Genomic DNA, 121,429 nt, shown 5'->3' on the forward strand with positions numbered 1-121,429 from the left:
TGGATCTGCAAATTAGAAGCAAATATTCATTAAAACAGCTGTTCTTTAACACCAAAATAATTAGACGCCATTTCCATGGTTATTTCCAACTCTTCTCACTTCAGGTACTTTTTTTCACCTATCAATGTGTTTGTGTAGACACTAATGCCAGGAATAGAGTTCAGCAACAGACCCCACAAAATCAGTTATGTGACAAGCAGCACTAAAGCATCTGTAAGGAGAGAAGCGTCAAAGTATCTAGTAACTCTTAAGCATGTGCACGCAAAATACGATTTAGCATTACTAGCTATGTAAAGACTTGGCTAGTCAAGTTAGTATATAAGTTCAAAATGACCTTCAGAAGCTAAAAGAAATGTAGCAAAACAGCTGTAAGCACTAAGGTTCTGGTGTCTTAGCACCATTCTTAGCACCAAGGGAAATCCAGCATATTAAATAAATATGGGGGAAAGCACAAAAATTGACAAGGTTTTAATCCTTGCCCTTACACCCTTGCTTTCTCAAGTACTTGTCCTGTTTGGCACCCCCCCCCCCAAAAAAAAAAAAAAGTATCCTGGCTACTGAGGTACTGAATGTGAAAGTTTGCCCCTAGTGGTAGGAAATACTGATTTCAAAAACACCAAGTCCTGAAAGGCCAATCTGCTGAGGAACATCCAAAGTTTGTTCCCTTTCCCCCCAGCCCAAACAAAAGCCAAAATTTCTCAAATGCAAGTCCATGACCACTTCCTTAAAATTCACAATGCTACAAAAGCTCACAATCATTTTTCAGTATCGGCAAGGAGGTTTTGACAAGAAACATTCAAGTATTTATTTGGAAATCCTTTTCCCAGTCAGAAGCAATCCCAAAATAAATCCAGGCAAGTTCCATTATTACTTACAGCAGTGCTTTTCCAACTGTGAGTACTAATCCAGTTGTGAGTTAGAAACTGAATTTAGTGGGTCTAAGAAATAGCAGAGAAATAGACACGGAGATAAAAATGAATCATACATTAACTATGTATTATTTCACAAAACATCTATTTGTTAAATAGATTGTATATTTACAAACACACATGCATGCGCGCACACACACACACACACACACACACTGCATCATGATATAATTTTATTATATGTCATAGTCAAAAACCTTAAAATACGTTGACCAAAGGAAACCAAATTTCCACCAAAAATAATGAACATAAAGATTCTTGGTGTTCATTTAAGTAGACACTACTAAATGTGTCAGTTTTGTGCTTCAGAATAGAAGGCAAGCCAGAGTTCTCAGCTTGCCATAAACACTTAGGTTTAAACACTTGCAGGCAGTTACCAGCAGAAAGAAGGGAGAAAAATTAAAGCAAAAAAACCTGGCTGCAATGATTTACTTGGAGTGATATCATGTTATCTTGAAAAAAAATGGAGGGAAAAAAAAAAAGTAATTCTCCAGATGGTTACTTAAAAGGCTTTCCTTTTACCTTTTAAATTCATATAGTTAGCAGAAAAATGACAGAAAATTTTTAAGTGTCATTACAGTTTTGAGATTACAAATAGTCTAAATCAAGGCAGTCTACTATTTTGGGGGGGGGAGTTGTTTTTGCAAAATGTATAACCACAGACATAGACAAAAAGAACAATGTTATCCCAATCTATTTTCATGTGCCTTCAAAGGGATTTCAGTAACAATTAGAGACTGAGTAATTCCCTCAGCCTATAAAGATGTTAAACAATCTAAAAATTAACTATCTAAAGCCATGAAAAGACGAGTTTGACTTTGAAGGGCCACGTAGTTGAGTCGGGCAGTCTGGCCCAAGGACTGGTGTACACCACCTTGGTTAGCCCTCATGTGGGGGATTTCTAGGGCAAATCAGGATGAACACTGATTTAGCAACAGGCTACCCCACAGAGTACACTGGACAAGACATGAACACCTGGGTCTAGAAACTGGGTCATCTCCATGTCTATTTCTTCAAGTGCAACAGAAGGGAATTAAACTATGTACTATGTGCTATAGAGGGAACCATCCTAACATAACTTCAGTTTGGATGCAGGTCTAGGACTTTTATTCACATGCCCTGTGATTTTGTGTATTCCTTTTACTATTATTATTAATTTTATTTTTGATGGTCCTGGAGCTTGAACTCACGGTCTGGGCACTATCCCTGAGCCTCTTGGTGCACAAGGCTAGTTAGTGCTCTACCACTTGAGCTACAGTGTCACTTCCAGCTTTTTTTGAGAAGTGTATTGGAGATAAGAGCCTTGCAGAGACTTTTCTGCCTGAGCTGGCTTCTGTGTGATCCTCAGATCTCACACTCCTGAGTAGCTTGGATTACAGGCTTAAGCCACTGGCACCTGGCATATTAATTCCTTTTAACTGCTACTACTTCTAGTCTCATTTATGAGCATAGCTCAAATATCTCAGATTCTAACTCATTTAGTACACATACTTATAAAACATTGATTAAAATAAAGCTAGTAAGGAGCAAAATTTAAGGCTTTTTATTATTATTATTGTTATTATTTCAGCCAAGGAATGATGCATGCTACAGATTAATCTTTACTTTTCCCCATGTGTTGTTTTTTTTTTTAAGAACACCATTTCAACCCCCAGAGACCATAGTAGTTGTTTGTATCTTCCCATTCCCCTTCACTCCAGATTTTCAAGTGTTTTCTTCAGAAATGATGCTTTTTCCTGCAGCTCGGGTCTGCTGTCTGTGTCCATAGTGGCTAAAGACTCAGTCAGGAGCACCCTGCATTCAGATGTCAAACTGTCCCACTGTCTAGATTCTGAGTGGAAAACCAAAACAAACAAAAAAATTCTTAGAGCACACTAGAACAAAAATATTGTTTTCCCTCCAAATAGCCTAATCACCCCTAAAACCATAAAGTAACTCCTTGATTAACAGACCTATATAATAATCACATGTTCAACAAGCATCTCAGTACCCGATTATTGACAATAATTTAAGGAAGTCATGGCACTGTGGCTCAAGGGGTAGAGTGCTAGCCTTGAGCTGAAGAGCTCAGGGGCAATGCCCAGGCCCAGAGTCCAAGTCCCACAGCTGACCAAAATAAAAAAAAAAAAAAAACAACTGTCAGCGCAAAACACCTACCATCAAATAGTCATTTCAACAATAAACAGTATATTAGATATACTGTTTAAAAAGACAAAATCACTTTTTTCATCAAAGGAAACATGTAGGATCTATATATAGATTGAAAATTTTAGAAACTAGAAAAATAGATCAAATCTTATTTATAAGAATTTGCCAGCTGGGTACAGTGGCTCAAGGCTGTAATCCTAGCTACTCAGGAGGCTGAGATCTGAGGATCAAGGTTCAAAGCCAGCCTGCGCACAAAAGAGGACCAGAGACTCTTATCTCCAATTAACCTCTAGAAAATGGGAAGTTGAGGCTTGGCTCAAGGGCAGGGTGGTAGCCTTGAGCTGAAGAGCTCAGGGACAGCACCCTGGCCGAGTTCAAACCCCATGACCCACAAAAAAAATTAAAATAAAATAAAAAAATTGCCACTTTCTAGTGGTATGCCTTCCTCTATTTTAATTAACCATAAGCCTAATTTTCTTAATCAATAATATGTTTAGTATGTATTAACACATACCAGGAAAAATGAGAAGTAATAAAAAAAAAAACCTAAGTACCAGCTCTTTTAATTCAATAGAGAATGGGATTATATGACCCTACTTTTTTTTTTTTTTTGCCAATCCTGGGGCTTGCACTAAGGGCCTGAGCACTGTCCTTGAGCTTTTTCAAGGCTAGAGTTCTACCACTTGAGCCACAGCACCACTTTCGACTTTTTCTATGTAGGTGATACCGAGGAACCGAGGAATCAAACCCTGGTCTTTGTGCATGCTAGGCAAGCAATCTACATTCCCCCAGCATTCTTAATTCATAGATTAAAATAATTTTTTCAGAAAGACGAGTAGAAAAACAGGCTTCAGTGACAAATACACCACATTAGTGGTCTTCTTTTACTATTAAAACTATGAACTATTTCAAAAAATTTACTTATCTAGATCAGACTTAAACAAAAAAGAAAAAGAAGAAATGGAATGAGTGAAAAAGAAAATAAAAAATTAGCTACAATCAAATTTGAATTCTCAAGTGAGTAACTGCTAAAGTGAATTCCTGATCTGCTATCCAGAGTGCCATTGTTTATTTATATGATGCATGTATGAGGTCTGCTACTTGCTGCCAATCACTTTCTATAACTCACCAAGATTAAATCAGAATTCATAATAGGAACAAAAACTTAATTATTTTGAAATTAGCCTAGCTTACTAATTCTTTACAATTAGCTTTATATATTTTACTTGCATTTAATACGAATGCTAAGAGGAAAAAAAAGCAGAAAATGAATTTCCAATACAGGTTTATGGTCTTCCAATCAGAACTATCAGGAACTCACCTTTAAGTTTTTTAAGCAGTAATTCTATCACAGACAAAGCTTCTGTTCTCACAGATGAATAGGTCTTATTTTCTAAAAAAAAAGAAAAAAAAACTCACACTTACATGTGTGCCTTAAAGATAGAAGCCTGAGATTAAGTTATTAGTGAAAGATGTTCAGAAATTATAACTCCATGTATCTACATTTGAATTTTGTTTTCCAAAGTAAGCTTTCACTTACTAATTGATCATCAAATATTTGAAATGTATAACTTGTCTACATTCCTTACTTTTGAAGGGCAGTATGGACCTCAGCCAAATTTACTAATCACTACAAGAAATGGTAATATTTAAAGCACCAATTTTAAATGTAGAAGACCAAAAGAGACTTGTCTCACACACATCATTATCTTCACATTATATTCCCATCTTTAGGTTTGCCTGATACATCTTCGTTTTACCAAAGAACATGTATACCTCTCCATGTTTGGAGCAATTCAGAGGTACCTGGACTGGACTCCTTTCAGGGCCACATTTGTTAGCTACCAGCTCTCTTCATTCATTAAAAGCACACTATCTCTAAAAACCACAAGGAAGCCAGGCGCAGTGACTTATACCTGTAATCCTAGCTACTCAGGAGGCTGAGATCTGAGGATCAAGTTTCAAAGCCAGCCCGCATACAAAAGGACCTGAGACTCTTATCTCCAATTAACCTCTAGAAAATGGGAAGTGGGGCTTGGCTCAAGGGTAGGGTGGTAGCCTTAAGCTGAAGAGCTCAGGGACAGCGCCCAGGCCAAGTTCAAGCCCCAATGACCCCCCCCCCAAAAAAAGAACCACAACTACACTATACTTTTTTGATATGTACTCTTCGGAATGGCATCAAGCTTACTATGAAACAGACTCCCAAGAAAATTAACATGCAACTAAGTCCACAGAAGGGAGGAGTGCTACAAAGAATGATGATGACCTGCCAAAGGATGGGAGATCCAGACTGAAAAGGCTTCCACTAGCATATCTGGGATAATCTCAGTAACAAATTAGAAAAATACAGTGTGGGCGTGGCTCAAATGGTAGAGCAACTACCTCGAGAGTACAAGACTTTTGAGTCCAAACTCGAAAACAGAAAGGGGGAGAGAAGAAGAAGGGATGATGAGATTATAAATACAAATCACTAGGGGGAATAGAAGGAATCCTGATAAAGAAACAGAAGAGAAGAATCTTGCTTACAACAAAACATCAATAAATAAATGCTAACTATGGAAAAAATACTAACAGAAAATCATCAATGTATGCTAAGTCTAGAAAAGGAATTCTGAGAAAAAAATATGTTCATGCCCTTTTAGTATCTTCTCAAAGACTGTATAGTCAATACAGGTTTGAGAGATTATTTGAATGGTTTTAAAAACTGTTCCCACAGGGGAGCATACTAGATGCAAGGTGAAAAATAGGGACAGTATAGTAAATTCAAGTCCCTTGACCAGGTAATAAGCATCACAAATCAAGACAGATGGACACTGTGTGGATGGTGATGTGAGAAAAAATACATCACCTGTGTAATAGCTCAAGTAGGGATTAACAAACTGACCTAACCATGAAGAAATGTTAAACAGAAACAGGTTCTGCTTCAAAATCATCAATGTCATATAGACAAAGACAAAAGCAAAAGAAGTGTTTCAGATTAAAAGAGACTAAATTCCAGACAAAAAGGAGATTACATTTAGTAAACTAGACTGCATTCCTTTTGTTTTGTTTTGTTTTATTTTGTTGTTCAGGTCCTGGGGCTTGAATTCAGGAACTGGATGCTGATCCTGATTTTTTGTGCTCAAAGCTAGTGCTCTACCACTTGAGCCATAGCTCACTTCTGACTTTTGGGGGGTTAAGTAGAGATATGAGTCTCATGGACTTTCCTGCCTGGGGTTTGCTTCAAATCACAATCTTCTGATATGAGCCTCTTGAGTCGCTAAGGCTTTTAGGCATAAGCCACTGCTCCTTAATGGAAAACCGACGGCAGTAATAATAATAATAATAAACATTGCTGACTTAAGTGACAAAACTAGAATGACTGGAAAAAATGTAATATTATCTAAAATTCATAACTATTTTGTGCTTATATAAGAATCTGCACTGAAGAGTTTAGAAGTAAAGGAACATGATGTAAGCAATATATTTTCAGATGGTTCAGGAAATGACATATACAAAAATCTAAAAACTAAAGTAAACCAGAAAATGTTAGTAGATAACTCAGTTAAATACATCCAGGTACGATATGAATTATTGTGGCAACTGATTTGTAAATTTGAAATTATATCTAAATAACTTTTGGGGTTTGGTTTTTTTTTTTTTTTTTGGTTCCAGTCCTGAGGCTTGAATGCAGGGCCTGGGCACTATACCTGATCTTTTGGGTTCAAGGTTAGAACTGTAACAACTTTGAACAGCATTGTCATTCCCAGCTTTTTGGTAGTCAGCTGGACATAAGATTCTCATGAACTTTCCTGCTGGGCTGGCTTTGAACCACAATCCTCAGATCTCAGCCACCTGAGTAACTAGGATTACAGGTGTGAGCCACTGATGCCAGGCTCCAAATAACTTTTTTTAAGATAATTATTACAAAAGTCTAACCTAGTTGTTTAAAAACACACACACACACAATTTCAAATTAAAATATTCCAGTTTGGGGAGACATGTAAGAGTACATATAGAACATATCACTAGTTGTTCTAGAAATTCAGTTTCTAGGGCAAAGTAAAGAATACCTTACATTCAGCAACTTACTTTAACATTGGGACCTGTTAAGCACTGGCTGGCATTTATAATCCCAGTTACTTAAAAAGGGTAAAAGCAGGAGGACCATGAGTTTGCACCTGCCCCAGGTAACATAGAGACACCCTTTCTCAAAAGAAAACTGAGAATGTGGCTCAGTGGCACAGAACCTACAAAGCATGTGTGAGGCCCTGGGTTCAAATCCCCACCATGGAAATTTATGATTACACCTCACCAATTTCAGATTAGTAGACTTACCTAAGGAATATGTGATTGATTTACAAGTCTCAAGGAGAATTTCAGTCAAAGCCTCAGGATCTGCATGTTCTTCTTCCAAAAGCATCAACCTACACAAATCGAAAATACCACGTATATGCTACTCATTGAATGCTACTAATTAGAAACATTTGCTGGGAAAATGTCTTCTGTGAGTCTATTTTTATTCGATTTTTTTTTCTTTCCTTTTTTGCTAGTCCTGGGCTTGAGCTCAGGGCCTGAGTACTATCAAGGCTAGACTTTCAAGGCTAGAGCGCTACCACTTGAACCTCAGAACCCCTTCCAGCTATTTTCTATATATGTGGTACCAAGGAATCGAACCCAGGTCTTCGTGCATACTAGGCAAGCACTTTACCGCTAGGCCAAACTCCCGGCCTGATTTTCTTTTTTCTTTTTTTTTTTCATATATATATTTTTTATTGTAATCAATAGAAGGGTTACATTATATTTGCCAGATAGAAGGTACATTAACTCACGTACATTAATACCCTTTCTCATGTCTTGGTCCCCATTTCCCTCCCCCCCACACCGATTTTCTTTTTTATTAGGCTATGTGTATCATCATGCCACTTTAGCTACTGGTTTAAAAGTACGTAAGAATTCTATTGATTATATGTAGTAGGCTAGTGGGAAGGTAGAAAAAGGGGAACAATTTAAAAAATAAAAATAAAAAACATGACACAAATTACCCCTGAAAAAAGGCGTTCATTGACTGCAGGACACCTAGCTGCACTTTCCAAGTACTGAGTCTCAGCCGTTCGCACATTAGCTTGCACAGTTCCTGACGATAACAACCTGGGGGAAAAGCAACATAGGCCAGAGAAGGGATGTAGGTGGGAAGGAAGTACAAAGAATAAGTGAGCAACAGACATCCCACAGGAAGGGAAGGAGGGGGAAGGAGATGAGGGAGGGGAGGGGAAGGAGGAGAGGGAACAGAGTGAGGAGTGGGGAGAAGAGGGAAGAGAGGGGAGCGGGAGAGGGAGAGAGGGAAGGAGGGAAAGAGAGAAGAGAGAGGGAAAGAGAAGAGTGAAGAAAAGGGGGAGAGAAGAGAGATGTTGAACAATAAATGCTTTTAATTAAAGACATACTTTTCACTCAAACTTTTAGCATGATTTTGTAACCAAACTGCAAAAAGAACCTCTCTTCACATCCTCTAAATTTCATTTAACTGTTCAAAATTGTTTGCTTTCAATGCATTTCATCTTTCATGAACTTAGAAGCTTAACCACACTCACCTTTGCTTTAAACTCCCTGAATCATACCACAGAGAGCTAGTGATGCCAGCTGTAGGCTCAAAAAGAGTCCTTTAATCTTTAACTCACTGTGCCAACTAATTAGTACTATCATAGTGGATAAATCAGGTATAAAACTCAACAGAAGATTAATTTTATTTATTTTTAGTTTTTAATTTTTTTGTTGGTCATGGGGTTTGAACTCGAGGCCAAGAGCAGTTTCTGAGCTCTTTTTGTTCAAGGCTTAGTGCTTCACCACTTTGAGCCATAGCACCACTTCCGGTTTTCTGATGATGAACTCCAGATCAATCTCTCCCAAACATTCTTACCCAAGCTGGCTTTGAATTGTAAGCCTCAACTCTCAGTCTCCTGAGTAACTAGCTAGGATAACAGACATAAGCCACTTAAAATGTTTATGGATTCTTCACAGTAGTTAAGATCTTAAATAAGATTTTTATAGTCCTCCATCTGCAAAACCATGGTTGTTGTCTCAAAATTCCTACACTATTGTACTTAACCCTATGCTTCAGAATTTAACTATATAAGAAGGTAGTCTTTAGGGCAGGGAGTTTGGCCTAGTGGTAGAGTGCTTGCCTAGCATGCATGAAGACCCGGGTTCAATTTCTCGGCACCACATACATAGAAAAAAAGCTGGAAGTGGTGCTGAGACTCAAGTGGTAGAGCTCTAGCCTTGAGAAAGCCCAAGGACAGTGCTCAGGCCCTGAGCTCAAGCCCAGGACTGGCAAAAAAGAAAAAAAAAAAAAGAGAGAAGAAGGTAGTCTTTAAAGAGGGGCAAATTAGATGGGTCCTAATCCAATATGACAAGAATCTTATAACAGATTGAGACACAGGGACATGGAGGAAAGCTACTCACAAGCCAACATATTCACAAGCCAAGGGGAGAACTCTCATAAGAGATCAATTCTGCTGACACCTTGATCTTGGACTTCTACTGTCCACAACTGTGAGAAAATAAAATTCTGCCTTTCAAGCCATCAGTGTATGGTACTTTCTTATGGTAACCCTAGTAAAATAATGTAACAATCCATGAGATTATTTACTAATGTAGGAGGAAAATTTATACTCGATAATTTCATTATTCAATCAGGGTCTATAAGAGATACTAATAGGTCACAAAGAAAATCTGTTCTTAGTAAGTGACTTCTGGTTGTATCAATTTTTTTTTTTGGTTGGTTGTAGGACTTGAACTCTGAACCTGGGCATTGTCTCTGGGCGCTTCAGCTCAAGGCTACCTGCCCTACGCAACAGTGCCACTTCCAGTTTTCTGGTGGTTAATTGGAGGTAAGAGTCTCATGGGTTTTAGTGCCCAGACTGGCTTTGAGCCTCGATCCTCAGATCTCAGTCTCCTGAGTAGCTAGGAGGTTATAGGCATGAGCCACCATGCCCAGTTTTGGTTGTATCATTTCTTCAAATGGAGGTTGTGGTACTTACGTTGAGTCTCCACGTTCCTAGGCCAGGCTTTGCCCAGGCTCTCGAAGGCACCCAGCAAGGACTCCAGCTGCAGCTCCCTTTCCTTTTCATTTTCATCTCCAGTTTTGGTTGTTCGAACTCCTATGCTTTCAAGTGAGTTCTATGACATCATTAAAGAGAAAACAAAGCCAAAGTTAAGACTTTCTTCTCCAAAATCACTAGTTTATTTTTATAGCAATTGGAGTCCCAAAACAGAAGATGCTGACCAAGAAACTAAAAGCAAAATTCCATATCAATTTTATTTGTAATAAAAATTTTAATAGGAAGCTGGGAATGGTGAGGACCTGAGATTCTTATCTCCAATTAACCTCTAGAAAACGAGAAGTGGGGCTTGGTTCAAGGGTAGGGTGAGTAGCCTTGAGCTAGAGTTCAAGGACAGCACCCAGGCCAAGTTCAAGCCCCATGACCACCCCCCCCCAAAAAAAACTTTTAATAGAAATGCACATCTCTAACAAATCTAGGAAATGTTTATCAGTAAACTAGAGTGGTAAAAACATTGTATACGCAGTATTCTGAATACAATCTAAAAGGACCTGAATTAGATTTAAATAGTTAAATATGCTCTGAAATGATCTTCTTAATAAACTGGGAAAGAAACCAGAAGTAATCAACCAGCTAGATGGTGATAAAATCTGTATCTCCCATATACACTACCATTATACATTATAAAAGTTATCTTTAAGTAGTTGTACAAAGGAGTTGCCATTTAACAAAGCAGTTTATGAATAGTATGCATCTTGATCAATGTCATCCCTTTCAATAATGTCACTCACCCCTCCAAACCCATCCCTTCCTTCACTTTTCTTAATTTTGTAGGATAAACATGGAATTCTTGACTGCATTCTCCCCTTCTCCTCTTCATTTCTCTCATTATGTATTTAACATGATTTAAGCACTTTTTTTTTACTGAAAGAAATCAACTATAAAGTCGCAGCAACACAAAAAATAATAATACTATTTAAAATACTTCATGTTCCATGAATAAATAGGTAAGCTGCACACACCCAGTCTTTTAAAAGTAAGTACTTCAAAAGCCAGGTGGCTCACACCTGTAATCCTAGCTATTCACGAAGCTGAGATCTGAAGATCCTGGTTCAGTTAACCACCAAAAAGCTGGAATAGAGCTATGGCACAAAATGGTACAGCACTAAAGCTCAGAGACAGTGCCTGAGTCAGCACACACACACAAAATGTCCAAATAAAACTAAAGGTTATACCAAGTGCCAGTGGCTCACACCTATAATTCTAGCTACTCAGGAGACTGAGATCTGCCAATCTAATTGCGAAGCCAGCTTGGGGAGGAAAGTCCATGAGCTCTCCAATTAAGCACCCAAAAAAATTAGAAGTGAAGCTATAGCTTAAGTGGTAGAGAACCAGCCTTGAACAAATAAGCTCAGGGACAGCAGCCTGGCTCAGGGTTCAAGCTCTAGGACCAGCACACACAGAAAGAAGGAAGGAAGGAAGAAAGGATGGAAAGAAGGAAAGAAGGAAGGAAGGAAGGAAGGAAGGAAGGAAGGAAGGAAGGAAGGAAGCTGGACACGGTGGCTCATGCCTATAATCCTAGCTACTCAGGAGGCTGAGATCTGAGGATCAAGGTTCAAAGCCAGCCTGGGCACAAAAGGACCTGAGACCTTATCTCTCCAGTTAACCTCCAGAAAATGGGAAGTGATGCTTCCTTGGCTCAAGGGTAGGGTGGTAACCTTGAGTTGAAGAGCTCAGGAACAACACTCAGGCCCAGGGGTAGGGCAGTAGTGCCCAGGCTTTAAGCACCATGACTGAAAGAAAAAGAGAGGGGGGGGGAGAGGGAAGGAGAGAGGGAAGGAGAGAGGGAAGGAGGGAAGGAGGGAAAGAAAAGAAAAGAAAAGACTTTTGTTTGAAACAAAATCTTCGAGTGCATTGCAGTGGTGACCCACTTGAGCTACAGGCTCTCAGTCTTCATTCTGTCTTAATAAGGGATCTCCATCAAGTGTGCATGGCAAGTTTACTGCAACAGTGGTTCATTCACTACCAGCCTACTTTCTCCTTCATAAAGGGACAATGCCATCTAGAATGAAGGTTATCACTTCTAGACTCATCTACCACCAGGTGTGGCAATTGTAGTACAGAACTTGCCAGTGTGGCATAAATGCAAATATCATGCACTGATGTCTCAAACCTTCCTTTAGAGAAGTATCCTGTGAGATTCCTTCATCATGGTCTTCTCATTAAACCTAGGATGATGGGTAAGGAATAGGAGTAGCCAAACTGGCGACTATAGTTAACCAGAATCCATGAAGGCTGTGAGGCTCTGAACTATTATATGGAAGGCAAACTTTTATCTTATATGAGGCCAGGATATTTTGAGCTATTCTGATACTTACAGCTAAAATAATCCTAGTTTAAAAAAAAACAACAACATACATTCAGAAGCCAGGACAATCTTTAAAAAATGTTAAGGATGAACCAGACCTGATAAAGATAGAGGTGGCTATTACCTTCTTGATGAGAGGTATGACAATGTCAGAAAACTCCTGGAACCTGTCTTCTTTGGTGGCCTTTAGAACATCAGCTGCACAGCGGATTGCTACCATCTTGTATTTGAGGTTCTCTTTGCAACATTCCTTCAAAACAGCTTGAAGAATTTCATTTATGCTGGGTTGATTGGGCACAGACTTTTCCAGCTCTGTACTACAGGATCCATACAAAAGCATCAGACCAGTTAATAAAGGCTGCCGCTTACGCTTCAGGTTAAGAAATGGCATCTTCTTTCAAAGAACATTTACCTGCATGCTGTCACCACACAGGCAATGGCTTTCAATAGTTCTTCCTGAAGGGAGGAAAGATGAGAGAATACTATTAAGTCACATTCTCTTTCCTATGACTCCAATGATTTCAAGAATATTAAACTGTGATAACGAAGAGTACTAAGATGCATCTTGTCATCAATGTGCTTTACTGTTAGAGGCACATACACCAAAATTTATCATCTCTATTATATAAAAGATTGAGAATTGCTCTGACCAAGGTAAGGTGGCAGAAGTGTCAGATCATAATTACATCTGAACTCAACATCCAGTAATATTCCCACAGTATTTCACTGGCAACCAATGGCCTTTACTAAATCCAGTAAGGCATTACATAGTGCCACAACATCATGCTCTCCAGTGAATGCTCACTGTCTGCAACCTCCTAGAGCCCTTCTGTAAAAGACATGGTCTCTGGCCAAGTATGTAGCTCATTTCTATAACCTCAGCTGCTCAGGAGACAAAGTGTAGAAGGACCAAGGTATGAATGAGGCCAGCCTGTGTAAAAAAGTTAGTGAGATATCATCTCAACAAAGGAGCCCAGTCCAGCAGTGCACATCCCAGGCAAACAGGAAGCATAGGTAGGATGATCATGGCCCTAGTAAGCATGGGCAAAACATAAAATCTAAACTAAAACAAAAAGGGCTGAAGCTTGCTTCAAGTGGTAGAATACCAAATCCTAAGTTCAAACACTACTAAGACATACACAGAGCTGTTCCTAATTCACATGCCCCAGATACGGGCATCTGCAGTCCCAGGATTAAAAAGAGTTTCTCTGACTTTTCATCTGGCCTATCCTGAACTAGTTATAGGGTCAATAGGTGCAACAACCTTGTTTAAGAGGTAATTTGTAAGGCTGAAAATGTAAAATACATCAATCTCTAGCATGTCTATGCATTATTTCAAAGATATGTGTGTTATTCTTTGTAATGAAATACCATAATCAGGCAATGTTTACCCAATCTCCCATTGGCCAGCAAATCTACTTTGCAAAAATATTACACCTGAAGTCACATAAAACCAGCTTCTTACATTTATTAAAAATGAAAGGCAGGGCTGAGAGTTGGGCCTAGTGGTAAAGTGTTTGCCTAGCATGCATGAAGACCAGGGTTCAATTCCTCAATACCACATATATAGAAAAAAGCTGGAAGTGGTGCTGAGGCTCAAGTGGTAGAGCTCTAGCCTTGAGAAAGTCCAAGGACAGGACTCAGGCCCTGAGCTCAAGCCCAGGACTGGCAAAGAAAGACAGAAAGGGGGGGGGGGGAGTGGAGGGAGGGAGGGAGGGAGGGAGAGAGGGAGGGAAAGAGGGAGGAAGGAAGGAAGGAAGGAAGGAAGGAAGGAAGGAAGGAAGGAAGGAAGGAAGGAAGGCAGGCAGGCAGGCAGGCAGGCAGGCAGGCAGGCAGAGTCATAAGCCTTTAAGGATACCTTACAATTTAACTGGGCATCAATGGTTTCTTTACCTTTCCTGCCCATGTTCTTCCAGCCAGGCCTTGCAGCAACGCACTCAGGATCATCCCCAGATACGGAGGTACAAGACTGCTGGTTTGTTTCGCAATTGATGCCATGGCAATTGCACCTTGGGCTTTCATTTTCCAGGACTGAGACTGTAAAGCCTTCTGGGTAATTGCAATCAATTCTGGCAGGTATAATCGAATACCTCCAAAAGAACCTAGGTTAAAAAAAAAAAAGCAAATTTAAAATACCTCAAGTACCAGGAAAAATATTTAAATGATTTTTCTTTTTTTTAAGTCAGGGGCTTAAAGCAGTGATTGTCAATTGTTCAACTGTCAACAATCTTAAAAAGAGATAATAGGAGATGTGGCTTCTTTTTGTATGACAAGGTAAAATGCTGAGAATGAAAGCAAGAAGAATTGGAAAGGTAGTCTTATCTCTGCCAATTATACTCAGCAGTGTGCATAATTTTCATTGACATCTCACTGAGGAAGATTAACTCTGCTACAATTGTCAAATTCAGAACTTTAGAAGGCAGATTAAAGCATCAATCCCTTTACTATATCACTTCAATTTAAACAAATTGTAACTTTTTTATAGTTATCCTTTACATTGTTCTTTCTACCCATGTTACGGAACTATCTTCCTGTTTCATTAGTTGTGCCATTCCTTCCATCATTTTAAACCTTGAGACAAAGTTTTACCATTCAGAGAAGAATTGTAATATACCATTCTGCAGAACAGAGACCTTTGCTAGCATGGTGCGGATTGCTTCAGCTGTCTTATTTTCTTCTCACATATGTCTCTCATTTCCCATTGTATCTGCAATTGTTGCCAGTTTTGCTACAGATGACAATTCCTAGTCTCACTTGTCTCCAGAAAAAAAAAAGTATCTATAATGCTCTGGAAGATGTAACAGGTTTTACATCTGTTGGTATACTTTTAATCTTAATACTGGGAGAATGTTTATTATGAAACTGTTTACAAAAATGTAGGATTAGAACTGTAACCTAGAATTTAGAAGAATATAAGCTCTTACATACTTAATCTCAGAACAAAAATAGGAGTAGAAGATACAGTAACTTGTGAATACAGAACTGTTTACATGCTCAGTAACCTTCAATAACAGAAGAAAGTCATCTCAAAATGGATTTATAGAGCAATAGCCCATTCTGATTGCATAATCAAATCCAAGAAAGAAATAATTGTCTATGGGAACATACCTATTGCCCTTCATGTGCTGCACAAGAAAACACATTCATAAAAAAAAAGAAAGGAAGAAAGAAAAGAAAAAAGAAAGTACATTCACCAGGCCAACAGATCTGTTCAATATACTAGTGAACTAATCCCGCTGTGATTCTTCCTTGTTCCTCCTGTGTTGGCAGTGGATAGGCCAATGGATTAACTGGCAATATGATGGGTGACCACTTAATGCAATATGTAGGTCATCAAGAAACCAATCTGCATTTTTTAACTACAAATACAATGCTAAAATTAAGTACTGAATGGCCAAGAAAACACCAAGAAGCAATTCTGTGAACACTGTCAACACACTGAACTGAATGTACTAGTTCTCCTCATATGAGTACATCCTTACTTGGAATTTGCTGCTACTGCTGGTTCTTGGGTTCCTTTTTCTAATAGCCCTGAAACTTATTAACTATTTGTCTTTCTCCATAGTATGATTACCCAAATAAATGGCTTTTGAAAGGGACAGAAGAATCACTGTTAGATATAATTACAAGATACTGCATAGCTTCATTTTCAGTTAGTCAGTCCCAAATCCAAGAAGTGACCCATAACAAGAAACTGAGCAAAGCATCCCTGCTGAAATGACTGGAATCAACTTTAATACTTGATTTCCTTTTGCTGTGTAAATTAGGCAATGTACATTTGCATTCCCCTTCTAACTTTCCCTGAGAACACTGCTTTACTATTCATCTTTAAGCTCTCTTTGGTTCAAAGACTCACTACTGCCATTCAGCCTTGTATAAGTTTAACTCTCTGTAGGTTAAAAGGAAAAATAAAAATAAAAGTACGAAAAAATGTGGAGAAACATTGCTCAAAAAGAATATAAAGCAATCTGACATATCGGATATATTTGTATTTGGTTATTTGAAATTGGATAGGGAAGGGGGGAAAACAAGATGAGGGATGGAGGTGGGGGGAGGGAAATGGGGACCAAGACATGTGAAAGGGTATCAATGTATGTGAATTAGTGCACCTTCTATCTGGCAAATATCATGTAACCCTTCTATTAATTACAATAAAAAAAATAAAAATGAAAAAAAAGAATATAAAGCAACATACAAACACTGTAACACTCTCAACTAACACTAAGTTCTACTTTGCTTGGGGGCAGGGTTTACATTCTCTCACAAGAGACAGCAATGTCTTAAAACAGAAGAGCTCATAAGTATCAAGCTCAGAAATTTGAATGAGCTTAAAATTAAAAGAGATGTGTGTTGTTAAAAGTTCTGGGGAAGTAACTCTTTTGAGGAGATTGTGAAAAGCTGGGCTGGGCATGGTGGCTCATGTCTGAAATGCTAAATATGGAGGCTGAGACCAGGAGGATCATGACTTGAGAATAGTCAGGGCAAAAAGTTTACAAGACCCTCAACTAATAAAAAGGTGGGTACAGGGGTGTGTACCTCTCATTGAAGCTACACAGTAACTTATAAAGAGGGGGTCATGGCCCAGGCTAACCGAGGCAAAAAGCAAGACATTATTCAAAAACTAGCAAAATCAAAAAATGCTGAAACTGTGGTTTTAAAATGCAGGCCTATTAAAAGTTACTGTTTACTAACCGGGCACGTTTTCCTGCCAAACTTCAGTCCATAAGTCACATTCTTCCTTTTCAGATTTCTCCTCATCAATGATTTCATGCATGCCTAGAAATGCCAAAGGCAGAACTTCTTTGGCATGGTTTTTCAATACATCAGGACTATATCGTCCAATTGCATGAATAGTCAAAGCACAAGAGGTCTTGTAGATGGGTTCTGAAGAGAAAAAGAAACCAAAAGTTTTATGACATTGTTTGAGGGAGAGGGAAATTAATCTAAATAGCCTATTGTACAAAGCAAAACAAACATAAATCTAGTAGAAATGTTCTTAGCAGTAAGATATCCATGACTCCATTCATATTTTTAGGTTAACATCAAAATTACAAACAACATAAAACAGAAAAAAGGAACCTTCTTTCTCCATATACCAGCCATTAAGCTTCTGCAGCAGTTTTTCAATACTGCTATCCCGTGAGGTCTGAAAAAAGAAACAATCTGAGTCATTCCTTTATAATTATAAAAAAGTTTTATTTACTCTTGATAAATTTAACTCACCCGAACTAAATGGCCCATAGCAAATGCACAGGATTTCTGAATCACGCTGTTCCGATCTGTCAGGCCACTAAGCAAAGCACTCATAAGTTTACCTATCAGAAATAAATGAAAAAAATGTATGGGGGAATGGCTCAACTGTTAAGAGTACTTCATGAGACCCTGAATTCAATCCCCACAACCACCAAAGCAGGGGGGCGGAGGAGGGCAGGCAGGAGCAAGCACCTTGGTATCTCTTCGTACTACTAGAAAGTAATAATCAAATACTTTTAAGACAATGAAGATGTAAGACTGGAGGATGGGAACTGAAGGGAGGAAAAGTATACCACATCACACATGTATCTAAATATTTTTCACTGTTCTGTACATCAAAAAACTAACCTGAGTAAGGTGTTAGGTCCTGTGGGCACTGTGTGGTTAAAGACACGATGACACTGGCACAGCCTCCCTGCAGGGTTACAAAAGTAAAGTCTAAATCTAATGGTACAACTGTCCTATCTATCAAACCATTTGTTTTAGATACCAACGGTTTAAATACATGAAGCCTAATGGCCCCTGCAAGGGAAAACTTATACTATGAATGCAGAGATTTTTTTTCAAGCCCTCCAGCAGGAAGATGAACAATCTTAGACATCATAAGTTTAAAAACTGGTAAACTCTTCTAGGAAGGTAATACAGAGTTATTGCAATATTTGTGTTGTCATTCTCATTTCTAGAAATTTAATTAAAGGAAATACATTTGGAGGCAAGTGCCAGTAGCTCATAAAAATAATCAGAACTACTTGGGACTATAAGATCTTCTGTTGGGAGGCCAGCCCCAGAAAGAAAAGTTTTAAGACCTCTTCTTAATGAAGAGCAAAACCTGGCAGCACAAAGCTGTCATTCTAGCAAAACAGGAAACCTATCTGAGGTAGACTGTGCTCAGGTAGGCACTCAGGCAGAAAGTGAAACTATCACAAACATAAATAGCAAAACTCCCAGCTGGAGGTGTAGTTGTTCAGTGATAAGAGTACATGCTTAGCAAACGCAAGGAACCAAGTTCAAGCCCCAACAAAAAAAATCAATCAATAAATAAATAAGAAAGAAGTATTTGGGGGATATGCTCAAAGACAGTCACCACAAGGCTTAAAGCGAAAGAAAAAGAAAGAAAGAGAGAAAGAAAGAGACAGAGAGAAAAAGAGAAAGAAAGAAAAAGAGAGAAAGAGAGAGAGAAAGAGAGAAAGAAAGAACGAGAAAAAAGAAAAACGTGAGCTGTCTCTTGATAAATTTTAAAAAGTGACATTGTAACACACATTCAGAAAATATATGGCAAGAAACCCAAACTTAAGGGCAGGTTTTGCTGCATGATAAAATAAGCATTTCGCCAGGGGTGCCATGGCTCACGCCTGTAATCCTAGCTACTAAGGAGGCTGAGAACTGAGGATCAAGGTTCAAAGCCAGACCAAGCACAAAAGGACCTGAGACTCTTATCTCCAATTAACCCCTAGAAAACGGGAAGTGAGGCTTGGGGCTTGGCTCAGGGTAGAACAGTAGCCTTGAGCTGAAGAGCTCAGGGACAGCAATCAGGTGAGTTCAAGCCCCATGACCCACAAACAAAATTAAAAAGTGAAGTGGGAGTTTGGCCTAGTGGTAGAGTGCTTGCCTAGCATGCACGAAGACCAGGTTTGATTCCTCGGTACCATATACATAGGAAAAAAAAAAAAAAAAAGCTAGAAGTAGTGCTGAAGCTCAAATGGTAGAGCTCTAGCCTTGAGAAAGTCCAAGGACAGTTCTCAGGCCCTGAGCTCAAGCCCAGGACTGGGAAAAAAAATTTTTTTTTCAACTTTTTACTGATACGCAAATGTTAGAAAAATTTAAATATGAGAAATAAAAAAGCAACTTATGTGTTTGTCTTAAAAATGAGACAGAGAATGTAACTGTAACCCCTCTATACATTACCCCAACAATAAAAAATAATTTAAAAAAAAAAAATGAGACAGAGGGGACTGGAGACACGGTTCAAGTGGCAGAGCATTGCCAATGAGCAAGTGTCAGATACCAAGTTCAAATCCAAGTCCCAGTCCCAGATAAAAAGAAAAAGAAAAACTGAGACAAAAAAAGCATGGCAGCACACACCTGTAAATCCCAGCACACTCACAGCTGAGGCTGGAGGACAGAGAGTTCAGGGCTGCACAGCAAGTCCTTGCCTCCAAAATAAACAGGATCAAGATGACCCTTGGAAGAGCTGGAAAATGGAGGCATTTTTTCCTATCCGTACACCTGCTGGCCCCTCTAGGAAAAATTCTAATTGCAACCTTAGCCAATTCCTGGTAACAAGGGGAGCACCTCCATTAACCTGCAATAAAGGAAAGCCCAAGTATGTTTATATATACACACATATATACATATATACATATATACATACATACATACATGAGCAAAAATGGCTCCACTAAAAAAAGATGGTATTGGGGCCGGGAATTTGGCCTAGTGGTTAAAGTGCTTGCCTAGCATGCATGAAGACCCGGATTCGATTCCTCGGTACCACATGCATAGAAAAAAGCCGGAAGTGGTGCTGAGGCTCAAGTGGTAGAGCTCTAGCCTTGAGAAAGTCCAAGGACTGTGCTCAGGCCCTGAGCTCAAAACCCAGGACTGGCAAAAAAAAAAGATGGTATTTCCTCAGTCAGTTACATGTTTTATCTCAAATTTAGTTATGCTTTGTTATTAGTACAAATACAAAAACAAAATACTAATGATTAATATTTTATAGAAACATGAATTTCAAACACAATAATTGTTATACTTCCATTTTGAACAAGGATTAGTATACCTTCTTGTGAAAAATACACTGCCTCAATGTAACTGTAACCCCTCTATACATCACCCTGACAATTAAAAACAAAAAACAAAGAAACATTGCCTTACAAATTAAAAAACAAAAAAACAAAAACACACTGCCTTACCTTAGTTCCAAGACCTACACCACTTCTAATCAGTTCACATAACCTAGGAACTAGTTCAACCAACACTGACACATCAAGATATTGCAGGCACTATAGGAAAGAATAAATATAAAGGCAAACATTAGCAATAATTAAATCAGTATTACATTTTCAGTTACAATCTCTCATGTCAAATATAAACTCACTGGATTTGACAGAAATATATTGATTTGATTTTGTTCTGATTGCAGTATTTCTGAATTCAGTATATTCTAATTCAGTGGCCCAACACTAAAAATAACTAAAAAAAAATCCAAGAATAAACGTTCTCTAGATATATTCTTCTTTATCAATATGCTTAACCTAAATAAACAAGATTAAGACTGATCCTCAGTGGCCTACTGTAAATCACCCTCAATACTTCTATTCTACAATTTATAGTTATTTTTTCAAAATACAAGCGTGTATTCTATTTTGAGTATGTCCATGTGGTGTTTGCTAACTTTACACTTAACTTTCCCCCAATAATTCCATTAAGATATAATTTCAGATTAAATTTTGATAACAGTCCTTAGTAGGCAGTGAAAAACATGCATTCCTCTTGTCCTATTCTATGCCTCTTTTAACAATTACTTGGCCAAATTTTTTATCTGCTCAGCAAAAACATTTCAGTAGCACAAAAACATAACTACTATAACTACTGTAGGATATGCCTGTACCACAGTTGACTTTGCTGAGACTTCAGGAACTTTAGAGCTTCACAGCAAATTCCTTCCTGTGCCTGAAACATCTCAACAGTACTCAGTTCCCTTCATTATGTTTTATGCTGCTTGGAAGCACGGAAGCTGACAGGAAGCTTTCTAAGCATGTAGTCCAAAAGATACATGGTAAATATTTATAGAGGAATCTCCTAATATGTTGTCCTTTCCTGTAACTACAATTTGAACTGGTTAATTATAGTACTGAATTATTTATGAATGTAGAAGAAAACTGCCCATAAATATGTGCAACTTTTTTTTTGGCACTGGTCCTGAGGCTTCAAGTCAGGGCTCTAGGTGCTGTCCTTGAGCTTCTTTGGCTCAAGGCTAACACTCAGCCACCTGAGACACATTGCCACTTCCTGCCCTTTCTGAGTACTTTACTGGAAATAAGAGTCTCACAGGCTTTCCTTCCTATGCTGGCTTTGAACTGTGATCCTCAGCACTCAGCCTCCTGAGTAACTAGGATTACAGGCATGAGCCATCAGTGCCCAGCTTGTACAACTTGTGGAGTCACAGTAGTTCACTGATACATCTCTTCAGTCTGTCCTATTCCATGTAGCTCAAAGTCCTGGAACAATGCATGTGAAAGGAAGCATAAAATCCTATTTTATTTTTTTGCCAGGCCTGGGGCTTGAACTCAGGGCCTGGGCACTGTCCTTGAGCTTCCTCAAGGCTAGCACTCTAGACTTGAGCCACAGCACCACCTCTGGCTCTTTCTGTGATATGCGGTACCAAGGATTTGAACCTGGGTCTTCGTGCATGCTAGGCAAGCACTCTATCACTAGGCCAAACTCTCTCATTATTTTTAGCACTCACCATGTTGATTGTTTCCATCATAGGAGAGGACTTGGCAGCATTGAGTCGAGCACTATCCATTGCAGCCTAAAGGCAAATTTAAGTCATCCAGGAAAACTTGATTAATTAGGAATCACCCACATTAAGCTCCAACAAAAGTTTAATTTCCAAACTAAAAGATTTTTAAAAGATAATCTGTGACAAAGCCAGACTTGCAGGGCGGAATGATAGACCGTAAAAAGACTCAAAAGGTGATTATATTAATGCATTTGTAAGATGGGGTTGTCTGTCTTTGTCTGCTTATTCTCCAAACTATATAAACCAGATTCCTCATCCCTTCTACAAAGTATATAGAACACAGCACACAGTAGGACAAGAAGGATGATGGTATTATTTGAGTTGTCCAAGAACATGGAAAGATTATTCAGATAGACTTCATACCTTAACAGGGATCATCTTTCATTAATATTCACAATATACCCACGCTTCTACTCACCTTTTCTTGATCTGTAGCCCGGAGGCTCAAATAATTGAGAACTTGGGGCTCCAATACACTTATAGATTCCAGTAGAGCAGGGATGAGTTTTGGTGCATGTGGTTTCAACATGGCTCCTGCACTTTTGCTGATCTTCACAAGGGTGTTAATGCTATAGACACACAGAACAGAAATTCTAAATCCTTTTTACCACAATTAAGAAGCCTCACAACTCTAACCATGAGGGCATTCTGCAGTTTATTGCATTCATGCATACATGTTTACAGAGCCTGGTGATTTAGAAGTAGAATGAGGGGAGTACTAGCAATTGAACCCAAGGTCTCTAATTCCTTGGTACTTTTTTTTTTGGGGGGGGGGAAGATGGGTAGTATTGGAGATCAAACTAAGGCCTCAAGTTTGTTAGGAAATCACTGTGCCATTTAAACTACACCCTCAGCCTTTTTACTTTTAGTTCAGATGAAGTGACATGCTTTTAACCAGGTTGGCCTTGAACTCTGCTCATCCTATCTATGCCTGAAATTTTAATCATGTACAACCAGACCTGTATACTCTGCTATTTCAATAATTAGTAATATCTAGCCAAATATTTTTATTTGTATCTCTCTTTCCTCTATATATTCAGGTACAATAATTTCCATGTCACTGTGTCTGAAAGCATATTTGGTAACTTAATTTCAATATGTATCCCTAAGAAACAAACACCATTTCTATACTTTGAAAATATTAGTAATGCTTTTTTTAATCATCTAACATCCAATTCTCCCTGATTAGTCAACAAATTTAAGAGGTGGACTGTTTTTTGTTTTGTTTTGTTTTTGCCTCTTCTGGAGCTTGAACTCAGGGCCTATGCACTGTCCTTGGGCTTTCTCAAAGCTAGAGTGCTATCTCTTGAGCAAGAGCACCCCTTTTGGCTTTTTCTAGGTATGTGATACCAAGGAATCAAACCTGGGTCTTCATGCATGCTAGGCAAATACAAAGAGTTGGCTTTTGAGAACAAGCATGGTGATGATCCATGCCTATAAAACCAGCATCCAGAAAACTGAAGCAGAAAAAATGAATTTGAAGCCAGTGTGACTGATAAACAAGAACAAAAAAAAGTTTGATTTTGGCACAAGCCTGCCTATGATCCCAGCACTTGGAAGGCTGAAGCTGGTGGGTCAAGAGGTTGAGTTACAAAGGCCTGAATTACAAAGTAAGTTCAAAGTCAGCTTAGGGTACATAGAGAGACTGTGCCTCAAAATACCCAAGGTTAAAATAGAGTTGATTTGTTGATACCCAGTTGTAAAGGCCATCCTTTGCACTTCACTGAATTTCTTGAATCTTCTGAATAGTCCTCATTGACTATATACTAGTTGTATTATTTAAGATTTTTGTCTGTCTCTTGTACAGATATACAGGAAATTAAGTTCAAGTTCATATTTTTTTTTCCAGTCCTGGGCTTGAGCTCAGGGCCTGAGCACTGTCCTTGGACTTTCTCAAGGCTAGAGCTCTACCACTTGAGCCTCAGCACCACTTCCGGCTTTTTTCTATGTATGTGGTACCGAGGAATCGAACCCAGGTCTTCATGCATGCTAGGCAAGCACTTTAACCACTAGGCCAAACTCCTGGCCCTCAAGTTCATATTTTTAAAAAGAGGGAGGGGAAAGGACACACATTTATAATCTTAGTATCTGGAAAGCTTTCAAGGCCAGCCTGGACTGTATAGGATAACCATCTCACAAAAAAAAAAAAAGTGGGGGGTGGGGGGGGGAGGGAAATGGTACCAAGACATGTGAAAGGGTATCAATGTATGTGAATTAATGCACCCTCTATCTGGCAAATATCATGTAACCCTTTTACTAATTACAATTAAAAAAAAAAAAGCTGGGAGTTTGACCTAGTGGTAGAGTGCTTGCCTAGCATGCATGAAGACCCAGTTTCCATTCCTTGGTACCACATACATAGAAAAAAAGCTGGAAGTGGTGCTGAGGCTCAAGTGGTAGATCTCTAGACTTGAGAAAGTCCAAAGACAGAGCTCAGTCCCTGAGCTCAAGCCCAGGTCTGGCAAAAAAAAAAAAAAATGGCTGGGTGCCGTTGGCTCAAGCCTGTTATCCAAGCTGAAGGTCTGAGATCTAAGGATGGCAATTCAAAGGCAGCCTGGGAAGAAAAGTCCATGAGACTCTTATCTCCAACCCAAAAAGGTTGGAAATGGATCTGTGGCTCAAGTGGTAGAACATTAGCCTTGAACAAAAATGTTGAGCAATAGTGCTCAAGCCCAGAGTTCAAGCTCTAAGACCGGTACACCTACACACAGACACACAAAAAATAGTTTAGTTGACCTAACCCACCATAAAGTTAATCAGCCTTTTACCCAGTGGACTTAGGAGTCATTGATGATCAGTACGTAGATTACTGAGAGCAGTAAAACATTGATTTTAATATCACTAAATATTATAACCAACAAGCAAGCTGCTGAGGAATAACAGAAAGATGTGCTTGTCGGGGACAGGGGCAAATGACAAAAGAACATGAATCAAAATACCAGTCAAGTTAAAGTCCTTGTAAGAATGTTACTTAGAAAATATTCTCACATAGCAACTCCTCATAAATGCTTGAATCACTTCAATGGACTCTCTTCAACCTACTTCTCCATATTTTGAGAATCTAACATTCAAAGAAACATAACTTGTACTACATGGTTAGATCTATGTAAATCCAATACATCATTTCATCAACTGATCCACACCTGAGGGCTCGGACTTCTGTCACAGGACTCATCATTCCTTTGTCCAGAAGGCAAGGGAGGAGGACAGCGACGGTTCTCTGGCCCGCTGCTCCTTTGGCAGGGTCACACATTTTCACACAAACCTCACACACAAAGAGTATGATCATTAGTAAACACTGGCCTCTCAACCGCTCTGCTGACACTTCACTATCAGGAGAAGAGAATGTTTCCTTCTATGACATAACATGCTTCAATGGAGAAATAAGTACTGTTATTAAGTCCTAGGACTGTCAAAAACAAAATATAAAATTTAGGGTTGCAGTTTGATTTTCTGATTTATGTAATAAGGAACGAGAGGTAAAGATGAAGTGAGAATAATGTACAGTAAAAGAAATAGAGAAAAGACAAATGTCACTTGATCCAAGTGAGTGATATGTCCTTCCAAATTGAGTGAAAGTTATACCTCATGTGAGGACACACAGAAGCTTACCACTTAAAGGGACCACAGATATGCTGTGTTCAAAACACTAGTATTCCAGTATAACAGCATCCACTCTCTCATTCATTATAAGAGCAATGAGCTCTGACATGAAGATAATCACATGTCAACTCAATATCATCTTATGGTCAAAAAAGTAAAGCATTGTCAAGATCCTACAGAACACTGCCCCACCCCATACCCACTATAATATGAGAGTTCTCACCTTGCTCAGAGTTTTCAATGCTAATTCTGCTGCTTTCCGTACAGACTCCTAAAAATGAGAAAAATCTAGCATTACATAACTTAGAAGGTTCATTCTCTTCTACCCTACAAATAACTGCCTCAGGCTTACAGAGAATAGCAAAAATAAGCAACTTCTTTCAACGTCAGACCATATAATATATATGTATATGCATGTGTATACACGTGTATATGTACATATACCTGCATACAGTGTACATACATATATATTCCATTAGGCTCTTTGCCTATTAAGAAACATATTACCATGCTATATTACTATTTGTAAAAACTATGTCTTCCTTAATAGCTATAAATATACAGCTAGGAAACATAACAGGTCAGAAACAAATGTATTATTTAAAATATATAAAGATTTGAGTAAGAATTTTAAGACTTTTTAAACTTTTCTAATGAGTAAGCCAACAACAATAAAGGACAAGTCAGAAGTAATTTTAGGCAAATTTCAATTGCCCAGTGCTATAATTTGGATCTTATTTGTCCCCCAAAAGTCCATGTGCTAAAGGCATATGAGGAACCTATAAGAGACAGGGCCAAGGGAAAGGTCTTTAGGTCATTGGAGTGTGCAACAGAAAGTGACTAGAGGATGTTTCCTCCTTCTCTATGCTTCCTAGCCTTAAGTAAAGTGGTTTTGCTCTACTGCAAATGTGTTGCAGTTCCTCTGCAATGTGTTGCCTTGCCACAAGCCCAAACAATGGGACAAATCAATCACACACTGGAACCTCCAACATTATGAACTAAAAAGACCCTTATCTCTTTATACGTTATCTTGGATATTTCATTATAGCAACATGCACTAGGAAGCAGAGAGAGAGAGAGAGAGAGAGAGAGAGAGACAGAGACAGAGACAGAGACAGAGAGACAGAGAGTGAAAGAGAGAGAGGTTTCATTAATCACATTGTTTGGCAATGGCTAGCTCAATTTATATAACTAATCCAAAGAAGAGAGAGTTGTGAATTACTTTAACACAGTAACTTGTTTCTAATCCAATAGCATTATGAGAGCTCAACCAAGAGAAAGTGAGGCTGTAGCCTAATTTGTTTTCTTTAAATCAACTCACTCTAGATTTAAGATGGCCTTAAATAAGGTATATAATTCAGGATTCCACTTCTCAGGCACCTCAGTGATAAAATTAGGGGAAGATACTGTAGAATCCTGAATTATATGCCTTATTTTAAAAATCCATTTTAAACTAGTCTATAAATAAATACAATACCTTGATATCATCTTGTACTCTAAAAAGGGTTTCCCAAATTTCTGGAAGTTTATCAATAATGTCATCTAAAGGTCTTCTTCTCAATAAGTCATTCAAAGCCAAACAGCTGAAAATAAAAAGGTTGATTTCAAACATGTAATAAAGAAAGCACCATATTTGGCTACAAGACATTGACATCAAACAAAAAAATGCATTCTGTGTATATTTTGGGACCTCATACACTCATCACAAGACAGTCATGACTATTCTTTTTTAGCACTTCAAATATACCTTATTTATGTGGCCTATGCAGTCATCAAGAGTTTGTTTCAGCCAGGCACTGGTGGCTCATGCCTATAATTCTAACTACTCAAAAGGCTGAGATCTGAGGATTGCAGTTCAAAGCCAGCCCAGGCAGGAAAATCTGTAAGTCTGTGAAATGGCACTGTGGCTCAAAGTGGTAGAGCACTAGTCTTGAGCAAAAAGAGCTCAGGGACAGTACCCAGACCCTAAGTTCAAGCCCTACAATCAGCAACAACAACAACAAAAAAAAATGAGTTTGTTTCTCACAACTTCAATACAATCTCAGTATGCCTTCAAAGGCCAGCATACTGCTAAGCAGATAAGAGGTACTGAATGAATATAAACTGCATATATAAATAAGTGCTACTCTATGCCGTATGAAAGTATGTAACTATGTCTTGATGTCTATCAATAAACGAATGAAATTCAGCCACTTTAATTTCATGCTTATATAAATTAACTCAGGAAAATCACTGACCTTTAAATAATCTATTTAAACAATTTAACTAGTTGATGAAAATTGCCTAATCCAACCAAAATATTTTTAGTAGTTTTAACTTAATTTTTTAACAAAGCAAACATTTAGAAATTCAAACAAAAAAATTCATCTATTTAGCTCATATTTCAAAATGGTACCTGGATTCTCGAACTCTCCACATATTGTTGGTAAGATTCTTAATCAAATCTTGAAGAATTTCCTTCAAATACTTATCTACCTAATGAAAGCAAAAGAAGAAACTGAAAATATAAAATTCATCAACAAATAATTCGCCCTTCAACCACACTTTTATTCTGTTCTGAACAGTATAAATGGGCCTTTCTAGGTCTTCAAGACTAGAATTCTCTCCTGTTTTTGTTGCTGTAAGCTGTTACAGTTATCACTCAAAAATACAAAGCTGAGTTTCCTGTTTTCCTGAATTCATGAGAATTCCAAATCCAATCTCCTGGACTTGGTTACAATGCCTGCTATAATGCATCTAGCCCAAAGGTATCTTTATCTCACCTCTATCCCTTGGCACATACCTGTCCTGGCTTGGGTAAATGTGAACAAAAAGAAAAACAGAGGATGTTGGATCTTTTTTTAGTTCTGTTTTGGACATGCTAACTTTATGGTATCTTGAAACAATAGCCAAACGAATATATCAAGAAGGCAGTTAGGTGGCTCACACCTATAATCCTAGCTAATCAGGAAGTTGAGACCTGAGGATCCTGGTTCAAAGCCAGCCCGGACAGAACATTTTGTGAGACTCTTATCTCCAATGAATCACTAGAAAACTGGAAGTAGTGCAGTGGCTCAAGTGGTACAGTGCTAGCCTTGAGCAAAAGAGCTCAAGGACAGTTCAAATCTCATGACCGACAGAAAAAAAAAATTAGAAGGAGATGATGGTGGTGTAGGCAGCAGCGGTGGCAGCAGAGTTAGATAGGCAAGTCTGGAGCGCATGTTGCATCTAGACCAGTGGTACAGGACTGAGAACAAAACAATTTCAATAAAGACAATGTTTATATGCCCTGGAGTTGATACTGAGAAAACGGGTACAGAGGCAAACCCTGAGAAACAGGAATATCCAAAATTATGACAAATGACAGAGAGAAAAAAATATGTATGGTAACTACCTGCTTTCTGTCTGTCAACTAAGAAAATTATGTATGACTTGTTGTACATGTTATCTATACATAATACGTATAGCATTTCATATGTGTGTGTGTGTGTGTGTATGTACACACACACACATATTCTGCTATTCCTTTTGCCATTCATTTGGTGGATATTTAGATTGCCTCCATTTTTTAGATTTCTATATATATTGATGTGTTATGTATCTTTGATTCTTTGAAAGAAATCTTATTTATTAAAGCAAACAAATATACAAATTGAAAAAACAGATGAGCACTACATTGAAAATGCTTTTATGAATGATCCAGACAAACCACAGTGTTGTCCTTACATATTAGGAGTTCACAAATACTTGCCATTGTTTTGTCAGTAACCAATGCATTCCAGATACTCGTCATAGCTTGTCGAATGCCAAGGTTGGGATCAAATTGGTAACGATAAAGACGAGGAACGAGCTGAGGAAGAAAAGGAGCCAGCTGTTCTCCAGCTCTGGTAGCAATTACATTAAAACCAAAAGCAGCACCCTGAAAACAAACAGGATGGTCAAATGACTCAGACACATTTGTTCTAGCAAAATGCTAACACATTAAGTACATTATGTCCACAAATGTCTCTCTCCTGAACTAAATACCGCCTGTTTATTGGTGTCCCAGCTTCACATCACAGCAGCTGTGCAATGATTTGGTTCTCAAGTACTGTCAGTTTAAAGAATATACTACCTATCAACTGGCACTATCTGTTCATATAACAGACTTAGTTTTGGAGGGAAGTAAAAAAAGAAAAAGAAACTGTCCAGTCAGATTAGAGGTATAGCTCAGTGGCAGAACCCTTGCTGAATGTATGAGATCCTGGGCTAAGCCCAATACAACAAAATAGACAAAACTGTCCTATGAGATCAACTTACCTTCCTTGAGTTCCACATTGCATGATGGTTGGCCAAATTCATAAATTTATACACCAGATCTGGCTGACTGAGATCACTTGCCAGAGAACACAGCTCTTTATAAGTAGAGAGTCCCTGGCTTGGAAACAAAAAGATGTGTGCTATACTAATACAGATCACAGCTTACTACAGATGGCAACATGTGTATCATCATTTTAAAATTCTATTTTCAACTCAGGTTCAGAGGAAAACAACACTAGGTTGAGAAGAATATAAGAAATTACATTCTTGGGCCGGGAGTTTAGCCTAGTGGTAGAGTGTTTGCCTAGCATGCACGAAGACCTGGGTTCAATTCCTCTGTACCACATACATAGAAAAAAGCTGGAAGTGGTGTTGTGACTCAAGTGGTAGCGCTCTAGCCTTGAGAAAGCCCAAGGACAGTGCTCAGACCTTGAGCTCAAGCCCAGGACTGGCAAAAAAAAAAAAAAGAAAAATGGAAAAAAGAAAGAATGAAAGAAAATTATATTCTTCACCTATCGATGATTTCAAGTCCTTCTACACTGCTGCTGGTAAATAACTAAATGCACCTGTGTTTCGCATAGCAGTGGCCATCTTGCCACATACTAAGGCAATTTGCTAATTCTTCAGTATGTTAGACACAAACTTCTCTAATAATGATAATGGCTAAAGACAACATTCATCTTCCCTAAGAATTTTCTTTTTTTTTTGCAAGTCCTGGGCTTGGGCTGAGGGCCTGAGCACTGTCCTTGGACTTTCTCAAGGCTAGCACTCTACCACTTGAGCCTCAGCACCACTTCTGGCTTTTTTCTATGTATGTGGTACCTAGGAATCAAGCCCAGGTCTTCATGCATGCTAGGCAAGCACTACACCTCTAGGCTAAACTCCCGGCCCCTTCCCTAAGAATTTTCTAAGTTAGAGTACCCTAAATCTAATTGAGTCGTGCTAATATTCCTCTGGACAAATAGTATTTGCCCCCAAAAATACTATGTGATACTTCATCAAAACAAAATGAAGCACGTTAAAAAAAAAAAACCCTCAAAGAAAGTGTACTCTAGAATAAGTGAAATGAAAATTTCTGATGTGAAAACTATGAGATACAAAAGGACAGAACAAACGACTCGCAGCTTTCTCTCACTACAGTAAAATAGCAAGATTTATCTGACAATCTTAAAGGAAAAGTAATAATACAACTACATTGGAATACAGATAAATAAAGGAGGTCAAGCTTTAGGAACTAAATTGAAGTGCTAAATTAGTAGACGCTAAGACACTGAGTTCCCCATTTCCCATTTAAAGCTAGGTACACTGAATAACAAGCTAGATCAGGACTCAGGAGCTGGCAGATCTCAGCCTTGTCAGACTGTTTTCAGGCTGAGAACAGTCCAGTATCAATGCCTACCCATAGAAGGATCATAAAGGTGTATGAGGGGAATATAAAGGCCCAGCCTCTGTGCTTTAAAAGCAGGACAACACTGAAGAGCCATGTAATCCCAGCTCAGAGCTCTCTAAGGTTTTGGTATTTGATGAGAATATATGGCAATAGTTCAGCTCATCCCTTGACTATCACCTCTATGCTGCTTGCTTTGCTCCCCTAAAGAGAATCCCAAATAAACTTCCTATATACAGCTCTCCATCATATATTTGCTTCCCCCAAAATCAAATCTAACAGTATTTTCCATACAAGTCTTTTTCTATCAAAAACAACTTTCCCTAAGAGAGCAGAAATCATCTTTATGACCATGCTATTTACTCAAATGAAGAAAAAAATTAGATAGTTACAATAATTGATCAATGGATTTGGCATACTTACCCATCAGGTGTTTTGCCAAGGCCTCCCCCTTGAAATACCACTGTCTCTCCAGAAACGTCATGTTTAGCTCTAAACCAGAATAACAAGAATCTAAATAAACTTCAAATTTTCCATACCAACATTCAACACATGGATATATTTATAAACTGACAAAACTATATCTACTGTATGGAAGAAAAAAAAAAGTAAGCTAGGGGCCAGGAGTTCGGCTTAGTGGTAGAGTGCTTGCCTAGCATGTGTGAAGACCTGGGTTTGATTCCTCAGTACCACATTCATAGAAAAAGCCAGAAGTGGTGCTGAGGCTCAAGTGATAGAGCTTTAGCTTTGAGAAAGTCCAAGGACAGTACTTGGGCTCTGAGCTAAAGTCCAGGACTGGCAACAACAACAACAAAAAAAGTAAGTTATTCTTTTCCATTAGCCTGGAATGTTGAAAAACTAAGTGAAGACTTAAAAAGTCGGAAGATATTAAAAGCATCCCAAATAAAATTATACTTAATTAGACATGACCACACATGAAAAGCTATTACAAGAGAGAAAAACATAAATAGAAAGCAATTGCAGACTATAGGAGATATGCAAGCTGTTTCTTCACATCTCAGATTTCATTTATCCATAATTACAGCATTTTTCTTTTTCTTTCTTTGATTGGCCATGGGGCTTTAACTCTGGGCCTGGGCACTGTCCCTAAACTCTTCAACTCAAAGCTAGTGCTCTGCCACTTTGAGCCAAAAAGCCACTTCTGGTGGTTAACTGGAGATAAGAGTCTCCTGGACTTTTTTTGTTTTCTTTTGTTTTGTTTTGGGGGGGTGGTTTTGAACGGGGCCTGGGCACTGTCCCTGAGCTCTTCGTCTCAAGGCTACTGCCATACCCTTAAGCCAAGCCCCACTTCCCATTTTCTAGAGGTTAATCAGAGATAAGAGTCTCAGTCCTTTTGTGCCCAGGTTGGCTTTGAACCTTGATCCTCGGATCTCAGCCTCCTGAGTAATAAGGATTATAAGTATGAGCCACCATTGCTTGGCACAGCATTTTTCTTAATTTAATGCTTTAAATATCCTGTGACCATTCAACTTTGAAACCCTGACCAACTGGTAACTTATAAAAAAGTATATGTTGGAGGCCGGGAGATTGGCCTAGTGGTAAAGTGCTTGTATGTACCACATACATAGAAAAAAGCCAGAAGTGGTGCTGAGGCTCCAGTGGTAGAGTTCTGGCCTTGAGAAAGTCCAAGGACAGTGCTCAGGCCCTGAGCTCAAGGTCAGGACTGAGGGGGGAAAAAAAGTGTATGTTGGAATTAAACTGTGTAAACTGTGTAACAACTACTGACTTAAAAATTTAGAAAAGGCTTAACAAATAATAAATGGTAAGATTTCTCCTTTTCACATTTTCTATATGTGAATAAGTACATAACTTGTCTGATGTCTTCAACTCTAGAAATTTTCACATTTGCCATACCTTTTGCCAGTCATGAGTGTTTCTACAAGTGTGGATACCAACTCCTGTTGATCTTGTTCATTTCCTAGTTCATAAACCAACCCAAGGCCTTTAGAGGCAACATCTTGACTAAGTTCTACAGAAAAGTCAGACAAAATTTTATTACTTAAAAAAAATGATCTCTTGGTCATGAAGTCAATTTTTTAACTCGTTAAATGTAATCTAAAACTACATACATTAAGGCAAAGAATGAAAAATGTCATGTCAGCACATATTACATTACTGTAAATAAGAATTACCTTCACAAAAGGTTCATCACAAACCAAGACAACACCTGACGGGACTTGTACATTTGTTACTATAGATTGCATTGTGACAAAGTATCAACATAATTTACTCATAACAGAGATAAAACAGCCTCACAGATTACCAATAAGCCACATCCAATTCTGTAAATACATGTTTTTAAAAAGCCACTATTACATGTTTAACCTAATCATTCTAGCTTTAATCAAAAAGCAAAAGTAATTTGAAGGCAATTACTTTTGGGAGATAATAATGTTATCAAAGGCTTCAGCTCCATTTTTTTTTTTTTTTTTTTGGTTGGCCATAGGGCTTGAACTCGGAGATGGACACTCATTTTTCCTGAACCCTTTTACTCAAAGCTAGTGCTCTACCACTTTGAACCACAGCACTACTTCCACTTTTCTGGTACTTAATTGAAGACGTTCACACTTTCCTGACCAGGCTGGCTTTGAACAAGGATCCTCAGATCTCAGCCTCCTGAGCAGCTAGGATTATAAGTATGAACCACTAGTATTGGGCTCAGCTCCACTTTTTTTTTTTTAATGTAAAGCGAAAGAAGATGTTCTAACTTACAAATAAATAGGAATTTAAGTTTCCTGCACCATAACTAGAATTTTTTTCTATTTTCAGCCACTAATAATTTATTGCTAATAAAGTACTTTTATTACAAATATAGTACTTATTTACTGGTTTTTGGACCTCCACTACTGGGTGATACTTTTTGCTTTAATTTTATAACTCAAAGTTTTTTGTTGTTGCTTATTAATCTATACTTTTCAAATTTGAAAGCACAACTTCAATCAGTTTATAAGTCAAATATATATGAACAACTTACCATCATTTTCTGACAAAACTGAAACAAATGCACTTTGAATTTCTTTAAGATGAGACTGAAAAAAGAAAAAGAATATTAGAACATAAAGCATCTTTAGAAATCCAAGTTTGCTTTTCTAAAGAGTATAATCATACCACAAATTTTCTTTATATAATGTGTGGAAGAAACTGATCAAGAATACAGAAGTAACTTTTTATTTGGTGCCAGTATTAGGGCTTAACTCAGGAACAAAATACTCTCCTTTAACTTTGTTGCTTAATATGGGCATTCTACCATTTGACACACACCTCCACTTCTGGCTTGTTTCTTTCTTGGTTAATTGGAGATAAGAGTCTTATAGACTTTTCTGCCTGGGCTAGCAGTTCTCAGGTCTCAGCTTCTTGAGTAGCTAAGATTACTGGTGTGAGACATCAGCACCCAGGTAAGGACAAACATTTTGATTACTGCTGTGCCTTAGAACTACTGACTAAATTACACTAAAGTTAGTCAAATAAAATATATTTCTTTGGGGCCAGGAGTGTTACTTAGTGGTAGAGTGCTTGTCTAGCTTGCATGAAGCCCTGGGTTTGATTCCTCAGTACCACATACACAGAAAAAGCCAGAAGTAGTGCTGTGGCTCAAGTGGTAGAGTGCTAGCCTTTAGAAAGCTCAAAGACAGTACTCAGACCTTGAGTTCAGGCCCCAAAACTGGCCAAATAAATAAATAGATTTCTCCACTGCAGTCAATACATACAAAAGTTTGACATAGATATTGGATGTTACAAAAATACTGTACTAAACTTAGTCTCGCAGAAAAAAATAAATTACTTTGTTGGAAAAACAAAAAGCAAAAAAAAATTCCAACTCTACTTTGGAAACTAAGAATATTGCTTACTGCAACCATAGTAACCACAAACTTCATTGCCCCACATCTGCCCAGCTGTTCAAATTACCTGAAGCTGCGCCCTTATAAGTAGCCTGCTGCATGCAGACTAACCTTAACCCTAATTTGAGACTCATCCTTAGCACTACTGAATTTACACCTTCAAGTTTAGATCATCTTCCTTCGGAAATTTACCAGGCCCTTAGCCTTCATTCCTTCATATATAGCTAATTTAAAAATCTCACAACTGGTTAAAAGCCCTCACTTTCATACTTCCATAGTTTCTACCGTATTTATAAATACTATGAGTCCCAACAGAGTTGATCCCATATTCAGTCTGGCTCACCTTCACTTCTTTATGGGTACTTAGCTTCCTTACAAGGGAAAGAAGCCAGATGCAGGATGCTTGCCTTACATGTGGGTTAGGGCTGATGATATGTTTGTTTAAAATAACATCCAGCACCCATGGGACTACATCATTCACTTTGGCACCTGGAGAAAGATCAAAAACAAAACAAAAAACAGTAAGTAATTCAAAGAGACAACTATAAATTTCCTACATCTTCAAGAATCTGAAAATCAAGTGTGTGACTGTAAGGACAAGTATGGTAATATGGGAAGGTTAGAGAGGGCAACAGTGAACAGACAATGGGTGAAACCCAGAAATACTCAACTTCATATTTGTAAGAGAAACGGGGAGGGGCTAGGAGTTGGGACTAGTGGTAGAGTGCTTGCCTAGCATATACAAAGTCCTAGGTTCAATACCTTGGTACCACATACACAGAAAAAGCTGAAGTGGTGCTGTGATTCAAGTGATAGAGCTCTAGCCTTGAGAAAACTCAAGGACAGGGGAATCCTAACAGAGCACAAAGCAAAACTTTAGCCAAAGGGAAGAAGTGCCTCTTCCACCCCAAACCTGCAAACAAAAGAGAAAAGGAAAGCCTTGGGGAAATCCACAGAGTGACTGCTGTCACTCTGCACAAATAAAAGATCTAGCCAGGAGTTTGGCCTAGTGGTAGAGTGCTTGCCTTGCATGCACGAAGACCCAGGTTCAATTCCTTGGTATCACATATACAGAAAAGCCAGAAGTGGTGCTGTGGCTCAAGTGGTAGGGCAAAAAGGAAATCTGCAAGGACTATGCTCAGGCCCTGAGTTCAGTCCCCAGGGCAGGCGAAGAAAAAAAAAAAAAAAAAAAAGACAGAGATTTGAGCCAGGCACCAGTGGCTCTCGCTTGTAATCCTAGCAATTCAGTATGCTGAGATCTGAGGATCACAGTTCAAAGTCAGCCAGGGAACAAAAGCCCATGTGACTCTTATCTCCAATTAACTACCAAAAAACTGAAAATGGCTCGGTGGCTCAAAGTGGTAAAGTGCTAACCGTGAGCTGAAGAACTCAGGGACAGTGTCTGTGCCCAGAGTTAGAAAAGGAGATCTTCAAAATGTACATAGGTGAAAAAAAAAAAAAAAAAAAAAAAAGAAAAAGAGATCTGCATACTTTACAACAAGCAAATGCCAGAAAGGATCCATGGGCCCAGGAACTTACTACTTTGTTCAGTAGAATAAAATCATCTTAGAAGCCTTATAGACAAACACCTCAGATGGTTTTAGAAAAACGTACTTTTATATGCTCAAACCCCAAAGGCCTCCTCCATGCCACCGCTACACAAGTTATCATCTAAGTCAAGAAAGTAGTTATCTAAGTGAGAAGTATGGACCTTTACCACCGAGGGAAGCCAGTGTGAAAACAGTGACAGAGCTAAATCCCAAACACTACTTGGAAGAGACCACATATGTGTGAAAATAAGTAGAATTCAAGATCAGAACTGCAAACCCCAGGCACATAGGTTCAATCAGAGACCTGTGTTCTGCCCAGCCAGGAAAGACTGCTTTGGTTTCATGACTTTGATACTCACAGAGGGCTGGAAAAATTAAGGCTTAGCTGTTGGGAACAGTTTGAGGACAGTCTCAACCTAGAAGGAAAGACAGGCTAGGGTTCAGAATATACAGAACCTGCTCTAACTTTTCTGGACTTCAAGAAGAAAAGCAGCTGTTCCCCTAACTGTTAAAGACAAGATGGAACCAGGCAAGGTGGCTCACACCTGTAATCATAGCTACACAGGAGGCTGAGATTTGAGGATCACAGTTCAAAGCCAGCCTTGGCACTAAAGTCCTTGAGACTCCTTTTTTTTTTTTCTTATTTTATTATCGAGGTAATGTATAGAGGGGTTAAAATTACATTCGCCAGATAGTAGGTGCATTACTTCTCACACACTGATACCCTTTCTTATGTTTTTGTCCCCATTTCCCTTCCTCCACCCCTCCCAATAATCTTGTTTCCCCCTTCCCTTTCCTATTTCAAATAAACGTATATACAATATACCATGTAACAAAGACAGATACAGTAACAATATGAGATTAACCAAAGAGCAACAAAGGAGAAGAGAAATAACACAGTACATTAAGAACAATCAAACATATCCTAGATACATTTTCATTTAGTCTCATCCTATATGACCTTACGTACCTAGGTTTTGAGCTATTGTAATCCTCTGCTAGGAGAGTCCTAGATATATACTAATTATTACTAATGAGGGAAACCATTGAGCCTATGTTCTTTGGGTCTGGCTTACTTCACCTAATATGATTTTTTTTTTAAGTCTTTCCATTTCCTTACAAGTGAGGCAATGTTATTCTTTCTGATGGCAGCATAGAATTCCATTGTGTATAAATACCACACCTTATTGATCCAATCATCTACTGAGGGGCATCTGGGTTTGTTCCACATCTTTGCTATGGTAAATAGTACTGCAATGAATATCGCTGTGCTAGTGGCTTTAGTATATCCTTGTTTCTGGACTACTAGGTAAATGCCAAGAAGTGGGATTGCTGGATCACAGGGGAGCTCTATGTTTAGTCTTTTGAGGAACCGCCATACTGCTTTCCATAGTGGCTCAACAAGTTTACAATCCCACCAACAATGTAGTAGCAATCCCTCCTGGCCACATCCCCACCAGCATCTGTTGTTATTAGATTTCTTGATCATGGACATTCTAACTGAAGTGAGGGGGAATCTCAAAGTTGTTTTGATTTGCATTTCCTTTATGGTCAGAGGTGTCGAGCATTTCTTCATGTATCTATAGGCCAGTGTTATTTCCTCTTCAGAGAAGTGTCTATTTAAGTCTTTGGCCCGTCTTTTAATGGGATGGTTGTTTCTTTGAAGATTTGTTTTGGAGAGATTCTTTTTTTTTCTTGCTGTAGATATATTTTAGATATGAAGTCTTTGTCTGTTATATGGTTAGTGAAGATCTTCTCCCACTCTGTGGGCTATTTAACATGCTAGCTATGTCCTTTGCCATACAGAAGCTCTGTAGTTTAATGCGGTCCCATTTGTCCAAACATTCTTTAATTTGTTGTGTTTCTGGGATTTTATTAAGAAAGTTTTGACCTGTGCCAAGGAGACCTAGTGTATCTCCTATTCCTTCTTGTAAAGTTTCAATGAAAATAATTTTTATTACAAAGATTAAAAATCCAATAAGAAAGCTCACGTTATACTAAAATGTATTTTGAGTAAAAAAAAAATACATATTGCAGATTTTAAGCGGGTTAAAGACAAGTCTTCCTTTCTTGATGTTTTAGATTAAGCACTTTGTAAAACTCATTTTTAAAATCTTGTCAAACGAGTTCTTAGACATAGAATTTCTACAGAATTCTCCCTAAACATAATCTCTCATATAGCTCAGAACACATCCAAGTTACTAGAATAATTAAAGTCCTTGAGACTTTATCTCCAATTAACCACTAGAAAACCAGAAGTGACACTGTGGCTCAAGGGGTAGGGTGATAGCCTTGAGCTGAAGAGCTCAGGGACAATGCACCCAGTCCCAGAGTTCAAGCCCCACAACCAAAAACAACAACAAAAAAAGATAAGAATGGAAAGATCTATACAATTCTCAGAAGTATTGACTGGTGAGACCTATTTGTTCCTTTTCTGTGATTATTTTCTCTTTCTCTATACTTGTTTTATTACATTCTCTCTTGTTATTTTTTATGTCTTTGTCCCATGTATTTTTTTCTCTTTTCGGTCTTTCTTCTCTTTGTCCTTTCCCTATTCTCCTCCTTTTCATTAACTATTGATATCTTAGCTTTAACAATTTTTTTTTTTTGGCTGATCCTGGGACTTTGGACTCAAGAGCCTGAGCACTGTCCTTGGGCTTTCCTCAAGGATAGCATTCTACACTTCAGCCACAGAACCACTTCTGGCTTTTTCTGTGTATGAGGTACCAAGGAATTGAACCCAGGGCTTCATGCATGCTAGGTAAGCACTCTACCACTAGGCCATGCTCCCAGGCCCAGCTTTAACAATTTTTAAACTCCTATTTTATTTTATAAATTTAACAGTTTCTCTCTCCTCTCTTTATGCCAGTACCAGAGTTTGAACGCAGGGTCTCATGTCTGCTTGGCTGCTCCATCACTTGAACCATACTTCTAGTTCAACTTTTTTTCTAATTATTTTAAAAATAGAGCCTTATAGTCTTTTCTGTCCAAGTTGGCTTAAACTCTTGGTTCTCTGTGTTTTTGCCTCCTGAGTAGTTAGGATTACAAATGTGAGCCACCAGTACCCAACTGGACTTTCTTTTCTAACCCCATTGAGCAATATAATTGATAGTTCTAGTTTATAATTAGAAATTTAATTACCTGGTTTTTAAAAAAATTATAACTAGAACTTGTAACACAAAATCCTAGGCTCAATTCCTCTGCACCACATAACACAGAAAAAGCTGAAGCAGTGCTGTGGCTCACATGGTAGAGCACTAGCCATGAGCACAGATAGGCCTGGGCCCTGAGTTCAAGCCCCAGGACTAGCAAAAATAATTAATTAATTAATTAATTAATTTTTAAAAAGTGGAGAAACAACTGAAAGACACATTGATTCTAACATATGCATAAATCTCAACATGTGAAATTAAAGCAGTGTCACTCCTTCAAAAGTTTCTAACTCATTCGTCATTGAGCTCAAAGATAGTGAAATGGTGAAAATGCAAGGAAAAAATGCCAAACTAGTTTTAAAAATAATCCCAAAGAAAATTCAAATGAAGAAGCCAGAAAATCAATTTAGGACCTAGACAGGAAGTCAGCAATATTAATGAAAAAAAAATCAATAAGAAAGAAAAGATTCAAATTATTTTAATATATAAATATTGAAAATGGAAGAGTCAGTATAGCAAATAAAAATCAGTGAGATAGGCAATTGTGGCTTATGTGTGTAATCCTAGCTACTCAGGAGGCTGAGATCTGGGGATCATGATTCGAAGCCAGTCTGGGCAGAGAAGTCCCCATAAGACTCTTTTATTTTGGGGGGGGGGGGTAGTCATGAGGCTTCAACTCAGGACCTGGACATTGTCCTTGGACAGTTTATGCTCAAGGCTAGTGCTCTTCCACTTAAGCCAAAGCACCACTTCCAGCTTTTTCTGTGCATGTGGTACCAAGGAATGGAACCCAGAACTTTGTGCATGTGAGGTGAGCACTCTACCACTAGGCCAAGCTCCCAGCCCCGTCTCCATAAGACTCTTATCTCCAATAAACCACTCAAAAACCAGAAGTGGCACTGTGGCTCAAGTAGTAGAGCACTCACGTAGAACACAAAAAGGCTCAGGGACAGCGCCTGGGCCCTAAGTTCAAGTCCCACAACTGACGACGACAACAACAACAAAAAAATTTACAGTGAAAAGCTTCACCATTAGACTAGATCAAGCAGAAAAAAGGAACATCAGGGATAGAAAAGAAGGTTGAGGAAATACTACTAAATTATTAAGACAGCAATAAGGAAGAGTAATAAAGACTGAATTTCAAAAACAGTAAGACATAATCATGAAACCAAAATTAACAATCTCTCAAAGTAGGAGGAGATGAGCTACAAATCTATTCAATAAAACTACAGCAGCCAGAAATATGGCCTAGGGGTAGAGTGCTTGCCTAGCATGCACAAAGCTCTAGGTTCGATTCCTTGGTTCCACATACACAGAAAAAGCCAGAGTTTTTTGAGTTTTGGCTCAAGTGATTGAGCACTAGTCTTGAGAAAGCTCAAGGACAATGCCCAGGTCTTGAGTTTAAGGACCAGGACTAGCAAAAAAAAAAAAAAAAAAAAAAAAAAAAGCAACAAATTCATTCATTCATTAATGTGAGAACTCACTTCTGTTAGGCCTCTGATACTACCTCATCACTCACATGCAATCTCAGACTTGAGTCCTTGTTAATGGTCACTTCCCTTAAGAATCATATTTTTTTTTTTTGGACAGTACTGGGATTTGAATTTAGGGCCTTACTAAGCAGGTATGCTAATACTTGAGCTATGTCCTTAGCCTATTTCCTCTCAATCTCTTTTATGGCAGCAATAAAAGGACAAGTGAAGGTAATAGTGTACTGTTATTAACTATAACACTAAGTGCAACATCTAAATTAAAATATTAATGATGAAATACAACTCCTAATCAAATTGTTACCATGACTGTGTTCATAATTTTTCATATTTTTTAAAATTTGGTCATTTTCAATGAAACTCTACGCAGCCATCAGAAAGAATGACATCGCCCCATTCGTAAGGAAATGAAGACTTGGAAAAAATCACATTAAGTGAAATAAGCCAGACCCAAAGGAACATAGGCTCAATAGTTTCCTTCATTTGTCATAATTAGTACACATCTAGGACTCTCCTAGCAGAGGATTACAATAGCTCAAAACATAAGGTCAGATAGGATGAGACTAAATGAAAAGAACTCTAGGTTATGGAAACAAGAGGTTTATCTTGCATGATTGCTGTTCTTAATGTACTATGATATTTCTCTTCTCTTTTTTTGTCTTTATGGTTGATCTCCTATTGTTACTATATCTGACTTTGTTACCTAGTACACTGTATATACATTTATTTGTTTATTTGAAATAGGAAAGGGAAGGGGGGGAAACAAGATAATTGGAAGGGGGCAAAGGGAGGGAAATGGGGACAAAAGCATGAGAAGGGGTATCAATGTACAAAAAGTAATGTACCTACTAATTGATGAATGTAACTGTAACCCTGACAATAAAAAAAAGGGAACTCCAAGATATGGAAACAAGACAGCTATTGTTGTTGTTATTGTTAATGTACTGCATGAAGTTCTTTCTTTTTTTTTCCTTTAGTTTATCCCGTCATCAGATTTTGATTCTAGTATTCTGTGTCTTATATATACAACAATAATAATAATAACAACAATAGTAGCAGTAATAATTTTTCTACAGTTAAGTTTAAGCAAATATTTAGATACAATTTAAAATTTGGAAATGGACTTGTTAGAGATGGACTTGTATTGTTTATTGTATTAAATCTACTTATAAAAAATTTTTAAATGGTGATTGTTTTTCCTTTTAAGGATTTAAACATTTTTGGTTCAAATACTAAAGTATTTTCAATTCCAAATTCAAATTAAAGAATAAGATACTTAAAATCTTACTATCTATAGCAGATAGGAAACACTTGGCCTTCAACTATGCAGTTACGAAAAGCCAATGAAACTTCACAGCTATAAGAAGACAGAAGCTTCACTATGTAATAAAGGACTGGAGACACATCATTTGGAAAGTACTATGCCTCAAATGCTGAAAAGAGTATAAAAGAGCTCAAGTTTGGAGGAAATCCATAACTCCTTGGTCTGCTTGTCAGAAAACTAGAAAAAAAAGTTCAAACACTTCCTAAATCAACTATTTCACATGGTAAACCAAATTGGTAAGGCATATATCAGTATTTACAAAGGGTTAACGTTTTTTTTCTGCCACAAACGTGAAACAAGAACAAAAAAAGTTATTTGATAATTACAAGTTGATTAGGTGAAAAGGGGTGACAGTGACTAAGACACATTTATTCATAAACTGTTTTGTTAAATGGCACCTACTCTGTACAAAGATAATAAAATTCTTTTTTTTTTTTTTTTTGCTAGTACTGTGTCTTGAACTCAGGGCCTGAGCATTGTCCTTGAGCTTTCTCAAGGTTAGAGCTCTACCACTTGAGCTACAGCACCACTTCTGGCTTTTTTCTATGTATGTGCTACTGAGGAATTGAACCTGGGTCTTCGTGCACACTAGGCAAGCACTCAAGTTATCACTAGACCAAACTCTCAGCCCAATAATAAAATTCTTTGTAAATATTTTTAAATAAATTAAGTAAAAAGTAGGTACCAGCTGGAGGAGTATATTCCTCTTCAGTCACAAGCCAGGCATCTCGGGCAGCCACAGAACTGGTTCCTATTGCAGCACTGGTAATGGCTTCCCCAATGGTGAACTGAAGTTCTATCTGCTTGGCCTACAAAGAAAGAAGTGAAAGCCATTATTGAAAATAATAGTTCCCCAAAACATCTTTTCTGTAGAAAAGCTCCTCTATATCTTAGTTCTTGGTATGCTTTAATTTTTAATTACTGGGATTTAAACCTAGAACCACATGTTTGCTAGATAAGCACTTTACCACAACTCCAACTCCTTTTGCTCCGCTTGGGGCTTTTTTGTCAGTCATGGGACTTGAACTCTTGGCCTGGGCCCTAAACTCTTCAGCTTAAGGCTACCACCCTACTCCATGAGCCACAGCCCTACTTCCAGTTTTCTGGCAGTTAACTGGAGATAAGAGTCGCATGGACTTTAATGCCAGGGCTGGCTTTGAACCTCAATCCTTAGATCTCAGCCCCCTGAGTAGCTAGGATTATAGGCGTGAGCCACGTGCCCAGCTGGATTTTTGTTGTTGTTGTTTAAACAAAGAATGTCACTTTTTGCCCAGGACAGTCTAGCTAGACTGTTATGCTTCTAACTATAACTGAGATGACAGACATGCACTACCACATTCAGTATTTTTTTCTGCTGAGATGTGGTCTTGCAAGCATTTTGGGGGGGGGGACCCGGACTGTTCTAAAACTGTATCCTCCAGGTCTCAGCCTCCTGAGTAGCTAGGATAACAGGTGTGAGCCACAACATCAAGTTTATTTTCATTCTTTTTGCTGGTTTGCTTTCCACTAACTTGTTAGCTGAAAGTGGATTCGAAAAAAAAGTACTGAGGGAGGAGGAAAGGAGGTCTGCTGGACACTTGTTTTAGAGTGGTGAGAAAGACCCTACTTTCAGTCGAGGTGTCAATCAGAAGCTGCGACATACACTGTGAAGAAAAGCAATGGGTCATGATAGCACAGAAAACTGAAGAATCTCTTCTAGTTTGAAGGGCCAGAAGAGGTTTTTCCTGGAACACAGTAAGAAACTAAAAAAGATTGCTGAGGTCATTTGAATAGCTTATCCCAAAGTGTTAGTACTAATTACTTATCAGTCTTCTACCCTACACTGGAGATCTAAATTACCATCTGTAAAAGCAACAGGAATAGCAGCATGACTCCCCATATCTGGCTGATTGAATAGCTTTCCCCTTCTACTTACACTGCACTATGTTTCACGTAAAGATTATGAGGGAAGGCCTTTCATAGATAGACATAGATGTTTGTCAGTTATAACTAGCATAACAACAAGCCCAACACTAGCATCCAAAATTAAGTGTGAGATGAATAAATGAAGGTTTAACTTTAGCATGCAAAATTATAACTAAAAAATGTTTTCTGTTTGAACAATTATCAATAAGATAACAATACAAATACCTCTACAGAATCCATTAGACCTTGCAAGAGAAGTTTCTGGTGAGGAAAATCCCCATCCCCAACTGGAAAATACCCCAATGTTTGGATTGCTCGTTCTTTCATCTGGAAAAACAGAAGTTTTTTTTTCTTTTAAATAAAGTACACAACAGCTTTATCTCAGAACAGTGTTTCCAAGATAAGATGACAACCTGTCTCCCACATCAATGCCTATGTTTTTATTACATTTTTTATAAAAGTACCCTGTTTTAAAATATTATAACTCACTGAAGACAAAAAGACATAGAACTGGGTCCATTAATGATTCATAGTTATAAAATGAAAGAGAAAAGCCTTTAGACTTATTTTCCTTTAAACTTTCCAGATTTGAAATCCAGACTCTGGACTCAGAAGACACAGACTCAAATCACCTCTCTATGGTTAATAGCCTTTAGAAACGTTACACCTCTTTCTATCACTCTTCCTCCTCATGTTATTTCACAGAGATTACAATTCTGCCTGCTTCATTATAACCTCTGGATAATTTGAATGCACCAAAAACCAGCATGCTCCCTGGTACATTTTAGTGCTTAACAAAGGTTGACAATGATTGGCTAATGATAGCTAATAGAAACTACACTGTGTGATAATTTCAGAAAATCTTAAACAGTAGCCAAACCAAGAACAATATTATCCTAGTTTTTTAAGCTTTTAGTAAATTGATTTTTCTGCTCATTAAATAATCTTATTCCCAAACACAAATCTTTTAAACTCCCTACAATCACTTAACTAAACCTTAAAAAAAAACCCTGAAAAACATCATTTTCTTCAGATTATTCACAATGCTTGGTAATATACAAAGATTTTAAAACCAAACTGGCTTTATAAGATTAAGGGTTTGAGTTCCTATCAAAAAAATTTTTTTACAAAAATCACAAAATTACTTAGCTATTTATTATCCAGTGTTTGCATGATGGGAGAGATTTCCTGGTGAATAAAAGCAAACACCTGGATGCTATTCTTTATCATTTCTCTTATACACTAGTAAGTCTTGCTTCCAGCTACAATTCTACCTATTCTCATTACAATCTGGCTTTATGTATTTACAAATCTATGAATAGAAAGAATTCCAGGAGGAAAGTAAGAAATCAAGACTTGCCTTATTTGTTTCTTTACTGGAGGGAATTCTATTTAGTAAGCTTTCAACCAGATGCAATTTGGTAAAGCCAGATCCCTCACTCTGGATTGGGAGTGGACCATTTCTGCCAATTTCACCCAAGGCTGTACAGGCAGCAACTGCTAAAAGTGGTGATGTACTGTCCAAAAATGAACCTGTAGGCAGATTTAGATAAACAGAAAAATATACTATTTACCTTCGTGATTCCTTACAATTAGCAAGGTATTATAGTTTTTTTTATTTTATTGACAACAAAATAAAGTCAAGGTCTAAATTATCTTCTAGTTGGCCAGTAGTCAACATTTATTCAGTGCAGCACAGTCACAACTATCATACTAAAACACAGGGTAAATACACAATAAAATACTTCCCATTTTTACTAAAAAATATGAATTTATTTAACCTCAAGTTAAGTTTTGGTAGAAAACTTTGTCCCTTAAAGACTTAATAGTGAAGCTGGGCATGGTGGTTCACACCAGTAATCCTAGCTATTCAGGAGACTGAGATCTGAGGATCACAGTTCAACGCCAGCCCAGGCACTAAAGACTGAGAGACTCTTCTCTCCAATTAATTACTAGAAAAAACAGGAAGTGGACCTGTGGCTCCAGGAGTAACCTTGAGCTGAAGAGCTCTGGGACAGCACCCCAGGTCCAGAGTTAAAGCCCCATGACCTTAAAAAAAAAAAGATCTAATAATGAGACCAGTGTGATAGCATATGCCTATAATCCCTGCATGGAGGAGGCTAAGACAGGAAGTTCTGGAGCAGCAAAGGCTTCATAGTGAAACTCTGTCTGGAGGGAGGAGGACACTATAATAAGAAATTAAAATGATAGGTTTTAAAATTTAACAATTCAAAACCCACAATAGCCAGTCAGAACAGACATAATGACCTATTGTTTCTGTGGCAGTCTGAATGAGCTCCTCTTGGTCAGGCAGGAAATTTGTGTCCATCTCCAGGTCTTGCTGCTCTGCCATTCTTGTTTTCTTTTTAGCCAGGTATCGTCCCACTGTGAATCCCAATGCAAGTAAGGATCCATGCTGTATCTCTGGACTCTGAATGTAACAACACAATAGCATATGTCTTCTATCTCTTTCTCATACATGAAAGAATACACTGAAGTAACTGTTATTAGAAGAATACCTCTAATAAGACAGAAGACTAAAAAATAAACTGGTCACTCTGGGTTCCAAAAGGTTCCAATGAATCAGACTCTGAATTTCTAATGAAGAGAATGCTGAGAAATTAGGCTCAGTCTTGATTTACTTCAAATTTAGATTCCATAGGCAGGCACTGTTGGCACATGCCTGGAATCCTTGCTACTTAAAAGGTAGACATTGGGAAGATCAAAATTTGAGCCTAGAAAAATGTCCAGGTGTAGTAGCCTGCACCTGTCATCCCAACTATGTGGGAAGCTGAGATCAGAAGAATCATGGTTCTAGGCTAATTTGTGCATAAAAGTTCACCAGGTTCAATCTGAACAGAAAAAGCTGTGTATGGCAGCATGTACTTGTCCTTAGCTATAATAGGAAACACATACAGGGAAACCACAGTTCACACTAGCTCTGGTAAAAATGAGATTCTGAGTCAAAAATAACCAGAACACAGGCCAGGAGTGTGGCCTGGTGATAGAGTGCTTGCCTAGTCATACCTGGAACCCAGGTTCAATTCCTCAGAACCACATACACATAAAAAGCTGGAAGTGGTACTATGGCTCAAGTGGTAGAGCAATAGCCTTGAAAATGTCCAAGGACAGTGCCCAGGCCCTAAATTCAAGTCCCAGGACTGGCAAAACAAACAAAAAAATGAACAAAAAGGGCTGGAGGTATGCTTCATCAACAGAGTGTCTGTCAAGCAAGCACAGGCAGTGTGTTCAATCCTCCATACCACTTTAAAACACACACACACACACACACACACACACACACACAGAGATACCCTAATCTCACACAGACTCCAACTAGTGCATTGACTCTGACTCTCTTAACATGCTCCTATAGCGTGCATGCTTTCTTCTGGCTTCTACCACTTGTGTAGCTAGAAAACAACATAACTGTTCTAGTACATTTTCTCCCTACTGCCAACAAAATACAATGAGCAGGTTCTATTTCTAATTTCTAAAAGCTACAAACACAGGAAGACCAATGATTTGAAAGCATAGCATATTTCCTGTTTTGATAGGCCTGGTGGTAAGTGACAGTAGACATGAAGGAAAAAGGGGGCTAACACTTCTGAGGACCAGGTAGCAGCAGGAATTCTCTTGTGTTTACCCCATCACTGTATAAACAGCACTTCAATCAGTGCTTTTAGACAATAGCCCCTTACTAAACTGGCTGAATCAACATATTATCTACCTACTTTACTTTTATAATTATAAAGCAAGGAAATTCTCAATTCATCTTATGGATGGGAAAACAAAAACTAGAAACAGGTTAGGTACTTCCATAGAACCTTGTTATGTCCTATATAAAAAAGAACTGATAACATACATGATTGTCTTTTGTAGTCTTTATAAGTTGTTCTATCATTGACTTCAATTCATTTCCTGATACCACTGATGCGACCACAGAATAAAACAACGCTGCCAGTTCACGCATTTCTTCTTTACTGCTACTCATCAGACTCTAAGAAGGATAGAAAACAAATAGATCCATGACCATTTTCCTTGTGGATAACATTTAAAATTACAAGAAAAAAAAGATACATTTTTATGTCCATCTACTGATAACCTGAGAAATAAGAAAAATATTTTAAAGCAAAATAAAAGCTGAATCAGTCAGGGGCAGGTGGCTCATGCCTATAATCTTAGCTACTCAAGAGGCTAAGATCTGTGGATGGCGGTTCAAAGCCAGCACAGGCGGGTAAAGCCAAGAGACTCTTATCTTCAGCTAACCACCAGAAAAGCGGTTCTATGGTTCAAAGTGGTGGAGCACTAGACTTGAGCAGAAGTGCTCCAGTACAGCACTCACCCAAGCCCTAAGTTCAAGTCCCACCACTGACCAAAAAAAAAAAAGCTAAATCACATACCAAACTCTACAATGCATTTTCATCAAAAAGAGAAAAGTGTAAAACAGCTGAAATACATACACAGATGATTTAAAATAGCCTTTATGAGCAAAGGGAGAGACTACTCCACCCTGCCATTAGAGTGCAAAGTAGCACAAAATAGCACATAAACTAATGAGTAGATCTATGCTCCAATAAAATGTTAGAAGTACTTCATTTTTTTAGATCACGCAACATTGTCTCTGGACTTTTTTCAAGCACTTTAAAATGTAAATGCTCTGAGGATGTGGCTTAGGGGGAAGCTATTTGCCCAGTATACAAAGTACCATCCCCAGCATAAGAAAATGAAAAATATTTTTTAAAAAAGAAAAAGTAAAATCCAGCTGAATGTAAGTGGTAGCTCATTGCTGTAACACTAGCTACTCAGGAGGTAGAGATCAGGAGGATCATAGTTCGAGCCAAGCTGGGAAGAATGTTTGAAAAACTCCCCTCTGCTCACCATCTCAAGCCAAAAGGAGCAGAGATTGATGGCATGCACCTGTCACATTTTCTGCACAAGAAGCATAAAGAGATTGTAGGCAAAAATACAGTGCTGGGAGAAGGGAACGAAAGACTTATCAAAAGAAGAGGTTAAAATGGGAAAATAAAAACATATGAGAAAATGTTCATCATCCATGGTCATAAAGGAAATGCAAATAAAAACAACCCTAAGATACCACCTTACCTCAATCAGAATGGCCAATATTCTGACCTCAGACAATGACAAATGCTGGCAGGGTTGTGGAGAAAGAGGAACCCTACTGCACTGCTGGTGGGAATGTAAACTAGTTCAGCCACTCTGGAGGGCAGTTTGGAGGTTTCTTAAAAAACTGAACATATACCTTCCTTACAATCCCATCATACCACTCCTGGGCATCTATCCTGAGCATCATAACCCAGGATATGATAAGGACACCTGTTCAGCCATGTTTATTTCTGAACTATTCACAATAGCCAAACGATGGAAACAACTCAGATGCCCTACTACAGATAGATACAAAAAAATGTGGTACATATATACAATGGAATTCTACATAGCCAACAGACAAGCAAATGGCATTTGCTGGGAAGTAGATGAAACTAGAGCAAATCATGTTGAGTGAGATAAGTCAAGACCAAAGGAAGAAAAGGTGCATGGTCTCCTTGATATGTGGATATTAGATCCAAACAGTACAAGAGTGAGGACTCAATATTCGGGTACTCAAGGGTATGGACATGGTCTTGGAAATATAAACATAACTACATAGACATAAAACCTATGATGGAATATATACTCTATAGACATAATGTTATATAGATTGATATGTATCTATACACCAACTCTCAGCTTAATTTTAATTATGTTCTAAAATCTATGTTCCAGTGATTACATATAAATCCCCTTGTTGAATACTTATTTGTTAAACATGACATTTGAAATATGATGTAAAAATCAGTGTTAATAAAAACTTTCAAAAAATAAATAAAAATTAAAACTAAAAAAAAAAATTAAAAATACAGTGCCAGGCATGGTGGCTCATGCCTGTAATCCTAGCTAATCAGGAGGCTGTGATCTGAGGATGAAGGTTCAAAGCCAGCCTGCGGTTCAAAGCCAGCCTGCGCACAAAGACCTTGAAATTCCTATCTCCAATTAATCATTAGAAAATGGGAAGTAGGACTGTGGCTCCAGGGGTAGGGTGGTAGCCTTGAGCTGAAGAGCTCAGGGACAGTGCCCAGACCCAGATTTCAAGCCCCATGATCCAAAAAATTAAAATAAAATAAAAATATAAGACCCTAGTAGAAAAGGAATGAAAACAAAGAGATTGTGGAACATGGCTCATATGGTAGTTAAAATGCCTGGTCTGTAAAAAGTCCTGAGTTTAAACTTCAGTACCATGTAAAAAATACATTTAAAAAAAAAAAGATTCAAACCATATTTAGCAAGGAATCATATTGCATGACTATCTCTGATCTAAAAGATCAAAACTTAGTTGGGTTCTCTTCAGATACCATAAACATTTCACCTTTTGCTAGAAGATCAAACTAAAAGCTACAACATTATTTTAAAATCAGGAAATAGTAACAAAGAAAGAAACCTCTTTTTAAACAAAAAGCAATTTCATGAGATGAGATTTTCCAGGAAAAATGCAAAACTTGTGTCTTTTGGTAAATTCATATTTTCATACTTAAAGATCTAAACTGATCACTTTTATCATAGCTCAGGCTACCTTTTCCAACAAGTACTGCATTATCAAACACAAGAAGTATACAGAGCTGAATGAGCCATACCTACACTGGAAAAAAAATCACCATTGTTTATTGCAACTTCAAATGTAACTTACATTTTATTTGCTAAACCTGGTAACCCTTTTGGAAAAGAACAGTCATCTATGACTGGTAGAAGCACGACCTGGTACCACCCACATAGAAGATGTGGCATTCAAGCCAGGCACAGTAGCTTACGCCTGTAATCCTAGCTATGCAGGAGTTTGAGATCTGAAGATCACAGTTCAAAACCATCCTGGGCACTGAAGGCCATGAGACTCTTATCTCCAATTAACCACCAGAAAACCAGAAGTGACGCTGTGGCTTAAGGAGGTAGGCAGTAGCCTTGAGCTCAAGAGCTCAGGGACAACACCCAGGCCCAGGGTTCAAGTCCCATGACCCACAAAAGAAAAAACGAAAAACAAGATGTGGCATTCATCTATCAAAATGATGAAATCATGTCCTCTGAGCCAACAATCCCACCTCAGAGGAACCTATCTAAAAATGTCATCTCCTCATGCATAAATGGTATTCATTATAGTAGACTGGAAGTACCAGAAATGGTTTTGAGTAGGGACCCAGAATAAGCCATAGAATGGAAATGATAAAACTGCTAAAATAAATAATGGGAGCTCTCTCTGTGATTACAGAGGAAGTACAAGTTTTACTGTGGAAGATATGGAAGAAGTAAAAAATACAACTGGGAGCCGGGAGTTTGGCCTAGTAGTAGAGTGCTTGCCTAGCATCCACCAAGACCCGGGTTTGATTCCTCGGTACTTCATACATGGAAAAAAAGTAGAAGGGATGCTGATGCTCAAGTAGTAGAGCTCTAGCCTTGAGAAAGCCCAAGGACAGTGCTCAGGCCCTAAACTCAAGCCCAGAACTGGCAAAAATAAAATTAAATAAAACTGAGAGAAGGATGCAAACTTTATGTGAAAGGGAAATTTTTAATGCCTCATTCTTTTTTTTTTTTTTTTTGCCAGTCCTGGGCTTGAGCTCAGGGCCTGAGCACTGTCCTTGGACTTTCTCAAGGCTAGAGCTCTAACACTTGAGCCTCAGCACCACTTCTGGCTTTTTTCTATGTATGTGGTACCAAGGAATCGAACCTGGGTCTTCGTGCATGCTAGGCAAGCACTTTACCACTAGGCCAAACTCCCAGTCCACTAATGCCTCATTTTCTATGTATATTCATAAATAAGAAAACTCTAGAAGTTTTTCCTACAAAGAGAGGTGAGGGTAGAACACTGGAGAGATTTAGATCACTAGAAAACATTTATGGGAAAAAAAATTTTTTTTGCCAGTCCTGGAGCTTGAACTCAGTGCCCAAGCACTGTCCTTGGGCTTTTTCCTGGAAAGAGAACATTTTATTTCTTTGACTATACAAAGAAATTATATTTCTTTGACTATTTAAAAAAAAAAAAACAAACTCTGAATCAGAAAATAAATTTTTTTACATGTAAAATGTCCTACATGTTTTCCTGTTTGATTATAGAGAATCTTCAAAATGGTCTAACGACAGAAAAGGTCATAGTGACAATGACAAGAAGAAAAAAATCATACAGATAAGTTTGAAATAGCCATATTCAAAGAGAAACACACATGTAAGAACATACCTTTATCCATTCTGTTTTATCTACAAATTTGGCAGCCAGTTTTTCTGGATAGACTGACACGGCTTCCAACAGACAATACATGACTGGAACACCTAAATAAGAATTCAGAACCATTTTCAGCTTCAATAAAAAGAATATGCAGGTCAGGTACAGTGGCTCTTGCTTTTAATTCTAGCTACTCAGGAGGCTGAGATCTGAGGATTACCATTAAAAACCAGCCCAGGCATGAAAGTCAGTGATACTCTTATCTCCAATTAACCATCAGAAAACTGGAAGTGGCTCTGTGGCTCAAGAGGTAGGGTAGCAGCCTTGAGTGGAAAAGCTCAGGGACAGCACCCAGGCCCAGACTTCAAGTCCCATGACGGAAGAAAGAGAGAGAGAGAGGGGGGGGGGGAGGGAGACAGGAGGAGGGAGGGAGAGAGGAGGGGGAGGGAGGGAGGGAGGGAGGGAGGGAGGGAGGGAGGGAGGGAGGGAGGGAGGGAGGGAGGAAGGAAGGAAGGAAGGAAGGAAGGAAGGAAGGAAGGAAGGAATGAATACAGGGATCATAAAATTTTTCTAAAGTATGTGAAGCTACTGCTTAAGCACAAACTTACCCAGTTCTACAAAAACAAATGATAAACATAGGATTGGGATGTTATTCAATACAGCTTTGTAGTTATCTATCAAAAGAAAATCCTGACCTTCACATCTATAAGTTTGTGAACATAACACGTTTATCTGCAGTTAACTTATCTTACTATTAAGGTATCCAAAGTTAGGCCTTACTGTAGCACACACCTCTGAAATTACAGTAGTCCTGAGGCTGGGGCAGGAGGATCATAAGTTCAAGGCCAGCCTATAAGTGAGTTTTAGGCCAGCCTGGGCTACAGGGTCACAAAATTTTTTTTAAAATAATAAGACAATTAGAGAGTCAAATTTAGAAATTAAATGGTTGCTTCAGTGTTTCTGTATCTTTTGTTAGCATCATAACTTCTTACCTCCAACACCTGCTAACAGCTGTTGTAGCAGGCCAATGTAGATCTGAACAGGATTGGTTTCTCCACTCTTATTAGATGATGAGGGTGTTACCTGGCTACTTGACATTAAAGTTCGTATATAACGGCCAATGGCTGGAGCATGATCTTGCATAGCAGCCATACTCTGAGAGGTGGGAACCACTCCTGAACTATGTGCCAAGCACATGCGCAAGTATAGAATTATCTAAAAGCATAATGAAGAGAAATATAAGGTAAGTTCCCCAAAAAGTCATTATGGGAAAATATTCTTCAAAATTTCCAAGCTGGACATTGGTAGTTCATACCTATAATCCTAGCTATTCAGTTATAAGCCAGCCTGTAAGAAACAGTTCCTAAGACTCTTATCTCCAATTAACCACCAAATCCACAAGTGGAGCTGTGGCTTAAGTGATAGAGTAGTTGTCTTGACTATAAAACTTAAGAAGTTCAAACCCTAGTACTAGTGGGGCAGTGGGGAGAGCTCCCAATTTTGACTTCTCCATCTCCTTCACAAAGTCTTCCCAATTGTCATGGAAACCAGGAAATATGTTTCAGTAGTTTCAGTATGTTCTGATATAACAAATTTCACAAATCCAAAAGTTTTCTTTTATAGCTTCGCCCCCACCTCCCAGAGCTGAGGACCCTTGCCAGGTAAGGGCTCTTCCACTGAGCTAAATCCCCACCTCCCAAAAGTGTTTTCTTAATGAAATTAAAATGCAAACTCAAATCTTTGATGTCAGATATTAACCCAGGATCTTTCACATGCTAACCTTACCTTTACCTCTCCTGTTACTCAACTGTGATTGCTTCATATACTATTTAATGAGTATAAATCAACTATCTAAAAGATGACATTCCCCTTAATATGATAAACTTTAAGCCTAGAAAATGCTAACAACTTCAACAATCCATTGGCTTTAATAATCTAACTTGCTGCAAAGCTTCAACAGTACTCAACATTACTATTAACCACTCTAAAAATCGTAACTCATTTTTTAAAAGCCCCACAGCAATAAAAGCAAAACATCTAGTTCTTCCAAGAGAATGTGGCTAGATGAGGACGCAGCTCCATGGTCCAGCACCGACCTCATGTAGTACTAGAGACCTGGGATTCCCCCCCAGCACGGAGGAAGAGAAAGGAACGGAAGAACCTGTGTGAATAATTGTGAAGTAAAACAATTCACCAAAGGAACAATTAACAAAGGAACACCCTAGAGAAGAACAACAGCACTACAATCTGGGTGTATCTAGAGCTCAAAAAGACTACATGAATTTCTTTGGGCATGTTGTTATCATCTAGAACCTTTACAGAAGCAAACAGCAATATATGAGAGTCATACCTCTGCAAATGCTGCTGGGTTAAATGGAAGGACAGTGGTCCCAGTCATGTATTTGACCGGAGTTTTCATTCGATGGGAAGCCTAATAAAAACAAACACCAAACAAATAAACTTGTATTTGAAAAACAAAGCATATACGTCCTTCCTCAACTCAAAATTCTGTACTTCTACCTACATTATTGTCAATGATTTGCATCTTTTACTTTTATTTTTTGCCAGTCCTGGGTCTTGAACACAGGGCCTGGAATCTGTCCTTGCTTTCTCAAGGCTAGAGCTCCACCACTTGTGCCACCACCACTTCCAGCTTTTTCTCTGTATGTGGTACTGTGGAATCAAACCCAGAGCTTCAAGCATGTTAGGCAAGCAATCTACCAGTAGGCCATGCTCCCGGTTCCTGTTCACATCTTTCTAACCAGAATATTTTCCTACTAATGCCACTGACAGTATATGTACCTAAAACTGCAAATGGCAAGTATGTTGCCTTTCTCCACACAGTTTTTACTGGCCTTTTTTTTTTTTTTTTTTTTTTGGCCAGTCCTGGGCTTGGGCTCAGGGCCTGAGCACTATCCTTGGGCTTTCTCAAGGCTAGGGCTCTACCATTTAAGCCTCAGCACCACTTCTGGCTTTTTGCTATGTATGTGGTACTGAGGAATCGAACCCAGGTCTTCGTGCATGCTAGGCAAGCACTCTACCACTAGGCCAAACTCCTGGCCCTTTACTGGCTTATTTTAAAAGGGTAAACTTACTTCAACCAGCTACTTATTAACTTGTCATCTCAGGCTACTGAATGCCAATTATTTTCACTAGTAAGAGAAGTGGTAGGAAAATATAAGCATAGGACACTTTCAGACCACAAATGACACTGTACTATAGAAATGAGAATAATGGTTGTTACTTGCTTATATCCAATGTCTTTATGTGCCTACCTGCTAAAAAGCTAGAATCACCAACAGAGGTGACAGGCAGTAACGATATCCTACCAGTAAAAAAAAATAAACAGAAAAAAAAAATCAAAAGTGGTGCCATGGCTCAAGTGAGTGCTAGCCTTGAAAAAAACCCAAGGACAGTGCCCAGTCCATGAGTTCAAGCCCAAGACGGAAAAAAAAAAAAAATGTGGGATATTCAGGGTTAGGGATGATTAATGTCGAATGATTAATCTTCACTCAGCAGCAGAAAATACTGTACAAAGCAGATCATGGTTGAAAACACCTGATCCCACTCCCTAAAGCATCCTTAAGTTTATGGTACCCTAAACAATGTCCTAAAAAGTAAGAGTGCTTGCCTATCATGCAAAGGACCTATTATTGCATAAGCAATAATAAAACAAAAACAAAAAGATCTGGCTTTTTCCCCCTATTTCTAGAATTTGTTTTGTCAGGTATTCAGAAGAATTACACCTCGGGGTTCAGAAGATGTTCAGAAGAATTACACCTTTGGGTTCTTTTAGATGTTCAGAAGATTTATACCTTTGAGTTCTTCCACTAAATATAACCTCCTTTAGTCTGTGTGCATAACGTCCTTATCGATCATGCTCAGTTAAGCTTTATATCTAGCTTCCACATATGAGAGAAAACAATGCATCATTTGTCTCTCTGAGCTTGGCTTACCTCAATTAACACAGTTTATTCTAGATCTACCCATTTACCTGAAAATTATTATATTATTCTCTCTAATGAATGAGTAAAATTCCATTGTGGATAGACACCACACATTTTTTATCCACGCATGTATTGTAGGACGTCTGGGCTGTTTCCATAACTTGGCCATTGTGAAGAGGGCAGCAGTGAAAAGATGTGCAAGTATCTTTACCACATCCTAACTTGTAATATTCTGGGTAGATGCCCAAGAGTGGTATGGCTGGGTTGTAGGGCAGATGTGTGTTTTTTTGAGGAATCTCCAATCCAACATCCAGAGTTGTTGCACTAGTTGGCATTCCCACCAACAGTGCAATACAGTTCCTTGTCAGCATTTATTATTGTTCAAATTCTTTTTTTTTTTTTTTTTTGGCCAGTCCTGGGGCTTGTACTCAGGGCACTATCCTTGGGTTTTCTCAAGGCCAGAGCTTTACCACTTGAACCATAGCACCACTTCCAGTTTTTTCTTTAGATGTAGTACCAAGGAATAAAACCTGGGTCTTTGTGCATGCTGGGTAAACAATTTACCACTATGCCAAACTCCCAGCCCTATTGTTCGAATTCTTGATGTTGGCCAATCTAAGTGGGGTGAGATGGAAATTTCAATGTTGTTTTGATTTGTACTTCCTTTATGCCCAGGTATGTTGGGCATTTTCTCATTTTTTTTTTATTTGCCATTCTTTCTTCTTCTTCTGAGAAATCTCTACTTGGTTCCTTTGCTCATTTATTGATTGGTTTATTGGTTTGGGGGCAGTTTAATTTCTTAACCTCCTGTATATTTTGGATATTCGGCCTTTGTTCTACATATTGCTGGTAAATATATTCTCCCAGTTTATTAGCTGTCTAGTTTAATAACTACATCCTTTGCTGTCCAGAAACTTAGTTTGATACAATCACATTTGTTAAATCGCTCCTATTTGCTGTGCCCGAGCCTCTTCTCAAAAAAAAAAAAAAATTCCTGCTTATGCCTGTAAGTTCTAATGTTTCTCCTATTCCACCTTGCAGTAGTTTGAAAATTTCAGTTCTGATATTGTGGCCTATGATCCACTTTGAGTTGATACTAGTACATGGTGACAGAGAACCAATTTTAGTTTTCAACATATGAATGTCCAGTTTCCCTACACCAATGGCTTTGAGTCATGATCCTCACATCTCAACCTCCTGAATAGCTAGGATTACAGGCGTGAGCCACTGCACCCTGGCTATACATATTTTTATCTTCATCATCTATTATTCAATTGTCTAAAGTTAATAGCCATACCTTCTCTTGGATATAATGTACCATTTCTGAAAATGAAGGCATCTGCTTAGAAACATTTTCTTTTGAGTTTCTCCCAGGAAGACACCTTAATACCCGCTGTGCTTCTCCATGAACTTCTTCTCGTCTATCAGAAAGAAAAATAAACTTAATCAACTAGAGAATTTTTTTAAAAAATGCTACTTGGAAGCTAGAGCTCTAAGAAAATGTCTTAAAATATATTTTTGTCTACCTATGTAGTCAATAAAATGCAGTATAAAAAAATTACTTGCTATTTTGGAAATTTAATGAGATTTGAAGTCATATGCCTTATACATTTTATTCTTACAGGAAAAACAAGTTAGGATGCTACAATTCATAAATACCCACATGCGTGCTTTACCCCTATAAAAGTAAAGACATGGTTGGGTACCAGTGGCTCATGCATGCAATCCCAGCTACTCTGGAGGCTGAGATCTGAGGACTACAATTTGAAGCTACCCAGGCAGGAAAGTCCATGAGATTCTTATCTCCAATTAACCAAAAAAAAAGCCAGAAGTGAAGCTGTGGCTCAAGTGGTAGAGTGCTACCTTGAGCAGAAAAAGCTAAGGAAACTGGGTAATGGTGGCTCACACTTGTAATCCTAGCTATACAAGAGGCTAAGATATGAGGCTAAGACAGCCCAGGCAATAAAGGCCATGAGACTCTTACCTATCTCTTATCCCACCCTGGAAACCAGAAGTGGAATGGTGGCTCAAAATATCAGAATGCAAATTTTAAATGGAAAAAGCTTAGAGTCAAGCCCCACAACAACGAAAAAGAGGTAAGGGACAGTGCCCAGGCCCTGAGTTTAAGCCCTAGGACCAGCATAGACTCAAATTCAAATTAACATCTTTTGAAACTTACGGATCTCCAGCAGCCAGTAGAAGTAAATATCTGGAAGGTATATGATCTGAAGGAAACACCGTGCTGGCAAATTTCACAGCTACTTGTCGAACTTGAACTTCAGGCTATTGGATACATAAAACACACCAATATCCACCCCCCCAAAAAAAATTTAGTTATCATTAACTCGGTCTATTCATGATAATTCATCCTAACTGAAAACTATTCAAAATTTAAGTTTACAGATTAATAAATATGTGCCTAAATAAAGTAAAATAAAGACATCATTTGTTCAATATCTCTCTTTGGCAGGGGAAGGTGCTGAGGATCAAACACAAGGCCTAACACAAGTACTCTACCAGTGAACTACACCTCAGCCTTGTTCAAGACCTTAAATTCCATATATGTTTTTGAGTCAGTGCCATCACATAAAATGTAGTTTTGTGAGTACATTTAATAAGAGCCTCCAAGTAAAGCAGGAAATATGTACAAAGACCTTAACTATAGAATCTTTTTGTGCATGTATATCTTCAGCACAAGCTTGGGGACTAAAGTCTCTGGTGACAGTTTTTGACCATTATCTCTGCCTGCTCAGGTCTCAAATGCCTCAGCTGAAATTTAAGTGTTTTTCAAAGAACAGAATCAGAGCTTACTTGGAATTCTCACAAATTTGAAGGAAAAAAAAAAAACCACTGGGCCAGGAGTTTGGCCTAGTGGTTAAAGTGCTTGCCTAGCATGCATGAAGACCCGGGTTCGATTCCTTGGTACCACATACATAGAAAAAAGCCGGAAGTGGTGCTGAGGCTCAAGTGGTAGAGCTCTAGCTTTGAGAAAGTCCAAGGACAGTGCTCAGGCCCTGAGCTCAAGCCCAGGACTGGCAAAAAAAAAAAAAAAAAAAAACCACTTCCAACATTCTCAGAAATGACCTAAAGTTAACAATGACTATATAAATATATTCACTTAAGTTAGATCAATAATTTAGGAATGCAAAGTTCAACAGGCTGTAGGATTTATTGATGCTGAAGGCTTACTCTCTTATATCTTTCCTTCTCCAGAACTCATTCCTCCAGACACACACACACAAGTAAAATACTAAGAAATATATACTGTCCCATTCATTCTAATATAGTTGTTAGTATTCCTCAGGCTACATTAAAGAACTAGTTTAAATTATACTATTTAGCCTAAAGTTCAGTTTCTTTAATACAGTCTGTAAAATAAAAGTAGTTTTGCATTGTATATAATACTGCTACATGATTTCAGTGGCAGAGAATAGAATTCATATCTACAAGAATTATTACTTACAACATGATCTAGAGAAGGCTTTCTGGATTCTATCTAATGAGCTATCAGATAAGCTATGAACCAGTAAACTAGACACCAGGAGCAAATGACAATGGGAATGTCTACACGGTGAGTGTTTGAGTATACATAACTCCACAATTTAATCCTATTTTAACAGAAATCAGATATCTTTCTGAGACACTAAGAGTTCCCTCAATATATTTAAGTCATCTCATCCCAGTTTAAGTACATATAATTTATATTAATTTCACCAAGATTTATTGGCATCATTCCCTTTTCCAGTGCCCAACTCAAGACAAAAAAACTAAAGCAAAACTGAATGAGTAATTTCATACTGTATATTGCATAACACATATAAGTGTCTACAGGCATTTTAAATTCCCTGAATACTTCCATTTAATCTACTATAAAAGAAAAAAGAAGGGCCGGGAGTTTGGCCTAGTGGTAGAGTGCTTGCCTAGCATGCACAAAGACCCAGGTTCAATTCCTCTGTACCACATACATTGAAAAAAGCTGGCAGTGGTGCTGTGGCTCAAGTGGTAGAGCACTAGCCTTGAGAAAGTCCAAGGACAGTGCTCAGGCTTTGAGTTCAAGCCCCAGGACTGGCACAAAAAAAAAAGAAAAGAAAAAAGAACATACATAATACTAGCCTATTTGTTTTAACAGACTCTTTAATGTCATTGTTTCCTTCTCCTTTTCTGTACCAATATTACCTAGGAACTGTTCTGCAGCTGGCTGTAGTACTCACCTACTATTTAAGAAAGCACAACATTTTCAATGTGGAAGGCGTGGCATCAATAGCCTTCCATAGGAACACTATAAACAACAGCATCACTTGAATTCATTCCCTAAAGTCAGATTCCCATCATGGGGAATTAAAAGTAGAACATATGTCACAAAAATTAATCTAATAGGAGCCAGGAGTTTGGCCTAGTGGTAGAGTACCCGCCTAGCAAGCACAAAGACGGTGGGTGGTTCAATTCCTCCATCCACATACACAGAAAAAGCCAGAAATGGTTTTGTGGCTCAAATGGCAGAATACTAGGCCTTGAAAAAGCCCAAGGACAGAACTCAGGCCCTGAACTCAAGCCCAGGGACTGGCAAAAAAAAAAGTAATAATAATTTTTTTAATTAATCTAATAATGGAATGGAAGTTTGGCCTAGTAGTAAAGTGCTTGCCTAGCATACACAAAGACCCAGGTTCAATTCCTTAGTACCACATACATAGAAAAGGCCAGAAGTGGTGCTGTGGCTCAAGTGGTAGAGTACTAGGCCTTGAGAAAGTCCAAGGACAGTGCTCATGCCCTGAGTTCAAGCCCCAGGACTAGCAAAGAAAAAAAATTAATCTATTGGGGCTGGGAATGTGGCTTAGTGGTAGAGTGCTTGCCTAGCATGCATGAAGCCCTGAGTTCCATTCTTCAGTACCACATAAACAGAAAAGGGCAGAAGTGGTGCTGTAGCTCAAGTATCAAGTGTCAGAGTGCTAGCGTTGAGCAAAAAGAAGCTCAGAGACAATGTCCAGTCCCTAAATTCAAGGCTCAAGACAAAAAAAAAAAAAAAAAAAAAAATTAGTCAGGCAGTGGTGGCTCACGTCCAGGAAGTTGAGATCTAAAGATCATGATTCAAAGCCAACCTGGGTACTAAATTCTATGAGAGTCTTACCTCCAACTAACTACCAGAAAACCAGAAGTGGTGCTGTGGCCCAAGTGGTAGGGGATCAGCCTTGAGCTAAAGAGCTCAGAGACCGTGCCCAGGACCAGACAAGCCCCAGGACAAACCAAAAAAGAAAATAATTTATTTAATAAAGATAAAAGTAATTCAAATTTTGTTCCTAGAAACAGAATACACTCAGAGTATGGTTTAGTAGTAGAGCACTTGGCTAGTATAAACAAGGCCCAGGATCTAATCCCCAGAAATTCTGTAAAGAAATACTACAACAACACAGAAAGGACTAGAAGATATGTGTTGTTAGGTCATATATGCCAAGGACAGAAAAACAAATTCTACATGATTTCACTCAGATGTAAAACCTAAAAAAGTTGATCTCAGAGAAATTGGGTTTAGAACAATGGTTACCAACATCTTTGGCAAAATAGAGTATAGGAAAAGATAGGGAAAGACTGACATAGATATCAAGTTAGATAAAAGAAGTTCTGCTAGGGCTGGGAGTTTGGCCTAGTGGTTAAAGTGCTTGCCTAGCATGCATGAAGACCCGGGTTCGATTCCTTGGTACCACATACATAGAAAAAAGCCGGAAGTGGTGCTGAGGCTCAAGTGGTAGAGCTCTAGCCTTGAGAAAGTCCAAGGACAGTGCTCAGGCCCTGAGCTCAAGCCCAGGACTGGAAAAAAAAAAAAAAAAAAGAAGTTCTGCTAGTCTAGTGCATCACAGGTAACTGCAGATCACTATAATATCCTGTACTTTTTTTCAAAAAAGCTAAAATTTTTAATTTTATACCACCAAGAAATGATGTTTGTGGATAGGTGTGCCTTAATTTGAATAGCATACTATGTAAAATGTACTGAAACATCATATGATGTTGATGTGATCATATGATAAATGTATACAAATAGTATAAATATCTTTAAAAAAAAAAAGTAAGCTGAGCACTGGTGGTTCACACCTGTAATCTTAGCTACTGAGGAGTTTAATATCTGAGGATTATGGTTCAAAACAAGCCTGGTGCAAGAAAGTCTATGAAACGCTAATCTCCAATTAACCACAACAAAGCCAGAAATGGAGAAGTAGATCAAGTGGTAGGAGTAGTAGATCAAGTAGTAGAGTACTAGCTCTGAGCACTAAAGCTCAAGGACAGCACTCAGACCCTGAGTTCGAGCCCAAGGACCAATACCAAAATAACAACAATAATAATAATAACAATGATTATATAATGTCTTTATAGCAGCCACTGCCATTCACAATGAACCTACCTTTATTAAGTACGAAGCCACAAGTGCCTCCATCAGAGTTCGCTGGGCTCCTTCTAAAGTACTATATGCTCCAACCATCATAGACAATGCTTCCTGGATAGCGAGTCGAGTCTCAGGTTCTTCCTATAAAGAAAATAAAAAGTGTTTCCCTCCCCTATTCATTTGGTAAGCATCCAAAAGAGTATAAACCCATCAGCTATTTCCCTACCTTGCACAAGGCTTCAAAAAGCTGCTGCACAAGAGCTATATCCTTAGTAAATAATTGGGGCATTCGACTGTAAGAGAATATGAGAGGATTATTAGTACCATAAATTTCCATGAGATGAAAAAGGGAGAAAAAAAATACACAGAAATTGTCCTGAACTCACATTTTCATCCCCCTGAATACAAAGTCGGCATCATCGGATTGCTTCCCTCAAGAGCTGATTATTTTTTAAAGCAAGATATTTAATTCTTCAACTATATAATCCAACTAACCCTAATTAATACATGTATTTTCTTTCCCAGATAATTCTTTTATAATATTCCATGCATTCAGTTAACATTTCTGATTTTAACATCAAAGAGGTAATACCAAACTGCAATTTAAAATAAAAGCCATCGTAGTAAAGGGCTTTGTTACTTCATGTCAACAGACAAGGGACTAGGTTTGCTGACAACCCTGTGCTTTGTAAATGGACATAGGGCCACTTTCTTCTGAATCTCAAAGCTTCCCCTACACAGTAAAGAAGAGTTAAGACCCAGACTACACCAACCAATATAGAACCTGTACTTGGGGCTATAACAGCATGTGGTACCATTGAGATCTTCATTTCTGTTTCCCTGCTTTGAAATACAGCAAAGGGAGATGGAACTAAGAGGAATTAGAAAGATGACGTCATACTGAGAAGGAAATAAATCCATCTTTTGGAATAGAGCCAAATGCACAGACTCTTGTCAGAAAAAGAGAATCGTTAGACAAACCTTGATCCCTGTGATTATAACACTTAGTTTTAAGTAGCGAGGACATTTAAGATTAATCAAATGTATTAAGGGCACACAAATTATATTCTATAATGACATAATTCAATTCAAAAATGTAGTAACACATCTTCAAAAGTACCACTGGGAATGTGGCTTAATGGTAGAGTGCTTGCCTATCGTCCATGAAGCCCTGGGTTTGATTCTTCAGTATTACATAAATAGAAAAAGTCAGAAAAGTACATTAAGACGTATCACATCATTTTTTTTTCTCCTACAATGATGACATCTCTAAACAACCTGTGGGTATTACATACATTCTCTTTATTCTCCATCCGCTATTAAATGCCACATAACATTTCTTGTCTGCCAACAAGGTATCTCTCACTAAAAAAAAGGTTTACTCACCTGGAAAGTTTTCCAACAGCTGTATATGCCATTGACAGTAGTTTAGGGTCCTTGAAATTAAAAGAAAAAAAAGAAAAGAAAGAAAAGGAAAAGGAAAAGAACAACAAAAACAAAACAGACAAAACAAAAAGTACAGTAAACAGTAAAACCTTTTCGCTGCAATTACATGATTTATCCTACTCCTTGTTAAACCTACATCTCATTCTACTTAAGCACATGATAATGATATCTGGACAACAAAAATATCCAAACCCAGAATCTATCACACTACTTAAAGGAAAAACAAAACAAAAACTCACATCACTAACTTATTCTACAAGAGAAAGGCTATGATTCCATATGAAAGGTTTCTCTTATCTGATCCTATAATCAAGATATTTTCAACACCATATCACTCATCTACACACTAAGAGAATAGCTTAAATTATCAGAAAATTTATCATTGGTCTGGCAGACAATCCTTCTCACAACAAAATTGCAGTAAATAGAAATGTAATTTTCTGAAGCTCTGAACTGTAATAAACAGCTTCTCTATAACTAACGTAGGCAATCAGAATAATCAAATGAATTAGTAAGGTTCGCTCCTGAAGATAATGACAGAACTTTACTTGGTTTTATGAAAAATAATGGTTGAATTACTAAGAATGTAGTAACAAGTGCCAGGTAAAGTTTATACATTTAATCCAGAATTCTCCCTTCTATCTATCAACAGACATTCTCATCGATTCATCAGTTAAGAAGGCAGGCAGCTGTCACCTGAAAGTAGGAAGATTAGGTTCCTGTGGTTTAACTGCATTCTATTACCTATTTTGAAATATGTAGGTTCTCTCTAAAATCCCCTAAGCATTTTTATTTCTACCAATCATCCTCAAAGCATCTGATTATTTACGCCACAAATGAGTGAAAGATGGTCTAAACTTTAAAAAGCAGTCACACATTATTCAGTACAATTTGAAAAAACAAAAACAAAAAAACTAAGAGAGCTAAGCTGCCACTTATGCCCAAAGCACAGCTGAGTAACAAATGAACACCTTTTTTTAAGTCATATCTACAAGTTGACCTCGACTGGGTTGAAAAACTTTACATGTATTAAGCCATTTATTTTCGCAATAATACAATGAGGTAATATTATTATTTTCCTTTTTCTGATAAGAAACAAAGGTCCAAATAATTTAAATAACTCACCAAAGAATAAACCTAAATTCAAATTCAATTCTCACTTCAGATGGCAAGATTTCTAACTACATACTATTAAAATATGCATTCATGTTCAACTATGACTAAATGAATGCTGACTAAATTTCTTAAAAATCTTACCTTTTTAAGTTATTATAAAATTTTTGAGATAGAAAAATACAAAAGGGAAAAATAGGATTCGAGAACCTATAATCAAAGGAATCCTAGTCCCTCCTAATTTAGGAATCAAAAATTTACTGAATGCATGTTTTGACAGGATTCTGAATTAATAAAATCTCTACCCTTAACATCATTTACCAGTAGAAAACAAATCCAAATAACTTCATATGGAAACAAACCATAAAATAAGTATCCTTGAATATCATTTTTGTATAGTGGTATAAAACAGACTTGCTTTAAAATATGTAATTTAAGGAAGTGGTAAGACCCCAAGATATATATTAGTCTTAACATTTATTTCTAAAGGGAAAAAAAAGTTTTAAAAAAGGGCAGTAATTTCTGAAATCTGTACCACTTCAAGTAAAACTGTTAATAATGAATAATATCAGACATTAACTACATCAACATGTAGACCAGAAAGACTCATTCCAGGAAATACTTTAAATTATAAAATGTTAAAATTTAAAATGCAAATCGCTTACCTCTTTATATTCATTGATTAGCTTCGTGAGGCCATTCAAAAGCATTGGACCTAGTGGTTTAATCTTGACTTCTGGACAGCTTTTAAAAAAAAAAAAAAATATATATATATATACACACACACACACACACACACACACACATATATATGAGCACAGAGCAAGATAAGGATATTTCAAATTATGTTTTAAAGCAAGATAAGAATCACATTTCCAGTGATTACTTAGAAATATCTGAGACAAATGAAGTAACCACTCTATTAAAGCCAAAGATTTTAGGATGAAAACATAATTGCTTTCTAGATAAGACAGAAAACAATACACCTGAACCATTTGGTCATTCTGCCAGCTACAAATTTTTTTTCTGTCAGTCCTGGGGCTTGAACTCAGGGCTTGACCACTGTCCCTGAGATTTTTCAAAGTTAGCACTCTACCACTTGAGCCACAGCACCATTTCCAGCTTTTTCTGTGTATGTGGTACCAAGAAATCAAACCTAGGGCTTCGTGCTTGCTAGGATAAGCACTTTACCACTAGGCCAAACTCCTGGCCCCTTCAGTTACAAATTCTATAGTTAACATCATTCAGAAAACTTACGTTATACAAATGTGATGTATAAATTGCAGGGACAATGTTCTTAACTTTGAATTTGTGTTTGTCCCAAAAAGTCCATCATATACCACCTGTATAAAAGGAACAAAGTCAAGGGCAATAATTAGCAAAAATGTCAATTTACTATTTTCCAATAAAAGTTAGAAGTCAACGGTGGTCTTTTCACACTATAAAGTTCCTCAAAGTTAATGCATTTGTTTCTTACACACAGTCATTCTTAGAAAGCCAGTTTGTAGTTCCTATCAGTAGTGTATAATTCACAAGTCTGCAAAGTGTGTGTCTACTACTGGGGAGCAATGAAGTGTTAACACTATAGTGGGCCACCACTCTGCCTTCTACACCACATAAACAAATAAGATCACTCAGGAACAGTAAACTTTCCTAATGTAATCATTCAAACCCAATTATATTAAAAGTGTCACACACAAAAAAATCATCAAAATAGAAACATTCTAAAAATGTACAGTTCAGATATGCAGTTCCACATATCGTGTCTAAAAAGAAAAATGTGTGAGTCCCATGTGGCATCCAACAAGTTCCAGTATTAAACACCAATATCAATGATCCCTAAGCCACTCAAATCCATACTTTTTATGAAAAATATTACTGTTACACTTTAAAAAAGTCTGCAAATACATTCCTAAAATTATAGATTGCTCATACTTTATTAAAATGAACAAAAGCATCAAAAAACCCTTTTTACTGCTGCTTTTTAAATTACTGTCAATACTCTGCCCATATTTAATAGCAACATGTAGGCTAGAGACTAGCACTGAGCTTCTGGCTCTAAAATTACCACTGTACTAAGTACCATGAGATTTAAAAACAAGTATTTCGAAACAAACCAAGATACTACATCTACTGACAAGTTTTTTTTCTTTTAAAAATGTTATTGTTATTAGAAATATAATGTATAGAAGGGTTACAGTTATGTAAGTCAGGTAAAGAGTACATTTCTTTTTTTTCATATATTTTTTATTGTAATTAATAGAAGGGTTACATGATATTTGCCAGATAGACGGTGCATTAATTCCCATACATTGATACCCTTTCACATGTCTTGGTCCCCATTTCCCTCCCCCCCACCCCCACCTATTGACAAGTTTTTAAAAAGTAATCCCTTACATTAAAAATGATACCAAACAAAATATATTCCAATATTACATTATTTGGTTCATGTTTCCTTTTTACACTATCATATTATATAGAATAATACAGTTTAAAGCCACCAAGGAATTGGACTCAGGTCTTCATGCATGCTAGGCAAGCACTCTACTACTAGTGCTATGTTATCTCTCATCTCTTTTGCTGTCCCTTGGTTATCTCATATTGTTACAGTATTTTACTTTGTTATCTGATATATTGGATAAATGCATATTAGGTTATTTGAAACTGTATAGGGAAGGGGGGAAAACAAGATGAGGGGCGGGGGTGGGGGGAGGGAAATGGGGACCAAGACATGAGAAAGGGTATCAATGTATGTGAAGTAATGCACCTTCTATCTAGTGAATACAATGTAACCCTTCTATTAATTACAATAAAAAATATATGAAAAAAAACAATAATACAGTTTAATAAAAGCAAAAGGACTAATTGGAATGTTAAATGAGGTTCTATGGAAAAAAATTAAATTAATTGCATACATATTCCATGTGAAGAACAGTGCTGAGTGTTTTTATGTGTTCAAAACAGAAATGAAATTAACACTTGCCTTCTTAAAAGTGTATCAGGAGGGCCGGGAGTTTGGCCTAGTGGTTAAAGTGCTTGCCTAGCATGCATGAAAACCCGGGTTCAATTCCTCGGTATCACATACACAGAATAAAAAGCCAGAAGTGGTGCTGAGGCTCAAGTGGTAGAGCTCTAGCCTTGAGAAAGTCTAAGGACAGTGCTCAGGCTCTGAGCTCAAGCCCAGGACTGGCAAAAAAAAAAAAAAAAAAAAAAGTGTATCAGGAATGAAGAGATTCATGGAAATGACTCCATGACTGAAAAGTGAAGAAAAGGGCAGGGCAAACGATATAGAGGATGGGAATGCCTTCACTAGAAGTGTGAATATAAGAAAACAAAGAACATTTAGGTAAGGTCTTAATTCGCTTATGCTTAATTATAGCTAGACTTATTTTCAAAACACATAAATAACTAGAAATAGGACTGGGACGTAGCTCTGTGGCAAAGCACTTGACAAGTAAGTGCAATGTCCTGGGTTTGATTCCCAGTGCCAAAAAAGAAAAGACAATAAATAAATAAGAAATAATGTGTTAAGCTATATGAGCATTTTGTCCAAAAATTCTAATAGCTTATCAGGTAGTATTTTCTGAAACAAAATTTTCAGGATACTACCTAGAAAATGTTGCTTGGATACCATGTGGCAATATTATTTTTATTTTTATGAAAATAACCTACAGCATATAATAAATTAGTCAAATACTGAAGTGTCCAATATAGAGTGGTGCCAAATATCGAAGTTGAATGCCCATTCTAGAAGAACAAAGTAACCATATTACTAATCAGCCTTAAGATAGAGAGATGTTAAGGCCAAAGTACGCACCTACCATACACTGAAAGCACAGAGAATTTGTTTAAAAGCAAATGAATTTAGCAAACTAGCAAGATACAAAATCAATACACAAAAATGTTTCATTTTTATATACTATAACAATAATGTCAAATGAAATTCCAAACACTATTCCAATTCTAAAAGCAACCAATAAGTTAAAGACTTATACAAAGAAAGCTCCAAAGTATTGCTGAAATAATTTGTAAGTAAATGGAAATACATCTCATGTTCATGCACTACCTAAGCAAGCTAAAGACTTAATGTAGTTTCCCTATAAAAATCCCAATCATGGGCCGGGAGTTTGGCCTAATGGTTAAAGTGCTTGCCTAGCATGCATGAAGACCCGGGTTCGATTCCTCGGTACCACATACATAGAAAAAAGCTGGGAAGTGGTGCTGAGGCTCAAGTGGTAGAGCTCTAGCCTTGAGAAAGTCCAAGGACAGTGCTCAAGCCCTGAGCCCAAGCCCAGGACTGGCAAAAAAAAAAAAAAAAAAAAAATCCCAATCAAGCTTTTATAGAAATAGACAAATCTATCCTAAAATGCATAAAGAATCTTAAGGATCTCAAATAACCAAAACCCCAAAACTTGAAAGAGAACAAAGTTGGAGGATATATGCTTCTTGGTTTCAAAACTTATTATAATACTATAGTTCAAAACAATGTGGTACTGCTAAAAGAATAGATCTTTAATGTGCTCATTAAAAGAAAGTATAACAAGGTGAGATGATGAATTACTTGATTGAATCTTTCGTCGATCTATGAACAAGGAACTAAAACAAGCACATGCCTATATTCCTAGTACTCAGGAGACTTGAAGCAGGAGGCACTTGAGTCTGAGGCAAGATATATATAAAGACTTAGGGAATAATTAGAGAGTCTAAAAATAAACCTTTGCCTATATAGTCAATTTTGGGTGGTGATAGTATAGGACTTGAATTCAAGATCCTGTGTTCTTTCTGTAGTTTTTTTTGTTCACCACTAATGTTCTACCATTTGATTTACCTAGTTTGGCATTCTGCTTATTGGTCAAACTGGACTTCATGAATTTTTTTTAGTCTTGTGCATCAAAATACAGTATCAAAATAAAACATGGCAATTGACAGAATGGGAGAAAAGTAGATGCAAACCATCCAGTTTTAAGAGATTAATATTTAGTACAAAAAAGAGAATCCATGAAACTAAACAACTCCTCTAACATAACCTTTGGAGGCTGAAACAAGATCAGTTGAGCCCACGAGATAGACCAGATTGCACAAATCAAAACTACATCAATGTGTGTAAGAAGGTGGGGAGAGACTACCAAGGAGCTGTGAAAACTACAGAGACATACTATCTCATACCCACTAGGAAGGGTATAAAAAAAAAAAAAAAAAAAAAAAAAAAACAGGAAATAAGTGTCGCTGAGGATGTGGAGGCATTGGAACGAACCCCTTATGCCCTTATGCACTGTTGGTGGGAATATGTAATGGTGCAGTCACTATGAAAACAGTATAGCAATTCCTCAAGGATGAAAATTATTAATACATACCACCAGATGTAAAGGCAGGCACTGGTGGCTCACACCCCTAATTCTAGCTATTCAAGAGGCCAAGCTATGAGAATCAAGGTGGAAAGCCAGCCCAGGTAGGAAAGTCCATCTAACAAGCTATTTAGAAAATGCCAGAAGTGATATTTTGACTCAAGTGGCAGAGCATTAGACTTGAGCACAAAGAGACTCAGGGACAGTATCTAAACCCTGAGTTCAAGCCCTAGGACTGGCAACAAAATAAATAGTCATTGAAGTACATACTTATAAAACAGAGCAAATTTTATATCTATTTCACCATCTCTTTGGGGGTTTTTATTTGTTTTGGTGTCATGCTTGTAGCTTGAATTCAGAACTTGAGTACTGTTCTCGAGGGGGTTTTTGTTCAAGGCTAGTACTCTACTACTTGAGGCACGTGTGCACACGCGCGCACACACACATGCGTGCGCACACACACACACACACACACACACACACTAGTTTGAAAGTAATTACCACCATACTTACCCAACAAATAATCTACAACAAAAATTTTAAATCATTTCTACAGCTAAAATGACAATAGAAAAAATGATTATTCATTAATCTTGTATGTACATCAACCACTTTCTTAATCTCCATTAATACAGTTCTTACTCTTAAATAGTATTTGTTCTGAAAAGCTTTGATTCTTTGGAAAATACAAATTACCTGAATATTAGCTGGGAACGTTTCGGCAGCTTGTCGAGAACGAAGGAGATGGGGGACAATCTTTAATTTGACTCTGGTGCTGACTGGATCTCTTTTCAGCTCTGGCTTCAGAACTGCTCCCTGGAGGAAACACACTGGTTTTAAGTCAGCACCTCAAGATTACTGTCTACTGTCTGCTCTTAAGATTTATATTCCAAAAACCTTTCATTTATATCTGTCTGACCTACCAACATTACAAATTAAAGCAAAAACTCTAAAAAGTATTCTTTATGTATTTAAAAGTATTACTTAACTCCTACAGTTTCATAAATAACAATGTCATGAATAACCATATTTTTCAAAACACTGCATGAGGGAGTAGTGCTCTTTCACACTTCACACAAATACTTTCTCTAAAAGAGAGCTGACCCTTGAGCATTCTTCTGCTTTCAATCTAATGTAATAAGTTGTTTTAGTTGAAGTATGTTTTAAAAAAAAACCAGCTTGCACAGATATGTGGTTAGAAAAATGCGGATAATTTTAGCCTTTTCAGGTATTTGTGGACCTTTTGATACTATTCTAAAACTTAGAAAAAATGCTGCTTAAAAATTAGCTGCAAATTGGAGTTTAAACCAAATCAGTTGAGCTTTAGCTTGCACTAGTACATTAAATCCACTGGTTGATCTTGTACTTTGGCTGGTTTTATGATTGTAACATAACTGATCATCAGGAAAATATTGGCTACATTGGGTCAGCAACTGTTTCTTCACTCAGCACTCCCCCTCAAAAACACATCAGCACCAACTGCATCAGAAAATGCATTGCTGAACTGTTGTGTCTCTGTGGTGAACTCAAATTTCCCAGAATTCTAACTTTTCCTTGAATGTTCAACTTTTATCATTCCCACAAAATTGTTTCATTCTCTTCCTCCAAAAAGTGATCTCAGCCAGGAACTGATGGCTTACACACACCTGTAATCCTAACTACTAAGGAGGCTGTGATCTGAGGATCACAGTTCAAAGCCAGCCCGGGCACAAAAGGACCTGAGACTCATCTCCAATTAACCACCAGAAAACCAGAAGTGGCGCTGTGGCTCAAGTGGTAGAGTGCTAGCCTTGAGCTGAAGAACTCAGGGACAGCACACAGGTCCAGAGTTCAAGCCCCATGATGGAACAAAAAAAAAAAGTGATCTCTTGGGTAACTTCTTTGGACACATTGTCCAAAAGGGACTGTACTCTTTACCTGACTTATACAACTGTAACCATTCTGTTCATCACCTCTACAATAATCATTTTTAAAAATTTAAGTGACCTCTTCTTTTAGAAAAAATATCTTTCAGGGCTGGGACTGTAGTTTAGTGGCAGAGTGCTTGCCTAACATGCATATGAAATCCTGGGTTCAATTCCTCAGTACCACATAAACAGAAAATGCCGTAAGTGGTTCTATGGCTCAAGTGGTAGAGAACTAGCCTTGAGAACAGTGAGGCTCAGGGAAAAAGCCCAGGCCCCAAGTTCAAGCCCCAGCACTGGGAAATAAAGAGACAAAGAAAGAAGGGGGAGAAAGGAGGGAGGAGGGGAGGGAGGGACAGAGGGAGGAAAAATATCTTTCAGAAAAGGTATTTGTTCTTTTAGAAAAGATACCTAGTAAATATCTATCTCAATACTCACAGTGTACTTATATACTCTTCAAATACCTTGCTTCATCAGGATATTCTTAAGCTGAGTTCTGTTCTCCTGTTGTCCTTCCCTCACCATCTTTCCCCCTTTCCCTTCTTTCACTGTCATTCATTCACTCATTTAGCCTCCATGAATAAGCAGGTGCCAGTGAAGATCACAGTGGCTGCTAGTGACACAGATTTGTTTTAGTGCTTGAGTTTGAAATCAGGGCTTCACACTGGCTAGATAGGAACTCTACTATGTGAGCCACGAACCAGCCAGATTTGCTTGGTAAGGATCCTAGCATGTATATCTACTGTTGCTTTTGATAATACCAATGCAAATGCCAACTAGTAATTTTTTTAAAGTCTTCTTTTGCAGATCTATCTAAAAAGCTGCATCATTCCAAAAGGTCCTTGAATCATAGTTTGAGAACCACTAATCTAATCTAACACCTTCATTTTTTTATACCAAGACCAGGAACATTTTGCAATTAGCTAAACTTATCTAATGTATCCACGTGCAGCCATTTAGGGATAGAGTTCAATTCACCTCAGACTAGTAAAGCTTAAAACTAGTATTTCATAATTTAACTTCATCTTAAATCAAAACAACCAGGAAAAATAGGACGTAATGGCACATGACTATAACCTCAGCACTCAAGGACTGAGCCAAGATTTCAAATCCCAAGACAGTTTGGGTTACAAAGCAAGACCTTGTCTCCAAAAAAAACACAAAAACTAGGAGAAGATGTACAAATAAATATACCTTATGTCAACAAAAAGCTGATTAGAAACACCTACCTCTTTCGTCTTCAGAGGTATATCTCCAAGGTACACCTTGTACATCTTATTAATGATGGCAGGATTATTCCAGTCAATTAAGCTATGGAAGATTTTTTTAATATCAGTTATTAAAAAACATTTTTAATTCCACTTCAATGGTTTAAAAAAATCTTAACCCAATATTTATTATCAAAAGAAAATACCAGGGGCCGGGAGTTTGGCCTAGTGGTAGAGTGCTTGCCTAGCATGCACGAAGACCCAGGTTCGATTCCTCAGTACCACATACATAGAAAAAAGCTGGAGGGCCGGGAGTTTGACCTAGTAGTAGAGTGCTTGCCTACCATGCATGAAGACCCAGGCTCAATTTCTTGGTACCACATATATAGAAAAAAGCCAGAAGTGGTGCTGTGGCTCAAGTGGTAGAGTTCTGGCCTTGAGAAAAGTCTCAGGACAGCGCTCAGGCCGTGAGTTCAAGCCCCATGAGTGGTTTTAATAAAGAAAAGAAAAGAAAAAGAGTTCTCAGGGCCAACACCATAGAGCAGATCAACAGAAAAAAAGTAATACTGTGCTTAATTCAAGAGGATGATTGTTTAACCACTTAGAAATCCACAAGTGATTAAAGTACAAAAGCAAGCCGCGATGGCTCACACCTGCCTGTAATCCTAGCTACTTAGGAAGCTGAGAACTGAGGATCACTGATCAAAGCCTGCCCAGGCACTAAGTCTGTGAGACTCTTATCTCCAATTAACCACTAGAAAATAGGAACTGGGGCTGTGGTTTAAGGGGTAAGGTGGTAGCTTGAGCTGAAGAGCTCAGGAACAGCACCCAGGCCCAGAGTCCAAGCCCTACAATTGACCAAAAAAAAAAAAAAAAAAGTACAAAAACCATTTTTATTCTTTAAAGTCATAACCTGGAAGTTTTAAACCATTGTATTTCTGTAATATTATGTCCTTTGATTTCCCTCTCTCCCTTACTAATGCCTAATTCCTTGAAACAGTTTTATTGTCATTTTTCACTGAGACTAATTACTCTTTGGGTCCTGTAAGAAGGTTAATGAAGATATAAGGTAATTGAGTATAAGATGATTACTCTTATACACAGTAGACCTAGTCAAAGCATTTTACAAATCCAACGATCATGCAATGCTTCATTTCACAGGTGCTAAGATTTCCCCATATAGCCTTTTGACATTGGTTCTGCTTTTATGTAGATATCCATATAATGGTATACCCATATAATGTCATTAAAACCGTTAGTTTTTTATGGGGAAAATAGACGTATTTAAAACTTTTTTAAAGCCTTAAGCAACAAATATGTATGTCCCAAATAACTAAATGCGTAGTATAGTATGAAGAATAAGGCCTGATCCAACACAAGAAGTCTTTTTTTTTTTTTCTTTTTTTGCCAGTCCTGGGCTTGAGCTCAGGGCCTGAGCACTGTCCTTGGACTTTCTCAAGGCTAGAGCTCTACCACTTGAGCCTCAGCACCAATTCTGGCTTTTTATTCTGTGTATGTGATACCAAGGAATTGAACCCGGGTTTTCATGCATGCTAGGCAAGCACTCAACCACTAGGCCAAACTCCTGGCCAACACAAGAAGTCTTAAAGGAAGAATGTTTCAATACTTCAAAAGCAAAGCAGCGAAAAACATCCAAAATAATTCAGTTATAAGAAGGAATTTAGGGCCAGGAGTTTGGCCTAGTGGTTAAAGTGCTTGCCTAGCATGCATGAAGACCCGGGTTCGATTCCTCGGTACCACATACATAGAAAAAAGCCGGAAGTGGTGCTGAGGCTCAAGTGGTAGAGCTCTAGCCTTGAGAAAGTCCAAGGACAGTGCTCAGGCCCTGAGCTCAAGCCCAGGACTGGCAAAAAAAAAAAAAAAAAAAGAAGGAATTTAGACTTGGGGCGAATGTTAAGGAAATACAATCTAATTTTGTCAGGAAAGGCTAAGCCAACAAGAGGCATGAAGAGAATTAAGCTGCCACTGCCTCTCACAACCTTATGTGTCATCTAGTGGTAGGATATGCCCAAACACCACCAGTACCCATTCACGGAGTTATGTTCATAAGCAAGCTAATACCTCATGAAGTTAATTCCTTATTTTATTACAACTAGTTGTAGTGGTTTGCTCAGAGAGGGAAAACTGCAATACAGGCATTCTTTTTTTTTTTTTTTTTTGCCAATCCTGGGCTTGAGTTGAGGGCCTGAGCACTGTCCTTGGACTTTATCATGGCTAGAGCTCTACCACTTGAGCCTCAGCACCACTTTCGGCTTTTTTCTATGTATGTGGTACCGAGGAATCCAACCCGGGTTTTCGTGCATGCTAGGCAAGCACTCAACCACTAGGCCAAACTCCCAGCCCAATACAGGCATTCTTTACAAAGTTGTATGACCTCATCCACATTCCACTGTTTTCTAGCTGACAAAATCCAAGCATTACAATAAATTTGAGGCTGGACCCCAGTGGGTGCCCAAATAGCTCTTCTTTGTCTTAAACAGAGTTCTGTTCTCCAGTACACTTCATTTATTTAAACTAAATATACTTCAAACTCTCACTAAATATCTTATTTCTTAAGACCCTGAAAAGAACAAATATGTGTGATGCTTTTAGAAATCTGGCCCTTTCAGCTTCGCAAGCTTGGGAATGAGGCAGTTAGTTACCTTTGTTTGCTTTTTAATTCCAGGTCTGCTGCTGTTGCCACACTGTGGCGTGTATCACTAGAAGCAATCACCAGGTGGAGAACAGCCTCAAGTTCAGGCACTTGTTCAGCTTCTAAGAATTTCACTATGCCCAATTTGCACTGTAGATGAATGAAGGGAATAAGAAAAAGTGGTCAAGAACCTAAGGAACACCCACTGAAAGTACCAGTTAACCTATCGGTGTGATCATAAACCAAGGATGAATGGGCTCACAATGTGCCAGAAACTGTTCTAAACCATATATATTTGTAATTTCATTTGACTCTCTCACAACCCACTAGGTAGACATTATTATAGACACTTCTTTCAGATGAGAAAACTGAGGAAAGCTTAAGAGATTAAGACACATAGTAAGTGATAGAAGCAAGATCAAATCCAAGTATCCCCCTACAAAACTATCAAAATACAAAGCCTCCCTTGCTGAGGTTTCGTAACTCCCTAGTGATGAAGCCTTGAAATCTCTAGTGGTAGCTACAGATGAGAGTAGAGTATATTAACAATAAAGTACACTAAGAATAATTGTAACAGTTCAAAACAACTCAATGATTCATATTCCAGAGAGCTTTACTCTGTTACACAAATTCTTCTAGATCCTTAGGAACTAAAATCAAAGAATATGATTTTCAAGTATCTTCAACTCTGTTCAATCTAAGTACAGTTCTAGTCAAACTGTATTTGATCTAACTGACTGAAATGAAACACAGATTCTGGTTAGAATTCCATGCAATGTGAACAAGCTACTAATTTCAATACAAATCACTCTAGGATAAAAGTATAACTTTATCTCCTCTAAAAGTCAGTTATACAATCACTCTTTCATAGATGAACTGGGACTAATGGGATTTAATTATTAAGTAGGAAAAGACGCAATTTTAAAAGGCATAATGGATTACAATTAGATCTGTTTTCCCTCACCTGCTCAACATAACTTACTATAAAAAAAAGCTACCAAGGGGGGGTGGCGGGGAGGATAATGGGTACCAAGACATGTGAAAGGGTATCAATGTATGTGAATTAATGCACCTTCTATCTGGCAAATATCATGTAACCCTTTTATCAATTACAATAAAAAAAAACAGCATGACAAAACAAAACAAAAAAAAGCTACCAAAAACAGCCATAAAAAGAAGTACAAAAGACTTAAGCTAAAAAAAAAAAAAGCTGTGTGAAAGAAAAGTGAAAATGACATGCATATCCATCAACAAGAGACTAGTAAAATTTTTTACATTGAAAAGGATAAATTTTTTAAATCTTGAAAGTCTATGAAATGAGAAAAGTACACTACAAATAACTGACAAGTAAAAATGCATTATGTAAAACTGTACACACACATACACAGAGAAAGTAATGTATAGATGAACAAGCCATGTTGAAAAGCAATTTTCATTTCCATCTATACATCTTTTTCTCTTTGCAGTGCAAGGGATTGAGTCCAGAGGCCTGCACACACATGACACTTGACTAATATGCCATACCCTAGCCCCTATGCTATTATTGAAGATTTAAACCTACCTTCCTTTTTTTTCCTTTTTTAGAAAAAAAGGGGGAAGGGGGCTTTTATTTATAAGAAAAGATATAAACAAAAGATACTTAAAGCTTAGAAGAAAACAGCTCTCATTCTTAAAACTAAAGTGTGTTCCATCAATAGCTTACAAAACAGACAAAATACATACAGAGACCTTTTACTTCAACAAATAATGACCAAGATAAGATTACAAACAGGACCGGGAGTTTGGCCTAGTGGTAGAGTGCTTGCCTAGCATGCACAAAGACCTGGGTTTGATTCCTCGGTACCACATAGATAGAAAAAAGCTTAAAGTGGTTTTGTGGCTCAAATGGTAGAGCTCTAGCCTTGAGAAAGCCCAAGGACAGTACTCAGGCCCTGAGTTCAAGGCCCAGGACTAGCAAAAAAAAAAAAAAAAAGTAAACATTAACAATTACTCTCCAACATTCTTAGCTTTTAACCCCAGATAGTCTGGTAACTGAATTGAGACCTTGGTGACTCCTAAAACCTCAAAGCCTTTTTGGAATGAGATTAGTATCAACCTACTGCATTGCTGTGAGAATTAAAAAAGGCAACATATTCAAAGTACTCAGTATAGCTGCTATCACAAATCACACTCAGTAAAGAATAGCTTCTATTAATATTTACCTTACATCGTAGTTTAAGAAAGGACTTTTTAAGTATATAATATGAAAAAGTAAATTCAACCAATTATAACTCTCAATGAATAAAACATTCTACAAATTTGTGAGTGCCAAGAATGGCCCACTTGACTCTTTTTCCCTCTCCTGGGAACACTCTTTTGATCATTGGTCACTTACATTCCCAAAAGAAAAAGGATCAAATCATTGAGATTGCCATGGAGAAATAAAGGAAGGATTAGAAGACTAACCCATGTTGCTTGAATTCCAAAATAATTACATACTGATCTCATGTGTTCTTCCCTGAGGTGCCTGATGACACAAGACACAGTGAGGCACCTTCTCTGTAGAGCACCAGTCATTTTAAAAGCTGCTCAGAGAACATCTGTGTCCTGTTTAAATCCAGAATAAAATTCTTAATTCCAATTTTTAAATGCCCAGGAAGAAATATAAAAGGGAGTCATGCTTTTCCCCACATTGTCACTTCTGAAGTACAGACGTTCCTCACTCTACCCCAAATAGACAGCCCTAAAGAATAATGTAAGATCAATTGTATTTTAATTGTACCAAAGTAGCTAATTATTAAACCTACAATTAAAAACTACAATGTCAAAAGTTAAATACAGTCAACTTATAAACTGGTTGTGCTTAATACTTGAAATATGTGAGCAATGTCAGCAAACCTTAAAAGCATTTCCCACTCCTCCCTTTCCCTAGAGCTTTCACAAGTTAATTGTCACAATGAAAAGAACACATTACATCAATTGCTCCTTTCAAGCATAGCCTGAACATTCTGAAATTATATTATATATGCTTCCAGGAACTACACAGGGACAGATGAGCAACCAATGTGGGATACCTGCTCCAACTGCTCAGGTGTCCATGGGTTATCACCGATAACACGTTTAGCTGCATAAAAGCTCATTCCTGGGGGAGGTTGTGGGATTCCAGAACCTCCTCCACTGTTTGAAGAAGAACTCTGTGCTGATGATGAATTTTGGCGACTCTGAGTTTCATTTAACACATATCTGGAAAGGAAATCAAAGTTTTAACCCTCTTTTAAAAAAAGATGCACACATGCATGTGTACAAGCAACAGATTATATCAAACATTTCATTATATATTGTCTCTACAGTTTTTTTAGAATTCCTAAAGTATTTTTTTTCTTTTTTTGGTCAGTCGTGGGGCTTGAACTCTGGGTATGGGCGCTATCCCTGGGCTCCTCAGCTCAAGGCTACCATCCTACCCCTTGAGCCACAGCCCCACTTTGCTTTTTCTAGTGTGATTAACTGAAGATGAGTCTCACAAGGTTGGAGTTTCGTGCCTGGGCTGGCTTTGAACTGTGATCCTCAAATCTCAGCCTCCTGAGTAGCTAGGATTACAGGCGTGAGCCACCACATCCTACTAAGAAAAATTTTATTGAAGAACATTTAAGGTGTATAAAAAGTATCCTTATCTTTAGCATATTAACCAGAAGAACACACTGCCCAAGAATATAGCAGTTTAAAATCAGCTGTAACAGTTAACAATAAATATAGATATCTTGGTCACTCTCAATCTCTCAATTATTGTTCTGTAACTATGGGCTCACAGCACTTTGAGTTGATATAGAGATAGGTTTGTTAACTTCCCTGGCAGAAGAGAGGAAAGGAGTGTCACTGGAGTCCTATACCTGAAACCAGTTTTCAGTCACTCATACCTCTACTAAGTTATACATTTACAATTCTTCCTCTTTCTCCTTACATCTCTAGTAGAATACATAGTAAAACTTGCTAGACAATTACATTTATTCTACAAGTAAATAACACAAAAAAATAAATAAATAAAATAAAAATAAAATGGGAGGGGGCCAGACAGTGGCTCACGCCTGTAATCCTAGCTACTCAGGAGGCTGAGATCTGAGGATCAAGGTTCAAAGTCATCCTGGGCACAAAAGGATCTGAGATTCTTATTTCCAATTAACCACTAGAAAAAGTAAAGTGGGACTGTGGCTCAAGGGGTAGGGCAATATCCTTGAGCTGAAGAGCTCAGGGACAATGCCTAAGCCCCTAGGTAAGTGGTAGCCACGAGCTGAACCCAAGGACAGCGCCCAGGCCCAGAGTTCAAGTCCCACAACTGACAAAAAAAAAAAAAAAAGATTGTAAAGAATAGAAATAAGTTCTCTAAGATGGATGCAGTGAGTGGCTCATGTCTATAATCCCAGTTGCTTAGTAGGTGTAGACAGGAGGAACACAGTTCAAAACCAGACTGAACAGAAATTTGAGGTAGATTCTACCTCAAAGAACTAGCCTTAGTCAGGTAACAATTGTTCATACCTATAATCCTAGCTACTCAGGAGGCTGATTTGAGATTATTATGTCCAATTAACCACCAAAAAACAGGAAGTAGAGATGTGGCTCACATACTAGAGTTACAACCTTGAATGAAAAAGCTTAAGAACAGTGCTCAGGTGCAGAGTTCAAGCCCCAGCACAGATACAAACACACACACACACACACACACACACACACACACACACACACACACACCCCACAGGTGTGGTGGAACAAGTCTGTAATCTCAACTAGGTAGGAGGTATAGATGGTACTCAGTCCAAGCAGGCCCCAGGCAAAAAAAATCCTATGATCCTATCTAAAAAAAAATAAAGTAAGTGGGCTTGGGAAGTAGGTTAAGTAGTAAAGCACTTCCCTAAGTTCAAGTACAGCACTAAAAAAAATTCTCTAATAAATTAATTTTGATCCAATTAAATTATTATTCCTCAGGACCAAAATGAGATTTTTAATATAAACATTAACCTAAATCACTCAACTGTAAAATAGGTATTAAAATATCACTATAAATAAATTCAAAGTAATAACTTGAAACCTTATTATTTCAGTTAACTTTTATGCCATATTTAGTCAATTCACCCCCCCCCTTTTTTTTTTTTTTGCCAGTCCTGGGCTTAAGCTCAGGGCCTGAGCACTGTCCTTGGATTTTTCTCAAGGCTAGAGCTCTACCACTTGAGCCTTAGCACCACTTCTGGCTTTTTCTAAGTATGTGGTACCGAGGAATCGAATCCAGGTCTTTGTGCATGCTAGGCAAGCACTCTACCACTAGGCCAAACTCCTGGCCCCCAATTCCCCTTTTTTTGGTACTGGTCCTGGACTTGAATTCACAGCCATATCACTGCTTCTGGGCTCATTTTGCTCAAAGCAAGCACTCTACTCCTTTGAGCCACTGCTCTACTCCCAGCTTTTGTTAGTTAATTGGAAATAAGAGTCTCACAGACTTCCTTGCTGAAGTTGGCTTCAAACCATGACCCTCAGATTGCAACCTCCTTACTAGCTAGGATTAAGGCATGGGACACTGTTACCAGACTCAAAATACATCTTTTCTTTTTTTTTCCCCAGTATGTGTATTTTATTTATTGAGCATCAGCACCACTTGAGCCTCAGCACCACTTCTGGCTTTTTCTATGTACGTGGCATCAAGGAATCCAGCCCAGGTCTTTGTGCATGCTAGGCAAGCACTCTACCACTAGGCCAAACTCCCAGCCCTAGTATGTATATTTTATATACACATGAATTGGTGCTTGGGTATTACAATTTGGTGCTTCCCTCCTAAGACTATCCTCTTTGGGTCTCACTTTTTTTTTTTTTGCCAGTTGTGGGCTTGAGCTCAGAGCCTGAGCACTGTCCTTGGACTTTCTCATGGTTAGAGCTTTACCACTTAAGCCTCAGCACCATTTCTGGCTTTTTTTCTATGTATGTGGTACCGAGGAATCAAACCCAGTTCTTCGTGCATGCTAGGCAAGCACTCTACCATTAGGCCAAACTCCCGGCCCCAAAATACATCTTTATAAAATTTTTGTTAAAAAGAATTCCTTACGGGGCTGGGAGTTTGGCCTAATGGTAAGAGCACTTGCCTAGAATGCACAAAGATCCAGGTTCGATTCCTCGGTACCACATATAGAAAAAATGCCAGAAGTGGTGCTGTGGCTCTAGTGGTAGAGCTATATATAACCTTGAGAAAAACCAAAGAACAATGCTCAAGCCCTGAGTCTAAGCCCAGGACTGGCAAAATAATAATAATAATAATAATAATAATAATTCCTTTTATATTTTTTACATACATGGAGCAATTTGTTACTGGTAAGGGAAAATGTGAGAAATCACTAGGTTGGGTACATTATTTTCCTAAATAAAATTTAGATTTCAAGGCTTATTTACCAGCATCATTATCACCTGTCAATTCTGGCCATCTCCTTATATGCCAAATATAAAAGAAGGCATTCATTCATTTCTAAACTATAGAAAAACTGTTACCTAATAAGTTAACCAGCTAACAAGTAAACCAACTAACAAGTTCTAAACATATAACACTCTGTAAACTATCATCCCATATTAGATAGTAAAATATTTGAGATTGCCTTTCACAGCAAGTTGATAAAAATAACAGAACTCAGGGAAAGCAGATACAAAGAATCCATACAAAACTAAGAAATGATATAAAAGAGGTTATGGAAACTCATGTATCTTTTTTATTTTTATAATTTTCTATTTTTCCCCTCTGGTATTTTTTCAATCTTTCTCTTCATGGTGTTCCAGGCCCAGAAACACAAGATACCAAACTATAGGAGCATGCAGACCACAAAAGGGAAAAGAAAGGAATCAAGAGAGTGGGACCTCTCTTTTCTGTGCATTGAAGGGGAGAAGATACACATCCCATGTATGTACATACCAGAAATCAGGGGGAAACGTGAAGAAAGCAGCACTTTAGAAAACCACCCCTAGCAGCAGGACAAAATAACTAAACCAACAGCAGATCACAACCTGGGCACTAAGCCAGATTCAAAAGTCAAAACAGTGTACCTCTTGACTACAAGGGACTGACAGTCTACTAGTGGGAACAGAAATGTCAACATTGTGATAAAAACTACAGCGTCATACAGGCAGATGTTTTTCATTATGGAGATAAGGAAAACAGTATAATTATATCTGCCTAGGGTAAGAAAAGTCTGTCAGAGAAGTGACCACTAAGTCGTTAAAGATGTTCTTCAAAATGACCTTTTGTTATTTTTCTTCCTTTCAGTATTTCTTTCCTTCTGTTCCATAGAGAAGCATTTTAAATAGAAAAAAATGGCATTCTCCTTAAAAAATAAGACAAGGGAGCCGGGCATAGTGGCTCAAGTCTGTAATCTTAGCTACTCTGAAGACTGAGATTTGAGGGGCGCAATCCAAAGCCAGCTCAGACATTAAAGAACCTGAAACTCAATGCACCTTCTATCTGGCAAATATCATGTAACCCTTTTACTAATTACAATAAAAAAAAATTTAAGAATAAACAAAAAAAAAGTTAGCACAAACTTTCCATATCTTAATATTCTGGATAAATAAAACTTTACCACATTTAAAAAAAAAAAAAGAACATGAAACTCTTATCTTCAATTAACCATAGAAAATGGGAAGTGGGGCTGTGGCTGAAGGAATGGGGTAGTAGCCTTGAGCTGAAGTGCTCAGGGACAGCTCCCAGGCCCAGAGTTCAAGCCCCATGCCTGACAATCAATCATTCAATCAATCAATAAATAAATAAATAAGGCAAGGGGCCAGGAGTTTGACCTACTAGTAGAGAAGGTGCTTGCCTAGCATGCATGAAGACCTAAGTTCAATTCTTTGGTACCACAAACATAGAAAAGGCTGGAAGTGGTGCTATGGCTCAACTGGTAGAGGTCTAGCTTTGAGAAAGCCCAGGGACAGTGCTCAAGCCCTGAGTCCAAGCCAGGACAGGCAAAAAAAAAAAAAATTAAAATTAAAATTAAAAAATAAGGCAAGGGGAGCTGGGAGTTTGGCCTAGTGGTTAGAGTGCTTGCCTAGCATGCACAAAGACCGGGGTTTGATTCCTTAGTACATACATAGAAAAGCCAGAAGTGGTGATGTGGTTCAAGTGGTAGAGCACTAGCCCTGAGGAAATAAAGCCCAAGGACAGTGCTCAGGCCCTGAGTTCAGTCCCCAGGATTGGCAAAAAGAAAGAAAGAAAGAAAGAAAGAAAGAAAGAAAGAAAGAAAGAAAGAAAGAAAGAAAGAAAGAAAGAAAGAAAGAAAGAAAGAAAGAGAGAAAGAGAGAGAGAGAGAGAGAGAGAGAGAGAGAGAGAGAGAGAGAGAGAGAGAGAGAGAAAGAAAGAAAGAAAGAAAGAAAGAAAGAAAGAAAGAAAGAAAGGAAGGAAGGAAGGAAGGAAGGGAAAAGAAAAGGCAAGGACAGATAAGAATTCATGAGCTGTATGTGCATATTTAATAGCCACAAAATGAGATCCCAATGCTCTGAAGGTGTGATATGATAAAGATAGTCATTTTAAAAATCAGAAAACTCTGCCAGGCACTAGTGGCTTATGCCTGCATGAGCCTGAGGAGGCTAAGATCTGAGGATCACAGTTTGAAACCAGCCTGGGCAGGAAAAGTCCACGAGACTCTCAGCTCAAGTGATAAAGTATTAGCCTTGAGTAAAAAAAGAACTAAGAGACAATGAAGTTTAAGTTACAGAACAAACCAAAAAAATAGATAAGCAAAACAAAAAGTCACGTAACTCTACAGCAGTGTAGAAAGGCTTGATGAAAGATGAGAAAGGCATTTTGACAAACTTTGGGCAGCCAAGGAAGCAGTGGGAATGGATTCAGGACATCAAAGAAGGAAATGGAAGTGATATTGTAGAAGCAACAGAAAATCTGGAGACAATTGATAATTATGCAATGAACTAAATAGGAAAATCATCATAGCATCAATAATCATTCAAAAAGTGCTTGAACCAGTTGAGTCTGAAATCAACTCCACATCTAGAAGGCCAATAAGCACTGAAGGTGGAATTTAGAAGATAATGGGCAGCAACAAACTGTGAGACACAACGTCCATTTACAAGGGAAGTCTCAATCATTTAAAATAGCATTTACTTTCCATGTAACAAACACAGTCAAGAACAAGTTGCTTCGTTTTTCTTTATTTTTCCACTCACCCATAAGGCATTAGAAGAACATCTAGCATGAAATCCAAAAGCAGCTGCACAGTCTTTGGTTTCTCAGCAAGATTAAACGGAGAAGCTGATTTTGATGATTCAACGGGGTATTTCATGTGAAAAAGGGTTGGTATTAAAAGATGCATTAAGCTGAAAAAAAAAATCACATTTATTGCAACTACTTTTTTTAAATCCATTTTTATATAACAAATAAGAAAATCACAACAAAAACTGGTAGTTCTAACAGAAACCATTCATTTGCAGTACCACTCATCTACCAAGAGTTAACCTAGAACTTGTTTTGATTGTTTTCTACTTGAACATTCAGTATATCTAAGTGATATTTTAGTGATGAGCCAAATGGTTCATCACTAAAATCACCTGGAAAAAATGTCCATAAACAAGCCTAACACTAACCTAAATTACTTAAAATTATCTAAAGAGATTTCATATTAAATCTTATGTGATGTCTTTTCAATAAAAATTTTCTTTCCCACTATAATAGTTATTACAAATTCAATTGCTTAAGTCATATCAATATCTTGATAATACTATTAAAAATTCCACTTTATGACTTTGAGTAACATAGCTTCAACAGTTCCCTCCACTGACACATTTTTTTGGTGGCAGTCGTCATCCTGAAGCTTGAACTCAGGGACTGGGCACTGCCCCTGAGCTTTTTCACTCACGGCTAGCACTCTACCACTTAACAATCACGGCTCTACTTCCAGTTTTCCAGTTGTTAACTGCAGATAAGAGTCTCAAGGAGACTTTTCTATCCCAGCTAGCTTTGAACCATGATCCTCAGAGCTGAGACTCCTGAGTAGCTAGAATTAAGGGCATGAGCCACCAGCACCCAGCTCCACTAATGTATTTTGGTATTCCCAAAATACATGAAAACAATTTCAAGCAGTGCTCATGGGTTGGTTTATTTTTATTGTGTGTGCCAGTCTTGGGACCTGAACTCAGAGCCTGGACCTGACCTTTGTGCTCAAGGCTAGTGCTCTACTACCTAAATCATGGTTCTAGTTCTGGTTTTTTGGTAGTTAACTGGCGATAGAGTCTCACAGACTTTCCTGCCCAGGCCAGCTTCGAATCACAATCTTCAGCAACCAGTTCTAGCTAGGATTACAAGCATGAGCACCAGAGCCAAGCTACTAAAAACATTATTTAACTCTATCATTCCTCTACAATCTCTGCAATATTTTGGCCATGTTTATAAACAAATAATACTATCTAAACTTTTCCAAAAGAGTCATTGACTCCTGCAGGTCAAGATGAGGTAGCTGAGTGCACCATACCTGTCCTGCTGTGGCTGAGGCTTCCCTTCCATGGCAGTAAGAAGTGTAGGAGCCAGTTCACATTGTTTTTCTACTGGAAGGCGAGGATAGCCCATCTTAACATAAATTATAGTAAAATTCTAATGCAAAAAGAGAAAAAGTAAGTGAGCATAAAAGAAATAAATACTATGTAATTTTAACAAACACATTTACTAGTAGGGAAATGTGGTTATAAGAAAAAGACTGCAAACATGAATCATCCTCTCACAGGTTTATGACAATTTTGGTTACTATATCACGAAGAACTCAAGTCAGCCCACACACAACTGCTCATTTTAAGGTGGGCAAAGACAACTCAACCTAGCAACTACACTAAGAAGAAAAAAACGCCCACTAAAACTATCTAAACTTACATGTTACATATTATGTATATCTCCCCATCTGCTCTATCTGTTCACTCTCACAAGCTAGATCATGTATTAACCGATCCCAGGCTGCTATGTCCCGAAAGGTCAATTATTAAAACAATCCTAGTATACCCCTGCACTTTGTGATTCCTCACTCCAGTGAATTCAGCAATGAGTGATAAATAAGGGAAGCAGAGTACTGTGGGTATATTCTATCTCTATAATCTACACAAAAGCTAAATGTGAAGCACCCCAACCCCATGAAAGCAAAGCTGAACTAACACATAAGATAGATTTGCTTTTCTGAAGGATTCTTCGCTGAAATGAACAGGCTGCATAAGATTATCACTTTAAATACCATCTACTTGGCATGTCTACTGGCACATGGTGTTTCTATTGGCTTAAAGAAAGAGACATCTGTAATGGAACTCTGTGAACAGAACACAAGCACAGGCAAGATGTCTAAATCACTAAATGCTTCCAAAAGTTTTCATGTTAAGGAAAATTCAATACATTGTGTTTCAATGCCAACAACTACAAAGACTAGAAGGAAAAATATTACCTGTCTTCACAAGGCACGGACAATTTTTACACTTCATTTTCATGAAGACAATGCTTTAACGGAGTATTAAGCAATCTCAGATTCATTTCACTTTTGAAAGGGTAATTTTCTAAATATCAGAGACACAGAAGCTGTTTTCTTCTCCCAAACCTGCAATGCCATTTTACTTCTTTTTTCTTCTATTATCCTTTATTCATGCCTATTCTACAGAATCCTTCTATTTCTCCAATCAAACATGTATCATATAATCCCTTACTAATTAAACTTCACTTTTTAACTATTACCTAAAAACAAAAATAAGGCCAGGAGAGTGGCCTGGTGGGAGAGTGCTTGCCTAGCATGCATGAAGCCCTGGGTTTGATTCCTCAGTACCACATACACAAAAAAATGCAGGAAATAACTAAGTCCCAGTGATTGTAAATAGAGATTCCCTTCTTGAACACTCATTTGTTAAACCTGTCATTTAAAATATGATGTAAAAATCAACGTTAATAAAGAAAAAAATGCAGGAAGTAGTGCTGTGGCTCAAGTGCTAGAGCACTAGCCTTGAGCTGAAGAACTCAGGGACAGTGCTAGGCCCTGAGTTCAAGCCCCAAACTAGCAAAATAATAGAACATAAAATATACGTATTAGTGAGGTAATATTTCAACATATGGGCATATGATATATTATTTTACATTGAACATATTGCCTGTCAGACAAATATATGTGTGTATATATTAATAACATTTTAATAATATATATAAATGTGTATGTATATATATTTTGGGGGGTTGAACTCAGGCTTTGGGCACTGTCCTTGAGCTTCTTTGTGGCTCATTTGAGCCACAGCACCATTTCTAGTTTTTGAATGGTTAATTGAAGGTAAAAGTCTCACAGGGACTTTTCTGACAGGGGTGGCTTCAAACCAAGATCTTCAGATCTCAGCCTTCAAAGTAGCAAGGATTACAGGCGTGAGCCACCAGTGCCCAGCTCAGTTGTCATTTTTAATGATTAAACAATCAAAATCCTTTCCTTAAACTTTTTTTTTTTTTTGCCAGTTCTGGGGCTTGAACTCAGGGCTTGGGCACTGTCTTTGGACACTTTCTGCTCAAGGCTAGAGCTCTGCCACAGCACCACTTCCAGCTTTTTCCTGTATACGTGGTACTGAGGAATCAAACCCAGGGCTTCATGCATGCTAAGTGAGCATTCTATCACTAGGCTACACTCCCAGCCCTTTCCTTGAACTGGTTTTTGTTTTGTTTGCTAATCACAGCACCACTTCTGGCTTCTTCTATGTGTATGATACCAAGAAATCGAACCAGGGTCCCCATGCATGTTAGGCAAGCACTCTACCAGTAGGCCAAACGCCCAGTAACACCCAGTCCCTTCCTTGAACTTTTTGCAAGTTTTTTTTTTTTTTTGGTTGTTATAATTGTGCTGATCTTTTTTGGCTTTTGTGGTTGTTGGAGATAAGATCTTGCTATGTTTTCCAAGCTGGTTTGGAACTCCTGAGTTCAAATAATCCTACTTCCTCAATCACACAGACAGAATTACATGGTTACACCACCACAGCTGGCATCTCGAGCTTTGGAAAACATAAAGTACATTATTGGTCTATGTACTTCATCCTACTGCTGTATGTGCTCCACTCTACTGTGTGATAGCACAGCAGAAAATTTTGTTCCTTTCTAAATGTAATTTACTACCCATTAGTCAACTTTTTTCCATCCCTCTTCTTCTATTCTCCCCAACCCCTGGTAACTAATACTTTCAATTTCTAGATCAACTTTTTTTTTATAGATTCTATATGAGATCATTCTTTTTCATAGCAACACACCTGAAAAGTCACTTCACCACATTTCCTTGCCCAGTTTGAACATCTATGTATTACCCTGCTACTATTATTTCCTTTAAAGCAGTATTTCATCAGGATCAAAACTCAGTAACCAAATGGCATATTATAAAAAAAAACTATATTTTTACTTAGAAGTAGTCTGACATAAAATTATAAGCCAATACATCAGTGACATTGAATAAACATTAGGAAAACTTACAGTAAGTCAGAAAAATATTTCAAAACAACACTTACCGTGACAAAGGAAACTGCAGCAGGATCCTGATACTGAACCAACAAAGTCTCTACTGGGAGTTGTATTTTGGGGCGGCTTTTTATACGTTTATTCAAATGAACCAGCAGTTCCATTACCTAAAATAGAGTCAGAAGTTATCAATCATATCTTAAAAACAAATTCATTTCTCAGATAATATTTAGTCAATTTTAGCTGCCTTTTCCTTTCTTCTTGTTGTTTGTTTGTCTGTACTGGGGTTTGAACTCAGAACCTTGAATTTACTAGATAAGTAATCGACATTTGAGCCATGCCTCCAGCCCTTTCTGCTTTAGTTTATTTTTCGGATAGGATCTTTTTGGGGCTTTTATCCAGCCAGCCTTGAACCAAAATCCCCTACCTCTACCTTCTAAGAAGTTGAGATTGCAGATATGTATCACCACCATTTTATTCTTTTAAAAACATGAAACCTCACATGTCAGAAAGATAGTTCAAAATCTGAGAGTCTTGTAATAATACATCATGAATACCATTAAAAGAAAAATATATATATATATATAAGATCCAACTGTATTCCAGTTCCTACTGGTCTGCAAGCTCAGGAAATGTTTTGGGGGAAAGTGACAGGACTGGGAGTCCTGGAAAGCAGATGAATTCCAAGTGGAGAAGCAAGTATAAGAAGGTACAAGGGACTAACATAATCTAGCACCCCTATCAACTGAAGCTCAGACTATTAAGAATTTATAAAAAGCAAAAGACATCATTTTTAAAAATAAATGAATCTGCAAGTTAAAAAAGAATTTATAAAAGCAACATGCTGGGCTAAGAATGTGGCTTACAGTGGTAGAATGCTTGCCTAGCATGCATGAAGTCCTGAGTTCCATTCCTCAGTATGACATAAACAGAAAAAGCCAGAAGTGGCACTGTGGCTTAAATGGTAGACTGCTAGCCTTAAGCAAAAGAAGCTTAGGGACAGTAATGGGGGAGGAGGGGAAGCAACATGCAGACTATAAAAAGACTGACGAGGGGAGGGGAGTTTAGCCTAGTGTTAGAGTGCTTGCCTAGCATGCACGAAGACCCAGGTTCGATTCCTTGATACCACATACATAGAAAAATGCCAGAAGTGGTGCTGTGACTCAAGTGGTAGAGTACTAGGCCTTGAGAAAGTCCGTGACACTCCAATAAACCACTAGAAAACTGGAAATGGGGCTATGGCTCAGGGGTAGGGCGGTAGCCTTGAGCTGAAGGGCTCAGGGACAGCTCCCAGGCAACAACAAAAAAAAGCTCTTGTAAATTAACTAAATTACTCATTAAATTACTAATTATTAATTAACTCAAAAATGAAACTAAACACCACATATCAATATAACTATAGGGAATAAACAAACTGATAAGCTGAGGCTGTTCCTGGCTCTGAGCTTTTTAAACAAATACCATAATTTTTTAAGTATTTAATTTGGCAGCCATCCTTACATGTTAAGTTTATACTCGTTATCTGTCTTAAGTTCATTAATCACCCCAAACCTGTTTTATCCATAAAATATGAAAAAGACTTACCTTACATTATCATGTAAAAATGTAACTCCACAGAATTCTCTTGACATAAAGTAGCTATTACTATTATTATACAAATAATCATTGTTACTATTATTATTATTGAAACAGTAATCCTATTAGTAGAAATAATTTTAATAAAAGTAAAAATAAGGGCCGGGAGTTTGGCCTAGTGGTTAAAGTGCTTGCCTAGCACGCAATTCCTCAGTACCACATATATCGAAAAAAGCTGGAAGTGGTGCTGAGGCTCAAGTGGTAGAGCTCTAGCCTTGAGAAAGTCCAAGGACAGTGCTCAGGCCCTGAGCTCAAGCCCAGAACTGGCACAAAAAAAAAAAAAAAAAAAAAAAAGTAAAAATAATATCCTTAACAAAAGGAAAATCAATGTAAAAGTTCGTTTGCCTTTCAATATGCCAATAAACAAAGTTTAAATCTGTGTTCTGTGATAGCATTCTAAAGATCTTAGGTTAACACCTAGTACCAAAAAAAAAAAAATAAACAAATAAAAATAAATAACTCTTGTCCAGGAGCATAGCCTAGTGGTAGTATGCATGCTTAGCATGCACAAAGCCTTGGGTTCAATTCCCCAGAACCACATACAGAAAAGGCCTGAAGTAGTGCTGTGGCTCCAGTGGCAGAGCATTAGCCTTGAGCAAAAAGTGTCCAAGGACAGTGCCCAGGCTCTGTGTTCAAGCCCCAGGACTGGCTAAATAACTCTGATAGTACTAATACAATTGCAAACAGGGAACAGGAATAGATTTTCTCCATAAGAAAGAATAAAGAATAAAAAAATAAATAAATAAAGGGTATATAATCAAAAATTAAACATGATCTCCCAGGCACCAGTGTCTCATGCCTTTAATCCTAGCTACTCAAAAGGCTGAGATGGAGCCGGGAGTTTGGCATAGCATGCACAAAGACCTGGGTTTGATTCCTCGGTACCACATACATAGAAAAAAGCCAGAAGTGGTGCTCAGGCTCAAGTGGTAGAGCTTTAGCCTTGAGAAAGTCCAAGGACAGTGCCCAGGCCCTGAGTTCAAGCCAAGGACTGGCACCAAAAAAAAGAGGCTGAGATCTGAAGATCACAATTCAAAGCAAACCAGGGCAGGGAAGATGTCTCCGATAAACTGCCCAAAAAGCAAGATGTGGAGCTGTGACTTAAGTGGCAGAGTACTACTAGCCTTGAGCAAAAGAAACTTAGGGGCAATTCCCAGAACCAGAAAAAAAAAAAAGATCATAAGTTAATTCCTCAGTACCACACACATAGAAAAAAAGCTGGAAGTGGTGCTCAAGTGGTAGAGCTCTAGCCTTGAGAAAGTCCAAGGACAGTTCTCAGGCCTTGAGCACAAGCCCAACACTGGCAAAATAAATAAATAAATAAATAGATAGATAGATAGATAGATATAGATAGATAGATAGATAGAACGAAAATAAAAACAAACAAAATATCCTAAGATAAGTAAATGAGTTTAAAAAGTTAATACATACTAAAATTATCTGTCTTCCTCTCACCCACTGAACACACTACAGTGGACTTCCTTAGCATCACACTCAGTCTAAACTCAGAACCCCAAGTCAGATTTTCTGACTTGGTCTCTCCCATCTCTCAGCCTTGCTGGTTACTGAATACCAAGAGGCCTCCTGCCAACAGTCCAAACCACACCCTCAAATATGTTCTTCAGTGAATCTACTCTTTTTCTGTCTTAGCAAGAATCATAAATTATAACTATGTGGTATTTACTTGTTTAATACCAATCTCCCCCCATAAGAGTTGTTTTCTCACCAACACTCAGTCAAGATTATTAACGATAAAACTAAGTAAATAGTCTTTTTAGACTTTGCTAGATAAGAAAAGGCCTCACAAGGTTTTAAATAAGAGAATGACATGACCAAACATACATCTACCTCAATGACGAATTAACAACAGATACCGCAAATACATGAAAAGACATTCTTTTTTTTTTTTTTTTGCCAGTCCTGGGCTTGGGCTCAGGGCTTGAGCACTGTCCTTGGACTTTTTCTCAAGGCTAGAACTCTACCACTTGAGCCTCAGCACCACTTCCAGCTTTTTTTTTGCTATGTATGTGGGGGTACCGAGGAATTGAACCCGGGTCTTCGTGCATGCTAGGCAAGCACTCTACCACTAGGCCAAACTTCCAGCCCTGTACTAGTATTTTTTTTTTTTTTTTTTTTTTTTGCCAGTCCTGGGCTTGAGCTCAGGACCTGAGCACTGTCCTTGGACTTTCTCAAGGCTAGAGTTCTACCACTTGAGCCTCAGCACCACTTCTGGCTTTTTTCTATGTATGTGGTACCGAGGAATCGAACCCGGGTCTTCATGCATGCTAGGCAAGCACTTTAACCACTAGGCCAAACTCCCAGCCCCGAAAAGACATTCTTAAAGATACTCTTTCCCCACTGAACCTAAATCAGGCCTCACAATCCGTCTAAGGTCAGACCTCCAGGAATTTGATGCCAACTAGTTAGAGATCCTTCCCCAAGAGTTGAAACCTGATGATAGCTAACAGACAAGAATATTACAAATATACCAGAAGACTAGTAATGAGCCATGTTATAAATCAAGAGGAAAATGCTGCATATAGAACAGTTTAAAAAGTATAATATTGGGGCTGGGAATGTGGCTTAGTGGTAAAACACTTGCTTAGCCTATATGATACCCTGGGTTCAATTTCTCAGAACCATATAAAGAGAAAAAGCTGAAGTGGTACGATGGCTCAAGTGGTAGAGTGCTAGCCTTGAGCAAAATAAGCTCAGGGATAGTGCAGACCTTGAGTTCAAGCCCAAGGACTGGCAAAAAAAAAAAAAAAAAAAAAAAAAAAGTTAAAATAATAATGTTAGAGTTACCCAATTATTTTTAAATAGCCCTTTGCAAAATAATAAAACAAGCTATTCAAGAATAATCTGCTTTTGAAGACTATTTTTTACTTTCCTTTAGTTAGGTTTGTATTTATTCACCATTAGCAAATGGCTAAAGAGTATTTTTTCCCTTTACCATACTGTCTTCCATATTGGAATCAAGACATAGATGTTAAATCAGGACTGTATTCAGTCCCGAATAATCTGTGACTATTTTATTTGCCACGTGAATAGCTGGGACTAAATGTAGCTATGCTAAGCATACAAACTACTTTTAAATCACGAAAGCTGATTTACACTAATTATTCATCCCGAAAAACTGTATTTAGAATCATGGGCCTATATTTCAACAATAGGAACTGAAAACTCACTTCACAATACATATGCATTTACTTACTAGTTAACTGCCCCCGACAGTCCCAACATATTGCTTACCTTTTTTCGTACTCCTTCTTGGGTGCTGGACAGTTTAAGCAAAACAGGAGGAAGGAATTTAGATATAATATTTTGTAACTGTTCATCTGTTTCGGCATGGCCAAGTCGTAAAAAGACCCGTTCAAGCTGATCTATAATATAAAAAACAAAACAAAACAGAACTTGGCAAACCAAACTTAAGCAAGGCTATTTTTGCTTACTTTTATTTCTATATTGCAGGTCCTCAGTCAGAACTAGTCCTGTATAGGAATGACTGTGACAAAGTTTAGAACGCAACACTAAGAAAGTATTGTACCTAATTTGTTCTTATAGCTATTCTAATTACTTAAGTCTCTAAAAATAAAAACAGAAACAAAGGGGCCGGGAGTTTGGCCTAGTGGTTAAAGTGCTTGCCTAGCATGCATGAAGACCCGGGTTCAATTCCTCGGTACCACATACATAGAAAAAAGCCGGAAGTGGTGCTGAAGCTCAAGTGGTAGAGCTCTAGCCTTGAGAAAGTCCAAGGACAGTGCTCAGGCCCTGAGCTCAAGCCCAGGACTGGCAAAAAAAAAAAAAAAAAAAAAAAAAAAACAGAAACAAAGCCAAAAGGAACAGAATTCTCTGGGGGTTTTGCTTGTTTTTTGTTTTGTTTTTGGTTGGTCATGGGGTTTGAACTCGAGGCCTGGGTGCTGTCCATGAGCTTTTTTGCTCAAAGCTAGGATCCTACCACTTGAACCACAGCTCCACTTCCAGCTTTTCAGTGGTTAACTGGAGTTAATAAGAATCTCATGGACCCTCCTACCTAAGCTAGCTTCAAACTACAATCCTCAAATCTCAGTCTCCTAAGTAGCTATGATCACAGGAGTCGCCCCTGATCAGAATTCTTTTTTTACAACGTTACTCAGGTTTTCAAAGAACTCAGTTGCTAGACGGAAGAACAAGGCAAGAATTTCAGATGCCAGGCACCACATATTTTTGGTGACACCATGGAACAAATGAAGTTTTTCCAAAAACAGAAGCACTATCCAGTATTGTGTTTTACTGTGTTTGAACTACTGAACTACACAGAGTTAAGACCAGTTTCCATCAAGAGAGCCACTAAGACAAACAGGTTAGGTGAGACCATGAGGAACATAGAATAAAACCCACACTGTGGTTGACTAGATAGCAAGTAACCCTGTATCTTCAGCCATGGCATTACAGGGCAGAAGGGAAGGAAAGAATGAGGCAAGCCTATGGCCGGGAGTTTGGCCTAGTGGTAGCGTGGCTTGCCTAGCATGCACGAAGACCCGGGTTCGATTCCTCGGTACCACATACATAGAAAACGCCGGAAGTGGTGCTGAGCCTCAAGTGGTAGAGCTCTAGCCTTGAGAAAGTCCAAGGACAGTGCTCAGGCCCTGAGCTCAAGCCCAGGACTGGCAAAAAAAAAAAAAGAATGAGGCAAGCCTATATAAATACCTAGACAATTCATTGTAAGGAACTATTGTTAAAAAAAAAAAAAATTCAGGTGTTCTTAACATGTAGTCCTAGATTCAATCCCCACCATTGGGGGTAGGAAAATCTGATGCTACAATGATATTATCGAGTTTGGGTTTTGGGGTAGGAAGTATTTTGGTTTGGCTTTTTGGTACTACCAGTGTTTGAACTGAGGATGCTGCACTTGCTGGACTTGCTTGCTTATGTCACATTCTACCTGCTTTAGTTATACCTCTAGCCTGCCTTCTGCCTGATTATTTTGGAAATGAAGTCTTACAGATTTTTCTGCCCAGGTTGGACTTCAACTGAGATCCTCTGAACCTCAGCCTTCTGAATAGCTAGGATTACATGCATGCTCAAGACATCAACTGAATCCTGATTATCATGACTTTGATGGTCATGTTTGCTTTTTAAAGGTTTTTACCAAATTATGGATGGCAACAAGGGTGCTTCCCATGTGTCTTGGTTTGGGTAATAGTTATACACATATACTTTTGTAAAAAGGCACTCAAGTTCTACACTTTTATATTTTCTGTTGTTATCTATAATGCTTCCATTTAGAAACACATTTATAGAAGACCTTACTTGTTTATAGAGACTAAAGTACTTCCAGATAAACTAATATAGTTATTTATTTACTTTGAAAAATAGAAAGAAGTATAATCAATAGAAATGAGTCATGTTAATGAAAACAACACGGTCACTAATTGATAACTGTTCATTTCTGTGATAAGAATAACTCTTACATTTCCCTCAAATTTCTCCTAATACTCTTCTAAAGGAAGACTGATCAACTAATCATTCCTAAAAGCAGAAGCACTGAGATCTTTGTAGCCACCAGGAGTCATTTCAAAGTACTAAAAAAAAAATTGATGTATTATTTAAATATTTCCCCATAAGAAAAAGAACTTATATATGAATATTGATAAATGCATCTTCATAAACTCTTCCATACCAGAAAGGTTATTCCTATTGTTTTATGAAGTCAGAATAACCCTGAAACCAAAAAAGAGCAAGTCAAGACAGGGAAGTAAGTACTATGTCACATGAACATACAGGAAAAAAAAGTCAAAATTATAATAAGTAAAATAGAAAATAAAATCCAGTGATACATAAAAAAGATGACATATGGGCCGGGAGTTTGGCCTAGTAGTAGAGTGCTTGCCTAGCATGCACGAAGACCCGGGTTCGATTCCTCGGTACCACATACATAGAAAAAAGCCCGAAGTGGTGCCGAGGCTCAAGTGGTAGAGCTCTAGCCTTGAGAAAATCCAAGGACAGTGCTCAGGCTCTGAGCTCAAGCCCAGGACTGGCAAAAGAAAAAAAAAAAAAAAAGATGACATATCAGGCAAAAATGGGAAGGGAACTCTAAGAATGTTTAAAGTTGCTGTAGAACCACATTAACAGAATAAACAATAATGTGACCATTTGTATATGTTCAGAAAAGGGATTCATGTTGATTAGATAGAACTAAATTATCCATGTTGAATAGACTGGAAAGAGAACCTCCTTAATCTGATAAAGAAGTTTAAAAAAAAAACTTAGAGTAGGCTGGGAACATGGCCTAACAGTAGAGTGCTTGTCTAGCACACCCGAAGCTCTGGGTTCAATTCCTCAGTGAAAAAGCTGGAAGTGGTGCTGAGGCTCAAGCAGTAGAGCTCTAGCCTTGACAAAGCCCAATGACAATGCTTAGGCCCTGATTTCAAGGCCAGGACTGACCAAAAAAAAAGGATATATATATCTATATCTATATATAGATATAGATATAGATATAGATATCTTTACAGCCGGGAGTTTGGCCTAGTGGTAGAGTGCTTGCCTACCATGCACAAAGACCCAGGTTCGATTCCTCGGTACCACATAGAAAAATCCCAAGGACAGTGCTCAGGCCCTGAGCTCAAGCCCAGGACTGGCAAAAAAAAAAAATTCCTTACAGTAAATATTACACTTTTACACTTAAAAGTACAATGCCAAGGCAGGCGAGGCGGCAGCTCATACCTGTAATCCTAGCTACTCAGGACGCTGAGATCTGAGGATCAAGGTTCAAAGCTAGCCGGGCCACAAAAACACCTGAGACTCTTATCTCCAAATAACCCCTAGAAAATGGGAAGTGAGGCTTGGCTCAAGGGTAGAGCAGTAGCCTTGAGCTGAATACCTCAGGGACAGCGCCCAGGCCAAGTTCAAGCCCCATGACCCACAAAAAAAAAAAAAAAAAAAAAAGTACAATACCAAATACATTTACCCTGAGTTTGAGACTAAGACAAAGATGTTCACTATTGAAAATTCTACTAAAATTTTATTGCAAATTATATTCACAGAATTAAGATGAGAAAAATAAAATATGTTAAAATTAGAAGTTTCATTATTTGCAGGTGATATCACAGCAGAGAGAAATTCAAAATAATCTACAGATAAATTGCTAAAATAATACCACATACAAAAATTGATTTTTCTACAGACCAGCAACAAATCTTTAAAATATAAAATTTGAGAGTCAAGCATGGTAGTGCACATTTGTAATCCCAGCACTTAGGAGGCTAAGAAAGTAGACCTATGTATTTGAGGCAGGCCTGGGCTACATATTTTTTTTAATTGAAAACACCTATTACAATAACATCAAGACACATCAAATACCCAGAAATTTATTCAGAGAAGGATTTGCAAGAACTGTGTAGAAAATTAAAATATACTGCTATAAGAAATTAAGGAAAACCAAAAGAATACCAGATTCACAGACCACGAAACTCAACACATCTAAGGAATCCTAATCCAAAATCTGAAGAGTTCCACCATCCAAAATGTTCTAAGATAATATGATCTCACTGAATGGGACTGGTCATAGTCAAAACCCTAGACACCATATAAAATCACCTCTGGCTATGTGTATAAGGTACACATGAGACATAAATGAATTCTGTATTTATACTTGGGTTCCACCCCTAAGACAGAACCAGTGGCACATATCTGAAATCTTAAGTTCCAGAGGAGACCACAATTGGGAAGATCACAATTAGATTGGAAAGATAGCAATTCAAGGCCAAGGCAGACATACATACAAGACTTCTTCTCAATCCATTAATGGGAATAGTGATACATGCCTGTCATTCTCACCACATAGCAAATGAGATAAAAAAAAGATCACAGTTCCAGGCCAACCCAGGAAGAAAAGTCTGCAGGACTCCATCTCAACAGAAATTGGACATTGTGGCTTATGTCTGTTATTCCAGCTATGATGGGAAGTATAAAATAGGCAAATTTTCAGTCTAAGCAATGGCCCAGGCTAAAAGCAAGACTGTTATCTCAAAATAACCAGAAGGGAGAGGGGGAAAATCAGAGTAGTAGTAGAATGTCTTCATGGCAAGTGTGTGGCCTGAAGTTAAAACACTCCAGTACAGCCAAAACACTTCTGACCCCAAGCCTTTTGCACTAGGATTACTCACCTAATACCAGTAAACTGTCAATTTTCCCCAACTGATCTATGAACAGTACAAGCCAGTAACAAACCAAAAGGTATTTTGAAAAACACTCAAAAGTTGATTCTACAACTTACAAAGAGTCTAAAAGATGGTCCTAAAGAAAAAAAAAAATGAAAAGAACATTTACCCAGATTTTCCAAAATTATCCTGAAAAGGAAAAACAGTTTAGATGACCAGATCTCAAGGCTTGCTTAAAAGCTACAACAACCCAAATCCAGTTTAGTACAAAAATAAATAAACCAGTTGCAAGAAACAAAGAAACTCGCACACACATTCACACACGTGCACACACACACACACACACACACACGTTTCCTCACACACATAAACATCACAACAAATTTACATCAAATCTTACCTACTGCAGTAAAGAAATTATGATATTTTTAATAAACAATGCTAAATGACTTATTGCAATATGGGAAAATAATTCTTTCTTCATACCATACATAAAATCAATTTCTGGTGGATCATAAATCTAAATAAGGGACAAAGTTGTACATCAGAGCTATAGTGAGTACTTAAGCATGCACAAGGTTCAATCCCCAGCATATACACACAAAATCCAAATATGTACAGTAAAACAATGAAATTACTCTCCCTAGAATTGTCATTGGTAATAAGGATATTCTCATTATCTTGAACGAGAAAAAAGTAATCTTCCAATGAAAAGATAATTGGCAGAAAAGCCCAGAAAATATTATTTCAGAAAGCCAGGCCACTTTATAAATGTACATTTGAATATGACCATCTCTGAAGGAAAATCATAATCTGACAAAAGAAAACATGCCATTTTAACAAAAAAAATACAGAATATATTTCTTTTTGAGAGTATAATTTTTTCAGAGAATCCATGTTTAAGCCAGGCATAACAAATCACATTTGCAATTTCTGAAAAGAAGAGATTAAAGGAATGGTGGCTCAAAACGAGCAGGACAAAAAGCTTCCGAGATCCCACGCTAAAAACAAGCCAGGGAGCAGGGAGTTTGGCCTAGTGGTAGAGTGCTTGCCTAGCATGCACCAAGATCTGGGTTCGATTCCTCGGTACCACATACACAGAAAAAAGCCAGAAGTGGTGCTGAGGCTCAAGTGATAGAGCTCTAACCTTGAGAAAGTCCAAGGACAGTGCTCAGGCTCTGAGCTCAAGCCCAGGACTGGCCATAAAAAAAAGCCAGGGCTAGACACTGATGGCTCACATCTCTAATCCTAGCCATTCAAGAGGCTAACACCTGGGCCGGGAGTTTGGCCTAGTGGTTAAAGTGCTTGCCTAGCATGCACGAAGACCGGGGTTCGATTCCTTGGTGCCACATACATAGAAAAAAGCCGGGAGTGGTGCTGAGGTTCAAGTGGTAGAGCTCTAGCCTTGAGAAAGTCCAAGGACAGTGCTCAGGCCCTGAGCTCAAGCCCAGGACTGGCAAAAAAAAAAAAAAAAAAAAAGAGGCTAACACCTGAAGGAAGGTTCAAAGCCAGCCCAGGAAGGAAAGGGTATGACTCTCTTATCTCCACCAGAAAACCACAAATGGAGCAGTGTCTCAAAGTGGTGGACCTCTAGCCTTGAGCACAAGAGATCAGGGATACTATCTAGACTCCGAATTCAAGCTCCATAACCAACAAAAACAAACAACAACAAAAAAGACAGTTGTTGGCTAGGAGTTTGGCCTAGTGGTAGAGTGCTTGCCTAGCATGCACGAAGATTTGGGTTCAATTCCTTGGTACCACATACATAGAAAAAAGCTGAAAGTGGTGTTGTGGCTCAAGTGATAGAGCAAAAAAAAAAAAATTACAGTTATAGTCTTTCATACTGGTAACTCTAGCTACAAAGAGGGATAAGTAGGAGGATTCTAGTCGGGTAAACCCCAGTACCACATACATAGAAAAAAGTAGGAAGTGGTACACAAGCCCACAACTGGCAATAAAAACAAACTTACTTATTTATTTTTATTTAAATAATTCCCTAATTCCTATTATGCATCTGTTTTTAATTTCTCTAAAGACAAAAGAGAGACCTTCCTGCCTCTAAGTATAAAATGAGCAATAAATGTTTAAAAACTCAAGAGGTAGGTATTAGCTCAGCGATATAGCTCTTAGGATAAATTAAGCAATTCCCCCCCCCCAAAAAAAGGAAAAAAAGAAGAAAGTTCAAGGATATCAATTGTTTAACTACCTATAGCCACTTGTATTTCTGAAATCACTAAATTCTTTCAGAGAACAACAAACCATTCATTCTTCAAAACTGTACCCAAAATATACAGCTTTTTTTACTTCTGAGTTAAGGAGGAAAAACAATTTTTTCCCACTGGATGAATTAAGCAATATCCTTCATTAAGGGTTTTCTTTTAATTCACACTTATATTTGTGAGGGTAAAAAAAAAACACCGCAGAAAAGGACAGAAAAAGCAGTAGCAGTAAACCAGAGTCCATAGATGTTATCATCTATTCAGGGCAATGTGAACATCAAAACATTCCTTAGAAAGTATGCAAAAAAAAAAAAAAAAGCATACAACTTCTTAAAGGAACACAGACAAGTACTATGTTTAAGGTAGTGATAATCCCTGTGGGGGAAATTTTAGAGGATTCTTTGTAGTTTGTTTAAGTATATGTCATTACTAGGTTACTTTATAAGCATGAATCTCTCTGAGGGAACTAGAAAAAGAAAAACTTTTGCTTACCTCTGAAATACAGGTTTCAGTTTTTAAGGTCAAATTAAATTCTCTACATAGATTATTTTTACATATCCTTTTCTGAATATGAAAACATAAGCTGGGCATCAGTGGCTCATGCCTGTGATCCTAGTTACTCAGGAAGCTGAGATCTAAACGTTGCAATTCAAAGCCAGCCTAGGCAGAAAAGCCTCCATGAGACTCCTACCTTCAATTAACCACCAGAAAACTGGAAATGGAGCTGTGGCTCAAACACATATATCTATTTTTTTTTTCTGGGCTGGGAGTTTGGCCTAGTGGTAGAATGCGCGCCTACCACACAAGACAATCTGGGTTTGATTTCTCAATTACCACACACATAGAAAAGGCTGTAGTGGTGCTGTGGTTCAAGTGATAGAGCTCTAACCTTGAGAAAGCCCAAGGATAGTGAGTCTAAGCTCCAAAGACTGACCAAAATAAATAAATAAATAAACAAACAAACAAATAAAGACAGATGGATAGACAGATATCAATATTTTAAAACGCAAACAAGAACCTAAGGTGGCAGAGCACTTGCTTAAGTAAATGAAGTTAGGGTCTTAGGCAGAAGCAGAGGGTGAAAAGAAAACTAAATATACTAGACCATCATAAATCAGTAAATAATCCAAGGCTACAAGATTATTTTTAAATGCTGGCAAGTTACACAAAAATATATTAGGTGATAATAATATAATTTACAAAGAAATATTCTTCCTAATAGTATAATTTCTTTTTCTCTAATTCACATGCATGCGCACATGCACACACACACACACACACACACACACACACACACACACACATATACACCATAGTCACATGACTTCTTGTGTGTGTGCTAGAGCTCAGGCTTAAATACAAGGCCAAGGTGCTATCCCTTAGCTTTTGTGTTCAAGGCTAGTGCTCTACCATTTTAGCCACAACTCCACTTCTGACTATTTGGTGGTTAATGAGAGATAAATTCTCACGAATTTTCCTGCCTGGGCTAGCTTTGAACAGCAATCCTCTGATATCAGCTGCCTGAGTAGCTAAGATTATAGATATTAGCCACTGGCACACAGCAGTCATGTGACTTGAGTCTCAGAAAAACGTGGTATAAAACACTTATCTTGGACTGGGAATTTGGCCTAGTGGTAGAGTGCCTGCCTAGCATGCATGCACAAAGACCTGGGTTCAATTCCTCAGTACCATATACATAGAAAAAGCCAGAAATGGTGCTGTGGCTCAAGTGGCAGAGCTCTAGTCTTGAGAAAGGCCAAGAACTGTGCTCAGGCCCTGAGTTCAAGACCCAAGACTGGCAAGAAAAAAAAAAAAAGATATCTTCATTTATAAATGAAAAGCTGAAACTCATGGCTTGCCAAAAGTCACTAAACAAATGACAGAATCAGAAACCCAAAGAGACCCTACATTCCAGACGCATACTAGAAACAGACTATACTCCAAAGTATTATCTCTGAAAGAGGTAAAATTAGCTCCAATTTACAGATAGGGGCAAAAAAAAATTACGGTGACCAAGATTGCAAAGCTAGTTAGTGGTAGTCTACCTCCGAACACAATGATTCTTGCACATTGCTTAACGGCATCATGATTTCTGCAGGGTACGGATAGAGAAAATATTAAATCTTCCTAGACAACCAAGTACAATGCTTTGTACCCTGACCACAACCATTGTGTTAGAAATGGATCCCTGATGCAACTTTCATGGGGCATTTAGAATTGGGATCAAAGAGTCAGGCCTCCTCTGAGTGACTGGACCTGCACAGTAGGCTGGCGGATATGACATGGCATCTTCTGCCTCCTATGAAGTACAACATCAAAAGAAATTGTTATAAAAAGAACTGGCAGGGGGCAGGTAAGAGTGCTTGCCTAGCATGCACAAAGACCTGGGTTTGATTCCTCCGTACCACATACTTAGAAAAAAGCCAGAAGTGGTACTGTGGCTCAAGTGGTAGAGCTTCTAGCCTTGAGAAAAAAAAGCCTAAGGTCAGTGTTCAGACCCTGAGTTCAAGCCCAGGACTGGCAAAAAAAAAAAAAAAAAAAAAAGAAGAAAGAGGAGGAGGAAGAAGAGGGGGGGAGGAGGAGGGGGAAGGAGGAGGAGGAGGACTGGCATGGAGGCACAGAGAAACAGGAAGAAAATATGAATAACATCTAGTTAGTCCCTTGCTCCAAATCCTTCTCGAAGGTGCTGATTTCACAAGGTTTCCAGATTCACTGCATGTATCATTTTTGCTTAAGCCAGTTTACAACAGAATATATATATTTTTAGGGGAGGGGGGCTTATCCTCAGACTTGAACTCTGTCCCTGAGCTTCTCTTGCTCAAGGCTAGTGCTCTACCACTTAGGCCACAGAGCCACTTCAGGATTTTTCTTAGTAGTTTATTGGAGGTAAGGGTTTCACAGACTTTCCGGCCTGGGCTGGCTTTGAACAGAGATCTCAGCCTCCTGGTAGCTAGGATTATTTAGATGTGAGCCACCAGTGCACAACTTAAATGGAAGATCTTAACAAATAAAACAACAATAGCCAGGCACCAGTTACTCAAGAGGCTGAAATCTGCGGATCACGGTTTGAAGCCAGCTCTGACTGAAAATTTCATGAAATTCTTATTTCTAATAAACTACTCAGTAAAAGCTAGAGGTAGTACTATGGCTCAAGTGGTAGAGTGCTATCCTTGACTACAAAGAGGATCAGGGACAATGCCCAGACCCTGTGCTCAAGCCCCAGGAGGAGAGAAAGGGAACTATATAGAGGGAGGGAGGGTGGGTGGGAGGGAGAGAAAAAGGGAGAGAGAAAAGGAGGGAGGGATAAAGAGAGGAGAGGGGGAGGGAGAGAGGGAGACATGGAGATGGAGACAGGGAGAGGGAGACAGGGAGAGAGGGAGAGAAAAAGAGAGGGAGACAGGGAAACAGGGAAACAGGGAGACAGGGAGAGAGAGAGGATGTTTCTGTTAAATCCATTAAAAAAATATAAGCAGACCAGGTGTCAGTGGCTTATACTCAGAGGCCAAAGTTTGAGGATCACAATTCAAAGCTAGGCGAAAAAGTCAAAGAAACACCTCCAACTAACCAGCAAAATGCCAGACTGGAGACATGGCTCAAGTGGTAAAGTAGTAGCTGTGAACAAGCAAGCCAAGTCAGAGAATGAGGCTCTGAGTTCAGCCCTGGCACTAGCTAAGCAAATAAAAGCATTAAATAACTAAATAAACAAATAAACATTAAATAGATAAATAAGCAAGAGGCATCAAATGCCATGTAAGATAAGAAAGACCTAGCTGGGGCACCAATGGCTCACTCCTACGATCCTAGCTACTCAAAAGACTGAGATCTGAGGATTGCGGTGAGGCCAGCCTAGCCTAGCCCAGTGCATAAGATTCTGACCTCCTCAGGAATAGCCCCCAAGCTGAGTTCAAACCCTAGATCTCTCACAAAAGTTAAAAAAAAAAAGGGGGGGGGCTTTAAAAAAGCAAATCCTGGGCAGGCCGGGAGTTTGGCCTAGTAGTAGTAGAGTGCTTGCCTAGCATGCACGAAGACCTGGGTTCAATTCCTCGGTACCACATACATAGAAAAAAGCCGGAACAGGTGCTGAGGCTCAAGTGGTAGAGCTCTGGCCTTGAGAAAGACCAAGGACAGGGCTCAGGCCCTGAGCTCAAGCCCAGGACTGGCCAAAAAAAAAAAAAAAAAAAAGCAAGTCCTGGGGTCAGAAGTTTGGCTTAGTGGTAGAATGCTTGCCTAGCATGCACGAAGACCTGGGTTCAACTCCTTGGTACCACATACATAGAAAAAGCTGGACATGGTGCAGTGGCTCAAGTGGTAGAGCACTAGACTTGAGAAAATCCCAAGGACAGTGTCCAGGCCCTGAGTTCAAGGCCCAGGATTGGTAAAGAAGAAAAAAAAAGGCAAGCCCTTGGCTGGGCTCAGTGTGGCTCACACCTGTAATCTTAGCTACTCAGGAGGCTGAGATCTGAGGATCACAGTTCAAAGCAAGCCTGGGAAGGAAAATCTGTAAGACTCTTATCTCCAATTAACCACCAGAAAACCAGAAGTGGTGCTGTGGCTCAAAGGGTAGGGTGGTAGCCTTGAGCTAAATAACTCAGGGACAGCGCCTAGGCCCAGAGTTCAAGCCCCATGACAAAAAAAAAAAAAAAAAAAAAGAAAGTCTTTGAGATTGGGCCAAGCTACCCACAGAAAAAGCCTCAAGTTACCCAAACTTGAATACTCTTGGTGTTTTTTTGTACCGGAGCTTAAACTCAAGGTCTTTTACTTGCTAAGCAAGCTCTACAGCACTTAAGTCACCACATCCTAGTTCCTCAAGAGCTTCTGAAGTGCGCTATAATACCCTAGCTCCCCCACCCCTTTTATTTTTGGAGACATGGTCTCACCAAGTACCCCAAGCAGGCCTGAAACCTGAGGTCTTCCTGCCTTGGTCATCTGAGTGTTCGAATTATAGGTCTACACCCCCACACCAAGTTTTTCCCAGCCCAGTTCTTTTGATCAGGCAAGTCACTGAACATAGAAAACCCTCTCAACTACTTCAGACCACTCTTCCATGTCCATACATCCAAATCAATCCCACTCAACATCCAACTCAAATATGTTATAGATACACACAAATACAATCTCCCTTTTATTCTGGATTTACAGACACTCACAATCCTCTTCTGGCAATTATTATATAACTACCTAATCTTCCCTTCCCTAAACCTATCAGCAATTTGAATCTGATTCCACCTGACTGCTTACTCATTTCTCTCCATCTTCTTTAATCCTAACATTTTAACTCAATACCTTTCAGACAACAGGTTCTCAAATACCTGTTTGATTCAGGAAATATTATTTCTTGGGTATAGACAATTGTCTGTGAGTGTATCAACAAGAGAGAGAGAGAATTTCATGTCACAGCTAACATAGGAAGAATCCACGCAGTGCTTTCAGAAATGGGAGCCCAGAAACTTAAGAAATGTATACAGGATTAAATTATACATTAGAAGTGATAGGCAAGGGGTAAGGAAGAAAACAAGGACCTCCAACTTCTCATAATTACTAATTTGAGACTAAAACTATAAAGAAAAAGGAAGATCTGTTGACATTTATATTCTGTGGCTGATATTCAGTTCTCTGGAAGATAAATTATAAACCCAACTAGGTACTAGCCCTTAATTAAAAGTTCACTTCAGGCCGGGAGTTTGCCCTAGTACTTGCCTAGCATGCACAAAGACCTGGGTTCGTACGGCATACATAGAAAAGCAAAAAGTGGTGCTGTGGCTTAAGTGGTAGAGCGCTAGACTTGAGAAAAGCCCAAGAACAGTGCACAGGCCCTTAGTTCAAGTCCTGGGACTGTCCAAAAAACAAAAGTTCACTTCATCTGATGATTACTAAATGTCATTTCTAATTATTCAGTGCTACTCCCAAAACTGGCAAAAGCAAATGAGATACTCCTATGATTTGAAATACAAGCTTGTCTTACCTCAGCTATCAACTAAATGCAATTGTATTTAAGGCAAAGATGAAGCCATCCTTCAGTAATCACAAATAAAATTATGTTGGGAAGGGCCGAGAGTTTGGCCTAGTGGTAGAGTGCTTGCCTAGCATAGCATGCACAAAGACCCAGGTTTGATTCCTCAGTATACATACAAAGAAAAAACTGGAAGTGGTGCTGTGGCTCAAATGGCAGAGCTTTGAGAAAGTGATAGCCTTGAGAAAGCCCAAGGACTATGCTCAGGCCCTGAGTTCAAGCCCCAAGGCTGGAAAAAAAAAAAAAAAAAAGAATTATGTTAGGAATGTGCCTTCCCAGAAACAATGCCATCATTCCTATGGGAGTGGCCTCTGACTAGCCGGGTAGCCCAAGAGGCAGCACAAGAACCTTCACAATGGATTCCTTAGCAAAAGGTCCATACTAACACAGTCACTGCTAATCCTCTAATCCCCTGCACTAAGGCAACCTGAAAGATCAGCTTCCTTTTCCCTAGTCCCCAGATTGCCCCATAGCCTGCAGGTTAAGAAAAATTCCGTCATCGGGAAACCCCTGTATCTAGACACCCTGGTGTCTAAACTCTAGACAAGGAAAAAAACGATTTTTTCATTAGTATGCATATACAGAGGAAAATTTCATTGTGACGTTTCTACACATTTACAATGTCTTCCCATCAATGTCATCTGTTCCACAATCCTCCTTTTACCCTCCCAGTTTCCTAAAGCAATTTCAAAAGGTTAGAGGAGGCGAGTAACCTATAACCGTAGCTACTAGGAGGCTGAGATCTGAGGATCACAGTATGGAGCCAACCCAGGTCAGGAAAGTCTATGAGCTGTATGTAGCTCAAGTGGTAGAGAGCTAGTCTGGAGCAAAACAGTCCAGACCCAGACTCTGAGTTCAAGCCCCAGGCCTGGCACAAAAATAATAATAATAATAATAATAAACTCTCTTTCCCCATCACTTATATATGTCAAATTATTTTAAACCTTTATAACCTCATAACAAGACTCACTCTAGACTTCACCTTGTTACTGACTCCACTCTGGAAGTTACAGGGCAAGTATGGTGAAGGGTGAGCCAGGTGATAAGACAGGAGCCTTTGTGTACATCTGTGCCCCACATGTAATGTAACAAGTGTCAGAATGGCAATATATAAACACTTCACCATCTTCAAAAAATCCCACTTCCCAAGGAGACCCTTTTCCCTTAGAATAGGCAGCTAGAAGATATCATCAGCAATAAGTTTTAGTAAGGAGATGAGCAGGATTATTTCAGTTTACAAAAGCCACTATAAGAGTGCAGACTGTGCAGTGGATCACGCCTGTAATCCTAGCTACTTAGGAAGCTGAGATCTGAGGATATTGGTTCAAAGCTAGGCAGGGCACTAAAGTCTGTGAGATTCTTATCTCTGATTAACCACTAGAAAATAAGAAGTGGATGTGGCTCAAAGGGTAGGGTGGTAGCCTTGAGCTGAAAAGCTCAGGGACAACGCCCACACCCAGAATTCAAGCCCTACCAACGAAGGAGAAAGAGTTCAAACTGCATAAAAGTCAAATATAGGGGGCTTAACAATCCCCACTAAGCATTTAGAATAACAATCCTCATTAGGATGTATAAACTCTAAATTTTGTTTTGCTTTGTTTTTATTTATTTATTTATTTATTTTTTGCCAGTCCTGGGCTTGAGCTCAGGGCCTGAGCACTGTCCTTGTACTTTCTCAAGGCCAGAGTTCTATTACTTGAGCCTTAGCACCATTTCCAGCTTTTTTCTATTTATGTGGTACCAAGGAATCGAACCTGGGTCTTAGTGCATGCTAGGCAAGCACTCTACCCCTTGGCCAAACTCCTGGCCCCTTTGCTTTGTTTTTAAATTGAAGTCATTATTCCAATCGTAGCATTTCTGGTTTGACCTGCTTTTTGTTTTAGTATGTCACAAAAACAGTAACAACTCTCATAAGTTCAAAACTCTTTTAACAGTTGGAAGAACCTAGGTGAGAACAATCAAAGCCATCATTGCTCTTTTAAACAGTTCTTCCAATCTCCTAATTTCCTACTTCTTTAAAAACTTAGGAATAGAGAAATGAAATAGCAAAACTCACAAAAGTAAATTAAGGCATTAGAAACCAGAATCAGCAATATACATTCAGGAAAGCAACAGAAGGAGCTGAAGGATGCAGTGTTTAAGTTAGTCCAAATTAAATGAGAAGACAGCAACAAATCCCAAGCAGTCTGTGAATAGGGTGCCCTGCTCTGAGTACTACAATCTGAATACTATCCAGTATCATCCAAGAGTAAAACCGACACCATGTTCTTGTTTGTCCTCATAATGGAGCAGAATTAAATGACTCTTAAAAATCATAGTAAGTCAAAAACATCGGAATCAGGAACATCCAATTGCCCTGAATATTTTTTTTCACAAATATTAAACTCCTTAATGATGTTCCTGAGGCATGTAAAATCTGTTATGTGGAACATAATGTTACTTGTGAAGTATCATCATCCGTTGTCTTGATGCATGCTGCTAGATTTTCTTCTTGCTAATGCTTTTAGGTTTATTGTCATAAAGATAGAGACATCAAGCATACACAAACCAATATATACCTTAATGCTTCTCTCAGAACAGCTAGGAAACAGAAGAAAAAAAAAATCGTGTCGGAAACTGCTACCTAATAAACTATATAATTGTAAATGCTGCTACAAAAAAAAAAAAAAGTGTGCATATCCTCAGGTACTAAATCTACTAACCTCTACAATCAATGTGATACATGGTTTATCCAATCTTGACAAAAATCCTCTGGATCACCAATGGTATGTTCATCCACTCGTACATACGCAATTGTATAAAGAATCTAGTGTTTAGAATACCAAAGAAAATACAATTAAAGATTTATACACATATCTCCCATTTAAAAAAGAAAGAACTTTTCATTATTTGCTAGCACCTTTAATATCCTACTTTGCAAATGAGAAAAAAATAGTAATTATCAAATATAGAAAAGAATATGTCCAATAAACAGAATTACTGAGACTATACTAATGCTTTAAAAAATACACTATTCCAAGTTTTTTTTTAAAAAAAGCTACAATAACAATACAGTATATATTTTATCATATGTGTACATATACCATAAGCATTTTAAAGTATCTCAACTATACAACCATTTTACATGAGTGTTTGGTATAACATGTTATTAGGACATTCCAACTGAAAAATGTGAATGGCCAAGCACTTGGGAAACAGAAGCTGGAGGACCAAGAGTTTGAGGCCAGCCTGGGATACACAGAGTGAGCAAGGGAAACCCTGCATCAAAAAAAAGAAAAAATGTTTTATTAAGTATAACAGTCAAGGGGCCGGGAGTTTGGCCTAGTGGTTAAAGTGCTTGCCTAGCATGCACGAAGACCCGGGTTCGATTCCTTGGTACCACATACATAGACAAAAGCCGGAAATGGTGCTGAGGATCAAGTGGTAGAGTGCTAGCCTTGAGAAATTCCAAGGACAGGGCTCAGGCCCTGAGCTCAAGCCCAGGACTGGCAAAAAAAAAAAAAAAAAAAAGTATAACAGTCAAAAACCTAGTAACCTATGGCCTTTCTCATCTCTTTCCCTAGGTCTTTTGTCTTTTTCTCATCCCCATGACCCTTCATCTTTCCCACTCTCAGGCTATAGAAACAAAGTTTCCACATACCTTCAATCCCTCCTAGACATTTTATATGAGAAAAGCAAGCCCTAGAAGTTGGATATATTTGTGTTCAAAGGAAGTTTAATCAAAAAGCAGTAGCGAAGATTCAGAACCAGCTGACTCCAATTTCAGAGGTATTACCTACAACTCAAAACATTTTTACTAAATAACTCAACATGGATGAACCAATAATTTATTAATATAACAAATATTTTAATTGTTGGACAAAAACCGTACTATCTTTTTTTCCATTTCCAATTTCTTCCTAACTCTGACTACTCTTCCACCCCAGTTTGGTTCTTGGAGTCATCATTAATTCGCTCTTTAATGACCAACATTTACTGACCAGTAATTTCTGCCTCTTTTAGGAATTCTACATTAATATTCCCTTCATGCCCAATCTACTCTCATTACTCCAATTCAGGCTGTAAGTTTCTTGTACATAACCACTCTGATGACCCAGTCTCCTAACTAACTAGTCTTCTAGCTCATGGTCTTTGAATCCTTACAATCAAGGCTATACCTCTACCATTTCTGTTACAAAACAGATCCACTCATGTTTAATCCCCACTGTCCATGGGGAGAAGCCATTCCTACAACACATGGGTCCCAATCTACCTACTCAACATCATCTGCTCTTGCCCTCCAACACCAAAAATATTTAGAAAAATGTATAAATAATTTATAGTGTATTTTCATAAACATTAATTTGAACAATATTATGAGTGCTCCTTAAAATCCTAATTAGATGAGAAAAAAAACTGAGATTCATGAAGGCAAGATAATTTGTTCAAGATCCCAAAGAATAAGGCAGCCATGAGCCAAGTCTCAGCTTCCAAAGTTTATCTCCTTTCTAGGTTCACACTGCCATAATATACCAATATTCCACTTATCAGGTTTAATTAGCTATTTCTAAAAATGCAATTTATCCTGCCTCCATATCTCAACTCAAGGTCCTTTGCTCTGGAATGCTAAGCTCATTCCCTTGAGGTTTCCAAAGATCTATAATGGCATTGTTAGTATAATTCTTCATATAAACTATATGTAGTAATATATAAATGTGTCTCTAATTTTAAGTTCTCTGAGGACAGGATCGCAAATTATTCACTGAATCTTAAGACTGATTACTGAATGGGAAAATACGTGGGTAAAACACACCATGTAAGATGGCACGAATCAAAGCAGAGACTTGGCCAGACCTGAAAGGAAAGATCAACAATTAAATCAAACTGTCTAAGCAAACTGGTAGTGGTTATAACTTTTAACATCTACCTTCTAAACAAGGCCAATGCCTCAGTGCCAACTATTCTGATTGACATTAATTAAACATTAGTTATTAAAAGCATAAATGCAAAACAGAAGAGGGCAGAATTTAAGGAATTTAAGGAAAAAAAGAAGTTCATTTTACAAAACAGAAATATCACTGTCATTTTCCATTTTAACCTTGCTATTTGGTTAAGTAACCGAAATTTAAAACATATAGGCTTAGGGCCGGGAATTTGGCCTAGTGGTAGAGTGCTCGCCGAACATGCATGAAAACCCAGGTTCAATTCCTCGGTATCACATACCTAGAAAAAAAGAGCCAGAAGTGGTGCTGATGCTCAAGTGGTAGAGCTCTAGCCTTGAGAAAGTCCAAGTCAGGGCCTGAGCTCAAGCCCAGGACTGGTAAAAAAAAAAAAAATACAGGCTTAACAGCCTATATAAAAGATAAGCCTGACAGTACATAGGCCTGTCATTAAAATGACTCATCAGTTTGGAGCTGTTTCATTGTCCAAAAAGTCATATTCAACTACTTCCTAAATATACTCTAAAAGAGCTACTAGGATTCCTGGCACTGGTAGAGGCTCTCTCAGAAAATATCTGACATGCTAATTATCTGGTCCACTTGTACAACCAAGTTTGCCCATGGCCATATTAAATGGCCAAACTGAAGAGTGTGTGCTTTAAGATTACAGGCAGCTGCTCCTTCATAAGTTGTCTTCATCCCAACAAGGATCAGATTCCAAGGCTACCTTATAATTACAAAGGCCAGAATATGAAACTACTAAGCAGCTGACCAGATGAAAAGTCTTGAATGCTTTCTTCCCTGTCAGAAACCTCTGATGACTGCTGTTGAAATATAACTACAAGGTCAACTTTTCCATGAACTGGTAGAAGGTATTAGAGGAAAAACAATCTGTTCTGCACTGAATTTCATTCCATTCCCAAATATGACTATAAATAAAAAGACTACAAACTCTAACCTTAAGTAAATTACAAATGAGATTTCAGAAGTACCTTTTAACAATCTGAACTGTTCTCTCGGGGTATACAATCTAAAAATCTACTATAGTCTCTTCCACCAACAGTAAAACTTTGCCACATTTTGTGTGTGTGTGTGTGTGTGTGTGTGTGTGTGTCCAGGAAAAAGCTGGTGGATCTTGTTACAAAATGTTTATTCAGCTGGGCACAGGTGGCTCAAGCCTGTAATCCTAGCTACTCAGGAAGCTGAGATCTGAGGGTCAAGGTTCAAAGCTAGCCTGAGCACAAAAGTCCATGAGACTCTTTTTTTTTTTGCCAGTCCTGGGCTTGAGCTCAGGGCCAGAACACTGTCCTTGGACTTTCTCAAGGCTAGAGCTCTACCACTTGAGCCTCAGCACCACTTCCGGCCTTTTTCTATGTATGTGGAACCAAGGAATCGAACCCGGGTCTTCATGCATGCTAGGCAAGCACTTCAACCACTAGGCCAAACTCCTGGCCCTCCATGAGACTCTTATCTCCAATGAACCACCAGAAAACCCTAAGTGGCAAAAAATTAAGGCAGGCACCAGTGGCTCTTGTGGGTAATCCTAAATACTCAGGAGGTTGAAATCTGAGGATCATGGTTCAAAGCCTGCCTGGGCAGGAAAGTCCATGAGTCCCTTATCACCAATTAACTTGAAGTTAATTGAAGTGGTAGTGCTAGCCTGAAGAAACAGAAGCTCAGGGGCTGGGAGTTTGGCCTAGTGGTAGACTGCTTGCCTAGCAAGCATGAAGACCCGGGTTCGATTCCTCGGTCCCACATACATAGGAAAAAAAAAAAGCTGGTAGTGGTTCTGAGGCTCAAGTGGTAGAGCTCTAGCCTTGAGAAAGTCCAAGGACAGTGCTCAGGCCCTGAGCCCAAGCCCAGGCCTGGAAAAAAAAAAAAAGAAACAGAAGCTCAGAGACAGTGCCCAGGCTCTGAGTTTAGTCCCAGGATTGGCACAAAAATAAAAATTATTCAATTATCAATATGCCGAGGTATGGGCATATGAACATTCATGTTTAAAGATTTGTGTAATAAAATATTAAGAGACGATAACAAGAAGAGGCCTGCTTCCATTATCATCTATTAGTCAGAAATAATAGCAAGCCAGTATAGTAGTGAGTGCCTGTAGTCCCAGCCAGCTACTTAGACAATCAAGAGGCTAAAGTGGGACAATCACTTTGAGTCTAGAAATCTAAGACTAGCTTGGGCAACAAGCCTTTATCATAATTTATTTTTAATATATATTAGGAGAGAGCTACAGAAGAGGTGACATTGTCCAAAAAGAAATGTACTTATTATGTGAAAGGGTATCAATGTATGTGAATTAATGCACCTTCTATCTGGCAAATATCATGTAACCCTTTTACTAATTACAATAAAAAGAAAGAAAGAAAGAAAGAAAGAAAGAAAGAAAGAAAGAAATGTACTTATTGCCTCATTTATGTAACTATAATCCCTTGGTACATCCCCGTTATAATAATTGTTAAAATGCACAAAAAGTGTATATATACATATGTGTATATATAAGCAAATATTAAGAAAATTTGCTCCTTTATGGAATTTTTGATGCACTTTTTATCAATTATCTCTTTTTATTACAGCCATACTAAAAAACTTCAACATATTCTAAGGTACCAACTGCAAGTATTTAATCTTTCCTAAAGAAATAAAGAAACCAAGTCAACGAATTTCCGTGGTGATATAACCAAAGAAAACAGTGGACAATCCTCCCAAATTAGGTACTAAATCCAGTAAATTCCTTAACTAGAACTATTACCAGCATCTTACCAGGAAACTGACATACAAGAACACACTGTACATATGCTAATATTCCAGCAACTTCAAACTAACATCCAATTCTTCCTCTCATTTTGCTTCCATCCCTACTGAGACTTTTAACATGTTTGGTGATATAACAGGAATCCAGACACCATGAAGTATCAGCTTAAAAAAAAAAATCAGACCACTAAAATTGTTACTACTAAGAATACAGAACATAGAAATGTTGGCTAGGATAGGGATGTTGGTGGGAATAGAAAATGGTAAGGCCACTATCAAAACCAATAGGGCAGGCGGAGCTTAGGGTAAAGAACTCACAAGCATGCACAAGGCCCTGCATTCAGTCCCAGCACACATACACATACAAAGATGGTCCCTCAAAATTTCCAAGTAGCATAATCCAGTAATTCCACTTCATTATGCATACTCAAAAGAACTCAAAACAGGGTCTCAACGAGGCACACATCATATTCACAGCAACATTTTTCATAACAGCTAAAATTTGCAAACAACCCAAGTCTCTATAGAAATGAATGGATAAGCCAGGCACTAGTGGCTCACATCTGTCTGTAATCCTACTCAGGAAGCTGAGATCTGAGGATCACAGTACAAGGCAACCCAAGCAGAAAAGTCCTGGTGAGACTCTTATTGATAATTAGCCACTCAAAAGCCTGAAGTGGAGCTGTGGCTCAAAGTAGTAGAGTGCTAAAGGGCTCAAAAGAAACGAAAGAAAAGAAGGAAAGGAAAAAAATATGAAATATAAGGAAATAGTATAGCCTTCAAATGGAAATTCTGGCAATTACAACATGGATGAGCCTTGAAGACATTATGGTAAATTAAGCAAACAAATCACAAAAAGACAAATTTTAAAAATGACACCATTTATATGAGGTAGCACTAGTAACCAAAATCAGAGACAAAGCAGAATGGTGGTTGCCAGGGACTGGGAGGAGGAGGAGGACTGGGGAGTTGAATGAGTATAGAGTTTCAGTTTTGCAAGATGAAAAGAGTCCTGAAGATGGATAAGTGGTGATTACACAACAGTGTCAATGCACTGGGGCTGCATATTTAAAAATGGTTAAGATTGGAAACTTTATTTGTGTGCCGTAACACAATAAAAAAAAATTGTTTTGAAAAAATAAATCAAGGGGGCTCCAAGTTTGGCCTAGTGGTCGAGTGCTTGCCTAGCATCCACGAAGACCTAGGTTTGATTCCTCGGTACCAAATACATAAAAAAAAAATGTCAGAAGTGGTGCTGAGGCTCAAGTGTAGAGCTTTAGCCTTGAGAAAGCCCAAGGACAGTGCTCAGGCCCTGAGCGCAAGCCCAGGACTGGCAAATAAATAAGTAAATCAGGGAACTTATCTCCTCAGAACACCTCCACTGGAGCCCACAGATGTGCAATTCAACTTTGTGGCTGTTAGCCAGTGTCTGCTTCTCACCACACCAGAAACTGTGTCACCTCTGACTCTCCATCCAGCCCAGACCCTAAGTATTCACTTCAAGCTTCAAAAAGGGACAAGAGTACCCCCCTGCTCCTCCAGTTCTGTGGGAAAGCAGCAGAGAACTTGACTGTCTCTAGGCCTGCCTCCTCTTTAAATAAGGATAATTCCTACCTACCTGCCACACAGGTTGCTACGAAGGGAAAAGTGAGATCACTTAACATGAAAGGCGGCCCAGCACAAAAGAAATATAAATTATGTTTACAACTACTTTTATATGGAGATCCAGAAGCTTTAACAACATAAGCGTCACACACACACACACACACACACACACACACACACACTTCTGGATACCTCCCCCAAGGCTCCCCTTGAGAACATACATCGTTCCCAAATGACACTTCTCCAGGTTTTGTCATATTCTGAAGGGCGGCACGGGGGGGTGTGGGGGGGTTGCCCGGCTCACGAATTAATAATCCTAACGCATTTTACCCAAAGCACGATCAGAAATCATCCTGCATGGTCTCGGAAAATGGACTATTAATGCCCCCAGCGTGCGCCCGCGGCATCCCGAGGACTACACTTCCCACAAAGCACCGGGGCGAACCCGGGCGGTGGACAGGCCGGCCTAGGAGGGGAAGAGAGGCACTCAGGATGACCACCACGGCTCTGCGTGGAAAACTGCAACGCCTGGGTCCCGGCCCACCTCCCCCGACAGCAGCTGTCACGCCGCGGCCGGCTTGCGGTGGGCAGGACCGGCGCCCGGCCCACTCCACCCGAGGGGAGGGGAGGGGGGTCAGCGCCTAGCCGTGACCTTTCAGCTGATTCCTGGGGTGTCTCCTCCCCTTCCCCAGAGCTCCAGGCGCAGCCCAACCACAGTCCGAACCTGCGGTGGTAGGGGGAAGGGAAGACAGGGCGGGGGTCCGACGGGACGGGTGGACACTGGCCCACGGCTAGGGGCGCCAACCCTCCAGCCAGCCCGGGACACAGGCCAAGGGGGAGGAGGAGGAGAGGGGGCGCCCGGGCTCCCCGGCCCCAGGTGGCTCCGCCCGGGGCTCGGGTTTCAATTTCGCAAGGTGACGGTGCAAACCCGAGGCCTACAAGCGCCCGCGGCGCCCCGCGCCCCGCCCGCCAGGCCCGGGCGCCCCGTCCTCCGCCCGCGCCCCGCGTCCTCCAACCCGTCCCGGCCCACGACCGCTCCCCGCGATGCCCCCCAGGCCCCGCGGGTGGTGCCGCCGCGGGCTCCCCGCCGCAGGCTCGGCGCGGCACTTACTCAGCTCGTCCTGTGAGGCGGAGGCGGCGGCCGCAGCCATGTTGCGCCGGGGAGCGAGGGAAGGAGGCGGGGAGGAGCACGCGAGGGAGGGCGCGGACAGCCGGCGCGGGGGGCTCGCGGCGGGGCTCGCCGTGGCCGGGGGGGGGGGGTGGGGGAGCCCGGCGTGGGGCGGGAGGGGAGAGGAGGCCGCCCGCAGTCACTCACGCGGGCCGCGCGGCGCCCTGGAGACCCGCCCCGCCGTCACCGCGGGCCGCCCGGCGTCCTCCGCGGCGACCACAGCGACGGCGCCTCGGACGCTCCCGCAGGCTTCGCGCCGCTGCCGAGTCGCCACCGCTCGTGCGGCCGGGTCCCCGCGCGCCGCGGCTCTGGAGCTCGGCGCCGCGCTCGCCCGGCTCACACCGGCTTTATATTTAGAAAGAGCTGAGCCATCCTCCCCGCGCCCCCCCTCCGCCGGGCCCCGCGCGCCGCCCGCCCGCGCTCCCCGGCTCCCCGCTCCCGCGCTCGCCCGGCCCACCTGCCGCCGCCAGCGCTCCCTCGCGCCGGCCCGCCACGCGGCGGCCCTGCAACCCGGGGCCCGGCCCACCCGGCCCCCGCCACACGCTGAGCCACCGGACGCTCACCCCGGTCCTGACCTGAGTCCGAGCCGGTCTCCATGGCCCCGAAGCCGCGCTCGCCGCTCGAGCTGCCAAAAGGATTCGGCCGGCCGGCCGGGCTCGAGTGGCCGTGCGCGCGCGCGCTGCGGTCGGTCGGCGGCCGCCCAGGCCTCGGGGAGGGAGAGCAGGACGGAGGGGAGGGAGATCGATCCTCTGGACCGCACCGGGGCCGTCTCGTTGGCCAGGCCCGACCTGGACAGGGACAACGCCTGACAGCAGGCAGAGACGTGGACTCGGGAAAGTGGAGCCGGGCTCCCAGTCGGCGGGAGGAAGCCCCGCCCTGCGCCTCCCGCCGAACTCCGAGGCCCCGGCGCTGACTCAGGCCCGGGAGGGCGAGCCCAGCGCGGCGAGAACCCCACGGGGGACTCGGACTCGAGGTCCCGGCTGCTGGTGCCCCCGAGACACGAGGGGCTGGGCGGGGCGAAGGGAATTCGCCGAACCCTCCGAGAAGTCAAGGGAAGCCAGGTGTTCGTAAAGTTCTCATTGAACTGTACTTGCTTCTAGGAGCTGTTAAGATGGTGTGCGGAGGGTAGATACTCTGGAGAAGAACAGAAAGACAATGCTTATTGCATCTGACCTTACAAAGTAATAGTTATCGAAATGAACTCCAGGAAATGGAAACAAGGGTTTTTTTTTTCTTTTTTTCTGTTTTTTTTTTTTGAAACAAAAAAAAAATTGTTTTCAGTATCCCCTATTCTAACTTTATGGCCTTTCTTTTGTCCATGAGGTCATCCATACTTTGTAAAATGGCATTCAGATGAAGGGATTGCATAATTTTGCTGTACTTTTAAGCCCTGGTTATGTCGTAACAAATGAGGTGCAAGATCAGATACTTTTTTCTTAATACAAAAAGTTAGAAATTAAGATCCTAATTGAATCACATTTGCTTATTCAGGCATCTCTAAGCCCTAATTAATGTTGTGGCAATTGAATATATGTCTTTCCGGGTGTGACATATACCAAACACAAATAAAAAAAAAAGATCTAAAATACTTTTTGCTTTCCTCTCCTGGTCCTGGGGCTTGAACTCAGCTTGGGTGTTGTCCCTGAGCCTCTTTATGCTCAAGGCTAGCACTCTACCACTTGAGCCACAGAGCCACTTGAGTAATTTATTGGAGATAAGAGCCCCACTGGGACTTTTCTGCCCAGTCTGACTTCAAACAGATCCTCAGGTCTCAGCCTGCTGAGTAGCTAGTATTACAGGCCTGAGCTACCAGCTCCTGACTTGAAGAAATTCTTCATTATTACAAAAGGTTACATGTTCTTTGTAAAGAACACATAATTTAAAATATATACTTGAAGGTGAAAGAGTTTTTCCAGTCCTGCCATCTTCTCAGAAAATTGTGGAGAGTGAAGTGTGCATCCTCCAAGATCTTGTCTCTGCACATGTATTTGCAGCCTTATCTACAGTTTTTTCTGTTTTTGTTTTCCCATTCCTGGGGTTTGAACTCAGGGCACTGTCCTTGAACTTTCTCAAGGCTAGAGCTCTACCATTTGAGCCACAGCACCACTTCTGGCTTTTTCTGTGTATGTGGCACTGAGGAGTCAAACCCAGATCTTCACACATGCTAGGCAAGCACTCTACCACTAGGCCAAACTCCCAGTTTTGATGAAATAGGGAGTCTAGGTAAATGCTTTTCTACCATAAACACTTATCCATGTGAATTCAAAGAACCTTACACTATCAGCATTGTTTTTTATTGTTCATTAATGAGTTAATATATCAAGCAGTCTTTTTTTTTCTTTATTTTTTTTCCTTTGTTTCTTTTTAATGTGGGACTTACCATATCACAAAGGCTAGTCTCCCAGCTCTTAATCTGAAGGGTTCCTTCAACATCTGCATCCCAAACACCTGGGACTACAGAGTA

The 121,429-nt window shown here is 38.8% G+C and overlaps 1 protein-coding gene across 5 annotated transcripts; it reads right to left on the minus strand.

Annotated features, from left to right (window-relative positions):
• Positions 1–2,449: 2,449 nt before the first annotated feature.
• Positions 2,450–119,626, minus strand: Ecpas (Ecm29 proteasome adaptor and scaffold). 5 transcript variants are annotated; one of them, XM_090330425.1, is made up of 49 exons: positions 118,909–119,057; positions 95,396–95,526; positions 90,559–90,675; positions 87,540–87,658; positions 86,239–86,388; positions 80,115–80,283; positions 77,072–77,211; positions 74,430–74,511; positions 71,993–72,112; positions 67,209–67,294; positions 66,617–66,695; positions 64,779–64,828; positions 63,619–63,685; positions 63,411–63,533; positions 59,199–59,302; positions 58,317–58,440; positions 55,423–55,503; positions 54,065–54,287; positions 53,088–53,179; positions 48,675–48,809; positions 47,078–47,240; positions 46,170–46,342; positions 45,035–45,136; positions 43,590–43,713; positions 35,732–35,877; positions 34,524–34,578; positions 33,404–33,518; positions 31,952–32,020; positions 30,142–30,259; positions 29,594–29,761; positions 28,259–28,338; positions 27,341–27,446; positions 26,087–26,134; positions 25,404–25,525; positions 22,679–22,829; positions 22,204–22,269; positions 20,648–20,737; positions 18,087–18,153; positions 17,709–17,800; positions 17,565–17,631; positions 17,178–17,369; positions 14,379–14,587; positions 12,898–12,941; positions 12,610–12,802; positions 10,097–10,235; positions 8,102–8,207; positions 7,395–7,483; positions 4,399–4,470; positions 2,450–2,760 (listed from the first exon to the last, which is right to left on the minus strand). In XM_090330425.1, the coding sequence occupies exons 1-49, from the start codon at positions 118,946–118,948 to the stop codon at positions 2,621–2,623; spliced, it is 5,538 nt and encodes a 1,845-aa protein (XP_090186551.1). In that variant the 5' UTR covers positions 118,949–119,057; the 3' UTR covers positions 2,450–2,620. The 5 variants fall into 5 exon arrangements, with proteins under 5 accessions (XP_090186551.1, XP_090186549.1, XP_090186548.1 ...); XM_090330423.1 differs by lacking the exons at positions 2,450–2,760; positions 4,399–4,470 and adding exons at positions 111,216–111,319; positions 113,306–113,346 and having other exon boundaries at positions 7,021–7,483; positions 118,909–119,060; XM_090330422.1 differs by lacking the exons at positions 2,450–2,760; positions 4,399–4,470 and adding an exon at positions 111,216–111,319 and having other exon boundaries at positions 7,021–7,483; positions 118,909–119,060.
• Positions 119,627–121,429: the final 1,803 nt, after the last annotated feature.

Source organism: Megascapheus bottae, chromosome 3 (genome assembly GCF_031878675.1).
Source record: "Megascapheus bottae isolate mThoBot1 chromosome 3, mThoBot2.hap1, whole genome shotgun sequence".
NCBI lineage: Eukaryota > Metazoa > Chordata > Mammalia > Rodentia > Geomyidae > Megascapheus > Megascapheus bottae.

What these genes read in the sequence shown, in the direction of transcription:
- Ecpas (XM_090330421.1), bottom strand. Translation starts at nt 118,948, where the DNA reads ATGGCTGCGGCCGCCGCCTCCGCCTCACAGGACGAGCTGA. An exon ending in CGCCTCACAGGACGAGCTGA is followed by an intron (nt 95,527 to 118,908) that starts GTAAGTGCCGCG and finishes TTTATATTATAG; the next exon opens with ATCAGCTTGAACGGGTCTTT. An exon ending in GAGTACAAGATGATATCAAG is followed by an intron (nt 26,135 to 27,340) that starts GTATTGTATTTA and finishes TCTCATTTTTAG; the next exon opens with GAGTCTGTACGGAAAGCAGC.